The sequence below is a fragment of the Lontra canadensis genome, unplaced genomic scaffold (genome assembly GCF_010015895.1).
Source record: "Lontra canadensis isolate GAN:19392208 unplaced genomic scaffold, GSC_riverotter_1.0 scaffold66, whole genome shotgun sequence".
NCBI lineage: Eukaryota > Metazoa > Chordata > Mammalia > Carnivora > Mustelidae > Lontra > Lontra canadensis.
Window position 1 is genome coordinate 6,732,418 of NW_022631060.1, and position 129,323 is coordinate 6,861,740.

The 129,323-nt window shown below is 59.2% G+C and overlaps 15 protein-coding genes across 36 annotated transcripts in view; 6 read left to right on the plus strand and 9 right to left on the minus strand.

Annotated features, from left to right (window-relative positions):
• Positions 1 to 6,051: 6,051 nt before the first annotated feature.
• CLCF1 (cardiotrophin like cytokine factor 1) lies at positions 6,052 to 15,004 on the minus strand. Of its 3 annotated transcripts, none has more exons than XM_032879613.1 (3): positions 14,643 to 15,001; positions 8,404 to 8,570; positions 6,052 to 6,594 (listed from the first exon to the last, which is right to left on the minus strand). In XM_032879613.1, the coding sequence occupies exons 1-3, from the start codon at positions 14,824 to 14,826 to the stop codon at positions 6,100 to 6,102; spliced, it is 846 nt and encodes a 281-aa protein (XP_032735504.1). In that variant the 5' UTR covers positions 14,827 to 15,001; the 3' UTR covers positions 6,052 to 6,099. The 3 variants fall into 3 exon arrangements, with proteins under 3 accessions (XP_032735504.1, XP_032735505.1, XP_032735506.1); XM_032879614.1 differs by lacking the exon at positions 14,643 to 15,001 and adding an exon at positions 13,963 to 14,070; XM_032879615.1 differs by lacking the exon at positions 6,052 to 6,594 and adding an exon at positions 6,682 to 7,018 and having other exon boundaries at positions 14,643 to 15,004.
• An 11,058-nt stretch (positions 15,005 to 26,062) lies between these two features.
• RAD9A (RAD9 checkpoint clamp component A) lies at positions 26,063 to 31,039 on the plus strand. Its single transcript, XM_032879616.1, is given in 12 exon segments — positions 26,063 to 26,253; positions 26,346 to 26,416; positions 26,868 to 26,996; positions 27,443 to 27,557; positions 27,656 to 27,755; positions 29,143 to 29,170; positions 29,172 to 29,253; positions 29,351 to 29,460; positions 29,541 to 29,605; positions 29,697 to 29,834; positions 30,589 to 30,793; positions 30,891 to 31,039. Coding segments are annotated over 12 exon segments (1,173 nt in total). The 5' UTR covers positions 26,063 to 26,219; the 3' UTR covers positions 30,987 to 31,039.
• An 826-nt stretch (positions 31,040 to 31,865) lies between these two features.
• PPP1CA (protein phosphatase 1 catalytic subunit alpha) lies at positions 31,866 to 34,834 on the minus strand. Its single transcript, XM_032879617.1, has 7 exons — positions 34,689 to 34,834; positions 34,043 to 34,174; positions 33,643 to 33,873; positions 32,998 to 33,102; positions 32,387 to 32,610; positions 32,169 to 32,303; positions 31,866 to 32,094 (listed from the first exon to the last, which is right to left on the minus strand). The coding sequence occupies exons 1-7, from the start codon at positions 34,741 to 34,743 to the stop codon at positions 31,984 to 31,986; spliced, it is 993 nt and encodes a 330-aa protein (XP_032735508.1). The 5' UTR covers positions 34,744 to 34,834; the 3' UTR covers positions 31,866 to 31,983.
• Positions 34,835 to 35,930: 1,096 nt separating this feature from the next.
• TBC1D10C (TBC1 domain family member 10C) lies at positions 35,931 to 41,984 on the plus strand. Of its 8 annotated transcripts, none has more exons than XM_032879621.1 (10): positions 35,931 to 36,026; positions 36,282 to 36,460; positions 37,200 to 37,299; positions 37,514 to 37,621; positions 37,709 to 37,815; positions 37,971 to 38,085; positions 38,756 to 38,821; positions 38,945 to 39,134; positions 40,840 to 40,994; positions 41,303 to 41,984. In XM_032879621.1, exons 2-10 carry the CDS (start codon positions 36,309 to 36,311, stop codon positions 41,648 to 41,650), a joined length of 1,341 nt encoding a protein of 446 aa, XP_032735512.1. In that variant the 5' UTR covers positions 35,931 to 36,026; positions 36,282 to 36,308; the 3' UTR covers positions 41,651 to 41,984. The 8 variants fall into 8 exon arrangements, with proteins under 8 accessions (XP_032735512.1, XP_032735514.1, XP_032735511.1 ...); XM_032879623.1 differs by having other exon boundaries at positions 35,965 to 36,008; XM_032879620.1 differs by lacking the exon at positions 35,931 to 36,026 and adding an exon at positions 36,033 to 36,191.
• Positions 41,985 to 46,432: 4,448 nt separating this feature from the next.
• On the plus strand, positions 46,433 to 55,219 carry CARNS1 (carnosine synthase 1). Of its 7 annotated transcripts, none has more exons than XM_032879632.1 (10): positions 46,552 to 46,598; positions 46,965 to 46,991; positions 48,274 to 48,571; positions 49,410 to 49,499; positions 49,749 to 50,236; positions 50,461 to 50,635; positions 50,727 to 50,812; positions 51,530 to 51,761; positions 51,853 to 52,133; positions 53,861 to 55,219. In XM_032879632.1, the coding sequence occupies exons 2-10, from the start codon at positions 46,989 to 46,991 to the stop codon at positions 55,085 to 55,087; spliced, it is 2,880 nt and encodes a 959-aa protein (XP_032735523.1). In that variant the 5' UTR covers positions 46,552 to 46,598; positions 46,965 to 46,988; the 3' UTR covers positions 55,088 to 55,219. The 7 variants fall into 7 exon arrangements, with proteins under 7 accessions (XP_032735525.1, XP_032735521.1, XP_032735523.1 ...); XM_032879629.1 differs by having other exon boundaries at positions 46,555 to 46,598; positions 48,298 to 48,571; XM_032879630.1 differs by lacking the exon at positions 48,274 to 48,571 and having other exon boundaries at positions 46,549 to 46,598.
• Positions 55,220 to 57,098: 1,879 nt separating this feature from the next.
• On the plus strand, positions 57,099 to 62,719 carry RPS6KB2 (ribosomal protein S6 kinase B2). Of its 3 annotated transcripts, none has more exons than XM_032879635.1 (15): positions 57,099 to 57,236; positions 57,574 to 57,614; positions 57,708 to 57,831; positions 58,114 to 58,182; positions 58,682 to 58,829; positions 59,867 to 59,924; positions 60,028 to 60,128; positions 60,262 to 60,352; positions 60,437 to 60,527; positions 60,647 to 60,754; positions 61,353 to 61,415; positions 61,557 to 61,634; positions 61,725 to 61,832; positions 61,923 to 62,035; positions 62,294 to 62,719. In XM_032879635.1, the coding sequence occupies exons 1-15, from the start codon at positions 57,165 to 57,167 to the stop codon at positions 62,442 to 62,444; spliced, it is 1,416 nt and encodes a 471-aa protein (XP_032735526.1). In that variant the 5' UTR covers positions 57,099 to 57,164; the 3' UTR covers positions 62,445 to 62,719. The 3 variants fall into 3 exon arrangements, with proteins under 3 accessions (XP_032735526.1, XP_032735527.1, XP_032735528.1); XM_032879636.1 differs by having other exon boundaries at positions 57,711 to 57,831; XM_032879637.1 differs by lacking the exon at positions 61,353 to 61,415.
• A 99-nt stretch (positions 62,720 to 62,818) lies between these two features.
• PTPRCAP (protein tyrosine phosphatase receptor type C associated protein) lies at positions 62,819 to 64,965 on the minus strand. The gene is made up of 2 exons (XM_032879639.1): positions 64,835 to 64,965; positions 62,819 to 63,639 (listed from the first exon to the last, which is right to left on the minus strand). Exons 1-2 carry the CDS (start codon positions 64,835 to 64,837, stop codon positions 63,019 to 63,021), a joined length of 624 nt encoding a protein of 207 aa, XP_032735530.1. The 5' UTR covers positions 64,838 to 64,965; the 3' UTR covers positions 62,819 to 63,018.
• Positions 64,966 to 65,475: 510 nt separating this feature from the next.
• Positions 65,476 to 70,571, minus strand: CORO1B (coronin 1B). Its single transcript, XM_032879640.1, has 11 exons — positions 70,454 to 70,571; positions 69,506 to 69,708; positions 69,144 to 69,266; positions 68,897 to 69,026; positions 68,546 to 68,727; positions 68,325 to 68,444; positions 67,571 to 67,675; positions 67,343 to 67,488; positions 67,043 to 67,100; positions 65,919 to 66,197; positions 65,476 to 65,796 (listed from the first exon to the last, which is right to left on the minus strand). The coding sequence occupies exons 2-11, from the start codon at positions 69,704 to 69,706 to the stop codon at positions 65,671 to 65,673; spliced, it is 1,470 nt and encodes a 489-aa protein (XP_032735531.1). The 5' UTR covers positions 69,707 to 69,708; positions 70,454 to 70,571; the 3' UTR covers positions 65,476 to 65,670.
• Positions 70,218 to 77,812, minus strand: GPR152 (G protein-coupled receptor 152). The gene is made up of 5 exons (XM_032879914.1): positions 77,700 to 77,812; positions 75,212 to 76,760; positions 74,936 to 75,120; positions 70,375 to 70,506; positions 70,218 to 70,281 (listed from the first exon to the last, which is right to left on the minus strand). The coding sequence occupies exons 1-5, from the start codon at positions 77,810 to 77,812 to the stop codon at positions 70,218 to 70,220; spliced, it is 2,043 nt and encodes a 680-aa protein (XP_032735805.1).
• A 332-nt stretch (positions 77,813 to 78,144) lies between these two features.
• Positions 78,145 to 81,450, plus strand: CABP4 (calcium binding protein 4). Its single transcript, XM_032879644.1, has 6 exons — positions 78,145 to 79,021; positions 79,327 to 79,357; positions 79,441 to 79,584; positions 80,669 to 80,778; positions 81,134 to 81,281; positions 81,393 to 81,450. The coding sequence occupies exons 1-6, from the start codon at positions 78,650 to 78,652 to the stop codon at positions 81,419 to 81,421; spliced, it is 834 nt and encodes a 277-aa protein (XP_032735535.1). The 5' UTR covers positions 78,145 to 78,649; the 3' UTR covers positions 81,422 to 81,450.
• Positions 81,451 to 86,635: 5,185 nt separating this feature from the next.
• TMEM134 (transmembrane protein 134) lies at positions 86,636 to 91,387 on the minus strand. 3 transcript variants are annotated; one of them, XM_032879647.1, is made up of 7 exons: positions 91,136 to 91,387; positions 90,258 to 90,322; positions 89,701 to 89,763; positions 89,470 to 89,546; positions 87,205 to 87,249; positions 86,937 to 86,990; positions 86,636 to 86,834 (listed from the first exon to the last, which is right to left on the minus strand). In XM_032879647.1, the coding sequence occupies exons 1-7, from the start codon at positions 91,307 to 91,309 to the stop codon at positions 86,752 to 86,754; spliced, it is 561 nt and encodes a 186-aa protein (XP_032735538.1). In that variant the 5' UTR covers positions 91,310 to 91,387; the 3' UTR covers positions 86,636 to 86,751. The 3 variants fall into 3 exon arrangements, with proteins under 3 accessions (XP_032735538.1, XP_032735536.1, XP_032735539.1); XM_032879645.1 differs by having other exon boundaries at positions 89,701 to 89,790; positions 91,136 to 91,386; XM_032879648.1 differs by lacking the exon at positions 87,205 to 87,249 and having other exon boundaries at positions 89,701 to 89,790; positions 91,136 to 91,386.
• An 8,253-nt stretch (positions 91,388 to 99,640) lies between these two features.
• AIP (aryl hydrocarbon receptor interacting protein) lies at positions 99,641 to 105,492 on the plus strand. Of its 2 annotated transcripts, none has more exons than XM_032879642.1 (6): positions 99,641 to 99,874; positions 102,433 to 102,612; positions 104,017 to 104,205; positions 104,575 to 104,751; positions 104,850 to 104,991; positions 105,231 to 105,492. In XM_032879642.1, exons 1-6 carry the CDS (start codon positions 99,776 to 99,778, stop codon positions 105,434 to 105,436), a joined length of 993 nt encoding a protein of 330 aa, XP_032735533.1. In that variant the 5' UTR covers positions 99,641 to 99,775; the 3' UTR covers positions 105,437 to 105,492. The 2 variants fall into 2 exon arrangements, with proteins under 2 accessions (XP_032735533.1, XP_032735534.1); XM_032879643.1 differs by having other exon boundaries at positions 104,850 to 104,983; positions 105,231 to 105,345.
• A 651-nt stretch (positions 105,493 to 106,143) lies between these two features.
• PITPNM1 (phosphatidylinositol transfer protein membrane associated 1) lies at positions 106,144 to 119,671 on the minus strand. Its single transcript, XM_032879641.1, has 24 exons — positions 119,488 to 119,671; positions 118,408 to 118,526; positions 116,700 to 116,914; positions 116,491 to 116,612; positions 116,068 to 116,292; positions 114,265 to 114,591; positions 114,093 to 114,188; positions 113,904 to 114,011; positions 112,946 to 113,007; positions 112,595 to 112,845; positions 112,088 to 112,277; positions 111,880 to 111,987; positions 111,475 to 111,632; positions 111,183 to 111,388; positions 110,542 to 110,712; positions 109,712 to 109,876; positions 109,343 to 109,491; positions 109,126 to 109,236; positions 108,606 to 108,722; positions 108,279 to 108,427; positions 108,040 to 108,189; positions 107,766 to 107,949; positions 107,306 to 107,434; positions 106,144 to 106,654 (listed from the first exon to the last, which is right to left on the minus strand). The coding sequence occupies exons 2-24, from the start codon at positions 118,483 to 118,485 to the stop codon at positions 106,391 to 106,393; spliced, it is 3,735 nt and encodes a 1,244-aa protein (XP_032735532.1). The 5' UTR covers positions 118,486 to 118,526; positions 119,488 to 119,671; the 3' UTR covers positions 106,144 to 106,390.
• A 1,178-nt stretch (positions 119,672 to 120,849) lies between these two features.
• CDK2AP2 (cyclin dependent kinase 2 associated protein 2) lies at positions 120,850 to 122,677 on the minus strand. 2 transcript variants are annotated; one of them, XM_032879649.1, is made up of 4 exons: positions 122,359 to 122,677; positions 121,950 to 122,050; positions 121,730 to 121,862; positions 120,850 to 121,373 (listed from the first exon to the last, which is right to left on the minus strand). In XM_032879649.1, the coding sequence occupies exons 1-4, from the start codon at positions 122,438 to 122,440 to the stop codon at positions 121,306 to 121,308; spliced, it is 384 nt and encodes a 127-aa protein (XP_032735540.1). In that variant the 5' UTR covers positions 122,441 to 122,677; the 3' UTR covers positions 120,850 to 121,305. The 2 variants fall into 2 exon arrangements, with proteins under 2 accessions (XP_032735540.1, XP_032735541.1); XM_032879650.1 differs by lacking the exon at positions 122,359 to 122,677 and adding an exon at positions 122,217 to 122,346.
• Positions 122,678 to 128,181: 5,504 nt separating this feature from the next.
• CABP2 (calcium binding protein 2) overlaps positions 128,182 to 129,323 on the minus strand; it is a 3,957-nt gene continuing 2,815 nt past the window's right edge. The window contains exons 5-7 of the mRNA XM_032879074.1: positions 129,177 to 129,286; positions 128,898 to 129,045; positions 128,182 to 128,305 (exon numbers count right to left, since the gene is read on the minus strand). Coding sequence (XP_032734965.1) covers positions 128,280 to 128,305; positions 128,898 to 129,045; positions 129,177 to 129,286 — 284 coding nt within the window. The 3' untranslated portion in view covers positions 128,182 to 128,279. The remainder of the gene's footprint in view (positions 128,306 to 128,897; positions 129,046 to 129,176; positions 129,287 to 129,323) is intronic.

The following is a 129,323-nucleotide window of genomic DNA, read 5'->3' on the forward strand; positions in this document are numbered from 1 at the left end:
CCCTGAGGGAGTAGGAAGCCATGGGTGGGGCAGACCCCTCCTCATTCCTGGTCCTTCCCACCCCTGAAAGCTGATAGCCGTGGGGCCCTGCCACCGCCCAGGGAGCGTGAAATGGGGTGTGCTGCTGGGCGGCCACAGTGGCTCCTACTGCCGCCCGATATCCTTCCTGCTCGCCTCTGGCACCCTGACCTGCTCTGTGGGCACTTTCTGGGCCATCCCTGCCAGCTTCCTCCAGCTCTGCCTGGGCCCAGGCCTTGCGGGCCTCTCTCACCTAGCCTGCCTTCAGCTTCCCCCAGCCCCGAGAAAGAATCAGGGCAGTTAGCTCAAGCGCAGGCAGGCGGCCTAGGACTGGCTTTCTGGCCTGGAGTCAAGAGAACTCTCGACAGACAGCGTTGCCCTCCTGTCCTAGTCAGCCGGTAGTGGGACTGAGCTCCCCGGCTCAAAGGCGTTAGCACCCAGGAGTTCTGGAACCATCCCTGGCTAATTGGCATCCTTGCCCGATTTGTCATCTGGATCCCTCAGGTGTGCTAGCCAGACTAGAACCTCGGCCTGCCCGTCCTCGGGTCTTTTCCTTTTTCACTCCTCTAACCCTGTCTGCCCCCGATCACCTTTTTTCCTGGAACCCCTGTACCGACTCAGGCAGCCTCCTGGCCTATTCCCAAAACTGCTGTGGTGGGGTCTGTCACAAGTCAGTCAGGCGTCACACTGGAGGGCCAGGCCAGAGGTCGGAGTTGGGAGCAAAGTTCTCCCTCCTTCAGGGAACTTCCCGAGACCCAGGAGCCTGTTTCTGTGTCAGCTCTGACCCCCAGAGGTTGGTGATGGGACTAGCAGGACTGACCTTTGCACCTCGGCCTGGGAACACTCAAGGGCCTTGTTCAGGTCAATATCAAAGTCTTGGGAGAAGCCAAGAGAAAAAGAAGAGGAAAGAACTGGAACAGGAGCCCAGCACCTTCCTGAGGGCTGAGGCCCACTGCCTACTGCTCCAAGGGGAAGGGAGATTAGGCCTGGCTTAGCTCAGACAATGTGGCAGGGTTGGGGGCCTCAGCACTGCGCAGGCGCCCTGGGAGCCCCTTCCCCCTCCCCTGCTCACACTGGGGCTTGTGGAGAGAGCCAGCTAGAGCTAGGAAGGTGGGGGCAGGTAGAGGAAAGGAAGCAGTTGCCTGGGGCCCAGCAGGCTGTGGGGCGTAGCCTGCTCTCCTTCCTTCTCCGGCACCCCCCTTCCTCAGGCCCTCGGGCCCTGCCACCCACCCTGAGCTGGAGATTCTGGGCAGCCAGACTCATATCCCCAGCCCCCACATAGTCACACACCCTGGGCCCCATTCCCCACCCTCTGGGCCAAAATTCTTTCCGCTGGCTCCTCCTAGTCCATCATGACCCTCCCAGACAGCCCACCGCTTCCTGCTCCAGGGTCTCTGGCCTAGTGGGCTTAAGGGGCAGGAGCCTGATCGAAGGCAAAAGTTGCCCCACATCTGGGTTTTTCTGCCACTGGCTGTCTTTTCTGCTTTGTCTCAACGACCCCTTCCAAAGTTCCCATCACCTCCCCTTTCACCTTGGCCAGCCTGGCTCTGGAGAGACTCCGGGGAGATTTGAAAGGGATCCTTCTGGCCATTTCTCACCTTGGCCACCAGGTGTCAGACTTTGTCTAGCTGGAAGGAAGGTCCTAGTTAGTTTCCCATCAGCCGGCCTTAGAGATCTGGGCAAGTTGGGGAGGGGCCTAGAGGTGACCTCTGAACTCGGGAGGCTGAAAGACCCTGAAGGTTGGGAGAAAGAAAGGGCTGGAACTCTGGTCCTACAGTTCACAGCTACTCCCTCGTCGTCCCCACCCCCACCTCACTGACAAGGGCTTTGTCTACTGCTGGGAATTGGGGAACCAGGCTGAGTCAGGGAGCTCAAGTATTACAGGGACAAAGGCAGGAACAGTTGTGGTTCCAGAGAAGAAGGGGGAGCTTCGAGGCAGCCATCCATCAGAACACTCAGCCAGGGGCCTGGATGGCTGGCCCTTGCCCTGTAGGTTAAGGGGAACAAGGGCCTCCCTTGGCCCTTCCCCATGTGGGGTGGCCCTGGCAAGATGAGCGCCTGAATGTGTCTCTTCACATGCTGAGAGGGCCCCAAGTCCTCGGGTGCACGGCCAGTCGGTGCAAAAGCAGGAAGCTGGCAAGACGCCACCACCCTTCTGCCACCCTCCACCTCTTCTGTAGGCACCCGTTCCTACCCCTGCCCCGGACTTTGCCTCTCCCAAGAGACAGCTCTCCAGACCCCGCACACCCTCTCCCGCAAGTGCGCTTCCAGATGCCCGAGGCAACGTTGAGATTTCTAATAGAAAGAAAGCCTGCTGACTTGTCATTTACCAAGGGCTACTTGCCTCATGGTCCCCAGCTCCAAAACCCAAAGGAGGGGGACTCACACCTTGACACTATCCGTAGGGAGCTATTTGGGGGAGAAGTTCAAGAACCCAAACTCTGAAATGCCCTTTCTGGCTCAGCCCTCCTCTGTGTCCAGCTCCCCGACCTCGCTGCCGGGGGTGCTCCCTCTGCACCTTCCATGGGAGTCGTCTCCAGCACTTGCCCACCTTTCCCGGTCACTCTCCTCCCTTCTTTCCCTCTGCTACCAGCCTTGTGTGCGCTGTGGCTCCCAGCCACTCCAGAGCACCATTCCTATCCTTCTGGGGTCTAGACCAACCCTCAGTTCTCTGCCGTTCATGCTTTGTCAGCCCTCGGCCTTGGGAATCACCCCATCCCCTATCTGTGCTTGCCTCTGGCCATCTCTGGCTTGCTAGGGGATGTCACAGCCCATGACAGAGATGCGGGTGCTGGTGCCACCTAGCACCATGGGGCTGCCCAGCAACGTTTTGATTCCTTTCCTCTGCTTGTCCCTGACTCCATTCCCTAATGCTTTCTGCATTCTTCTCCAGCTGCACCCCTCCCACAGCAATTTCATGTTTAGATCTCATCTATTTGAAAACAACAGCAAACCAGCCGACCCTACAGAAAACCTTCTGTGCTCCCACTACCCGCCTAGGTATTCCTTTTGCCACGAAACGCCAGGGAAAATTACATTTACCCCTTTTTCTTTCTCACCACCTCCTTTAATCTCACAATTTGGCATCTGCCTCCCAACTGCGCTTGCAAAGATCACGTGTGACTTCCTGATTTCTCAGTGGGTTTCCCCCCGAATTCTTCCTTCAGTGCTTCGGGGGGGCCTCTGACACTGCCGATCGGCCGCCTCCCTAAAACTCTTAACTCTCATACACTGTTGCCTTGACACTCTTCACGTCAGCTTATGTTAAATCATCAAGTACTTTAGTTCGGGGCAGGCATCATGCTAAAATGCTGTAGGGATGCAAAGACGAGTAAATCGTGGAAACTGCCCTCGAGATGCTGTGTGCTTAAAAGGGAGACAGACACACCGAACCGACCCTTGTTCTGCCCTTGTCCAAACCCTACCTGGAGAAGCCATGCAGCAGCGCCTGCTGTGTGTTGGGCCCTGGAACGACAGCGGTGACGGCAGACACCCTTGCTTCCCTGCGAGGCTTCCAGGCCAGCACCCTTGGCGGAGGGACGCCATCGCGCCTGCCTTGGACCCCCTGGGATTTCGTCTGGGTCTTTCTGCAGCTAAGCACATTCTGCTTTGGATTTTAGCATTTGGGGCAAAGGACCCCTTTTCTGGGTGGTTTGGGTCAGCACACTAATTGAACACCTTCTTTGGGCTTGCGCCTGCACTGGGGTAAAGAAATGGAGAAAGCGGAGTCTGCCCCCCAAGATGCTCGCAGTACTGGGCTGTGGGATATGCCTCCCTTCTTCCGGTCTTCTGGATAGCCGCTTGCTTGGTGCCTTGCCTTACGGGCTGCTACTCCTTTTGCGCCAGCGTGGAGACAGCCCAGATGCCCTCTCCTTCCTATCTTGTTAGGCAGGAAGTAGGCCTGTGGGGTATCTAGAGAGAGCCAGGGAAGATATCCCCGCCCAGAGAGCCTGGACCCCTCTGTGGGGCATGTCCCCTCCCACGTGGGCCAGGTGATCCTGGGACCGTCAGCAGAAGCCACCTCACCCACAGACAAGTCCAGTGGCTCCTGCGTCTACACTCACACACCTGGCGGTGGTTTCAGGTAAGCTGCCCTTCCCTCCCCGGATGGATCACAGGCTCCGTAAGGGCGTAAGGGCGGAAGCCAAGTTAGCTCTCAGATTGCCCTTGGAGTTCCTACTCCGGTTAGCATAATGATGGGCAGGCTTGAAAGTATTTGTTGATGGCTTGATGTCACCATCATGTTACTTCCTTTGCTTAGGACACCATCTCCTGGTAAAATACTTCTATGTCACCTGGGAGCAGTCAGCCCCTATACCTCCCCCAAGGCTCTTTGCAGAGTGACCCAGCAGGCCGATCTGTCCCAAGTCACCTGTGCTTACTAATCCCTGCCACCGCAGCCGGGCATCTCACCTTTATCTTTCTCTCAGCCTTCAGTCTTAGAAGGCTGTTTCGTCATCCCCATTTTACAGACGGGGAAAGTGGAGAATAGAGAGCTTTAGGTAATTTGTCCAAAGTCACTCTAGGAGGTTAAGAGGCTGGGCTTGGAGCTGAGGTCATCCCTTGAGTAGTACCTACCCCATTTGCTTGCAGACCAATCTGAGTTTTCCTCTTTCCCCCCAACCTGCTGTCTTACACTGGGAAGAAAGGAGTAGAGTGACAGCCGAGACTCGTGACTTGGCCGCAGTCAGTCACACTCCCCAGGAGAGGAAGGGTATTGAGGTGAGGGTCACTGCTGGGGGCCCCAGTGGGTTGTCACAGGTGGGGGTACTGGCGAAGCTGAGGGCTGACTACGAAAGGCTGACCGGAGGGACAGGTGGACAGCATTGCCGGCAGACAGACCTCTGAGACCCTTAAAGTAATCTTGAGAGGGGAGGCGGGCTGAGCAAAGGCTGGGAGGGGGACACCAGATGTTGGAAGGACTAAAGGACACGCCGTGGGTAGAGGGGCAGAATGTGCTGTGCACACACCCTTCCTATGGACCGGGCAGAGCCTCTTCCCCAAGCTCTTTGCCTCTCCGAGCCAACCCTTGGACTGGCAGACTCCGAGCCTGTGGGCCCGCGGGAGCCTGGGAGGGGAAGGACAAGGAGGGGCAAGGCCAAGCCGAGAGACGAAGTCCTGGGGCAAGCATTTTATTCGTTAATACAAGAATAGAAATTTTGCAATAAATATCATCTAATAAATAACATCTCCAAATAAATAAATATTAATACAACAAACTTAGAGTCATGAGTGGGTGAGGCTGGGGGCAGGGCCCGGGGGGGGGAGCTGCCCCCCCACCCTGCAATGCTACTGCAATGTAAACTTTCAGGGAACCCTGCACCGGTGGCTCTGGTTGCCTTCCCCAGCCTGGGCAACCCACAGCCAGCCCAGAAAGGGGGTGGGGAGGAGGCACCGTGATGCCGGCGACAAGATGCAAAGCAAGGTCCTTTTGGCTGCCATCCTGTGCCCCCGACTGCCTTGGTGACCCCTGGGGCCGGTCTGTCCCTGGCCCTACGCTTTCAGTCTGACCTCCAATGCAGACCCTGCCTCTTCCACCTTTAAATCCCATTTCTCCCTGTTTGAACTTGCCACTGTGTGTGCTTCCTGAATCGAGTGTAGCGAGTTATTTGGGGATAGGGGAGCAACACCTATCGAAGAAGAGCGGGGCAGCCGGAGGGCTTCACCCCCGAAACATGGGTGCCGTGATGGCCCCCCTCCCGGTCCTACAGGCACGCTTCCCGGAAGTGCCACTTGAGAGGGGCCGTGTGGCACCGGCGAGTGCTGGGCAGATCGCGGGAAGCTGTGAGAGCCTTTGCACCATCTGGCACCCCTTCGGCCGGCTGGCCGGGTGAGCACTCCTTCCTGTGGCAACGGGACAGGAGCTCTTGGGCCTCTTCCCCAGACCTGCACGACTTTGGGAAGCGGGAGGGGACAGGCCTTACTGCATCGCACCCCCTTCCAAGTCCGGAGAGGGCCAGAGCCTCCTGGCTTCTGTCTCCTGGCTCAACAAGGGTTGGCGCACAGGTTTCTCCCTCCCCGAGTGGGAGCAGAGCAGGGCTTAAAGGAGGAGGCGAGAGGGGAGGTGGGGAAGGTGAGAGGTCAGAAGCCGTGGGCCTCCAGGTGCAGGGTGACTGCCGCCGCAGGAGGCTGCATCTTCTTCTTGAGCCGGTTGAAGTCCTTGGCTGAACGCCACAGCCAGGTCTGCAGCTCCTTTAGCAGCCAGAAGTCGTCCATCTTCTGGAGGAAGTCGCTGTGGGCAGGGCCAGGGGCCCAGGTGGGCTCAGTGCCCGGCAGAGGCTGGGGCAGCGGGTAGCCCAGGGCCGCCATGACGCCCGCGATGCTGCCCAGCAGGCCCTGGAGGCTGGTGCAGAAGTGGGCCAGGCTGCGGCGCAGCTCAGCCGTGGCGGCCTGGCGGTTGAGGCCCCGCAGGTAGCACAGCAGGTGGCTGTAGGCCTCATAGTTCTGGGTCAGCCGCAGTTTGTCGTTGAGGCTCCGCCACACGTCCAGGTTGACGGTGGCCCTGGGCAGGGTCTCTGCCCCCAGGCGAGGCGGGTTGAAGTCAGGCTCGTTGAAAGGGGGGCCCAGGTAGTTCAGCTGTGAAAAGGAGAGGGCGATGGGGAAGGAGGAGGGCCGAGCAGCCAGCGGCTACCAGGAGATACCTGCCCCCAGAGCCGTTGTGTCCCCAGACACCTGTCTGCACACCAGGCCCCTCTCTGCTCGGGGGCCTCCCCAAGCTTCTCCGGGGGTGTCATTTGCGTGGAGGTGACAGCTGAGGCAGTGGGGGTGATGAACTCTCCCACGAAGAGGTGTAGAAAGAGAAAACCTTGCAGGAGCTACTCAGAGAGGGTGTGCTGATGGGCTGTGTGTGCAAAGCCTTGGGAGCGGGCCCCCCGCGGGGCAGGGCAGAGAGGAAGAGGAGCCAGGAGGACACAGGAGGCCAGGCCGCAGAGGTGGAAGGTGGACCAGAAGAGTGTAGAGCCAAGAAGAGTTCAGAAGGCAGCAGAGCTCGACAGTGTGGCTGCAAAACAGAGATCAAGGAGAATGAGCCCTAGAAAATTCTGTTGGGTTCGGCCAGAAGGAGGTGCCTGACGACCTTGGAGAGAGCCGCTTCAGTGGCCTGGAGGCCAGATTGCAGGGGGTTAAGGAGTGAGTGGGTGGAGAGGAAGCGGAGGCAGAGGGTGTAGACCACTCCTTCAAGAAATTTGGCAGGGAAAGCCAGGAGAGAAAAAGGGTCGGGAGCTAGAGGGGGTAGCAGAGTCAAGCAAAGGTTTTTGGCCAGGGGAGGGAGGAGCGGGTGGGAAGGCAGAGGGGCCCATGGGAATCAGAGCTCCATTTGCCTCCCGACATGCCTGGTCCCACCAGCAGAAGGGCCAGGGATAGACGGTACTCATGAAGCCCTAAGTCCCCCAACACAGGGCTCCCAGGAGCAGGGCTGCAGAAGGAAGAAACTGAGGCAGTCTCAAGAGTTCAGCTGGAGGAAGGGTACAGGAGGCAGGCTAGGGACGAGGACACAGCTTTGCCAGCCCTCAAGGGAGAGGCCTGGGGCCCAGGGAAAGGGCTGAGGGGGACGCTGCAGCCAGAGAGAAAGGGAGCAGAGAGGGGCGAGGCCTGGGATAGGCAAGGGCCCAGGGGGAGGTTCACACGCTGACAAGCACAGAGACAAACTAATTTCCTCGGTGTATCCTGGGGCTGGAGCCAGCTCCCCCACCACCCTCCTCCCCTTTCCTTCCCTGGCTCCAGAGTAGGGTCTGGGATGTGGAAGAGGAACACGGGAAGAGGGGGCTGGTTCCCCATGGTCCTCGGCAACTCTGACCCTCTTCCCTTCTCTCCTGGGCTCTCAGAACACCTCTGGACTGCCCCCAAATCCTTATGGCACAACTTCCATCCACACCCCGAATCTCCTGCCACTACTGGCCTGGCTTCCCCTCAGCCCCCTTCCCCCAAGTCCCCCCTAGGAGGCCCAGCTAGGATGGGAGAGGCAGACAGAAGGGAGGCCCATGGGTCCAGAGCAGCAGGGCCCCAGGTCTGGGGCAGAGGCGAGCTGGAACACAGGCATGGGAGGTGGGGCCCCTCCATCCCCACCCAGCCCCGCCCGTGCAAGAGACACCACAACACGGTGTAAACAGAAGAGACTTCCCCGGCCCCCAGGGGGAGGCGGGCGGCTGGGCGGGCAGCCAGTGGGGCAATGGGCCAAGGCGGGTGCGAGGCCTGCCCACATGCCTAGTCCTGGGGCCAGGGATGGGGAAGAGGGGGGCACCTAAGAGGGAAGGGCAGGAGATAGGCCAGACATGGGGACCGTTTGGAACCAAAGGGCCCCCTGGTTGTTGCTGCTCACTGGGACCCCTCCACCGTTCTGTCTCTCTTCCACCAACTCCCACACCCTGCAGTCACCCCGGTACTCACGTAGGTCCCAGCCAAGCTGCGGAGTTGGTGCTCCAGGTAGCGGGTGAGGTCATAGGTTTTCTGGATGGAGGGACCAGGCCCCGGGTCCCCTGTGCGATTGAGGGCCGGCACTGCGGGGAGGTGCCAGAGCACAGTGCACAGGCAAGCTAGCAGCCCCCACGAGTCCCCTGTGGACAGGAGGGGCATGAAGCGTGAGCGCAGGCCCAGGCCCAGTGGAAGACACGGCTGGCAGGCCCTCAGGTGTGTGTCCCCACCTTGGGCTTGGAGGGGGGTGGGGAGCGTGGGCCGTCAGATGGGAGGCAGGGGGCATGGAGTAGGGGAGCGTTCCTGGCCAGGGTGTGTGTGCACAGTGGCATGTATGTGAACGAGGACCAAGACTTGGCCACTGTGTGTGTATCTCCCAGTACACTGGCTTGTCAGCTAAGGGTCGCCGTATCTATGCCGACACGTGTGTATGCGTACACGGAGGGACGGGGCCAGGCCTAGGGTCTGTGAACCAGTGTTCCTGGGTTCAGCCCCCTCTCCCAGCCCCCCTGTCCCACTGGAGCTGAGGGGGTGGGGAACAGCACGTGTGCCCACTGCCGGTCCGGAGCAGTCAGTCCTGGGAAGGGCCCGAGAGAGGCTGCCCCGAGAGAAGTCCAAGCCGAGCCATAGGAGGCAAGGGGTAAGGTTAGATCACCAATGGCAGGCTGAAGGACACAGGGCTGGCTCCTGTAGCTGGGGGTACGTTCTAGTGGATTCCTGGGTTTGGACTGACGCAGGGCCCAGGTCTGCCCCGTTCTTATCTCGGAGGCTGGATGGGGAAGAGTTTGACCTGAATGAGTTTGTTGTTTGTTTTTGAAGATTTATTTATTTATTTCAGAGAGAGAGAGAGAGAGAGAGAGAGAGAGAGAGATGTGTGCACATGCGGGGTAGGGGCAGAGGGAGAGGGGAAGCAGACGCCCCCACTAAGCGTGGAGCCTGACTGGGGGCTCCATCCAGGACCCCAACATCATCACCTGAGCCAAAATCAAGAGTTGGATGCTTAACGGGCTGAGCCACCCAGGCGCCCCCTGAATGGGGTCCTTTGATCAGCCTGCAGTGAAGAGGGGAGGGGTGGGATTGGAAAGGGAGGAGGAGAGGGGATATGCTGTATTTGTTGGGTTTGGTTTGTCAGCCAACCGTGCAGAAGAGTTTGGACATCTTGAGATTCCAGGGGTCTTGAGCCCAGGGGGTCAAGGTCTGTGAGGACAGACATAAGCAGCAGAAGACACGATTTTCCCAGCTTTTAGGTGAGGTCCATGGTGAAGAGAACGAGGCCAGGATCCCGTGGGCATGGGGGACTGGGTAAAGGCGATTAGGGTTGGACTATAATTGGCGTTGGGCTAGGTTAGGTTTAAGGACTGGGTTACTTTTAAAGTTTCAGGTTAGTTTACTGGGATTTGGCTGACTGAGTGTGGTTGAGGTTTGAGTCCGGCTAGGGGATGTGGTTAGGTTTGGACAGGCTCAGGGTTCGCTGGGGCCAAGGTCTGTGAATGTGTTCATTCAGACGTCAGCTGGGGTTACACATGGCACATCACTAAGAGAGGCCGGGTGAGGGTTTTAAGCTTGGGTAGGTGTGAGATCATGAGTAGTTTCTTCTGCTTTCTATTTTCTGCAGAATTTCACGATGACATATGTTGTTGCTGCGACAGTCAGAAATGAGTTGGATACGCGTTTGACAGTTTGACTGTACTTAGAGTTAGGGGGAGTCTGGAGTGAGCTGTAATGCTGGGTCAGAGTTTTAGAGAGGGTTTAAGACTCAGACTGTATAGAATGTCTCTGACAAGGGTGTAAGGGTCAGGGGGGGACTTCTGCAGTGGCCCTGCCCGTCAGTCTTCACTCTTCCAGACGCTTGGCTGGGGACTTCATGGATAGAGCATGGGAGTGGGCAGGGTGGGGGAGAGCACAGGTCTGAGACCCTGCCCCTGGGAATGAGGGCCTCTTGGTTTGAGAGCGTGCGTGCGTGCGTGTAGACAGAGAGCAGTATCAGGCGCATGACTTAGCCGCCTGTCCTTGTCCCCATCTGCAGCCCGTGGCTTCCCTCCTGGTGCTCCTTCCCTCATTCTGCCTTTCCAAGCTTAGCTCCATTCATCATGCCTCACATCCCAAGAGAATTCTAGGCCTTCCTCCTCTGCACAAAGCCTGGGGCTACCCTCAGCCTGGATTATCTAGTCGAGTGACCTCCAAGATTCTAGGGGTACAAGATGGGTTTCATTTCGGAGGTTGGATACCTGCCGAGGTGGGCAGTGGCCCTTCCAGGCTTGAGTTAGCGGCGATGCTGAGGATCCCAGCTGAAACCTGGATTGGGAGCTGGGCTCACCTCTGTCCCCCACACTGCTTGGGACAGCCCTTCTGGCCAGAGTTCTTATGCCATGGAGGGGGTGGGGGAAGGATCACAGGGTCAGGACCCCAACTCTGGGCCTTGTTTTAGCCTCCCCTTCTGGGTCCTGTGGGACATCCCTGGGGAGGACTGGCTCCCTGCACAGGGACAACAGGGGGAGAAGCCTTTGGATAAACAAGAGCTAAGTCATCTGGGCAGAAAAACGGCTCATGAAATTAACCAGACGAGGCCGGTGTTTCCAGGAATATTTCAGTTCTGAGGTAACTGTGTCACTGCAGGCTGGGGGTGGGGGCAGGGGAAGGAGCAGCAGGATCGGACTGACTGACCGACCCATGGAGAGAACCAGAAAGAAGGAAGGAGTCTCAGGTGCCTAGAGGGAGGAGAGGCTCGGAGAGGTGAAAGGGGACAGGGCTCTCCTCTCTAGTACAACAGCTTCTGCTCTGGGCAAGATGTCCCCACATCTCAGGCAGCAAACAGAGAGCCATCTGGGGCACAGAACACCTGTGGTTTAGTTGTGAGCAGCGGGACCTGGGGCAGCTAGCCTGCATCCCTGGGAGGGAGAACTGGGTGGGCATCCCGCAGCCCTCTTCCATCCTTCTCGCCAGGCTCGTGGTGTGCAGGTGGACCCGGCCACTGGGGGCTGGGTCCTGGGCCCCCTCCCCCGGTCCTGGCCCCTAGCCCAGCCCCCGTCCCAGCTCTGCCTCTGGCTGCTGCCCACTGATTGTTTACATCCCGTCTTCCCCTGTGTTTATAAATCCGGCAGAGCACGTGAGGGGCTAATGAGTGCAGCTCACGTTTCCTGCTGGAGCCCCCCACCCCCCATCCTGGCCCCCTCCCGGGCGGCCCCTAATTCCATCCAGACCCCTGGGCCCTGGGAACCTAGGCCCCCTCACGAACACACACACATACTCAGCCCACGCAAGCGCACGGCCACCCTGACACGGCTGCACAGGCAGGCAGAGCCCGGTACGCGTGTCTCTAGCCAGCTGCCCCTTGATCCCTGGCCTGTGTCCTCCAGGCTGACCTCATTCAGCGAGGGTGGGGGGCTCAGTGGGGCAGATGGGCCCCCGGCGGCCAGGGTGGGTAGGACAAATCAGCCAGGGCACTCTGCACCTGGGATGGCTGCTTAAGAGCTAAGAGCCGAAAATGTAGGAGCTGGGGAGGCATCGCAGAGCTCCAGAGGTGCTGAAAAATGTGGGAGCCAGCCGGAAAGGCTCTGCCCTCAGGCCAGCTCTGGACCAGCTTCCACAGTGACCTTGGAGGGATTTGTTGAGGGGAATTGGGGGAAGGAGTGGTTTAAAGGGTATCGTGTCCAGTGCAGTGTGAGATCCGGGCACTGAACTCTAGGACATGGCCCTCGGGGGCTCCTTCTGACCAGCCTCCTCAGGGAGAGGCCCCCAGAAGCACCCCATCTTGCCTTGTCCTCTGGGGGGGGGGGGGCTGCCTTCCCCTGGCTCTTCTCCCTTCCATCCTCTCCTTGGTTCCCTCTGCCCCAGGTCACTGAGAAGTGCTTAGGGGGCGAGTCCACATAGGCCCAGAAGTCAGGATCCCCGAGATTTGCCACCAACCCACCAGGGGACTGGGCTCTCACGAGGGCTGCGCTGGGCACACTTAAGTCGCTGAGCAGAGCCACGTGGGGCCCCATGTCTCCTGTCCCCTTCAGCAGCACCCTCCCTGCCCTTCTCCAGCCTCAATGACAGAAGAAGAAACTGAGGCCCAGGGCAAGAAGCAGACAGGTGGGCCAGCCCCGGGCCTTGGGAAGGCAGCGTGGATACAGGAGTAGAGCTGTCGGAGTGAGAGCGTTCTGGACGGTGCTGCAAGAGGTCCCCGGGTGTCCCCAGGGGGAGCAAGATCAAGCGGGGGCGGCGGGGCCTGGGTGGGGGCGTGGGGGTGGGTACAGCCGGGCAGTCCGCTGAGAGCCGGACAGGGGGACCAAGAGAAGGAAACGGTCCCAGGAGTGTGGGTGAGTTTGAAAGGCTGTTGTTATTCAGAGGGGTGGGAGGGGCAGGGAGGGAGCGGGCAGGAGCAGGGGTGTGAATAGGCAGGTGGGACTGGATTGTGGAGAGGAATGTGAAGTGTCACTAGCAGTAGCTGGTGTGGGCCGACAGTGTGCACAAGTGTGAATGGGGCAGGAGTGCGGGGCTCTGTGGAGGGGAGAGGGAGCCATTACACCGGTCTGGAAGAGAGGCTGGGGATGCGAGGGCTGCTAGGTGACACTTGCTGCCATGTGCTCGGTGCCAGTCCCCCCCCCCCTTGAGAGAGTGGCTCCAGGGCAGTGAGGGCAGCAGATGAAAACCGGGCGGGGGGGGGGTGGGGGGGGGGGGGGGGGGTGCTATCTGGTCTGTCGCAGGAATGTGTCCTGGTGTCCCGAGGGAGGGGTAGTGGGTGCTCAGAGCCGGAAACGGGGTCTGTGGGGGTTGTGAAAGCCCGGAGGTGTCAGTCCCTCAGGCTCAAGGTCAGGGTCAGAGAGTGCCCGACAGAGGTGTGCGTCCAGCGCCCTCACCCACAGCCTCTGTCTCCAAGGCTGGGGACCTCCAGCCTCCCCACCCCTCCTGGCAGCTTCCTCCTACCTCAGCCGGTAAGGCCTGGCCGGGCGCTGGGGGAAACTGGGACGGGGTCCCGTGGGAGTGGGGGGTCTGTGGGGGTGGGGGCTTCTGGAGCGCAGTGTGGAGTCACTGGGAAGGAAGGTGGGGAGGGTAGAGATGAGGGGACTCTGGCGAGGCCCGAGGGACCTGGGGTCTCCCTCCAGGGGCTCGGCCGGAGAACTTGGCGGCGGCGGCCGCTCGCTGGCCCTCCCCCTCGGCGGTGACCTCTCGCTCCCGGCCCCCTCCCCGCGGCGGCGGCGGCGCCTTCCCCCTGTGTGGCCTCGGCGCCCCCGGCCCCGCCCCCGGCCCGCTCCCGCCCGGTCGCTCCCTTCCCGGCGGCGGGGGCGGGGGCGGGGTCCGGGGGCGCGGGGCTCGGGGCTCCGGCGGGCCGCTGCCCTTTCCCGCGCGTCAACTCCCCGCTCGGCCCGCCCGCCCTGCTGCGGGCCGCCGCGGCCGAGCGGCCGCTGCCGCCGCTGCCCGGCCGGTGACGGACTTTCTCCCGCCGGGTCCGGCCGAGCTGCGCCCGTCCCCCGCACTAATCACTCCCAGGCCACGGCGGGCGGGACCGGGGACTCGCTGCCGCTGCCGCCCGCCCCGCCGCCCGGCCCCTACCTGCCGCCGGCTCCCCGGCCGCGGGCAGCATGGTGGGCTCCGGCCGCGCGGCGCGCAGCGAGGAAGCCGCGGGTCCCGCAGCCCGGCCCGGCCCGGCCCAGCCAGGCTCGGCTCTGCCCTCCGCCCTCCCCTCCTCTCGCCCGCCCTCCTTCCCGCCCTCCCCTCCCGGCGGGCCGGGGAGGGAGCGCGGCGGGCCCGAGGTGTCGGCCTCCCCCTCGCCTCCCGCCGGCCCGGCCTCGGGCTCCCCGCCCTTCTCCCCTCTTCCTCCCCGGCCCCCTCCTCCCCGCGCGCCGCGTCCCCCTCCCGCAAGCCCGCTCCCCGCCTCGGACTCGCTCTCCCCGACTTTCACGCGGGGCTCTTTCCGCGGGGATCCCCGGGACCCAGTCCCGCAGGGGTTCCAGGTTGCCGGCTTCCCCCGGCCGGCGGGTCGCGCGGGCTCCCCGCCGCGCTCCCGGCCACCTCCTGGCCCCGCCGAGCGGACTTGAGGAATGCCGCGTCCCCGCCCGGCCCCTCTCGAGGGCGCCCGGCCGTGCCTCCCCCGGCCCGAGCCCTGCTGGCGGGGGTGGCTCTCGGCTCCCCAGCCCGGCCCCGGCTCGGGGCTCCCGGGGGAGGCACGGGAACCGGATCTCGCGGCTCCCGGGCGGGGGCGGGGGCCGGGGCCTCGGACGCCGGGCTCCTACCTGCTCGGAGGTCCATGGGGCTGGGGGCCGGGCCGGCCGGGCGCGGCTCCTCTCCCGGAGGCTGGCGGAGTGGGAGGGCGAGCCGCGGCTCCGGCGAAGCTTTAATAATCCCATCCGCCAGGCCCACTCGCAGGTTTTTTTCGCTCGGTTTCGGGTTTTTTTTTTTTTTTTCGGTGGGGGACATTCTGCAAATTTTTTTTTTTTTTTTTTTTCTGACGTGTAAAGCTGTAACCACAAATTGTAGCGGCCCTCCCCGGGGTGGGGGGAGGAGGGGGGAGGAGGGAAGGGAGGGCTTCTGGGGCTCCTCTCCCTCCCACAACACCGAGGAGGGGTGAGGTGAGGCGAGGCTGCGGCGGTACCACCCTGGGCCTCCTGGGGGAGGGGGCGGGGAGGGCATCAGTCCGTCTGCAGACTCCCCGAGCTGGGGGAGTGAGTCGCCGGCTCCTTTTCTTCTCCGACGGCGTCGACCTGGGGTGCGGGGTCCCTGCGCTCACGCTACCTCCGACTCCTCATCTTTAACCTTCCCTCCCTTCCCCCTCCCCCTGAGTAAATGGAATGACACATTCTCCCAAATGCCAGCGAGCTGGCTTCGTAGCAAGTGATGGTGTTTTTCCTGCTGCCCTTTGTCTGGGCTGACCGCCCCCCTTGCCTATTGTCCCGCCGCCTGTCCCATTTCCAAAAGCCGGGGCTGAGTGAGGCGCTGGGGCTGGGGCAGGTGACTAACCGGCTCCCGAGGCCCCCTGGGGTGGGGGAGGCGGAGGGCACCGCGGGCCCACTGCCCAGCTCTAAGGAAAGTAGAGGGCGCTTGGCTGAGGGATTTTCCCTCAGGTTCACAGGGTTCTTCATTCTTCCCAGTGGCCGGGAGAGTGCCCATGGGTGGGGGAATGGTAGTTCATTAATCAGCACGAGGCACCAGACCAGTTTCAACAGCAGAGGCTGCACGGGTGACTCAGCGGGAATGCTCCCATTCAAGGCGATGGACTGACCAAGAGTCCCCATTTGTGAAATGCTTCCCCCTAAAGACTTCTGGTCTTCTCTCGCCTTTGGGGTTTGGGGTTGTTGGGGTTTTTCAGTGGCGGGGTAGGGGTGGTTTGGCTGCAGAGTGCTCCCCCTCTTTCCTTACCTCAGGCCTGGTTGGGGACTTGCTAGGCGGGATACCTGGGGGACCCCTAAGCCCAGACCCTCCCTAAAGGGTCTCCTTCCTGCCCTCTTTCTCCCCCTCCAGAGAGCCACCAGGGGGAGTGAAGAGGAAACGGCTCACGTCTGCGACTTGCAGACATCTCCTCTGGTGACTTCTTGGGGGGCAGTCCTTTGGTCTCCAAGGCCTGAGTGCTCTAGATCCAGACCACCAATTAAATCATTTGGTAATAAGTTGCTTCTGTTGCTTGTTTTTTTCAAAGTGGGTGAGGCAGTGGTGGGCCAGCCCTGGAAGGTGATTCCTCTCTCTGGAACAGCACCGGATTCTTCCCTCCATGCTCCTGTCCCAGCGCCCCCAGAGAAAGGAGGGCGCCCCGCCAACCCTGCCACAGCCCCCCCAGGCTGCAGGTCCGAGCCGGCCGGTGGTTAGGACCAGTGCTGGGTTCCCAGGGCAGCTCTTCCCTTTTCTGCACTGTGCGGGACTGAGGTGGGGGGGCGGGGGGGTGGGGAAGAAGTTTGTTTTCAATTACCTCACTGGAGTGGGACAGACTTTGTTGTTGGTTTTTTTTTTTCTTTCTTTCTTTCTTTTTTCTTTCTAAACAAGGAGAAAAATTGCTGGGAAAGGGGAGCTGGCCTGGGGTTGGGGACAGGGGGCTTTCTGGGGCATCAGTAGCAGCTCTGAGGAAACCTGCTGGGGGGGGGTTCCTTCTGAAAAGTGCTGGGGGGGCCTCTTCCCCCTCATCCCTCCACCCCAGCCAGAACTCTGGGGTTTCAATGACATTCTTGGCGTGTGAGCCCTGCGATCTTTTGATGCCCATGCCAAGGTCAAGAAGGCAGATGCCCAGTGGGAGACTGGCACTGAGGCCAGCCTGTAAGGTCCTCGAGCAGCCTTCTCTTTCAGAGGGAGGGAGCCCGGAAGGCCGGGGGTGGGGGGTGCAGTCCGTCCTTCTCCCCCGGTTTGCAGCCTGCTCCTTGTGGAGAGTGTGTGCACAGACAATGTGGTTTGGATTTGGCTGAGCCCCCTCAGCACCTTGTAAAGCACCTTGCTGAGTCAGGGAGAAAGCAGCCCCCACGCGGGAGAGGAGGAGGGGGCCGAGGGGGCCGGGAGGGAAAGGCAAAAGAGAGAAAGGGGAGCTGAAGGAGGGAGGTGGGGGCTGAGAGAAGAGGAGGGGAAAAAGAGAAGGGAAGGGCAGGAAAGAGGAGAGGCAAGGAGGCAAATAAATGGGTGGGAGTGGGAAGGAGGGGAGGAGGCAGGAGCCCAAGGAGGAAGAGGGACAGACTCTGCAGTGGAAGGGGAGAGGAGCTCACCATGCTGCGCGGCCCCCCTCCCCCTGCAAACATTCACCTCAGGAGTCCAGAAACTATTGGTTTGCAGGAACTGAGGTCGGGGCTCCGAAATGGGGACCCAGGCCAAGTGAGTGCAGGGACAACTGGCTTTACATACGCAGGCAGCCCTGCCCCCCCCCCCCAGCTTGATACAGTGACCCCACCCCCATGTTGGGGAAGTCACCTTCTCCCTCTGCCTCTTGTCTGGACTCATCCCTGCCCTCTCCCCTCACCCAGGGGCTGGCCAAGCCCCCCCCCCCCCATCTTCCCCACTGCCAAAGAGAAAATCAGCTCCATCTCCGAGCAGCCAGTGCCCCTCTGCCATGTCTGGGCAAAGGCTGCAGGCCAGGAGCTGCCAGTGGGTTGGGCTGGGGGCTGGGATAAAGACTGTGTCTTTCTGCTGCCAAATCCCAAATAGGGTGGGCTGGGGGCGGTGGGCGGGAGAAAGGAGAGGCAGAGCAGGACTAGCCCTTCCCGTGTTTCTGGGGGGTAGGGGCACAGGTGGCTGCCCTCTGGCTTCCAGCCCGGGGTCTCAGGCAGGTTCCCGCTCCCCTGTGGCTGGCGTTCTGGGACTACTGCTGAGGGCAGGCGGAGGTTAGAGACTCCCGCCCCCCTGAGCCCCAGAGCCATCTGTCTTGGTACAAGGTGCAGGCACTTTCCGAATCCCTGCTGGGGGCTAGCGGCAGGAGGACAGAGGGGACAAGGAAAACCCACCCGCCTTGCCTTTCTAGAGAAATTCCCTCTAGTGGGAATTTCATGGTCTTGTGACAAGGGGCCCTCATTTAAGATCAGAAGATGGAGAGGGCAGGAGAGTTCCGGCAGAAGGCGCAGCTTCAGGGTGGAAATGGAGCTGGATGGCAGGAGGGGCAGTGGCGATCGAAGGACGAGGCCCCCCACGCTGGCCCGGGCAGTTCCCTGCACTTGGCAGAGGGCCAGTCTGGGAGTTAGGCTGAGGGACTCCCAGTTGGCCCACGTGGCCTTGGGATAAGCCCATCACCTCTCCGTGGAATGGCTTATGACCCTCTATGCCCTCCTCCCCCACGGGATGGTGGGAGATCAGTAAGCTCATGAGAAGGACACTGCTTTGCTGCCCTGTGTGTCCTTTCAGACTGCAGGCCTTATCGTCCTCAGGGGGTGACAGGCCAGGCCCCAAGGGATGTGGCTGGGAGGTGGGTGGGGCTGGCGGTGGGTGATGCCCTCGCTTTCCTCACAGGGGGTGGGGGTGAGTCAGTGTTGGCTCAGGGACAGGCTAGACCCCGTCCCTTCCCTTTTCCTTCCCTCGCTATGCCCATAACCGGCATTCAAAGGAAAGCACTCCAAATACCCCCAAAACGCCATGTCCCACACAGCTGCAGGACTGGCATCGAAGGGGTTCTGGCCCAGAGGTTGTCATAGATTTCTGAACGAGGGAGGCCTCCAGTCCAGTCCTGGAGCAGGAGTGCGGTGGTGGAGAAGCCCACGGAGGTAAGGAAGGACACCCTCACTGATTCATGTGTGGGTTCACCAAGCAGCTCCCGTGGGGCCATGGGGATGAGGCATGGAGGCTGACCTGTGTGCAGGCGGGAGGGCAGGGGCCTGCCAGGGGCAGCAATGCCTGGCATCTCTTGGTGGCACTTTTACTCCTTTTAAAGCTCTAAAACTTAAATACTGAAAATAGTTTAAACATACTGAGCTCTCACCACCTGTTGGGTCCTGGGCTCAGGTTTTGGGGGGACAATATCATGTCATTCTTACAGTAAGCCTCTAGGATGGGAACTGGAATTTACCCATTTTATATGTGAGAACACTGAAGTCACTTGCCTAAGGTCACACAAGGACTGGAACCCAGCACTGTCTGCCCTTTTAACAACACTGCTCAGATGCTAACATTCCCTCCCTACCCTCCCCGCACAGGGGAAGAGGCTGGGTTCCGAGTGCCTGGGGTTGGGGGGAGACCGCAGGACTTGCCACTGAGAGGATCCCTGGGACAGAAAGAGACCCGGAGACCTGGGCTCTCACGCCCTACACGCCAGCCACTGCTGACACCAACAGACAGTGTGCTGCTGGGCCAGGCACCTGCCTGGGGCCCTCCGGGTTTGGTGAGACTCAGCCCCCCCGAAGCTCTCCATTCCCCTCATCTAGAATTACAGACTCCACGAGCAGCCAAGTGGGTCTGAACCGTGGACTGAGGGCTGGACTGGGTGATAGGTACCCACCGCCCACAGCCGGGCGGAGGGCTCTCCCAGGCTTCCAAGCCCCCCAACCCGTCCTCCTGCAGCGTGAGGGCTAGGTAGGCTCAGAGGCCCTGCCTGGGCTGCCAGAGGCCAGAGGGGGCTCCCCGGGATCGCATCCCTGAGGCGGCCGCCTCTCCATCCCCGTGTGCGTGCTCCACGGAGAGCAGGCCTTGGGGGCCGCCAAGGGCAGGAGGGGGAAGGGAGGCTGCAGGGCTGTCCACTTTCCCTTTCCCTCTAGTGGGCAGGAGCCCAGAGGGCCCTGCCTCGCCCTGAGCTGGTAGTGATGTCAGCGGAAACCCTGGGCGCCGAGGACCTCCTCCTACCTCAGCCCCGGCCCTACCCTGCCCTGGGTCCCCCACCCACACCTGGACTGGTTCAGCTTCCCCGGGGAACACCGCGCCCACCTGCCCCCTGCTTTCCTGCGGGGCTGAGAGGAACCTGGTCCTGCTGCCTGCCTCTCCCCTGACCTGCCTAGGCTCCATCTCCCCATCTGCAAGGATGTCTGGGTGATGAGAGCATGAGGAAGGCAGGGGCAAAGGGGTACCCCCAGATGCTCAACTCCTCCCTTGCCTGCCAGGAGTTTCCCCTCAATTCTCCCAGGATGTTCCATTGCCCTGGCCAACCCATGCCTCAGGCTCTGTGACTCTGTCTCCCCTGGCAGAGGAGTGGGGTTACCTCTCCCTGGGCTGGAAGATCCTTATCCGGCCCTGCTGAGTCACTGCCGGCTCCTCCCGCGCTGTCCCCTCCCTCCCCATCGCCTCCCTCCTTCAGACTCTCAGGCTTTCTCCAGAGTGTCTGCGTTCCTCAGGGGGCCCCGGGGGCTCAGAGGATGGCAGCACCTCCCTGGGACCACACACAGTCCCACCCCAAGTGGCTGCCATCCCAGCACTGTGGGGACAGTGACACTGAGCGAGGGTGCCCTCCGCCTTTACTAGCTGTGTGACCTTGGGCAAGTCGCTTGGCCCTTCTACGTAACCTCACTTGTCTCCTGTATGGAACAGGAAAGATGATAACGATACCTCCCTCAGAATAAGGACAATTGAGTTAATACAAGTAAATTCGCTGGCATTCAGGGCTAGATCGCGTTGCGTATTACTATCTGCCCCTCCTCACGCCCTATCCTCCTGGCTCTGCCGGTGACGCTACCTTCCCCTTCCGAGTCTGCATCCTTCCTGTTCTTTAGGTTTTGCTTTCCTCCCGAATCCAGGCCTCACAACCCCCATGCTGACCCGTCCCCACAGGGCACGGACATTGGTTGGATGGAGAGTTCTAGAGTTGGGCCGTTCCTTGTTCAACTCTCCTCTCACGATAACCCATTCCTGAGCTTTTTGCCTTTGCATCCCAGACAGCCTCCCCATCTGGGTTCTGTGAACTGACAGAGGGCTGGAGAGGGCAGGGCAGACACTCAGGGCACAGGAAGCTCTGAGGGGACGAGAGAGTGGTCACCGGGTCCTAGCTGTGCGGGGCGCATCTGGGCTTCCCAGCCGTGGGTCCTTCTGCACGACAGCAGTGGTTTGGAGCTGTGAGGAGCTCCCCCTTCCCTGGCCCCCACATGCACCTCTCAGAGGGCCCATCGTGCTGCTCCCCAGAGCCCCCCGAGTTTCCGTTGCTGGCTGCTGCAAAGTGCGTTAAGTGACACAGGGCTCAAGAATTCCAGCAGGTGTACCAGGGGTATTCGGGGGAAGAAGGAGAGGGCCAGGAGAGCTTGGCAAGGGGCCGAGGAGGGGAAGGCCACACCTGGCCTGGGACCCGCGCCTGGGGTTGGGGAGATGCTGGCACTCAGTTCAGGGGGGCACCACACGCCCCAGTTTCCAGAAGCACCTCCTTTATGTCCCCTGAGGAACGGTGTGGACCGATAAAGGCCCACGCCCTGCCTACCAGGGGCTCGGGGCTGCGGATGGTTCCGGAGCCGCCCTGCCCTTCATCCCTGCCCTCCCCCGGCGGCCCGAAGTCGCTCTGCCCGCTGCCCCCGTCCACTGCAGCGACCCCATCCCAGCCAGGGACGTCGGCTTCCGGGCCCCCTTTCTCCCTGGGTGTAGAGCACAGTGTTGGGCACCGAGCTGTCACCTGGCCCCGGTGACCGGGTGTCTGGGCTGGAAGCTGGGACTGTGCGCGGTGTCTGTCTCCCTCTGCTGGTCCCTTAAGGGACAGCCCGGCCAGGACGCTTTTCACAGGGCTGGTGGCCTCCCCGTGTCTCCCCAGACAGTGGTGGGTGACTACTGCAGGGCGGAGGAAAGGGCCCCGGGGCTCAGGCCTGGCTTCGGCCTGGACCACTGGCACTGCCTCCTGGGCCCGGGACGCCTGACAGGGGCCCCGAGGGGTGGCCTCCGGTCGGCCTTCCCCATAGGCCAGCAGGCCCCCAGGCAGCCTCCTTCCCCTTCCAGCCCATGAATGGAACTGTCAACCGTGGATTTATCTGAACCTTTTGTGAAGCTATTTCTATTTCCAGCCGAGACCGCATCTTGGAGTAATGAGTTCCATCGGTGTCCTCCCCTGCTGGGGCAAGCACGCTGCCTTTGATTTGTCCTAAACTTACCTCACTTGCGCTCCAAGGGGGCCCTGGAACCCCAGCATGCCAGGTTTTGGTGAACAAGCTGGAGCTTCCCCTTTTGCATCCCTGCTGTGGGCTTAAAAACTTCCAACCCTCTCCCTCCTGCCGCCTCCACCCTGCAGCCTGAAGAGAGAGCCCTGGTTTCTCTCTGCTCTCCTCGGGGCTGACTTCTGCCCCAACTAGTGTCCTCCTAGCATCTTCCAGCCGCTGGCAGCCTCCGGGCCTTTCTCTGGAGTGTTCCTTCAGGGAGACCTTCCTCCCAGATGCCTAGTGGGATTCCCTAGGCTTTGTCCACGCGGATTTGTTTCATTTCTGGTCCTGACCCTGAAGTATGGGGAGGTGTACTAGATCTTTAGGAACACCGGGGGAACGAACCCACCAAGCCCCCCCGAGGGAAGGCCTGCTGGTACCCCTCCCGCAATGTCCAGGCGAGGCTCAAAGCAAAAGCCACGTGTCCCGTTTGCAGTCACCCCGAAAGTGGTGGAACCAGACAGAGGCAGGCCCGTACCCAGAGTGCCCTCCGTCCGTCTCAGCGCGCAACCTGGGATCAAGTCTTGCCAACTGGCTGGACACTATACTCTTGGCAGGGTCCCCCAGCGAGACCACACGAAGACTGTCTCCTGTGTGTGCACAGCCCAGACGACCTCCTGCAGAGGCTCGGCATGGGCTGGTCCCTCCACAGCAAAGACGGGTTTTTGTCCTGTATGCGCTCTCCTGCAGAGAAGTGCATCTAAGGCAGGTTTAATAAATAAATTACTGCCCTCTGGGAATTCCCGCATTTTTCTTTAAAGATTTTATTTGCGGGTAATCTCTATGCCCCACATGGGGCTGGAGCTCACAATCTCGAGATCAGGAGTCCCATGCTCCACTGACCGGGGTGGCCAGGCGCCCCTGAATTCTGGCAGTTTTAAACCTAACCAGCTGGGTAAGAAGTGGTGATTGAAGGGAGGAAATTTCCCAGCAGGTAAGTACTTTAAAAGTTTGAGATGGTGACCACTTTCCTCCATTCGGTATCTGCCTCACCACACACATATACTTACGCACCTGCGGAAGGCCACCTCGAATATGGGGTGAGGCTAAGAATTTGGGGTTGAAAAAATCCTGAGAGCATCTCAGGTGAAGCCCCTCAATCTATCAAGGAAGAATCGGAGGCCCAAAGAAGGGCCTTGACTTGCTTGAGACGGTGTGTAGGGCTGGAGCTATACAGGTCTCGACTTCTGGCACAGACCCCGAATTGTCTTTGGGTTCCTATACCGATCCCTCTCGAGACACAGTGTTTTTGAGGTTCGCGAGGCCCTCCAGACCTGAAAGGCGTCACTACTTGTGCCAGTCGCGAGCCTGGAGAGGCCACCTGCCTTCGGTCATGTCTTCCTTCCAGTCCCGCAGTCTGCGGGGAGCAGGACGGCCAATCCCAGCTCCTCACCAGAGCTGCGGCCAGATGACGGGCCCAGGGAAGTTGAGCCACCCTTCCAGAGCAAAACACAAGGTTGGAAGCAGCCTCAGTGAGCATCTCACACCACCAAGCACGTTATACAAATGAGGAAACCGCTGCAGAGACAGAGAGGGACCCGCGTAGTTACACAGCAAGTCAGCAGCCAAGCACAGACTAGAGACCCAGGACTCCTGATTCCCAGTTCTAGCTCCTTTCTGGTGTCCAAACCCTTCGGAAGGGTCAGGTGAGAACAGACCTCTGGCAGCATGTGTGTGTGAGTGTCCAGACACTAATAAAAAATCCCAAAGAGGGGCGCCTGGCTGGCTCAGTCAGTAGAGCATGCAAATCTTGATCTTGACGTTGTGAGTTTTGTTTTTTTTTTTAAGTTCTTTTTTTTTTTTTAAAGATTTATTTATTTATTTATTTATTTGACAAACAGAGATTACAAGTAGGCAGAGAGGCAGGCAGGGAGAGAGAGGAGGAAACAGGCTCCCTGCTGAGCAGAAAGCCCAGGACCCTGGGATCATGACCTGAGCCAAAGGCAGAGGCTTTAACCCACTGAGCCACCCAGGTGCCCCTTGATGTTGTGAGTTTAAGCCCTACATCAGGCACAGTGATTACTTAAAAAAAAAACACACACACACAAAAAACTAAAGAGTTCGTGTGTGTGTGTGTGTGTGAAGACTCATTAAAAATCGTGACGAGTTTGGGGTGCCTGGGTGACGCAGTTAAGCATCCGCCTCTTGGTTTCAGCTCAGGTCAGAGATGGAGCCCTGAGTTGGGCTCCGTGCTCAGGATGGAGCCTGCTTAAAACTCTTTCTTCCTCTACCCTGCCCCCCCTTTCTTAAATAAACAAACAAAAAACAAATAAAGCCTGAGGACTTTATGTCTTCCCCTCCCTCCCCAGGGCCCTGCCTCAAAGACCTCAAGGCCCTAGGACCCTATAGCCCCACAGGTGTCAGGGGCAGAGGCCGGGTGTGATTGTTTCCACTCCTTGCCTTCCAGAGAAACTTGACGTCTGCCTCCTGCTTCAGCTGGGCTGCTCAGGTAAGGGCGGCGGGGCAAAGCTGTGAAAGCCATGCCGAGTTACACAGGGGTAGAGAGAGGGAGAGACGGAGAGAGAAAGAGAGGGAAGTAAGAGAATGGCTAATGCTAGGCTCTTTTGTGGGTTTTCTTTCTTTCTTTTTTGTGGATTTATTTTTTTGACAGGGTGTAGGGGGGAGGAAGCTACTGTCCAGGGAAGGATGGGACTGTGCGAAGGTGCTGGAAGCTTCCTAACAGCACCCTATGTAGACACATGTCAAACACTGTTGCACTGTGGTAAGTGGTGGGGGGCCGTGCACAGAAGGCCTCTCTGAGGACCAGCCACTGAAGCTGAGCCCTAGGAAGAGAAGGAGCCAGCGTGTGAGAAGGGGTACGTTTTAGGAAGGTCGGTTTGGTGCTGTCTGGAGAGCGGACTGCAGAAGACAGTGGGGAGGCAGGAGACCGCTCAGCTCCTATAGTCGTCCGGGTGCCAGAAGATGGTGGCCAGAGCCAGGATGACAGCCATGCCATATGTTTGGAAGATGGAGCAGTCAGGGCTTGCTGAAGGGCTGTTATATGTGGAGTGACGGAGGAGGGTCCAGGATGACTCCCAGTGACTTACATGCCTGGGTAGAGGTAGTACTATTTACACTGACTTCCCCCACCCCTCAAGGCAGGAATAGCCTCCCCTAGCATTCTAGAGAAGTCTGGTGATGCACGGAAGCTGAGGGCAAGGAGAGGGAGAAACAAAGAGGCAGGGTCCGGCATTGCAGGCCAGGAGCTGGAGGGCAGAGGGCTGGGAGACAAATACCACTCCTCAGGGCAGACAATACCGGAGGGTAAGGCCGAGCCAAACCAGCCCTAAGGAATGCAGGAGTGCCCAGGGCCCTTTGAAACACTAGGGAAGCTTGGTGCTGTGGGGGCTAGAGCTCAGACAGTCCCTTTGGACTTCCACTTTGCAGACCCGCAGCCCAGGGCCCAGGGCGAGGGGAAAACTTCCCTGGCTGACCAACCCCCTTCTTCTGCACAGTCCTGGGGGCTTTTAAAAATGGCCACATAAACGCAATTCCACTCTGGTAAAACGTTTCCAGTGCTTCCCACCGGTGTCCCTCATCGTTTGGCAGCCTCCATCCCTCTGCGAGGCTCACGGACCACTTCCCCGTACAAGGGGCAGAGCCCACGCGCCACTAACCCTCTCCTCTCGCTTCCCCAGCTAGGTACACCCTTCTACCCCTTTCAGCCCCGAGAATCTTCTGGTCTTCAAGGATGCATAACGGATCCTCAAAGCCAGAATGAACGGCCACTCTCCCCTCTGGGATCCTCCAGCAAACAGCTTTAATCTCTCTAGAGCTGGTGGTTTTGTGTCCGCGAGGATGGTCCAGCTCCAACCCCGGATCCACGGAGGCGCCGGGAAGACCGTACTAAGCTACGCAGGAGGGCTCGCCCGCACATCTCAGCGCTCCGAGCCCGGTGCTCGCCGGCTCACACCGGGTACCTCGTGCCCTGCGGCCGCGTCCGTGCTTCTCGTGCTCGGCGGCGCAGCCTCCGAGGTCCCGCAAAGCCCGGCCGTTTCCCCAGGGGCGCGAAAGGGCCGGGGCCGGCGCTCTCCGCTCGCGTGACGACTGCCGGGCCCCCTCCCCCACCGTGGACTCCGTCACGTGACCGCGGAGCCGGGGAGCGTTTTTCTCACGTGACGGAGGTGCCCGCGTAGGGGCCAATGAGAACGCGGGGGCGGGGCTTCCGGGGGCGGTGCGCGGGAAGGGAACCCCGGGCACCCGCGGCGGCGGGTGAGACCCGGAGCAGAGCTGCGGGCAGGCGGGCTAGGGCCCGCCGCGGGCCAGACGCCGGTCTCAGCTCCGTGGGAGGCCAGGCTCGGCCTCGGCGCCGGCGGCAGCATGAAGTGTCTGGTCACGGGCGGCAACGTGAAGGGTGAGTTGGGGGCGACCGGGTTTGGGGGGCGGGGGCACGTGGGACCGCCGGAGACGCCAGCCTAACCCCCGTTTCCTTTCTCCTCCCCGCAGTGCTCGGCAAGGCGGTCCATTCCCTGTCCCGCATCGGGGAGGAGCTCTACCTGGAGCCCCTGGAAGACGGGGTGAGGGGGTGGGTGGGATTACAGGCAGGAGCCAGTTTCTCCCCGCGTCAGGCCAGATGCCCTCGGGCAGAGCTGTCTGCCGAGTTTTCCCCCGCCGCGCGTGGTCGGGGCGTCAGCCTGGGCCCTGCCCTCTCCCCAGGCCGGTGTGTGAATCGAGAGCCACTGCCCTCCCTGAAGTGCCTGGTGGCGGGTGGGGGCAACTAGGGGGGAAAAGGTGGAGTGCGCGGACGGTTGTATAGGGCCCTTGCTGTGGGAGCAGTCGCTGCCGGGGACTCGGGGAGGGAAGGCTTCATGGAGAAGGCACCCGCTGACCGGAAGGAGAGGGAGGATTTCAACAGGTGATGGTGGAGGAGGCGGACGTTAGGACGAGTATGTGAGCAAAAGCCGGCCAGAGGGCAGGGCCTGACTCTGCCCCCTGATCGCGTCCCTCCCCCTGCTTTTCCTGGCCCAGCTCTCTCTCCGGACCGTGAACTCCTCTCGCTCTGCCTATGCCTGCTTCCTCTTTGCCCCACTCTTCTTCCAGCAGTACCAGGCGGCCGCCCCTGGTCAGGAAGCCCTGCGCTGTAAGATTTTGATGAAGGTGAGGCCTTTTCCTCACCAACTGTGCTTTGTGTCCCCTCTGTTCACGTGGTCCCCCCACCCCAAAATGTCTGCCCTGGGGGCATTCAAAAGGTGCTAACTGGGGAGAGGGATGTATGCAGGAGCAAGCAAGTGTAAAATGCGGTGAGGAGCATAAGAAAGACACCACAGAGGGTGATGGGAGATATGGTGAGGGTGACGGATTCTGCCAGGGACCTGGGCAGTGGTGACATTCACTTTGGTCCTTGAAAAGTAAGCAGATCTTTCAAGGCATGCCAGACTGGTGTGTAACAACTTGAAGAGGGGCCTGGAAGGGTGTAAACGGGCATGTTGTGGGCATTCCCTTCCGGTACGACAGTGCCGAGCCTGGGATGGCCAGGGCCTGCGTGGGATGAGAGAGCTGGTTGGTGGAGACACAGCACCGGGCTGATGTGTTCCCCCACTCAGTCATTCCTGGCCGCCTTCCGCTCACTGGCCACGGTGGAGAAGAGTGTGGAGAAATGCTGCATCTCACTGAATGGCAGGAGCAGCCGCCTGGTGGTCCAGCTGCACTGTCGATACGGTGAGTGGGCGGCCGGCCGGCCCAGGGGTGCCTGCAGTTAGTTGGAGGGGTGGAGGGCAGGTCAGCAAGGCCCACTGAGACCCTGTCTGCCCATCCAGGGGTGAGGAAGACTCACAACCTGTCCTTCCAGGACTGCGAGTCCCTGCAGGCCATCTTCGACCCAGCCTTGTGCTCGCATGTGCTCCGTGCCCCAGCGCGGTGAGTGTGTCCTCCAGCTACAAACCGAGCTGTGGGTCTTGTTTTTTCCTTTGGAGCTTCCAGGGTCAATTTAAGAAGACACCTTCTTCATCTTCTCTGCCTCTCTCTCAACCTCAGAGGGTTTATCCAGACCAGCCTGCTTTCACGTGTCGGTCTCGCTGTTTAAGGGCAGCGGCTGGAATGGAGGAGGGCACCGCTCTTTGCTCCTCGGTCTTCAGGAACCTGTGTTCTCCACCCCAAAGGTCCAGCTTGGCTTTCTGGCCACTTAGACCGCTTCTGACTCCTCTTTTTAGAAAGCATGTCTTTGGCTTCCCCTTAAGTCCTCTTTCCATGGCTTGAACAGCCTTGGATGTCCATCTCTAGCTTTGTGACTCAGGGGCTCAAAATTCTCCTCTGGTGGGGTCATCTTTCTGGGCCTGTTCTCCACTCAAGGGTAGTCTCTTTTCCTGTCTGCCTGGACTGTAGCTTTGAGGAGTCCACAGGCCGAGGAAGGAGGCTGGACAGGGAGGTCATGGTCCAGGAGGGCTGCCTGAATAAGGTGCTGTGGGGGCAGGGGTGTTCTGGGAAAATCAGAGTGGGGAGGCGGTGTGCCAGCCCGGGAGATGGGGACTCGGTGGAGGCAGAGGTCCCTGCCGAAGGCCAGTGTAGAGAGGGGTGGCTCTCCTCCCACCCTAAGCTGTGTGCTGCTTGCATTTGAATAGCCCAAAGTCGTGTTCATTTCTTTTTGTAGCCATGGGGTGTGATAATTTGAAGTTCCCTTTGGGTCCTGACGGTCTGTTATTTCTGAGTTCTGTTGAAATAATGCTGTTCAGGACTCCTTCAGGTAGAGAAAGAGGGACGTATCTCCGGTGGTCTGGATTTTGATGCTATTTTTTTTTTTTTAAACGAACAATTGTTTTTTTCTCATGGACAACTTCAAATTTGTGTGAAAGTGGATGCCTGCCCCTGTCCCAACGGTTGTGAGACAAATTCCAGATGTTATTTCATATGTACATATTTGTCAACATGTATCCCTTAAAGGCAAAGATTGAAGATCTTTTCTGTGGTCTCATTTATAGGGATGGCCCGGGTGGGCTTTCCCACCCCTGGGACGGCAGGTGCTGCTGGCCTGGTTTGGCTTTCTGTTGCCTCCTCTGGGCTCTGCCGTTGTCTGCCCCATCCCTTGCAGGGGACTTCTCTCCCCCAGCAGCCCCCAAAGAAAGCTTTGGATGGGGTAGGAGCCATGTCCTTCTCACCTTGTCCTTCCCGGGGCGTGCTAGGGCCGGCACATGGTGGATCCCCTCCGACATGGTACAGGGGTCACAGCCCTGCCTCAGCTCTTGTAAGAGCGAAGCCACGGGGCGGGGCTGAGCCTTGGGAGTGATGCTGTACCCCCCGCCCCGCACAGGGTCCTGGGGGAGGCTGTTCTGCCCTTCCCCCCCCGCGCTGGCAGAAGTGACGCTGGGCATTGGCTGTGGCCGCAGGGTCATCCTGCGCAGCTACCAGGAGGAGGAGGCAGGTGAGAGAGCCAGACGTGGCCTTAGACAGGGGGTTAGAGCTGGGGTGGGAGAGGGGAGGGTCCGGAAGCCCAGGCTCTCCTGTTTCTCCCTTGGCAGACAGCTCCGTCAGAGCCATGGTGACCGAGATGAGCATCGGGGAGGAGGATTTCCAGCAGCTGCAGGCCCAGGAAGGGGCGGCCATCACTTTCTGCCTCAAGGAATTCCGGGTGAGGTTCCCCCCAGCACACTCCCGCCACCGTCCTCCCCGCCCTGCCTGGGGCCTCACGGCTCTGCTTCCCCCTCCCAGGGCCTCCTGAGCTTCGCGGAGTCCGCAAACTTGTCCCTTAGCGTTCACTTTGATGCACCAGGCAGGTAATTCCCGGCCTCAGGTCAGGGAGGGGAGGCTCTGGGAAGCCGGGAGCCCAAGGGCCCTGACTTTGCCCGGGACCTGCCGTCTGCCTAGGCCAGCCATCTTTGCCGTCAAGGACTCCCTGCTGGACGGACACTTTGTCCTGGCCACGATGTCAGAGTCAGACCTGCACTCCCCAGCCCTGTGCTCCCCAGAGCCGCACAGGCTGGTGCCTCCCCTCCAGGCTCACAGGTGAGGCTGCCCACCTGCCGGCCTGCTCCTCCCCACCCCCATCCCTCCACACCCTGGCCCCCTGGCCGGAGCCTCCTGCCTGCAGCTTGTGCACCTCCCCCAGCACGCACACTTCCTGTCAAGCCCAGCCTCTCCGGCTCAGCCTTCCTGGTCAGCTGTGCTCAGAGAGCCCTCCTCCCACCCAAGTTAGTGTCCCCAAGGTCGGGCTGGCTTCCTTCTCTGGCTGAGTCCTCCCTTCTGAGCCTCTTCCCGGGCCAAGGAGGGAACAGGCTGCTGGGAGGCAGGGGGCTGGCTGGGGCTGGGGAGAGCAGGTGGCTGGAAGGGCAGGTGGGCTGGGGAGGACGACCGGCCCAGTGTAGCCAAAGCAGAGGAAGTTTGGTCTGGCCCCCCGCCCAGCACGTCCCTGGGCCCCAGTGCTCTCCAGCTCGGTCTCCGGGGAGGGCAGAGGCTTTGGCCCCAGGTGGCCTAGCTCAGAGGACTCGATGCTTCTCTACCCAGCTGAGCTAAACCGGCTCCCAGGATGCTTCCCTCAGGCCCCTATCTGAACTCCGGTCAAACGGATTCCAGGCCCCGCGCCTTGTAGGAAGCTGCCACTGAACCTCAGCATCTTTCCCCCAAACAAATGAGAAAGTCACGAAGCCCCGAGATCAGCAGTGGTCATGAGGCTTCTACTGCTCTCTCAGTCCTCTAAAGTGGGGTCCTGCCTCTATACCCTCTTCTGTGTGGCTCGCTGACACCCTCTCCCTGCCAGCAGCACGCCCCACCTGGATGACTTTGCCAATGACGACATCGACTCTTACATGATCGCCATGGAAACGACTGTGGACAGTGAGGGCTCTCGGGCAGGACCCTCCATTCCCCTTTCCCCCGGCCTCCGGCCCCCCTGTAGCCCTGGCCCCTACTCTGAGGACAATGATGCCGAGCCCAGTACAGAGCCTGGGACTCCCCCACCCAAGAAGGTAGGGATTGGAGATGGAGCGGGGGTGGGGGGGGGGGGGGTGGGAGGCAAGGAGGGAGCCTCCAGAACTCACTCCGCTTCCTCTGTTCCCTTTCCAGTTCCGCTCGCTGTTCTTTGGCTCCATCCTCGCCCCTGCACACTCCCCTCCGGGCCCCAGCCCTGTGCTGGCTGAAGACAGTGAGGGTGAAGGCTGAGCTGAGGACAAGCCTGTGTCCAGAGGCTCTGGACTAGATGAAGCTGCAGCTGCCCGCTTCCCCAGGCAGCAGCCCGGAGATAGGGCTGCTCTGTACCCGGCCAGTGGTCAGGGTGGGCTGTGCTGAGCTGAGCGCCAGTCCTGCTGCCACTCCAGGTGCCTCCTGGCTATCTGGACTAGCCTGGGTCCCGTCTTCTCATCAACTTCCAACCAATCATGTCTGTTCCTAGGCTTGGCACCGAGCTGCCCCCTGATGGAATGTCCCTCACCCATTACCCAGCCCCTCTGTAGGCCTTTAGGCCAGACTCCAACCATGTGGCTAGGGCTGGACACCTGCCTTCCCTAAGTGTACCTCCCTAAGACAAAAATCACAGAGGGGCTCTTGGCCCCTGCCGGTCTACCTTCTTTGACAATCATGACCTGTCCCTCCCCCAAATCCCGGGCACACCTTTGGGATCTCTTGTGGCCAGCTAACTTTTTCTTCCTTTCTCTGTGCCGTCTGGCCCTGGCTTGGGATTCTAAGTCCCTGTGGACCTGAGCCTATGGCTGGGATTACCCTGGCTGGGGCCTCATGCCCAGCAAGCCAGTCCTCCCAAGTGGCCCTGGATAGAAGGGCTGCCAGCCCAGTCCCTGGGACAAGGGAGACAGAGGCCATGGCGAGAATCCAGCTTTGACCTTTATTCAAGAGACCAGATGGGTTGCCCTAGGATCTGTCTGCTGGCCCTGAGGCCAAGCAAGGCTGGAAACCCACATCTGGCCCTGCTTTGCCCTGAGCTGCAGCCTCGGCCCCAGGATCCTGCGTGCGACCACTGCAGGTGCAGGCGGAAGGAGCCCTGGGGGATTGGACGCTGCTTTGATTCATTAAAAAAAAGAAAAATACACCAAGGCTCCGTGTTCCCCATGACAGGTGGGCCTGGGGGGCCAGCATGAACCACCCCCCACGGCCACATAATTTCTGTACAATCCACCACCTGGGGCAGAGTGCGGGCACGCAGAGGCTATTTCTTGGCTTTGGCGGAATTGCGGGGTGGGGTGATGGGCCGGCCTCCAGGGTTCAAGCCACTGAACTGCCCGTATTTCCCCTTGTTCTTGTCCGCGGGCTTGAGAATCTGAAAGAGACAGAGCTGGTCAGGCTCACGGTCTGAGCCACGGAGTCAGAGGCCACTACCTTTCCCATCCCCACCTGGAAAGAGCACATGAGCGTCTCGTCCACACTCATCATGGCGCCTGCATTGTCAAACTCGCCACAGTAGTTGGGAGCTGAGAAGAGGGTCACCAGCTGCCGCTTGGCAAAGAACTCATAGCCGTCTTCCACCACCTGGATGCGGATGGGGGAAGTTGGCTCAGCAGGTGCTGGCTACCCAGCCCCCGCGCCCACCCGCCCCAGAGCTGCCGGCCCACCTGGTGTGCCCGGCAGATGAGATCCAAGTCGTGCTTGTGCAGGAACTTGGCCACCACCTCGGCCCCAAATGTAAAGGAGACACCACGGTCATTCTCGCCCCAGCCCTGCACGTCCTTGTCAGGATCAGACCACAGCAGGTCACACAGCAGGCCCTGGTCAGGCACGTCTGTGGGCCGCATGATACGCCGAATCTGTTCCATGGACTGCAAGTCTGGGGACAGGCCTGGGGGAGCATGAGAGGGGACAGGTCACTTCCTCAAGCCTCAAAGACCCCCTGCCCCACAAAGCTTTTGCTGGTCAGTCTCCCCTCCACCTGCCACCCCCTGGCGCTCTCCTAAAGTCCCAGGAGTCCAGGCAGGCAGAAGTCATCCCCTTCGGCCTCAAGGACCACAGAGCTCTCTGAACAAAGGAGACACAGTCCACACACAACGCCAAGGCCAAAGTGGGGGAGAGTGGAACGGAGTACTGGGGAGGGGTGGTGGGGGCTTCCTGGAAGAAGTGACAAGCAAAGCCGGAGCCCTGGGAGAGCTGGGAATACATCAGCCCCCCAGCCCCCAGCCTCCTCCCAGGGCCCCCGGGGATGTGGCCCAGGGGCTCTTCCTTCCCTCACCTCCGTGGCAGCAGAAGATCTTCTCGTCCACGATGGCAGCGATGGGCAGGCAGTTGAAGCAGTCGGTAAAGGTTTTCCACAGTTTAATGTTGTAGCGTCTCTTGCCTGTCGGGAGCAATGACAGGCCTCAGGAGGCCTGTCTGCCGCACACCCAGCCTGGGTCTCTGGGCCCTCCAAGGCACTCGGCGCTAGACACAGCTGGGAGCAGGCAGTGGCAGACAAGAAGAGACGCCCCCTCCCCCGTCCCCGCTGCCTACCAGCCTTCCTAGAATTCTAAAGCAGCTGAGTCCACAGGAACCTGAGCTCCACCCAGGGAGCAGGCCAGGCCAAGACGAGGTCTGGTTTATCTCAGCTTCGGGTGGGCAGATTCCAGTCCAGAGAGGCATCCTAAGTGCTTAAGGGATGTGCTGGAGGGGAGTGTCATGAGGCAGGGCCCTGCATGAGGACACTGGGCAGTCTTTGTCAGCAGCCATTCACCAGACCGACCCCTCCTGGGCGCCAGACCCCAGGCCAGGAGGGCAGAGGCGTCCCCTGTAGAAATCTCAGTCTGCAGTTATCTGTAGACACCGGTAACTTTACTGCCAACCCAACGTGAGGGTCTCACTGGACAGCCGAGTCACTTAAGGACTTGGAAAGCCTACTCACACTCATCATAGAAGCCGTAGATGCGGTTGATGCTGGCACACTCGTGGTTCCCACGGAGCAGGAAGAAGTTTTCGGGGTACTTGATCTTATAGGCCAGCAGCAGGCAGATGGTCTCCAAAGACTGCTTGCCCCGGTCGACGTAGTCCCCCAGGAAGAGGTAGTTGCTCTCTGGAGGGAAGCCACCGTACTCAAATAGCCGCAGGAGGTCGTAGTACTGGCCATGGATGTCACCTGTGACCCAGGGGACTGGTTCAGCGCTAGGGGCAGGGGCCACACTTGAACCCAGGGCCAAGTTTGGGCGCCAGGGAGGAGCACTGCAAGGACTTGGGGGGCAAGGGACGGGGAACGCCACTTTCAGAAAGCAAAAGGGGCCGAGACGGAGGGGGGGCGGGGGGCTCACCGCAGATCTTGAGGGGTGCCTCCAGCTCCAGAAGGATGGGCTGGCTCAGGAAGATCTCCCGTGATTTGAGACACAGACCACGGATCTCGTTCTCTGTAAGCTGTACATTCTTTCCAGGCCGCGAGCCCTGCACTGGGGGCGGAACAGGGCATCAAGACTCTGGTCCCTCAGGCAGGAGAAAGGTGGGAGACACAAGTGGCCCTGTTGGCACAGCTGAGGGCGCCTGGGTCTCCTCGGCCCTTCCTTGCCCAGGGGCAGCTGTTGCTGCTGAGCCTCCCAGGATGGGACCCCTCGAGGGGGTCCGCTGTGCGTCGGGGGGCCTGCCACCCAACAGCCCAACCCACAGCGCACGATCCCTGCGAGGGGTGGAGCTAGATTTCTTATGTTTCTCCTCCACCCCCAGGAGCACAGGCCAACCTGTGCACCCCCAGCCCAGGAGAGGGGGTGCTCCCCGTGCCAGAGCGTCCCCGGAACGTCCCAAGCGCCCCGCGCCTTGGGGGGGGCCAGCTGTGGACGCGGGTCCTCGAGGCCCGTCCCCGCCCAGTCTAAGCTGGACCTGGGAGGGGCAGGCCCGCCCGCGCACCACTTCCGGGCCCGGCAGGGGGCCGGGGCGCGGCGGGCACCGACGTCCCCCGCCCCAGCCAACCTTCCAGCAGGCGCCCGATGATAGAGTCCAGGTTGAGCTTCTCGCTGTCGGACATGGCGGCGCCGCCGCTCCGGCCCAGCAGCTCCGGGCCCAATCCTGCCGCCCGCCCTCCCGCTGCCTCCTTCCGGCCTGGCGCTCCTTCCGCCCGCCCCGGCCCGCCCCGGCCCGCCCCGGCCTGCCGCCCCGCCTCGCCCCGGCCTGCCGCCCCGCCTCCTAGGCCTGCCGCCCCGCCCCGCGCGCTGCCCCCGCGCTCTAGCGCCCCCTCTGGACGCCGGGCGCAGCGGCCGCGGAGGTCTGGGGGGCGGGGCATAGGGGAATGGGCGGGTCTTGGGCTGGGTTTGGTCTGTCTACGACGAAGCCTGGCCGGTGGGTGGAGCTTGGCGGGGCGGGGTTGAGTCTCGTTCCGCCCCTAGGAGTGACCCGTTCCGAGAACATGGGGCCGGAAGTACCGTGAAAGTTGTTTTTTTCTATCAAAGGCTAACCAGCCGTTCCCACCCTGGGCGGGAGTGTGGTGTGTGCACATTAAAAACCGATTCTCCAAACGCTGCGGATTAAGTCATCGAAGTGCCAAAAAGGAAACTGAGACTCAGAGATAGCAGGGGGCTGGTCCAAGACCCTGGCATCCACCTCCTGAGTCTCTGTGGCCCCCAGGCAGCCGGCCAGACCCAGCCACCTGCTGCTACACTCTGAACCCAACTTGGTCCGCCCTGTGGTGCACGCTAAATTAGTATTTTTTGTAAGAGCCACTGTTACCTGCTGAGTGCATACTAATGCCGTATTATGTGCATATTCAAAACATTACCTTGTAAAAAGCAAATATTGAATAAACCATAATTCTCACTGGAATCTTAAAAATTTTAAAATACTTTATTTATTTGACAGAGAGAGAGATCACAAGGAAGCAGAGAGGCAGCCAGAGAGAGAAGCAGACTCTCTGCTGAGCAGAGAGCCCAATGTGGGGCTTGATCCCAGGGCCCTGAGACCATGACCTGAGCCAAAGGCAGACTTAACTGACTGAGCCACTCAGGTCTCCTTGGAATCCTGAATTGCTTTACAAGCCGATAACCTCAAAACTGGAGGGGGCCTGGCCTCTGTATGGCGAGGGTGGGTCCTGGCCCCTTCACACCCACCGCAGGAACCCAAGTCTGCAGCCATTCAGCCCATGAGGAGGGGAGGGGAGGGGCCCACAGCCCTGGGCAGGCCGGAAGAGCCTTGGAGAGGAAGGGGTGATCACCCCCGCCACACACTTGGGAGGGGAGTGTGGGAGGGGCCCCCCAGCTGGTTGCTGAGGCTGCCCGGAGGAGGAAGTGAGAGGAGGAGGTGAGGTGCAACAGGGAGGTAAGCTGGCCTGGGGGGGCAGGGGCTGAGTCTGGGGCTGGGCCTCCATCCAGAAGCCTGGCTTTTCTGCCACTTCAGGGCCCTCCCCCCACCCCAATAAAAGAAGGGCCAGAAGGGGCTTGGTGAGATGCCTTGATGCCTCTCCCCTCTGAACCCTGCAGCCAGGTCCCTGGGCTAGGGATGGGCTGGATGGGAGCCCAGGTTCCAGGCCGGCCAGAAGCAGCCTCTCACACTGGCTTTCTCCACATCCTACAGCCCGTGGTAGCTTGGGTCTGGGGCACCATGGCCCAGGCCCTGGGGGAGGACCTCGTACAAACTTCCGAGGGGCAGGATGACTCCAGCTCTTTGGGGTCTGACTCCGAGCTGAGTGGGCCCAGCCCATATCGCCAGGCTGATCGCTATGGCTTCATTGGGGGCAGCTCAGCAGAACCAGGGTAAGAAGGGAAGGGATTGGGGGGCAGTGGGGTGCTGGGATTGAGGTTGGGGGCTGAGGGCTGAATTTTGGAGTGAGGCTCAACCTCGAGGGTCCTGGAGGGTCTGGGAACTCAGTCAGTGTCACCCCTCTTCATGCGCCAGGTGGAGTCCTAAAGCTGGCAGGGACAAGGCAGCAATGTCCCTCATATGCCTCTTTTACCTCCAACCTCTCAGACTTTGCACCTATCCTTGGAGGCAAATAGTCTTCCCCTATTAATCTGCCCCCAAAATCCCAGCACCCAACCAAAGAACCCACACCTCTACCTCTCCCCTCTCCCTTTTCCAATATACAGACAGGAAAACAATCCAGATAGGAACTTGCCCAAGGTCACACAGCAGATCAGATGGAATCAGATTAGAACTCAGGACTCCTGGCTTCTAGTCCACGGCTCTGTCCACCTTGCTTCTCTTAATGAGTTGTCTGTGTTCCTATCTTAGGGGACAGCCAGACGGTCCCTCCCCCAACACACATCTACACACCCCCTTCAGTATCTCCTGCTTCTGCCACATCAGAGCCACATCCTTTCCTATCCCTATGACAACCACTGGCAGCTCCTGGGTGACAGATTACCCCCCCAGGGCTCCCCAGAGATCTCCAGGGCCAGGAGCTGAGTTTCCCGGGACAGCATGGAGGATGGCAGATGTGGGCCCTGGGTAACGGCTAGCCAATGCCCCCGTGCCTGTGCCATGTGCCCGCAGGCCAGGTCACCCTCCTGCAGACCTTATCCGCCAGCGGGAGATGAAGTGGGTAGAGATGACCTCGCACTGGGAGAAAACCATGTCTCGGCGGTACAAGAAGGTGAGGGGAGCATGGGGCTCCCTGTCTCAACCCGCTTTCCCTCTGTCCCTGTCCTGGTAAAATTTACCCCTCCTGTGTCCCAGCACCTCCTGCCTTTGTCTCCCCTCCCACCCAAAGTGCCCCTTGCCCCGTGACAGGCTGGGGTTGGGATGTGCCAGCAGGAGCGGGGGATGCTGGCCTGGCTCATCTAACTTGGCCTTGGCCTCACCCGCAGGTAAAGATGCAGTGCCGGAAAGGCATCCCCTCGGCTCTGCGGGCCCGCTGCTGGCCCCTGTTGTGCGGGGCCCATGTGTGTCAGCAGAACAGTCCAGGCACCTATCAGGTAACTGTTGCCAGGGGTCCCTGTCTCCCCTTTCCAGAGCCCCTCACCACTCTGAGCCCTCACACCCACCTTGCTGTCTGCCCGCAGGAACTGGCCGAAGCCCCTGGAGACCCACAGTGGATGGAGACCATCAGCCGGGACCTGCACCGCCAGTTCCCTCTACACGAGATGTTTGTGTCGCCCCAGGGTCACGGGTAGGCGGCCAGTGACACCGAGGGACCTCCAGCCCCACAGCCTCCAGGGCCATCAGCCTGGACCCCTACCATAGCTTTATAGCCTGGGAAGAGGCCCCCTGAGGGTGGGGGAGGGGAACACGGAGGACCGGCCCTGATGGGGTCTCCTGGCACAGGCAGCAGGGGCTCCTGCAGGTACTCAAGGCCTACACCCTGCATCGGCCTGAACAGGGCTACTGTCAGGCCCAAGGCCCTGTGGCCGCTGTGCTGCTCATGCATCTGCCCCCAGAGGTGAGTGCCCTCGACCCCAATCCAGAGGCTTGGGACCCTGAAACCCCAATCCCAGGGATCCATGACCCCCAACCCTGGGGACTTGGACTTCAGGCCCCTGAGACCCTTGACCCACATCCTAGTGACCTATGGACCTAGTCATCCGGGCTCTGGATCCATGACTGCCACCCCCCCAACCCCAGGAACTCTGGACTCAGGGACCTGGGATCCTTAAATCCCAGATCCTGTCCTAGCGACCTAGGGCCTCATGACCACCAACTTCAGTGACCCTCAAGCCCAACGACATTGACTCCAGGAACCTGGGACCCTTGGCCCCTGCTCCCTGCCCCAGTGACCTCATGATTCCCAGTTCTGAGCCCTGTGACTATTATCTCAATGACCCCAAGAGCTCAGGACTTGAACTTTGGGACCCTCCCAACCCTTGACCATCGAGCCCAAATCTGTGACTCTGAAATTCAACATCATGAACCCTATGACTTCCGACTCCCTAAACCCACGGATAGGCCTCTGGCCAGTGGGGAGACTTTCAGTAAGAGCCGGAGCTTAGGCTCCAGGCTCAGAGTCACCCCGGAGGGTACAGAGGACCCTTCCCTGTGCTCCTTTCCCTTACCCTGCGGTTCCTTCTGTGATCCCCTGGGTGGGGGCGCTTATGGCCTGTGCCCCTACCCAGGAGGCCTTCTGGTGCCTGGTACAGATCTGCGAGGTCTACCTCCCCGGCTACTATGGGCCCCATATGGTGAGAAGCTGGGAGGGGGCCAGAGGGCGCGGGGAGGGACTGGGCAGGCGGGCAGGGCCCGGGCAACGGAGAGGGGCAGGGCCTGGGCTTCAGGAGTGGACGTGCTGATGGACGTGGCTGCAGGAGGCCGTGCAGCTGGATGCCGAGGTGTTCACGGCTCTGCTTCGACGGCTGCTCCCGCGCGTGCACAAGCACCTGCAGCAGGTGGGCGTCGGGCCTCTGCTCTACCTGCCTGAGTGGTTCCTGTGTCTCTTCGCCCGCTCCCTGCCCTTCCCCACCGTGCTGCGTGTCTGGGACGCCTTCCTCAGCGAGGGTGAGTGGACAGCTGGAGGGGAGGCGTGGCCTGGGCTGGGAGCCTCAGGGTGAGCACAGGGACGAGAGTGCCAGCTCCGCTCTGCCCCACCTGCCACTGCCAATCCTGGTCCTGGCCGCGGGTGCCAGAGCGTGCCGAGGCTGATGGCGTCGGGTTGGCTCTGGGGGGAGCAGCCCAGCCCCCGCCTGCCATGCCATGACTGGCTGCCCCTGCCTTTGTGACGAGACTCCCAGAGGGAGGGAGGCTCTGCTGGGGGCGGGCTGGGGCCAGGGAAGGGCTCCCCGCACAGGGATGTGGAACAGAGCTGGGGAGATCCCAGCAGCGGAGCTGTTCGGGGACTGGGCTCAGTGAGCATGGCCAGTGCCAGGGACAGGGCCTGTAGGAGTGGAAGAGCAATGGGTGAGCCCTCGCTGTGCCCTGCATGGCTGTAGGACGCCGGGACCGCTGCGTGAACGACGCTTACATTCTGGTGAGGGTGGGGATGGGAGCCAACAGCAACCAAGTTAACAAGATATTTATAGGGGCGCCTGCCTGGCTCCATGGTGGAGCATGTGACTCTTGATCGCGGGGTCGTGAGTTCAAGCCCCACGTTGGGCACAGAGCTTTTAAAAAAAAGGTATTTATAGATTGTAATAAGTGCCATGAAGAAAATAAAACAAGGGGTGTGACAGAGTGTTAAGGGAACAGTAGGAGGAGAGTGCTGTTTCCAAGATGCTTTTGGCCTCTCCATGGGGGCGGCAGACTTGCAGGGCGCCATGGAGGTCGGGAGGCCAGGAGAGACACTGTCCACACGGTCCAGGCTGCTGCCAACTTGGGGGTGTGGGTGTGGAGAGAGAGGAAGCCAGATAGGTCAGGCCAAGAGTGGGGGGAGTTTGGGGCAGAGCTGAGTGGGACGTTTTAGGACTTTGGGGCTCTGTCTCGGTACCCCCATCAGTGACCCACTTGCGTTCTGTTCTCTATGGGTTGTCTGGCAGTTACAACTGAAAAATGGCATTAATCAGTCAGTACGTTTATCGAGCACCTACTATGTGCCCAGTTGGCTACAGGCACCCTTAGAGCTCTGGTCACAGGTGTCCAAGCTGCCATCTATGTGTCACCACCCCTCCAGCCCCAGATCTCAAGGACCAGGCAAGGCAGGCCGAGCCCTCTTTGTCCTCTCCACCGAGCACAGGACAGGCAATGTCATAAGCTCTGTTTCGTCATGGAGATGACACGAGTGGTGGTGATCATTTCTTTATGAGGCACGGTTGTCACTAGGCCTCAGTGGTCCCCAGACTCGAGGCTACCTGGAAGGGATTCTGAGGCTGTGGGACAGCCCAAGTTCACACCTGCGCGTGCCCGTGAGCGTGCATGCTTGGGTGTGTGCTCGCCTGCTCTATGCTCTTGGCTTAGCGGCAAAGAGCTCTGGCGAGAATCTCTCTAGAAAGAGAAGGTCACAGAACTGAGCTGGAAAGGCCTTCTTCACAGGGACCAGCTGCCGAGACGCAGAGAGCAGGTGTGGGGAGTTGTGTCCCCTGGCTGCTGGCACGCTGCTCTGCCCGGAAGCATCAGCCCCCACGTCGCGGTCCCACTGTCACTGCTCCTGGTCTGAGTCAGGCTGCAGAGCTGCAGGAGGGTGGAAGGCGTCTGGCGGAGGGCAGGGTCAGGTACAGAACCGAGGAGGGGCAAGGTCGGCCCTGCACTGAGTGAGCCCCCCGGCCCGCAGGCGTGAAGGTGCTATTCCGAGTGGGGCTGACGCTCGTGCGCCTGGCGCTGGGCACCACAGAACAGCGCCTGGCCTGCCCCGGGCTCCTGGAGACCCTCGGTGCCCTGCGAGCCATCCCACCCACCCAGCTGCAGGAGGAGGTCTTCATGTCCCAGGTGGGTGCCCCCCCGCCACCTTGCCTTCCACAATGGCCCAGCCCCTGCTGCTCAGGTGGGGAAACTGAGTCACGCAGCCAGAAGTCAGAGTGAGCCCTGGGGCTCAGTTCCTGTCCTCTGAGCAGCAGAAAAGCTGAAAACCCCAGGCTTCAAGTAGCTTTCTACGGTTCCCTTAGTGAGTCTGGCTGTCAGTCCCTCAGCCCTCAGCCACTTCCTGGAGCTGTGTCCTGCCCGCCCTGTGGGGACCTCACAGTTTCCTGCCCCACCCCCCCAGTCTGGGCACACTCACTACCAGCCACTCCCCACAGGTGCACAGCGTGGCCCTGTCTGAGCAGGACTTGCAGCGGGAAATCAGGGTCCAGCTGGCCCGGCTGCCTGAGTCCACGTCCGGGCCGCCCCCCAGGCCTCAGGCCCGCCTGCCTGGGGCCCAAGCCATCTTTGAGGCCCAGCAGCTGGCAGGGGTGAGAGGAGGCACCAGGCCCGAGGTGCCCCAAATCGTGGTGCAGCCCCCAGAGGAGCCCAGGCCCCCGCGGCGCAAGCCCCAGACCCGAGGAAAGACCTTCCATGGGCTCCTGACTCGGCCCAGGGGTCCCCCTCTCGAGGGCCCCTCCAGGTCTCATCGAGGCTCCACCTCCTTCCTGGATACCCGGTTCTGAAGGTTCGACTTCTGAGGGCATCATGGACTCAGTGTTCCCGAAGCCCGATTGCTCGATGGGCTGATGCCCGCCTCAGAAACGGGCCCTGCACTTTACCGCTGGGGTCTGGCGTCTCCCTGGCCAGGGACTGTGCGACACGAGGATGAAGGAAGGCCACGGAGTGCGGTGTCGCGGGTCCGGGCCTGCCATTCTCCCGCAGAGCCATCCTGGTGCGCCCGCCCTCGCAAACATGGAAGCAGGCACCGAAGGAGTGTGGGGTGCAGGGCACCTGGCTGGGCTAGGGGACCCCAAAGGGCTCCTGGAGAGGCCTAGAATAAAGGCTCACTGAGCAGAAGCCTGGATAGATTTGGATTGAAGGCTCCCCACCCCCTTCTCCTCCCACCCTCACCACCGACCACCCCAGCCCTGCCTCTCTGTGCCCCCCTCCCCGGGTTCCCACGGGACACACCGAAGCTGCCCATTGGCTGCTGAAAGCTGTTTACCAGCCACAGGATCCAATGGGGAGCCGCCTCGCCCAGCGCTCTTGCGGGCAGGTAAGGCTCTGGCACCTGCGGGAGGAAGGGTCCCCAAGTGGAGGCTGGGCTCCAAAGTGGGGGTCTACTTCCTACTCCTCCCCTCCTCCCAGGTTGGTTCAGGACCCCCAGGGGCGGGGGGACTCTAACCCAAGTCTGCCCCCCACCCATGGTCCTGTCCGGCTCTCAGAGACAGCCAGGCCAGAACAAAAGCCTACTGTACCAGGACAAAGGAGAAAGGTCCCACAGGCCCTTGCCCACCCCCAAAGCTCTGGTTGCGCCCCCTCGGGACTGCCACCATGGAAACTCCCTCCCACACTTGATAATTGCCCCTGTGGGTGCCTGGGGTACCCGTGACATGAGCCATCACCAGGACAACAAGGCAACAGGGCTGGCTCCCGTACCAGCTTATGTCCCTACAGTGCCCGTTCCAGGGTGCTTTGCCTCCCTGGGGGCCTGCCCCAGCATGGGGGAGGGTGGCAGGGCATGGCAGGACTTTGGAGCAGTGGGAGAAAGCGTCTGGACTCCTGTTTCCATGGTGGAATATTCAACCTGCGTTTCCCAGTGGCTGTGCTGGAACACTGGCCTGGCTGCTGGTCAGAGCCCTGATTTGGAATGCTCTGGTGACAGGGCACTCGCTCTTACATATGTTCATTTGGTGCTTAGTATGTGCCTGGCCAGGCCCTGGGTCTCGGGCAGACCATCCCATACCCGAGGGAGCCTACCGCCGAGAGGAGGGAACATAGAGGTCCAGACTCAGGTCTGCAGAGTTTCCTGGGGGAAACTGAGGCTCGGGAGGGGAGGACTTTTAGCCAAGATCTCACAGCACGTGGCAGACCCCAGGTTTACCCCTGCCTCCACATCAGCAGCCATGAAACTGTCCCCTAAAACTGGGCGCTCACCCAGGTCTGTCCTCCTGGAGATGCTCTCTCTCCTGCTCCCACCCATACTCTTGGCCCTGCCCCAGCCTGAGTCCCAGCTCCTTGGAATGTGGGGCAGCATCTGGGCCCCTGGGAGTTAAAGAGAACCTCCAGGGCCCTCCCTCCCTCATCCCTGCCCCACTAAAGTACCTGTAGCTTAAGTATAACCCACTCGCCCACACTTCCCAGAACCTTTTCTCGGATCCCCTCCCCCTCTGCAGGCAGCACTGATAACCTCACTAGAGAAAGGGGAAATGGAGTGCCCAGCCCAAGATCACTGTTGGGGGTTAGAGCCACTAGAGTTCAGGTCTTTGTGCCTTCTGGGCAATACCTTAGCTTTAGGGCATCAAATGCAGTCCAGGCTTTGCAGCAGGTAGGGTGGGGGGACCTACCCCTGGAGTCAGCTCCTAGACTCCCTGCCCTCCAAGGGCTCAGCTCTTCTGCTCGGAGGGTGGGGAAGCAGGAAAGCAGCAACCTCAGCCCGGGCCCGGGAATCTGTCATGAGGCTGGGAGGGGGGCCATGGTGACAGTAGGTCCCACTGGTCATAGACCCTAGGGGCAAATGCTCTCCGGCAGGAGTCCTCCAGCTAGGGCTGAATCAATGCCTTTTCTGCTCAGGGAAGCATTTTCTGGGCAGGTGCCATTATCAAACATCTACGTGGGGACCCTGAAGTGGGTAGGGTGTGGGGGTGTCAGACCAGAAGAAAACTAGCTCCCTCCTCGTGTGAACACTTTTCTGTACACATTGTCCTCCTAAGGCTGTGCTGGCCCCTACAGCACCTGCGTGCTAGTTGGGAAAAGACATCTCTCCTCCAGCCACACACACCCCTGTGTGGCAGAGGGGGAAGTGACCACTCTGAGCTGGGAGCTTTTGTGCAGTGAGCAACCTGAACAACCATACTCAGCAAACCTGGCAGTCCCAGCTCCCGACAAACCTGCTTGGAAGTGGGGCTCGGGGAATCTGATGGCACTCCGTCTGCAGGGACTGAAGCTGGGATGGCACCCAGAGATGTCCATTGGCCTGGGTCAGCCCCGGGGACAGGAGTGGGGGCCAAGCAAAAAAGTGAAAGGACAGGGGCTCTTGGCTGGCTCCATCAGAAGAGCATGTAACTCTTGATCTCGAGGGTGTTGAGTCTGAGTCCCACATTAGGTGTAGAGATTACTTAAAAATAAATAAATACACTTTTTTAAAAAGCAGAAGGGCAGATGGATTCCCACCTTGTCGTGGGGAAGGGTGCATGGTCTCCCTCTTGCACTCCCACGCACCCCAGAGAGTCCCCATCCCCACGCTGTCCAGAAGCCAGACTCGGACTCCCTGCAAAGTCCCTGTATAGGAAATGTCCTCTCGCTGTCTGAGCTCGATTTTCTCCTATAGATAATGAGATAAAAGCTCCCACCCCAGCCCCAAGATCGCTCTCTGTGCGGTGTGTACACGCTCCGGCAGATGGAAGACCCCAGCTCTGCCTCTCACCAGCAGCATGGTCAAGACCTGAGCTGAGATCAAGAGCGGGACACATGACTCTTGACTTTAGCTCAGGGGCTGTGGGATCGAGCCCTGCAACTGGCTCCAGCTCAGCCTGGAGTCTGCTTGCGATTCTCTCTCACCCTCTGCCCTCTGCCCCCACTCTTGCGCACACTCTCTCTCTAAAATAAATAAGATCTTAAAAAAAAAGAAGAAGAAGAAGAGTCAGACTCTTAAGCCACTGAGCCACCCAGGTGCCCACAGAAATGGAATCTTTAACAAGGATCAGGACTCACCTGCCAGCACTAGTTAGGTCACCTGATGGACCTCTGCCATCCCCTAAAGGAAGGCGACCTTGCAAAACCCAACCCACTCTTTTGCCAGTACAACATCCTTGTCCTTGCTCCCTTCTGCCTATAAGTCTTTCATTCTGCTCAGAGCTCCTTCCTCTCTTTGCTAGATGGGCTGCTGCCCAGTATGTGAATTGTTGAGTAAAGTCAATCAAATCCCTAACAATTATTCAGTTGAATTTCAGTTTCTAACTCTTGTTAAGTGCTTAAGCTCATGCTTCTTGATGACATCTGGGTCCTCTGTTTCTACCAGTGGGATAGCGGTGGGGATCAGGCAACCCATGCGACAAGAGAATGGACTTCTCTAGTGGCCACACCTCATTCCAGGGAGGGCGTCGAGCAGCCAGCCCTGGAAAGCTGTGTGGGGAATGTGGGCTGGGCTGGACGGACGCTGGATGAATCATTTCTCCCCTCTGAGTCCCTTCAGTGGTAGACAGGGGTGGGTCCTCTGTACAGCCAAAGCCTCCACCTCAGCCCCCACAGATGCCACAGGACCCCAGCCCAGAAGGTTCTCAGGGACAGCCATGGAGTCTCCAACTCAGAGACAAGCAGGGAAAAGCTGTGGGTTTGAGGCTGTAAGCTGTTGGGATTGTAATCACAGGCTATGTGTGGTGCATGTGCAGGGGACCCTGTACTAACCCTCCCCACAGTCCTAAGAGATGGGAACTAGCCCCGTTTTAGGCAGGAGGAGAGTGAGGTTCAGACCAGGAAAGGGAAGTGCCCAGGTCCTACAGCTGGCGCTAGGATTGACACCTGCCTCCTGTGACACTCAAGGAGAGGGTGTGAGTCCCTGAATGTGTGGTCATGAGCCGGGTCTCTTGAGGTGTTTTCTGTGGGTGCTTGGGTAAGCGAACCTGGGGTAAGGTCGTGTGTCCTGGGGAGACTGGGTGTCACTGCAGGCACGTCCAGCAGACGTGGGTGTCAATGGGCAAGACAGACCCAGTACACACCCCCTTTCCTGGGCTCACATCCACTGGAACCCTGCAGCTTGGGCACCCCCTTCCCTCTTGGCCCCCTGCAGGGCGTAGGGTCTCCTGGGAAACTGGGCCTGCTCTTGTGGGGTCCTCTTACTGACTGATCCCCACTCTGACGGGGGCCAGGAGAGGTGAGGCAGGAGCCCCACAGAGGTACAGGGACCCCCGTTCAACCCGGCCTTTCTGGGAGAGTCTGGCTTAGGGCACAGTGCTCATGGCTGAGGCCGGCTGCTGGGGGCTGGGTGTGCTAGGGCGCTCAGGACTCCATCCAGGGGCAGGACTCCAGATCCTGTGCCCTGACTAATCTCCTGGCCACCCCACCCCCAAAGGCCAAGGGCAGCCCTGACACCCCTCTCTGCCCTCTCCTGCTCTCCTCCTCCCCTCCTCCTCTCTCCGGCTCCCTTTCTTCCATCCCGCTTCCATTCCGGACTCTCTGTCTCTGTCCCTCTGTCCCTCGCCACAGCCCTGCGGCTGTGATCCTGTTTCCCTTGGTCTGCCCTCACTCCAGGCTTCACCCGGAGCCCAGGTGTCGGGCTGGGTGGCGGGTGTCTGCACCGGAGCGGGTGCCGGCCGGGGCCCCGCGCCGCCCCCGCCCCGCACTGGGCATGCCCCGGTCGCTTCTATATAAAGCGGCGCCGCCCGCTCCCGCTGTGCCGCCGCCACTGCCGCAGCCAAACCCCCGCCGCTGCGCGCCGCCCGCCTGCCCCGCCGAGCCGCTGCAGCCCTCCAGGTACCCCGGCTCCTGCCCGCACCCCCAGGAGAGCCAGGGAGGGGGGCCAGGGGCCAGGCGCCAGGGGCCGTGCGGACCCAGCGCGCCCCCCGCTGGAAGGGCGGGATGCTAGGACCCCAATGGGGCCTGGCGCAACCCGCAAGGCTTGAGCTCTGGAGGTGGGGGTGGGCAGGACCCCCGGGGTCCGGGCCGCAGAAATCCCACCCCCTTGGGTTGGGGGTGGGGCAGCTTTGGACACATGCCAGGGTCAGGACGCTCGGGACTTGTCAGCCACCTCTCTGTTCCAGAGTCTTAGGGGCTGGGCAATGGGGTGCAGACCACGCTGCCCTGACTCCCTCCTTTGTCTCTTTCTGTCTCTGCCATCAGTCTCTCAGCCACTGCACCTGTAAGATGGTGAGTCTCCTCTGCTCCTTCCCCTCAAAAGGCCCAAGCCCCTTGTCAGAGGGAGGGCTCAGAGGGCAGCGTTTGGCACCCAAAAGCCTCACCCTGGGGGCTCCCCTGTGCAGACAGCTCAGACCTATGGCCCCGGGTGCGTGGGACATGCAGCTGCTGCGGGCTGGGCACTTCTGGCTCCCCCAGCAGCCTCGGGGACGGGCACGTGGTCCCCTTTGGCGGTCATTCATTCCACAACACCTCTTGAGCCCCTGCTATGCAACTGACACCATTCTAGGCTTGGGGATATCGCAGTGAGAGCACGGTCTGGGCTCTCAGGGGACGCGCACCTTCTTCTTCTTTTTGGAACACACCTTCTAAGAGAAGGCACAAGGCTCAGAATTTGAACTGGTCAGCCTGGATTCGAGCCCAGGTCTCAGGCGCAGACGTGCCCTCCCGGACGCAGCACACTGCATCCCCGTGACTGAAGGCTAAGCCTCACTGGTCTCCTGGGGTGGGACGGGGCAGGTGCCAGGCCCTCCAAGGCCAAAGAAACCTTGTAACTTACCCAAGGTTGCTCAGGCTGTCCCCCGGAGGATAAGCCCACTACTGTCCCCACCTATGGTCACACAGAGTCTGAGTAGCCTCATTGGGAGTTAGTCTGCCTCAGAGAGGGGCAGGGGTGTAAAATGTCATCCAAAGAAAGCATTGCTGTGACTCAGAACATCTGCAAAAAGGGCACCAGCTTTTTCCCCTACCAGTGCACTGCACAGGGCTGGCCACACAGTAGGTCCTCAAGGCCTACCTGGGTGGCCATGGGACGCTTCATCTACACATCCAGGTCTCAGCAGAGCTCCCCGATGGTGATAGACAGGTTGCTGAGGCCAGAGGGGAATGAGCAGCCCAAGTGATTGCTTGGTTGTTCACCTGTTCTCAATCCGCGTTTACCGAGCAGCTATGGTGTGCTAGGACTGCTTCAGTGAACAAAACAAACAAAACCAACACGTACATCTAGTCCTACGAACCAAGCTAGGACAGACCTCAGCGTGGGATGGGGGGCAGTGGTCCAGCCAGCGGCACATTGCTTTCTACCTTCCCCCCAGCCCCTCTGGAGCACTGTACCTGGAGTTTGCAAAGCACCCCTACCTACATGTTCCTGGTGACAGGCCTTCACCCCCTAATCCAATACCATCCCCTCCTGGTTCCTAGGACAGTGTCTGCCCTGAACATAGCCCAAGGTTAGGGGTGTGGAGGGCTTATACCCTTGAGTGACTTAATGGGCCCTTTGCTCGCTCTACCCCAGACCCACCACTTCTGCCCCACTCAGCTCTCCCTGGATCTGCTGGGTCCCGACTGGGACTGCCCCCTGGGCACCAAGGACCTGGAGGAAGAGGAGGGTCCATGGGGAGGAGGCTCTGGCCTGCCGCCCCCAGGCTGCTTCCCTGGCTCCTGGCGCCAGGACGTGGGCCTGGACTGCAAGGGCTCCCTCGAGGGGGCGGAGGCCCGGGCCTGGACTGTCTACGGCTACAGCCTCCTGCAGAGCTGTCTGCAGCAAGCTGGCCTTCCGGAGACCCAGGACCGCAGCCAGGTGCCCCGCACAGGTGCCCAGGGGCTCCAGGGAGGGGGGCAGCCCTGGGGGGCGGGGAGGAGGTGCCCTCAGCCCAGCCTGCTTCCCATCCCTGTCAAGGTCAGCCCCTTCCCCCAGGCTCTGGCTGGATCCGAAGCCAGGGAGGCAAGGCCAGTCAACCTCAGGCAGGCAAGCATTGTTTCAAAGGGCATCTGGCACCGGTAAAGTCAGAGATCAAGGCTTCCCTCCTGTCCCCAGAAGACCCAGCCGTGGGATTTGTAATCTAGGTTCTGTGGAGTTGGAGCTCCTATAGATGGGTTTTGGGAGCTGCTGTGGAAGCCGCTAACAGATGGGACCCAAAACTGCTTCCCAGCTTTATCAGTTTTATTTGTATTTATTTTTATATCTGTTCTATAGATCAGGTGGCCACAAAAGTTGTGTGTGGACAGAGGGTTCCCAGCTAGAATACATGAAAATCACGGACTGGGAAACTGAGGCACAGGGACATTTTTCCCCCCTCTTCCCACCCCCAGCAACTGCACTGCATGGGGGCTACGGGTCACAGAGAAAGTCAATGTCAGAGCCCAGGCTAGAACCCAGGTCTCCAGTCACTCAGCCTCCAGTACCTTCCAGGCTAGCTAGAGAGAGGAGGGAGCCAGCCTCACCCGGGCGGGATGGGCAGGCAGCTTCCCTTTCCCTTTCCAGCCCTTCTCAGCCCACACCGGAGGGACGGAGGGACGGAGGGACGAGGGATGGGGTGGGGTGGGGGGCATGGAGAGGGCGGGGCTATGGGGCAGGGAAGGGTAGGCAGAAAGATAGCGGGGGAGCCCCTCTTGAGCTTGGCCATGTTCTCCCCGCCCCCACCCCCCCAGGCTGCCCTGGTGCGGAGGTGACCTTATGCATTCTGGGATCCCCCAGCACCTTTCTGTCTGTGCTCCTGGAGGGTGGGGTTCAGAGCCCGGGTGAGTATGTGCCCATGTTCCTCCACCCGCTCCTACGGAAAGGGCAGCCCTCGCCTGGCCCGGCCACATCCCGAAATACCCACTAACCCTGGCAAGTGCCTGCATTCCACTGGGCCAGCTGCCATGCTCTGAGTGGGGGTGGGTTCCGGGAGCAGCTGCCCCCCACTACCCAGGGCCCCGGGCTGGAGGTGGAGGGCATGGGGGCATTAAGCCTTCCCTGGCCAGCAACCCTCTTCCCTCTGCCCACAGGAAATATGCTCCTCTGCCTGTCCCCTGCTTGGCTGACGAAGGTGCCAGCACCCGGGCAGCCGGGCGAGGCGGTCCTGCTGGTCTCTAAGGCTGTGAGCTTCCACCCAGGGGGCCTGACATTCCTGGATGACTTTGTCCCCCCACGCCGAGCCACCTACTTCCTGGCGGGCCTGGGGCTGGGACCTGGCCGGGGTCGAGAGGCAGCTGAACTTGCCCGTGACCTGACCTGCCCCACGGGAGCCTCGGCTGAGCTGGCCCGGCTGCTGGAGGACAGGCTGCTGACAAGGCGACTGCTGGCTCAGCAGGGTGGTGTGGCCGTGCCAGCAACCCTGGCTTTCACCTATAAGCCACCAGCCCTGCTGCGGGGAGGGGAGGCCACCCCGGGCCTACGGCTGGTGGAGCTGAGTGGCAAAGAGGGCCAGGAGACACTGGTGAAGGAGGAAGTAGGGGCTTTTCTGCACTCTGGTGCCCTGGGTAATGCTCTGCAGGTAACAGGCTCCCGCCTCCGAGGTCTGTGCAGATGCCAGCAGGATGGGATGCAGGGATGGTTACCCGGTCCTGCTGCAAAGTTGTCCCCAACTTTGAGTCCTACTGCTGGCATCTCTCTCTGTGGCAATCCCCTCCCTTCTTACCTCCGTTTACACACTGGATCCTCTGGTACCCCACAGGTTCATGGGGTGGTAAGGAGACCTCCTTCCCCTCCCTGTTGCAGGTGGCCGTCAAGCTCAGTGGCTGGCGGTGGCGGGGGCGACAGGCCCTGCGTGTGCACCCGCGAGGGGAGCTGGGCGCAGTGGCGGACACGGTGCTGGCCCTGCTGGAGAAACTGGAGGAGGAGGAGAGTGTCCTGGTGGAGGCTGTGTGCCCACCTGCCCGACTGCCTTTCCCAGGTGAGAACCCCCTGGGCCAGCCCACAGTGGGAGCTCGGTTTACCCTCCCAGCTGCTCTGTGCCAGGCTCAGGCCTCACTGTCTTTCTCCAGGCAGTCCCCCACCTGGCCCTGAGCTGGCTGTGCGGATCTGCGCTGTGGTCTGTCGGACCCAGGGTGACAGGCCCCTGCTGAGCAAGGTGAGCCTGGCCCAAGTTTAGATCCTGACCCCCCTACCACACCCCAGCCCAGCCCTCATGAGGGGCTGAGGGCCCCAGGCAGAGAGAAGACATAACCTCTGGGGGGAGTCCTGGTGGTCTCTAGGAAGACTCCTGGGTCTGACGCTTTTCCCCTCCCTTTCCACCCTTCCTACCTCAGGAGCCCTGCCTGGTACCAGGTACCAGGGCCCAGGGCTGAATCCTCTTTCTAGGGAGCTCTTACCCACAGAAGAGGCTGACCCAGGGTCCCTGAACGGCCCATGTCTGGAGTCCTGTAGAAGAGGCCTCCAAGCTGGGGAACTCAAGAAAGCTTGGGGATCCTCCTGGGAACACAGCTCTGAGCCAATCTGAGGCAGAGTCTCTCAACCCTGCCCTCATGGAGGTCTGGGGTGAGGGGCACATCAGGGTGGCACAGGCCCCCAGGCCTGCAGGAGCTAGGAACAAGCATGTTTGGAACCTCCAAGGAGCAGAGAGACCCCGGCGCAGGTGGAAGCCTGGGTTGAGTCCCCTTAGGGTCTAAAGGACCAGAGGGGCAGGTGGCGGGGAAAGTGGTTTGTGCGGCGGAAGTCACAGAGGCCTGGGCCACTTGAATGTCCAGTGAGAGGTCTGGCCTGGGTCTCAGCATAGGGGTAGGTGGCGGGTGCATGAGTCCTGGGCCGGCTCCTCCTGGGCCCACACCCTCAGCCACACCCTGCCCAGGTGGTGTGCAGCGTGGGCCGTGAGGACCGGCCTCTGCGGCACCAGAGCTCCTTGCCACAGACGCTGGAGGTGGCACTGGCCCGGTGCGGCCTGGGTGAGCCGGGGCAGGTGGCGGTCGTGCGACAGCGCGTCAAGGCGGTGGCCGAGGCCGCGCTGGCCGCAGTGCTGGCCCTGGAGGCCGGCCTGAGCGCGGAGCAGCGCGGCGGGCGCCAGGCCCGCACGGACTTCCTCGGTGAGTGCGCACCGCCCGGGGCGGGGACCGGCAGGCCGTGGGGGTGCCGGACGGCAGCCCGTGCTGAGCCCGCGACCCTGGCCCGGCCCAGGCGTGGACTTAGCGCTGACGGTGCAGGGCCGCGCGCTGACCCCCGTGGCCCTGGAGCTGAACAGCGGCCCGTGTCTGGAGGCGTGCGGCGCGCTCGAGGGGCTGTGGGCCGCGCAGCGCCCGCGGTCGGCGGCCGAGGAAGCGGCGGCCGCGCCGCTCGTGGAGACCATGCTGCGGCGGTCCGCGCACTACCTCATGGAGGGCAAGCAGCTGCTGCTGATCGGCGCCGGCGGCGTCAGCAAGAAGTTCGTGTGGGAGGCCGCGCGCCACTACGGGCTCAAGGTGGGCGGGGCGAGGGGCGGGGCCGGCGCGCAGTCCGGGCCCCAGTGGCGGAGGCCGTGCCCTGGGCGCGGGGGCGGAGAAGGCTTTGGGGCGGAGAAGGCTTTGGGGCGGGGCCAGCATCTTTGGGGGCGGAGTCTGCGCTGGGCGGGCCCGCTGGGCGCTCTAGAGCCCGGGAGTAGGGCCGGGGCCCGCTGACCCGCCCAGGTTGGAAATCTAAACTTTTTTTTTTTTTTTTAAGATTTTATTTACTTATTTGACAGAGAGGGACACAGCCAGAGAGGGAACACAAGCAAGGGGAGTGGGAGAGGGAGAAGCAGGCTCCCCACCAAGCAGGGAGCCTGATAGGGGGCTGGATCCCAGCAGCCTGTAATCAAGACCTGGGCGGAAGGCAGACGCCTACCGACTGAGCCAGACAGGCGTCCCAAAACTTTTTTTTTTTTTTTCTTAAGATTTTATTTAGTTTTTGAGAGAGAGCGAGAGTGAGAGAGCACAAGCAGCGGGTGGGGGGAGCAGCAGAGGGAAAGGGAGAAGCCGAGCTCCTTTCCAGGACTTGGAGATAACGTCCTGAGCAGAAGGCAGAGGCTTAACTGACCGAGACACCCAGAAGTTTAAATTCTTTTTGGCTTCTGGTCGAATTCTGTCCCAGCCCGGTGAAATAAGACCTCAGGGAGAGCACAGAGCCCTCCAGGGCAAAAAGAGTCCAGCGCAGACGGGCAGGAGGGCTGAGGCCATCATTCAGGTTTCCTACCAGAACCAGGACATTGAATGCCAGGCTAAGGAGCCTGACCCCATCCTGCAGGAAGGGCAGGCCCCTGGGGGTTGAATTCCTGAGGGCTCGAGGAGGGTGCTGGGGAGCAGCTTACAGATCCTGAATCAAGTTCACAGCAGTGGCCTCATATTAAAGAATCTGAAGCCATGCCAGCAGAGTAGATGTTCTTATCCGCTATGGAACAGATAAGAAAACAGAGGTCAGGTTCTTCACGGCCCTAATCTACCACAATGGCCTCCTCTCCCCTCTTCCATGGTACAACAGCACCCCCTTGGGAATTCACCCTTCCAGCCATTCTCATGCCTCTTAACTCTGTGCCTTGCACATTGTGCTCTCCACTTGGAATGTCTTTCCCCTCTTCGTGCTGTCAAGTGTTCCAGTGCTCCCAGCCACGCTCCCGTCTCTTCAGGAGCACCCTCTGCCCTGGGAAGCAGCCGCTTTCGGTCTGTGTTCCCCCAGCTGGCAGTGAGATTTGGGGTTCAGGGCCCCACTGGATTCCTCCATGGGCACCCCCAGGGTCAGAACTGTTTGGGTGAATGACAACCAAGAGGATGATGTCCCAAGACACCAGGCCACCTGTCTCAATTCCCAGCCCTGGTAGTTTCCCTACAAGCTCTGGTCAGAGAATGAGCCCAGGAGCCCCCCCCCTTTGCTCCAGCCCCCTCCTGCCCAGATCACACCTTCTCCCTCCTGCCGCAGTCTCCTCTGGCTGAGTCTTACTCAGCTCCTGGCCTAAGCATTGTCTCCTTTCAGCTGCCTTCCCTCCCTCCAGGCTGGGTTGGATGTGCAAACTTGGCACCTGCCATTTAGTCAGTCATCAACGAATATTTTTTGAGCCCCCTAGAGCTGGCAAGTCTGTCTCCCCTGAGGGCCCAAACCATGCTCTGTGCCCCATCCGGTCGCCCCAGCAACCAGCATGGGCTGAGCTGGATGTGTTGGGCCCTGGTGGTTTCCGCAGCTGCACCTGGTGGAGTCGGACCCCAACCATTTTGCATCCCAGCTGGTGCAGACTTTCATCCATTTCGATGTGACAGAGCACCGGCGGGACGAAGAGAACGCACGGTCGCTGGCGGAGCTGGTGCGGGCCCGTGGCCTGCAGCTGGATGGCTGCTTCTCCTACTGGGACGACTGCCTTGTGCTCACGGCCTTGCTCTGCCAGGAGCTGGGGCTTCCCTGCAGCCCCCCGGCTGCCATGCGCTTGGCCAAGCAGAAGAGCTGCACCCAGCTGCACCTGCTGCGCTGCCACGGGCCCCCTTGGCCCGCGCCCTCCCTGCACGCCGTGCCCTGCTGCCCGCTGGAGAGCGAGGCCGACGTGGAGAGGGCTGTCCACCAGGTGCCACTGCCCGGCGTCATGAAGCTGGAGTTCGGGGCGGGTGCGGTGGGTGTGCGGCTGGTGGAGGACGCGCCACAGTGCCACGAACACTTTTCCCGGATCGCCCGTGACCTGCAGGGGGAGGCCGACCACCCCGGCATTGGGCTGGGCTGGGGCAACGCCATGCTGCTGATGGAGTTCGTCGAGGGCACCGAGCATGACGTGGACCTGGTGCTGTTCGGAGGGCGCCTGCTGGCCGCCTTCGTCTCCGATAACGGCCCCACGAGGCTGCCTGGCTTCACGGAGACAGCAGCCTGCATGCCCACCGGGCTGGCCCTGGAGCAGGAGGCCCAGCTGGTGCAGGCAGCCTTCCGCTGTTGCCTGGGCTGTGGGCTGCTGGATGGGGTGTTCAATGTGGAGCTCAAGCTGACCCAGGCTGGGCCAAAACTGATCGAGATCAACCCCCGCATGGGCGGCTTCTACCTGAGAGACTGGATCCTGGAGCTCTATGGTGTGGACCTGCTGCTGGCAGCAGCGATGGTGGCCTGCGGCCTGCGGCCTGCCTTGCCTACCCACCCACGGGCCCGTGGTCACCTGGTGGGGGTCATGTGCCTGGTGTCCCAGCATCAGCAGGTGCTGAGTTCCACCGCCAGCCGCGAGACCCTGCAGGCTCTCCACGACCAGGGCCTGTTGCGCCTCAATTTGCTGGAGGATATCCTGGTGCCGGGCGAGTACGAGGAGCCCTACTGCAGCGTGGCCTGTGCTGGGGAGAGCCCGGCTGAGGCTCGCCTCCGCCTGCTGGGCCTCTGCCAGGGTCTGGGCATCGATGGGCCCCACTACCCGGTTGCCCACTTCCTGTCCCACTTCAAATAGTGCCTCTCTCTCCCCGGACCCCTGCCCCAACCCTGGCTTGGCCCACCCTCAAGGCCTCATGGCTGTTCCAGAGTGTCAGGGCCATTTGACACGAAGGCCTCCCGAGCTTAAGGGCCATAAAAGAAAGTATGTTGGGGGTCCACTGGCCCCTCTTGCTGTCAGTTCGGCCCGAACGCCCCAGTCCTGCCCCACGAGTCTAGTCACAGAGAAGCAACAACAGCTGTGCACATGCACACACACACCACAGGGAGGTGGGAATGGGCCCAAACTTAGCACCCTGCAGGAAGAGAGAAGTTGGGCCTCTGGCCTTGGACAAATCCCACAAAAACCTGAGATAAAATGGCCTGTCCTCAACCCTCATTTAGCAAATCCCAGGATATTTCCAGAGCCCACTGACAACTTTTGGCAGTGCCCTGCCTGCCTCGTTGGGCCTGAGCAGTAGAAGCAGGGGACCTGGGATCAGCAGGAACCATCTCCTCTCCAAGTAGACACCATTGCCCCATTCTACGGATGAGGAAACAGGCTCAGACAGGAACAATCACTGCCTCAAGGTCGTACCACAGTAGCCAGGGAGTCAAGGGACAAGCTACAAGGTCCAGGTTTCCACTTTTACTAAGTCTTATGTGCCCGCTCCACTCCTAAACCACACTCAGCTCCCTGCCCTCATTCATATGTGGCCTTAAGATGAGGGAACACCCCCTCCCAGGCAGCGCCCACCTTGTCCACCAAGCTTTGGTACATTGGCCTCTGGCATAACTAACCAGCACTGGCATAGGAAAGTCTGCACTCCCTTCCTGATTCTGGGGAGTCTGTCCCAATAACTCTGCCCCTGTGCAGCCTGGGAGTTGTGGCCAGCTCCGCAAGCATCCCTCTCCAAATAAAGGCTTATGAACTAATGAAAGGTCTAGCATCTGGTTCTCAAGACTTGGACAGCTCCCCTCAGACTCAGCTTAGATGGGAATTGGGGAAGAGAGGAGGGAGAGGTGGCTAAGGGATACCTGTAGCCTCTGACACTAAGGATAAACACCATACTGGCCAGGCCTCTGTGTTGACCGTGAGCAGGGGCCTGCCATGGTCACTCACAACAGGACCCAAACCTGAGGGTCTCTGGAGGGTGGAATTACAACCAGAGGGCCACATCCAATCAAATAACCCTCCTCCAGCCTGGGTTCTGTCCAACTGAGTTCATATTTAGCCTCCCCATGCGGCTGGAATGCACATCCAGACAGCCTCCAACAACAGTCAGAACTCTATCCAAGACCTAATGTAGCCAGAATTCACCCCTACAGAGCCCCATTCAATGAGAATCCATGCTCATATCTAAAGTCACAGACCAGGTTTGGTGTATTCATTTATTTATTATCTTAACAAAGTTTTATTAAGTGCCTATTCTGTACTAGGTAGCAAGATGACTAAATGTACTTAAACTGGCAACGTAGCAAACTCCAGCACAAACCCATATTTACAGGTGAGTCAATGAGACCCAAAAACCTGGCAAAAAAGCCCAGCCGTGACCTGAGCAATCACCCAGTAAATGCTCTGATACGGGGTCCTTGAGACAGGTGTCACATTAGGAAGACTGTGATGCAGTCGTCTCTCAGGGGCGAACAGAGAGACGCGACCCGCTTTTCGCCCCCCAGCCAGCACCCAGCCACCCAGCTGGCGCACGGCTTTAACAGGGGTGGGGATAAAGTTTACACCCATATCTGCATGTGTTTCTGTCCCATCCAAACTCAAACTCTTCCCAGAACCAAGATGAGCGCCTTCCAGGCCGCCCTTGTCCTGTGCCGCTTCCGGGAAACAGTGCTGGGACGAGTGAGGGTCTGGTCAACGGATGTTAAACCAGCGTCGGCAGCCCGGCGCTGTGCAACTACAGTTCCCGAGAGGCCTTGCGCCAGGCGCCATCTTCCCGCCCCACCCGATGGTGGGTGGGCGGGCTCCTGCGTCATCGGCGCGCGCGGCCGCGGTCCCAGTCGCGGAGTGATAACATACAACTCCCCCCCCCCACCCCGCCCCCGGGGCTGTCAGTCTGAGCGCGGCCAAGCACTGGCCGAGGGGCCCCCCGGGCCGCGCCGCTATGGCGGCCGTGTTTGACCTGGACCTGGAGACGGAGGAAGGCAGCGAGGGTGAGCCAGAGTCGAGCCCCTCGGTGAGTGGTCCTCCCGGGCACGGCTCGATCCCGGAGCCGATCCCATCCTCCAGGCGGTGGAATCGCCCTGGCTTCCCCCAGCGAGAGCATCTCAGAGCCCGGCCCCTGTTAAGCTCTGACCCACCCTCACTAACCCGGACCTGTCTTCCAGGCCCCAGCCCTTACCCTGGTTCTCCCTTTTCTGCTCTCGGCCTCTCCTCCCCAGTGCTGGCCCATCGCCCGCCAGTTCCCATTCCTGACCCCTCCTCTCCTGGGCCAACTAGTCCAGCTTGAGGCGGGGTTGGGCGGGGGGGAATCCCGGTGCCTTCCTTGGCTCTTACCCCTCGGTTTCTCACAGGACGTGTGTCCCCTTGCCGAGTCGAGGGCGGCTGGCCTGGAGTGAGTGAGGGTTGTGTTGGGGGAGGAGGGTATGGGCTGGGGAGGGAGATGCGGGGAGTCCTGGAGCCTTGCCCCCTTTAACTCTTGTGTCAGTAGGCCTGTGGGACGCTGTGAGGAGGTGGAGCTGACCGAGACCAGTGTGAACCTGGGCCCTGAGCGCATCGGGCCCCACTGCTTCGAGCTGCTGCGTGTGCTGGGCAAGGGGGGCTATGGCAAGGTACTGGCCCTCGGTCCTCCCTGGTCTCCCTGCCCCCGTCTTGCAGCAGCAAAGGGTCTCAAAACGAATTAGACTTATAAATCAGCTGAGCCTCCGTAGAACGCTGAGGTAAAAATGTAAAGGAGGGAAAGACAGATCCTCTCAGAATCAGACTTGACATCTTTACTGCCCCACCCTTGGGTGGGCCTCGGCCTCTGGGTCTCAGTGCCAGAGCTTCAGGGTGGAGCTTTTTGAAGGAAGGATGTGGAGAAGGAGGTTGATCCTGTCTCCCCTGCCCTACAGGTGTTCCAAGTGCGAAAAGTGCAAGGCACCAACTCGGGCAAAATATATGCCATGAAAGTACTGAGGAAGGTGAGTCATGTGTCCAGCCGACACATCCTCGCTTGGTGGCCGCCGTTCTCCAGGCACGACTTCAGGCTTCCGGAAGACGGTAGTGAACGCGGTGGAGGACCTGGCCCCTGGCTTGGGCATTGGCTGGTTTATTGTCAGTTGTGGTTATGTTGTTTTGTGGTAATTCCCAGCCGTGGGCAATTTTGCCTCTATGTTTCTGAGTCACAACTAAATAAATAGGGGCGCTACTGGCATCCAGTGGGTAGAGGCCAGGGCTGCTGTTCAACATCCTGCAATGTACGAGACAGCACCCACGGCAAAGAATTACCTGCCCAAAATGTCATTAGTCCCAAGTGGAGAGGTACCTCTAGAGGATAAATCAGTCCTTGAGAAGGATGACCACTGGTAGCAGGATTACGGAGAGATAGAATGGAGTGATAAAGGGTGGCAGAAGGGTAATGGCAGGAGGGACTAAAGGAGCCCAAGGTGCCCATTTTCTGATTGATCCCCGCCTCTTCAGGCCAAAATTGTGCGCAACGCCAAGGACACAGCACACACGCGGGCTGAACGGAACATTCTAGAGTCAGTGAAGCACCCCTTCATTGTGGAACTGGCCTATGCCTTCCAGACTGGTGGCAAACTCTACCTCATCCTCGAGTGCCTCAGTGGTATGAGCGGGGGCCCAGCCAGGGAACCAGGGCCAGGGAACCAGCCAGGAAGCACTGGGAGCTCTGGGGAAAGCCCGGAGAGATGTGGTGTGTAGAATGGCTAGGGGGCCCCCATACCCATCCATCCATGTGTCTATCCGTCCCTTCATTCATTCATTCAGCAAACGTCTGTCCAGCACCTATTGTGTCCCTCACCTGTATTGGGGGTGGACGGGAACGGCGGGAGTTTGTACGGAAATCCAGTGGCTTGTTTTGTCCATTTCCACTACCCGTTCCTGGCCTGTTCCTCTCTCCTGCGTGCCCTGTGTTGAGTCGGGTCCCAGATCCTGCTGGTTCATTCTCGGCAGTGTCCTCCATCCTCTCCACTCTCCTGAGGGGAGGGCACGGGTCAGGTTTCCTAACTGGGCCTGAGGCCTTCAGCTCACTTTCTTCCATGAACTCTCAGGGTCGTCGTCTCAGCACGGGAATTGTCCCCAACGCTCCTACTCACAATCCCACGGCTCCTTGTAACTGCCCCATGAAGCCTGGCCTCCTTGGCCTGGTGCCCCCTGTTGGCCATGAAGTGGTTGGGCCCGCTTCCCGCCAGGTCCTGTCTGCACAGATGAGCCTGTGAGCTCCAGTCCCCATGTCCCTCTCAGTGCCCCCTCGATTCTCACCGTTACCGCGGGCTGCATCCCCTCACGTTGGGAGTCATTTTGCCTCCTCTGTGAGATTTTTTGCACGAAGCTCTTGGAGCCCTTGCCTCGGTCTGGCCTGTTGGAGCCCCTCTGTGCATGTCTGTCTCCCCGTTAGACTGAGCGTCCTGAGGGCAGTGGCTGGGTCGCCTCATCTCTGTGTCCCCAGCGTCGCCCAGCACAGGGCCAGACACCGAGTAGGCGTCGGTAGATGTTTGCTGAATTGAATTGAGTCCCCACGGCAGCTCTGTGAGGCAGGTAGGGCCGGAATTATGAGCCCCACTCTCCCCAAGAAGAAACCGAGACTCCGAGAGCAAAGGTGCTGGTTCCCAGCACACAGCTGCTGACGTGTTTGTGTCACAGGCGGTGAGCTCTTCACGCATCTGGAGCGAGAGGGCATCTTCCTGGAAGACACAGCCTGGTAGGTAGTACTTCCTGCCTCTCTGGAGGGGCTGCAGGGATTCCCCTCACCCCGAGCACAGCCGCACGCCTACCCTTGCCTTCACCCTGTCCTGTCTCTGCAGTTTCTACCTGGCAGAGATCACACTGGCCCTGGGCCACCTGCACTCCCAAGGCATCATCTACCGGGACCTCAAACCCGAGAACATCATGCTCAACAGCCAGGGTGCGCATGCGTGCACCCCTCCCCCACCCGCACACCTGCACCTCCGGGTCGGAACCTGCAGGGAGGGCTGAGGAGCACCACGTGGTGGGCCCTGACCACCCCCCCCCCCCCCCCCCCGCAATATCCGCCTCAGGCCACATCAAACTGACAGACTTCGGACTCTGCAAGGAGTCAATCCACGAGGATGCGGTCACCCACACTTTCTGTGGCACCATTGAGTACATGTAAGCGGCAGCTGGCTGGGACCAGGGATTGGGATCACTGGCAGGAAGGGCCCAGCCCGACCAATGGTTTCCCCTGGCCCCCAGGGCCCCTGAGATTCTGGTGCGCAGTGGCCACAACCGGGCGGTGGACTGGTGGAGCCTGGGCGCCCTGATGTATGACATGCTCACCGGCTCGGCAAGTCCAGCCTCCTTGGGGTGGTGGGAGAGGGTGGTGGGAGGGGGTCCCCATCCCAGGGCTGGGCCAGGGCTTGGGGGGAGGCCCGCAAGTCTCCTCTCACCCCCTGCCTTCTCCAGCCACCCTTCACGGCAGAGAACCGGAAGAAGACAATGGACAAGATCATCAAAGGGAAGCTGGCACTACCCCCCTACCTCACCCCGGATGCCCGGGACCTTGTCAAAAAGGTGGGTTTCCTCTGTCTGTGGTCCCTAGGCCCCAGTGTCTTTTAGGCCCCGCCTGGAATCCTGAGTTTCTCTGGGCTCCCTGCCTGCACAGTATGCCTTGGGGATGAAGGAGCACTGGCTTTGGGGTCCACAGTGCCGAGCTGGGGCACTCACTCTTTTGCACACCAGCTGCTGACCTTGTTGCACAGATCCCTAGTCCCGGGTCCTAATCAGCAGAACGTTCATTCACGATGAGCTAGTTGTTCTCCCACTGAGAAGGCATTCACTGGGGGTAAAAGTGGGCAGCTAGGCTCAGAGATCGGACCCCACGGCAGGGCCCTGGAGTGATGCCCGTGACCGGGTGCCTTTGTGAATGCTTCATGCAGAAGGGCCCATCACACCAAACCTTGGAAGGCCTAAGGTTGTCTGTAGGTAGGGACCACACTCCAGAGGCCCTCCCCCCCCCCCACACACACGTGCGTGCACACATGCGCGCGCGCGCACACACACACACACACACAGCTCTCACCTTCCTCACCCAGCCCACCCCGAGGAACCTGGAGGAACACACAGTCAGTGTCTCTCCCCCAGGGCCTCACCCTCTGCCCTTGCCCTGCAGTTTCTGAAACGGAATCCCAGCCAGCGGATTGGGGGTGGCCCCGGGGACGCTGCTGATGTGCAGGTGGGTTTGGGAGCCCCAGGAGGGGGCAGGGTGGAGCCCCCAAAGGCAACAGGAGGCAGGCAAGGCCTTAGGGCACAGGGAGTTGCTCTGTGAGCCAAGGAGGTGGAAATGACGGGATGCTTGGGGGCTCTGTACCCACAGAGGCACCCTTTTTTCCGGCACATTAACTGGGACGACCTCCTGGCTCGCCGCGTCGACCCTCCTATCAGGCCGTCTCTGGTAAATGGAGGACCTGATGGTCCGGGGGCAGGTGGAGGACCCATCTCGGATGCCCCCTGACCCCTCCTTGCCGCGCGGGTCTGCCCACAGCAGTCAGAGGAGGACGTGAGCCAGTTCGACACCCACTTCACACGGCAGACGCCGGTGGACAGTCCTGACGACACGGCCCTCAGCGAGAGCGCCAACCAGGCCTTCTTGGTGAGATCATGGGTGGCCTGAGGGTTATGGGGGCCTGGGCAGGATTGTGGTGAAGGAGTGGCGGACACTGAGTGCCATCCGTCCCCCCAGGGCTTCACATATGTGGCCCCCTCTGTCCTGGACAGCATCAAGGAGGGCTTCTCCTTTCAGCCTAAGCTGCGCTCCCCCAGGCGCCTCAACAGCAGCCCCCGGACCCCAGTCAGGTACCGCAGGGCACAGGGGAGAGTGTGCAGCTGGGGCGGGAGGCCGGTTCGGGCTTGGCTCTACTAGCCCACCCTAGGGCTGCCTCTTGGCGCTCGTCTGTGTTTTCCCACCCAACCCTGGGGACCCCTTGTGGCAGGGGCTGCTTGGCTGGGCACTTGACCTCACAGCCTCTGTGCCTAGGTGGGGCGGGCTGGGCAGTGTCGGCCCTCTGACCCCAGGGCCGGTCCAGGCTGACTCAGCCTTGGTTTCCCCCGCAGCCCCCTGAAGTTCTCGCCCTTTGAGGGATTCCGGCCCAGCTCTGGCCCACTGGAGCCCACGGAGCCCCCTCTCGCCCCTCTCCCGCCACCACCCCCCTCAAGCTCTGCCCCCCCTCCCCATCCGACCCCCCTCAGGGACCAAGAAGTCTAAGAGGGGCCGTGGGCGCCCAGGGCGCTAAGAGGATGGGGGGCTCTGAGAGTAGGTGGGACCCTGGGCCAGTTCGAGAGACCTGGAGATGGGTCTAGGAGTACAGGAGTGAGTGTGTGTGAGAGGGTGTCTCTGCTGGGGGTGGCTGTCCCTCTGAACCAAGCCCACGAAGGGCCACAGGCTCTGGCTGTTAGGGGAGTGGCCTCGCCGCCCAACTGGCCTGCAGTTGAGCTGTGCCCTTGAAGAATTAAAATATTGAATCATGACACTGACCTGGCTCTTTCTTGGACTTCTGGGGGCAGGATTGTGGGCGGGCGGCTTGTATCAGGAGGAGCCCCTGCTCAGAGACGGGGAGGGTCACTATAGGACCACAGAGCCTCGGGGCTGGAGGGGTTTTATTTCAGATGGCTGCCCAGTGTCCCTTCCTGGTGGGAATAGGGCCGCAGAGCTTTGGGGACAGAACTGCTAGGGGAGCGGTGATCTGAGACTCTTCATGGGGAGGGGGTGTGGGTGATGCTGGGTCCGGGACAGCTCGGGACACAGGTACGGTGACGGGGGTGGCCCACCCCGTTGGCTCTTACAGAGCGGTGACGTGGAGGCCCTGGCCCCCTGCCGCTTCGGCGCTGTCGTCCCAGGCCGCGCTGCCGGCGAAGGCGTGCAGGTCGCTCAGCAGGGCCTCAGCGCTGCCCCCCGAGCCCGCCGGCCCCTGGGATCTGAGGCCCAGGCCCCCTTCGATGTTACTGTCACATGCTTCGTCAGCTGGCTCTGGGGCCTGCTGGGGGCCGGGCCCCTCTCCTGCCTGCTGCTCCTCCTCCAGGGACTCTGTGTCCTCCAGGCCGCCGGCCAGGTGGTAGTCTTCTTCCACATCCTGCCTGTCCTGCGGCTGCTCGGGGTCCTCGTCGGGCGACTCCAGCTTGGCCCGAGCCCGGAGCCAGCGGCCCGGCGGGCTGGCCCAAAGGAGGCGGCGGGTGCGGCCCCACAGCGCGGCGCCCAGGCGGGCCGGGTGGTAGTAGCCCCCTGAGTCCCGGCTGAGGCGGCACCAGGCCAGCGCCAGGCCGGTGGCCAACAGCAGGAGCAGCAGCAGCAGCACGACGACAGTGACGGAGTTGGAACCCTCACTGTCCTCAGCACTGCCGCCCGAGCCCAGGACCCCTGGCAGGGCCAGCAGTGTCCCGAGCCCTAGGGCACAGGGCAGGTCCTGTGGGGAGACAGGCAGGGGCGCGTCACCGGGGCTGGGGGCGGATAGGCCACATGACTGGGTCCTCAGCTGCCTCTTGGGCAAAATGGGGACCAGTGAGCAGAAGGACCCACGTTCTTACTGGGTCTACAAGGCCCTGGTCCTTTGAGCTGTGGCTCTGGAGCCTCTGACCCCTGCCTTTGCCACCCCAGCTGCGTTCCATGAGCGGGTGCCTGCCAGGGGCCCACGTGCTGGCTGTTCCCTCCACCCAGAATGCTCCATCCTCTGAGAGCCACACTGCTGCTGGCTCACCTTGGCATGAAGTACTGCCGGCCTCTCCCCTCTGCGGCCGGGCCCAGCCTGGCTCTGCTTTCCTCACCCTGGTACTCCTCACACAGCCTGCCTCATCTGCCCCATCAGAGCAAGCGGCAAGGGCACAGGGATCTTTCAGGCTTAAGCACTACCATTTCTGGCACACACAGTAGGTGCTCAGCAAACACTGGTGAGACGTGTCAAGACTGACAGTGGGGCGGGCGCTAGATGCATTGGGAGGGAAGAAGGGAATCTGCTCTTCCTGAGGCGTGGGAATGGAGGGGCCAACTCTGAGACAACTGTTTACCCTCCACTTGGTCAGGTCTCAGGATGGGGGGGGCGTCCCTGAAGCCCCTCTTCCTCTCCCACCCACGGGACGGCCCCAGCTGCAGCATTTCCGTTCAACTCCCGTCTCTGGGGGCCTCAGGCTCGCAGGGCCTGGGGCTGGGGGAGGCGGGTGCCGCTACCAGAGGAAGCCTGCGGTCGGAACAAGGCAGGTGGGAGGTGGGGGGGAGGGGGGGCTGAGATTCGGGCAAGACTCCCCTTCTCCCCGGGCTCTGTTCGCTCGGGCTTCAGGGATGCAGGTAGGTTCTGTGCCCAGGTCCCAGCTCACCAGCAGAACAGGTGAGAGGGTCTATCAGAGGTTCCTGAAGCAGGGCCAGACCTGGAGAGGGGTGCTGGGGGCACACCCTGAGTCCCAGGGGGCCCGCCTCTGAGGCAAGGTGAGAGGAAGGCCCAGCTTCTGCCCCATGCTTGCCCTGGGTCTCCCATCTCTGCCCTTGACTGACTGCTTCTGCTCCTGGGCCCCAGTATGGGGGTCCTCCCTTAGCGCCCAGGGCCCAGACATTCCAGCTGTGACCTCCTATGGCCCCCACCGTAGGACCCAGCAGGCTCCCGTGCTCACCATCAGTCCGCCGGCCTCGGTGCCTGGGCGCCTGCCACCAGCTCTGGCCGCGTTGAGTGGAAGTGAGCTCTGGTGCGCTCAGCTGCAGCTGGGGCTCCCTGGGCGCTTCCGCTTCCTGCCCACGTACCTCACCCAGCCCTCCCTGCCATAGGCCCCTGCTGGGGGCCGAGGGCCTCTCGGGACCACCCTAACCCGCTAACCCATGCTAAAGCCTCACAGATCTCCCACCGGATGAGGCCAGGGCTGTGAAGCCTCTGGCCGCACCTCCCAAAGGAGGACCCAGGCACCAGTTCACAGCCCATGCAGTCCTGGGCATCCACAGGTCTGGGGCCACAGTTCCTCTAGCTGGAAGAATTCAGGGAAGCAATGACGTGGTGGGGGGGGAAGCCCTTGGCCCCCAGCCCTTTCTCACATCTGTGACCCCTGTGGGCTGCCCTCATCTGCCCCCAGTGTTCTAGACTTCCTTTCCCAACCCGACCCTTTGCAAAGGGCAAACCTGGCTTTTAGAAAGAGAATTTTATTTGGAATGAAAATATAGAGCTTGTCCCTCCCACGTCCTCCAGGGAGAGAGCAGGGAGTCGGGGGAGATGGTCCCTCAGAGTATAAGCTTGCCTTGATACAAAAATCCTCCACGGTGACAAGAGCCAGGCGGTGACTCTGGCCCAGGCCCACAGGATGGGTCAGTGTGGACTGTCTCTGAACCTGGCCCAGAGGGCCTGGGCAGGGAGCAGGAGGCAGCCAGCTAGTGGTGTGACTTGCCAGCAGAGGCTGGGTGAGGAGGGCGTGGAGGAGGAGGAGGAAGTGGGGGGGGAGCGGCATCCCCTGGGCCTGTGGTCCTACGCGTCCCCATTCTCCATGCGGCCGAGCTGCTCCTCCAGGCGACCGATGCGCTCCCCCTGCTCCTTGACCAGCGCCCGCAGTGCCCGCAGCTCCTGCATGACCTCCTCCAGCTTCCCAGCCTCCTGCAGGGATAGCAGGAGTCAGGGGGCGCGGAGCTGCAGCCCGCCCCCGGGCAACAGTGGCCCCGGCCCACGAAGGGTTCAGGCACACACACGGCACACCAGGGCCCCTGGAGGGCACGTACCATGGCTCCGGCAAGGCTGCCGCCGGAGACGGTCGAATGGATGGACGCGGCAGAGCCGGTGGCCCCCGGGCGGGCCGAACTGGGAGCCGCGGCGGGCCGGCTATCGGATAACACATTGCGCCTGCTGACCTTCAGGTCCCGCTGCTTGCTGGGCACGTAGGCCTCCCGCAGGGAGATGAGGATGGGGCTGGCATCCTGCCCGCTCACCCACTCCTCTGCCTCCAGGGCCGCCTCAGGCCCGGCCGTGTCAGGGTACAGATCATCCTGGAAGAGGTCCGACTGGGCGGGGGCGGGGAGGTCTGGATCAGCCGGGGGGGGGCCCCGTGGTAGGGTCATCTCGTCTGGACCCTGGGTAGCCACCTTCTTATCGCTCTCAGCCTCCAGGCCTGCGCCCTGTCAACCCCGCCTCCCATGCCCTGGCCCCCCTGGCTTCTGTAAAGCACAAATCTCTCGCTTCACTTCCCTTCGGGGTGAGGCCAACAACTCTCTCAGAAACCTTCCCCACACTCCTAAGCAGGGCTCAGCCACGTGGCTTCATGGGATTCTGGAAGCCCTGTGTCCCACAGACGGTAAACCCCGCCAGCCTCATTCACAGCCCTCCTCCCTGGGAGGCGCCTGGCACGCTGGAAGGTTCACTCGGTGAGCACCGGCCGAAGAACGAGGCTCCTTCAGCGTTCAAGGCTGGGCAGCCGAGGCCCGGCCACATGTGGGCTGATCCCCTCTTCGTGGGAGTCTCCACAACAGCCAGGTTCTCGTCCCTCTCTCCACTCTTCCCTCCGTGTCGTTTGCCTGGCCTAGACCCACCGCTGGAGGGCCACCCCCACAGCCAGGTTGTTGGGTCCTGCCTTTCCAGCCACAGGGAGCCCTCCAGGCCTGCCCGGCACCTGTCCACCTCCCGTGGCTCTTCCAGAGCGGGGCCTCAGCTCACCCTGTCTCACTCCTTGTTCCCACGCCTGGCACAGCCCTACGCCTGGCAGTGGCCCAAAGACATGCTGGTATCCGTCCAGCCCACTGACCACATCCACACTCAACCACGTCCCATTCACAGGCCTCAGCCCGGTCCCCACCGCGTGGCCCGTCCGTTGGGGAAGGGAGTGGGTGGGCAGGGGACCAGGTGGCCTCACCTTTCTTGGCACAGTCATGACGATGGGCTCACACTTGCGCTCATGCAGTTTGTAGAACCTGGGAAAGGGAAGGGAGGGAGGAACCGTGGGTGGTACCTGCCCCTCGAGGGCTCCCCTGCACTCTCCACTTCTGGGCCTCACCCCAAGCCCTCCATAGTCCGACCTTGACCCTGGCCCTGCTGTGGGCCGCTTCCTGCTCCTCAGCAGCCTTCCAAGATCTGACTGCTCACCCTGGCCAGCCATGGCTGATGGGGGACGACTCAGCCCTGTGCAGCCAGCCACGTGGGAGGCCCCTCTTACCGGGCGATCTCGCACTTGCTGACCTCCAAGCCCCTCTTAGGCATGCTGCCCATGCCCCTCTGGGGCTCTTTGCTGGTGAAAGTGTTCAGGAAGTGGATATAGGGGGGCTCGTCTGTGATCTCAAAGTACCGGATGCTGGAGTCGCCCTGCGGAGGGGAGGCGGCAGGGGTCAGCACCCAAGCGGGCCGCCTGCTTCCCCCCCCGCCCATCCGCCCTGCCTGGCCCCACCTTGCCGCAGACGTAGACCACGTTGGTGTCTGGGTCGTAGAAGGGCAGCAGCGCCCCGTTGCTCGAGTCCAGTTCCTGTAGGGCCATGGGTTCCTCAAGGTTTTCCTGCCACATGGGGTGGTGGGCAGTGAGGCCAGGCTGGAACCTTTTTTCCCTCTCCTCACCGTCCAGGCCCATTAGGACTGGTCCCAGGCCACCTCCCATGCCAGCTGGCACGGCCCCCACCAACGCCAGATGGGTTTTTTTCCCACCCTCCTGGATCCCTTCCACTCCCAGGATCCCACTTTCTTGGGCCACTCCAGGCCTTTCGTTCCCACCACGTGCGAGCAGGGGGGTGCCAGGCAGCACTACCCTGTCTCAGAGGGACCCACGGAGGCCACTACACAGCAGCACAGGGCTGTGGGACAGAACACTTCAGGAGAAGGGCTGGGAGGCCTCCTGGAGGGGAGGGCCTCTGCACTGGGCCCCAAAGGGCCACCAGATGGGAGCAGGCAAGCCAAGGAGGGAAGGGCTTTCAATAGGCAAGAACAGTGTTGGCAAGGGCCTGGAGGATGCTGGAGGCAGCAGAGGAGGCTGGAGAGCAAGGGGCAAGGACAGAAGAGACTGGCAGGGTTCCAGGTCCCGAGAGCCTCAGGTGCCAGGCTGAGAACCGCAGACCCACGCACCCTCTCCAGGGTGACTCCTACCCTCCTTGCCCAGGTTGGGGTCCAAGTCTCAACCAAGCCTGACCCTCAGGCTGACCGTGGCCACTCACCAGGTCCCACAGCGCCAGCTGCCGCTCGCTCATGCGGCTGAAGCCTGTGGTGAACACCTTGCCATCGGCCAGGAAGATGGCCCGCATGGGACGGGCCCCTTCGTGAGCCTTCTCCCTCTCCTATCCGGGACAGGAGAGGGGGTGCAGAGTGGTCAGTGCGGCAGCCAACAGAGCCCCCTGGCCTGTCCACTGCCACCCCCCAGGTGTCCAGGGCCGCGCACCGCCACCAGGGTGCCCCGGCGGGGGTCGATGACGCGCACGCTCTTGTCTTTGCAGGCGGAGCAGAAGAGGCTGCCATTGCGGTTCCAGCTGACGTTGTAGATGAGGTCGGGGTGCAGACTGTCCAGGCGGTACAGCTCCTCCGCCGTGCCCACGTTCCAGATGAGCACCACGTTGTCACAGCCTGCCGGGCAGGGGCCATCAGCCCACCGGGCGGGCTCGGACCACCCTCCAGGCGCCACACCCGGCCCCCTGACCTCTGTGGGCCTCGGCCTGACCCCCGGTCGGGTGGGCCTGGAAGAGGGTGTGGGTTCTGGAGCTGCGCAGAGGGGGCGGGGGCGGGCGGTGCAGACCTGCGCTGAGCAGCACGTTTCGGGCCGTCGGGTGCCAGGTGACAATGCCCACTCGCTTGGTGTGTCCCTCCAGCAGCACCACTGGCTCTGTGAGCGGGGTGGTGAGCCCGTTTTCCGGGATCTGCCACACCTGCGGGGCGTGGGGGTTGGGGGGGGAGATGCCAGTTGAAGCCTCTGCTTGGCCCCGGCTGCCAGCAGCCTTGAGCCACACCTGTGATCCAGGCCCAACCACAGCCCCGTGCCTCACCATGACAGTACAGTCCTCTGAGCCGCTGGCAATGACTTCGTCGTTGTGGGGACACCAATCGATGTCCAGGACGGGTCCAGTGTGTCCACACACCGTCGGGTAGGCCTTGTCAATGCGGCCCGTCTGCGGGCACGAGAGGGGCAGTCAAGGGGAGAAGGAAATGTTTGTTGCCTCTGACCCTGACTCCGTGGTAATAAACCTCTCTCCATCTGGGATAACATCTCTTTTAGGCAATAAATCTGAATCATGACATCTGCCCACAGTGGTGTAGGGATGGGCAAGTTACGGAAAGTGAGGTGAGCAGAGAGGCCTGGCAGGTGTGGCCCGTCTCCAGTCCTTCCCCCAGCCCTCATGGAGCCCACCTTGCTCAGGGGGAGCACGAGGAAGGCACCCCCGCCGCTGGCCTCCACGATCACAGCCAGGAATTTGGGATTGACGGCACAGAATGTGCTGTCCCAGGTGACACGGGACACTCGAATATCTTCATAGCACTGGTCATTCTTGACTGGCTGTCCAAACACGTGCCGGAATTTGCTCTGCCTGACCACTTTGCGGAAGGACATGTCTGCAGGGCGGGGAGGCTTCCATCAGCCCTCACCCATCCCAACAGCCCTCAACCTTCCCAGGGCAAGGGAGGTGGGGAGGACGCAACCGGGTCTTGGCTTTCAGGTTCCACAGTTACAGGATGGGGTCACAGATGCAGACCCTGCCACCCATCAAGTGGGCATCGAGGTGGGGGGGTGGGCAGCGCACTGACCCAACGACCACGCTGTTGAGTCCCAAGGGGCTTTTCAGGACCCTACCCAGGCGCTTCCCCGGCTCTGATATGTGGGGGAGGTGGGAGGTTCGGAAGCCAGGGCAAGCTTAACTCCTCTATGGGTCCGAGTCAGTTCCAAACGAGCTCCTTCCTGCCCAGGATTTGGAAGCTGGGTGATGGGGAAAGGTCTCCAGTGTGGAGCCGCGCTAGGCCCGAGTTCTGAGCCCCGGGGAATGTGCAGTGGCTGCAGAAATGTGCAGGGAGCTGCAGGGAGCTCCAGGCCGGCCCAGGGGGCCTGGCAGGGACTGGGCGGGGGATCAGGATGCCGCTCCTGGCCGCAGAGCATCCCAGAGCGTCCTCGGAGCGGGGTCGAAGGTGAACCTAGAGGGGGAAACGCTGGGCGGCCACAGCGAGTTGGGGCTGAGGGTGGAGCGCCGCGGAGAGTAAGGGCTCCTCGGATTCGCGACCCCCCACCCCAGCCTCTCGAGGCTCCGCCCCCGCAGCCCCGCCCGGTCCCGCGCTCGCGCTCCCAGCTCCGGCCCGCCGCGCTCACCGGGGACGCCGGGGGCTGCAGCACCGGCCTCGGGCGGCTCCGGATCCCGGCCTCTGGGAAGCAGGAAGCGGGAATCAGGAAGTGACAGAGGAGCCGGGGACGGGGGGCGGGGGGGGCGGGGCGGGGGCTCGCGGGGGCGGGGCCGAGGTCACGCGCGGAGGGGCGGGGCGGGAGACTGCGAGTGGGCCCCGGAGGCCCCGATCGCCCGGGCTAGGGGAGCGCAGGGGCGGTGCCTGGGCGAGCCCCGCCCCTCGGGCGCCGGGTCCCTCCCCGGCGAAGGGGCGGAGATAGGGGTGGGGGTCGGAGGGGCAGTGGGTGCGGGTTGCGGGGTGTAGGTCGTCCGCGACCCCCGCGCCTTCCCGGTCCTGCTCCTCTGGCCGTGCCCTCGGGATTGTCAGGATTGGACGGAGCCCGCCGTGCCAAGCCCCCTTCCCAGCGCCAGTGCCCCAGTCAATCCCCGACTCCGAAATACAGGATCCGGTCTGACAGTCAATATATTCACGTGCCTCTTTTTAAAGGTTACAAAATTACACGCTCGTGATGAACAATGTAAATACAGCAGCGGTGTTCTGAGGGGCGCGTGGAAGGCCCCAGCCAACCCACTGTTTTCGGTGAACACCACTGGGGCCTGCTGAGCCTCCTTATTAAAAATAGAAATGGGAACATGCCCCTACCAGACCCCAGGCTAGTGGTGTGTCCGCAGATGACCCCTCTTAGCTAGCTCCTGGGACAGGAGTCCAAACTGGCCTCCCCAGATCTACCCATCCCTGTCCCTGTCTCACCCTGGGGGGACTTAAGTGTCTCTGTAAGTCCGACAGGCACAAACTGTCCCCTCTGCCTGGGGCTGGTTTCCCTGGCGGATGGGCCCCCCCCCTTCCCTCATCTTCCTTGAGGTGATGGTCAGGGTCCCTTTTCCTGAAAAAGAGAGGTAGATGGGAAGAGGAGGGAAGAACAAAGCCAGGAGACTTATCTGGGGCTGCAGGAGGCCCCCCTGTGTCTCACGCAGGCTGGGGCTTACACCCTCTTAACCCTTCCCACTCCCTGATGAGGAAACAGCTTAGAGGGGAGGGGTGCCTGTCCCAGGTCTCCCTACCAAGATTTAGTCCCCATCTGTTTGGCTCCAAAGTCCTTGCTTTTCCCTCTGTTCCACACACCCCGGGACAGGCTGACCCTTCCAAAAAAGGACAGGAATGAGGGTGCTTTGGAAAAGGGAATGCAGCTACTAAGCCTGTTTCTCCAATGTGCCCTCCAGGCAACAGCCAGGGGTTGTTTAAAGCCCAAACTAGACCCCCTACCCCAAACCCTCTCCACACTCCTCACTGTCACACTTGAAATAACTTTAGTCCTTGTGCCACTCACCCCCCCCCCCCCATACATTACCTTCCTCTGTCCTCTCCTGGCACGCGGCCCAGTGACACTGATTCTCCTGAAACAAACCCCCTTCTTTCCCACACCAGGGCCTGGGTACATCCTGTTCCCTCCGTCTGGAAATGCTCCCCCCAGATTGTGAAAAGGCTCCATCTCTCACTTTCTCCAGATCTCAGACCACCCCCTCGCTGGTCACCCTCTGACCCTTACTTGTTCCTCCTGCATCCTCCTTAATCCCTATCTGATGTTCTACTATGTAATTATTTGTGTATTTGCTTTTTGTCTGCCCCGCCCCACTAGAATGTCAGCAAACTGAGGGTGGCACTTTGTCCCTGTTCCCACTGTATCCCCAGCACCTAGAAGGAGACCTAGCACACTGCGTGGGGTCAAGTCCTGTACGCTGAATGAATGAATGAACAGCAGTCCTGAATGTAGAATTGAAAATGTTCATATTCACAACTCAGAATAAACGCACCTCTCGGCTGGAGAAGGGGCGCGTCTCCTAGAGGGCAGCAGGAGCCCCCTTCCCCAGGGTGTTAGGGATGAGGTGGATGGACCGTAGAATGTCAGGGAGGAGCCCTGCCTTCACCCTCTCTGGCCTTGGGTGTGCATATTCCTCTAACACAAAACTCCTCTTCATCCCACAAAACCCTTCATAACACCGCTCTTTCTCCTGGATAGCAATTCCCCTTACGGGGGAGATTTGCCCTTGCGACCTTGGAGGTGGGGCTTCCCCACTCTCCCACAGGCTGGGTTTGGAATGGGGACCAGAGCTGAAGGCAGGTGGCAGGCACTGGGGGTTTCGTGCCTGCTCTGTGTGTCCCGTTGGAAAAGCTTTGGGACCGCTCTCTGGGGGAAAGGGGGAAGGGCGCTGCAGAGTGCCCCGAGGATGACTCCAGTCTGGACCCTGGCTCCAGGGGCTATGCACCCAGTGGGGTGGGGCATTTCTTGCAGAAGTGGAAAGCAGTACAATGGAGGGGACAATACCTAGTCGACAGCCATGTGGGCTCTGGCCCCTGGGCGAGTGTCAGTCCCAGGTCTGGGTGAGTCTTGGGGATGCCCACCAGTACAATTAAATAAATGGTTAACAAATTACTCAGCACTTACTCTTTGCCAGGCAAGGATCCAAATACTTCATAGAGATGAACACTCCTAGGGAATGGGGACCCTTGATCTGATCCGCATTTTACAGAGGAGGAAACTGAGTCTCAAAGAAGCCAAGGGCCTTGCTGAAGATCACACAGCTGGTGAATGGTGGAGCTTGGATTCAAAAGACCCCCCAAGGGGCACCCGAGGTCATGCCCCCCCACCCCACGTGGCCATGTGTCCCTAGAATGGAGGGCTGGCCGGAAGGTCACCTAGCAAGTGCTCAATAAATGAATGAATTCAACAAATTTGTGTCCATTCAGAAATCTCTTTCCTGAAGCCTCAGTGTCCACAGTCCCGTCGGCAGGAAATGCTAGAATTAGGGCCCCCCCCCAGCATTGTCACTGTTGAGCGTGCTTCCTTCCCCAGGCCCAGCCCTCGCAAGGGGAACACCTCCGCCCCATTATACAGAGGAAAAACGCTGAGGTGAAGAGGGGGCGAGCAACCCGGATCCAGATCTCCCTGCACCTCTCCAGACTCCCCCCACCCTCCCGCTGCCTGCTGCCTTTTTCAGACGGAGGCAGACCTGGAAGGGCTGCACAGAAGTGTCTGTCGTCTACACCAGCAGTCAGGGAGGCTCAAAGGATGGGGGGGGCGGGGGGGATGTTGGGGCCAGTTAAAAGGGGGAAGGGCTCATGGTTCTGGAGCACAGTGGGGGGAGGGAAAGCTGGGTGAAGGGGGCAGCCAGAAGAGAGCGCCGGTGTGAAAGGCAAGGGGGGTACAGAAATGAGAACTTCAACTCTTCCTACTTTTTCTTGCAGTGTCTGCAGCTTGAGAGGGAAGAGGGGGCTCGACCTCATGGGGGCCTGTACCTTTTCTGGAGCCACTGGTCCCCAGAGCTTTCTCTTTGGCTGTCCCCCCTGCCCCCCGCCCCCCGCAGCCTGTGGGTTGAGGGCAAAGAAGGAGCTCAGCTGGAGGCAGGACCAGGACACTCTGTAGCCTGGGTGGCAGGTGGCTGGGGTGGGTGGACACTTGTCACACCCTTGAGTGGAGGGAGCAGACGCTGAAGTCCTCTGGAGCCATGAGAGGTGCAGAGTTGGCCTCACACTGTCTCAGGCTCCCCTGGGGAGGCTGAGGCCCGGAACTGGTCACAGGCACAGCTGATCTGTCTCAAAGCTCCCAAGCGCCAGGCCAGGAGGCATCTCCTCCCATTTGACTCCCGGAGGGATTCCTGGCGGGAGGAAGGGACCTTCCTAGATGGCCGTGAGGATAGGACTTCTGATTCCTGAGGCCCTACTGTGTGCTGGGCTCTAGCTGAGTGCTTCCCATGCTTTCTGACTTAACCCCCCCACCCGGCGGATGAGGCAGAAGCTGAGAGGGTAAAGCGGCTTGTCCAGAGTCACGGGAGCCTGAGTGGAATCCGGGCCTGGTAGCTCTGGTCACTGCTCCCACTGCCTTGCTGAGGGAAGCCTGCTGAAGTTCTCACCACTTGTTGTGGACAAGGGGCCTGGCCAGCCTGCATGGGCTCCTAGGCCCCAGGGTCCTGCAGGCTCTTGAATGCCCTCCCTCTCTGCAGGGACTTGCTCCTTTGGTGTCCTCTGGCCCCACGTTAGAGGGTCAGAGAGGGAGGAGAAGAGGGAGGGAAGGAGCAAAGGGAGGTCAGCGCGAGACCGGGGAGGTCACCACTGCTGGCTGTCTCCTGCAGGACTGAGGCTGGGGGAGACTGTCAGTGGGGTCTGGGCTGTCAGGGGCAGAGCCCAGCTGGAGACCATGGGCTCCGACTGCTGGGCCACTGGGTGAAGGGGACAAGCGGGACCTGAGTGGGGACAAGACGTTCGCGACAAACTGCCTGGGACATTTTAGTGCTTTTTCACTTCCCCAATGTCCTCCTGCCAGGCCCCGGGGACTGGGTGGGGTTTTCCACAATGACTTCCTCCGTGGCTCCCCTCTGCTCTGACTGGCTGCTTCGTTTGTCCCCCTCAGGTTCTTCCCCTGCCCTGATGGGCCTGGGCTTTCCGAGACCCTCACGTGGGGCCTGTCTTCTCTGGGGGGACACTGCTGGGGCTTTCTCCCTCACAGGCAGCAGGCACAGCTGGGTTCTCGGGGGCTTCTGGGATGGGATCTGTGGAGGGAGCAGAGGGAACTTCATCACAGGGCCTGGGGGCTGAGCCAGAAGGGGTTCCGAGGGTCTGGGCCTTAGGGCACTCTTGTGCCTGAACCACAACGTCCAAATGGGACTGGGCTTCATGGTTCACCTGGGGCTGAGCTGAGGAGTTCAGCTGAGGCTGGACCACAAAATCTGACTGTGGGGGGGGCCACAGGCTCCAACTGTGGCTGGGCTGTGGCATCCCCCTGTGGAGGTGCCACAGAATCCAGTCGTGGAGGAGCCACAGAATCCAACTGTGGAGGGGCCGCAGAATCCAACTGTGGCTGGGCTGTGGGGTCCGCCCGTGGGGCGGCCACAGAATCCAACTGTGGAGGGGCCACAGAATCCAACTGTGGCTGGGCTGTGGGGTCCGCCCGTGGTGCGGCCGCAGAATCCAACTGTGGCTGGGCTGTGGGGTCCGCCCGTGGGGCGGCCACAGAATCCAACTGCGGAGGGGCCACAGAATCCAACTGTGGCTGGGCCATGGGCCCTGGCGAAGTGTGGCCCCCAGAATCCACTTGGGTCTGTGGCTCGGCCGGCGTGGAGCTGCCGGGCCATTCTTCACAGAGAGCCGCCTCGAAGGAGGAGAGCATGGCACGCAGCAGGGCGCGCAGGTCGGCACTGGCCAGGAGGCAGAGGAAGGGACTGAAGCAGCTGTTGAGCAGGGTCAGGTAGTCGGAGTAGACCAGGGCCTCCCAGAGCAGGTAGCCGGGGTAGACGTCCCACAGGAAGGCCAGGTACAGCAGCTGCGCCAGGTGGTAGGGCAGCCGCAAGACCACGTAGGCGGACAGGATGGTCTGGGCCACGCGGGCAAAGCCACGGGAGGCCGCGGGCCTCGGCCGGCGGCAGCAGGTCTTGCAGGCGGTGGCCGCCTGGGTGAGCACGTGGCAGACGAGCAGCAGGAGGAAAGGCAGGAAGCCCCCCAGGATCTCGAGCATCCGCAGGGGCAGCTCCTCGCTGTCCCAGAAGTCCAGGCAGATGACCAGGTCGTACCACCAGTCGGCGGCCTCCGGGAAGACCAGCCAGGGCACACTGAAGAGCGTGGCCAGCACCCAGACGCCGGCGCAGACCCAGAGGGGCAGGCGGGCCGGGCGGTGCCCCGGGTACCAGCGCGGGCACAGCGCCAGCAAGCAGCGGTCCACGCTGAGCGCCGCCAGCAGGAAGAGGCCGGAGGAGTAGGACACACCCCACAGGAAGTAGTAGAAGCGGCAGGCCGCCGTCCCCAGCGGCCAGTGTCCTCCCCGCTGGATCTCCAGGATCTGGAAGGCTGCCGCCGCCAGGAACAGAAAATCTGAGACGGCCAGGCTGAGCAGGAGCAGGGCAAGCCGCCTGCCCGCTCCCTGCCGGGCCTGCGAGCCAGCCAGCCACGCCATGAGCCCATTGGCCGGCAGCCCCAGGAGCAGCAGGGCCACCAGGAAGACCGTGTCCCAGACACCCTGGGGATAGTAGTCTTCATCGTCTGGCTCTGTGCGGGGCCCGAGGCCGGTGGCACCCGGGTCGGCTTCCATCGCGGTGTCCGTCCGAGGTCCCCTGTGTGCTGTCCACAGAGCGGGGGCCTGATGGATCAATGGAATCATGAGGGACTGAGTATGAGAGAGAGGGTGCTGTGTATCTCCAGGCACGTCACTGTCCTTCTCTGAGCCGTCGTCATCGCCTTTTGGGTGGTTAGCCTCGGCCGGGGCCTTTAAGTAGACGACGCCACCTAGTCTTCAGACAATCCATTTTATAGGAGAGGGAAGGAAGGTTCAGAGAATTGGTGACTCGCCCAAGGTCAGAGGTAGGACAGAGGCTCCAGGCCTGAAACTCACACCTAACCATTCTGCCACTCGGAATCCCAGTGCACCCGATAGAGTTGGCTTTCGAACATGTTTTTAAAGCTGTGAATGTTTTCTTCAAATAAAATAGCACAGCAGAACTCCCACATGAACAAGAAGGGAGTGCTCAGATTAAAGGAGGGGGAGCACCCCTGGGGCTCCAGGGAGGACAGTTTGTGCAAACTGCTTGGTCAGATCGCCGCAGGCCCCTTCCCATCTGGTATCCTGGGATTCAAGTGCTTTAAGATCCCCAGACGGGGGAGGCCCAGGGTCCCATGGGCCCGTAGGAGTCCCAGGATCCTGGGCCAGAGGAGACCCTCCCCACAGCAAGTGCAGTTCCTGAACTCAGGTGGGGGTCTGCAGCTCAGGCCAGGACAGCCGTCCCAGAAGCAGCTCAGCCCTCTTCATCATCCTTGACCTCCCTCTGGGGCCATGTCCTCATTCTCACAGCTCAGGCAGAAGGTGGTCCTCTGAGGCCACCACACAGAAGGGGTCGGGGCTCCGCAGTGTGATGAGGATAGCGTGGCTGGGACCCTGGAGGCCTGCTGCCTCTCCCACCCCGCCTCCACCTTCCCTCATGGACCTTATGGATGGAGGGATTTTCCCTCTGAGAGTGGAGGAGGTGCTGAGGGCTGAGTCAAGGGAGTATGTAGACAGACCCCAAAGGCCGGCTCCTGCCTGTGGCCCACCACTCCGGCCCCTCTGCCTGTAGCCCGGGGCTCTCCTCCCCGCTAAGCCTCTTCCTCAGGCAGACCCTGCTCTGCCAGCTCCAGCCTCTGCTGGATCATAGCCCTGAGCTGCCCCGAGCCCCCACAGGTGAGGCCTGGCTTACCTGTGAGGTGCGCTCTGGGGCGTGCCTGCCTGCCCAAGGGTCCAACCATCCGCGGGGCCCCACGCCAGCAGAGCCTGCTGCATGGCGCCCGGCGGCGCTAAGGCGGCCGGCATGAAACCCAAGCTGAGAAGACATCAATCATTCATGGGGCTGCTCGCCAGGAAACCCTAACCCCGGCCTAGCAGGGCCAAGTGACCAGCCAGGCCACCCCATCCCTGATAGAGCCAGAGGGCTAAAACCTCCTCACCCTGCCTCCAAGTAAGCTCCTTGGTGGCCTCCGAGCAGTCTCTGGGTTCCCCCCGCCTCTAGGGTCCACCTCTTCTGACATCCCCTCCATGTCCCTCACTCTGGCATTCAAGGCCTCTGTGATTGGGCCTCCCTTCTGCCATTTCATACACCCTCCGCTCTGGCCACACTGTCCCGCCGTCAGGCGGCTGCAGTGGGCGACTCATCCCAGCCTCTCCCTTCTCCCAGCTTTTGCCCACACTCTGCCTCCTGACGTGACTTCCCTTGTCCTCTCTTAGCTAAGTCCTGCCCATGTCACACGACTGGATTTGGGGACTGGAGTCAAGGACAGAGAGTCCCTGCCTCTTCAGCGATATGCCCCCCCCACCCCCCTGCTCCCGTTTCATAGACAAGGCGACCCAGAGGTGGACTTGCTGGGCCTCCCAGCTCGTGGGGGGCGGAGCAAGAGTACTAAGCTCCTTGTAGCCTTGTGTCCTGGCACCCCTGTGGCTGGGGACAGTTCTCTTCACCCACGTGACTCTGCCCCCAGGCAGAGGGTCCAGATTAGGGCCTGCGCTGCCTGCCTCACTTACCCTAATCCCCTTCAAGTCTCATCCCCGCCCGCCATCGGTTCTCATGGTAGGGGTGCATAAGCAGCTTTATGGTTCCTGAGAACCAGGGGTGCTCCCTGGTCTTGCGTCTCTGAGCCCGTCGTCCCTCCCCACATGGCCGCAGAGCAGGCGAGGGGGCTGCATGGCCCAGACCCGGCCCCCAGCCCGCAGAAGCCTCCTGCGGGGGTCGTGGCTTCCAGGAGTGGTGCTGAGGGCCTCCTCTTGACCAGGAAGAGGAGCAAGAAGGAGAGGGGGCTCCGAGGGTCCCAGAAGGGTGCTGGCAGCTCTCAGGAGCAGACCCCTCTCCCGGGTCCCGAGGCCCCAGGGAGCAGCAGGAACCCCTCTGGGACTGGAGGACAGGAGGGGACGGGTCCTGCAACCCCAGGGCCAGCCTCCCGTCGCCAGTCCCACCGGCATCGCTCTGGCCCCCAGCACGATGCTGCTCAGAAGACATACGGACCCTTGCTCAACCGCATCTTCGGGAAGGTCAGGTGGGGCGTGGGCTGGGGGTGGGGTTGGGGGTGGGGCAGGGATCTCACTTGTGCCCTTGGACTCGGCCTGCCCTGCTCCTGGTACTCAGGCCTCCAGCCACCTCTGCTCCAGACCCAGGATTCTGTGAGAGCTCTGGGCCCCAGGAGCAGGAAGGGGGGTGGTCATGTCTTCTCCAGGGGCCCATGGGAGTCAGATGCCTTCTCCTGCCCTTGTGGGACTGGCCCTGCCCAGGCCATCGTGGCCCAGGGCTGGAGGAGGAAGGATGGGCCCCAGGGACATGGCGGACTATGCTTCTGCAGGACCGCGAGCTGGGCCCCGAGGAGCTGGATGGTGAGTGGTCCTGGCTGTTGGCAGAGGCGGATGGGAGGGGTCCCTGACCCGGGCTGCCTGGGCCTGACCTCCCTTCCCTGCAGAGCTGCAGGCCGCCTTTGAGGAGTTTGACACTGACCATGATGGCTACATCGGCTACCGGGAGCTGGGCGACTGCATGAGGACACTGGGCTACATGCCCACCGAGATGGAGCTCATCGAGGTCTCCCAGCACGTCAAGATGAGGAGTTAGTGACTGACCCCCACTGTCCCAGGGCAGGGTGGGGTGGGAGTCACCTTACTTTGTGCCCAGGCTGGGCAGCCCTGGTCCTCTCTGAGTTTCGTGGTTTGGGGGATGACGAAGAGGTGGTGGGAGGTGGCTCTGGGAGTCCGCAGGGGTGATGGTGGGAGTGGGTGGCAGTTTCTAGGGCTTTCTGACCATCTGACATTAGCCTTGTCAGGTGCAGGGGTCATGAAAGTCGCCCGTGATCCAAGAGACCCTTGGGGCTTGGCTAAGGACCCCCCCGTCTCTGTGATACTAGTGATAAAATGTTCCCAGCTGGCTCTCTTCTCTGTGTCTCTCTGACCCTCCTGAGGTCCCTGAAAAGAGCCTCCGGGGTTCAGTGAGGCCTAGTGTGACTGAACGCTGGCCTTTCTTTGTGATTAAGTATCAGATAGACGGGGCACTTGTGACTATCATTAGCTGATTTGTCAAATATCAGATTCCCTTCATTCCAGGGCACCTGCATTTGGTTTTTCTATGGTTTCCAAAATGGGATGTGACTTACGGTTAATGTGAACATTCAGTGTTGTGCTTCTTTTCTTTTCCCCAAAGCTGTTATTTGCCCATTGGTGCTTTTTACAGTGGATGGTAGCTTAGAATCAAGAAACCGACTGGGCACACTTCTTAAGAAGCATTTATTGCTGCCCATGGGGTCCCAGCATGTAAGAGCCATGCACTGCCACCCCAAAAGCACCCAAGAGTGGGTCCTCTCATCCTTGCCCCAGGATGAGGAAGGAGGGTTCATGAGTCCCCCAAGGCCATGCCCCTTTGGCAGCCAAGGCAGAGTTTGAACCTGGAGCTGCCTGGGTCCAAACCTTGGGCTCCTTCCCCCACACTCACGTGCTTCACTGAGAGCACCTAAGCATCTCGCCCTGTAGTCCCCGTGGAGAGCAGGGCTCCTGCCTCCTCTCCCCTGCATCCCCAAGGGCTTGGATGCTAAGGATTCCTTCCCAGATGCAGAGCTGGGGAGAGGCTGGCACCTGTGACGCTTGCGACGTCCCTTCTCGGGCCCGGCCCTTTCCACCGTGACGCTCTGCCTGGGTCCACAGTGGGTGGCCGCGTGGACTTCGAGGAGTTTGTGGAATTGATGAGCCCAAAGCTGAGGGAGGAGACGGCGCACATGCTGGGGGTGCGGGAGCTGCGCATCGCCTTCCGAGAGGTGTGGAGTGTGGTCGAGTCGGGTGCTGGTTGGGTGACTGGACAGCAGACCTGCTGGCCTCTCATCCGGGCCAGAAAGACTGGGGGTGGGGTTCAGCCTCTGGAGGCCCATGGCCCCGCAGATAGGGGGCCTAGGGCCAGGGAGGGGTTGGGGAAGGTCTAGCTCACTCTCAGCTGGGGGACCTGCCCAGGGAGACTTCCTGGAGCAGGCGGCCTGCTGTCCCAGCTTGGGAAGAGGTGGAGGGTTTGGATGGGCGCAGGTGGGGGCATCCAGGCCCGGGATGTGGCAAGATAGAGATGGGTTCAGGCAGAGACAGCTTTGGGGTGGGAGGGGCTGAGCCCTGCTGGAATCCTAGTTTGACAGGGACAGAGATGGACGGATCACCGTGGCAGAGCTGCGACAGGCAGCACCAGCTTTGCTGGGGGAGCCACTGGTGGGTCCTGAGCTGGATGAGATGCTCCGAGATGTGGACCTCAACGGGGATGGCACCGTAGACTTTGATGGTGAGTCTCCTTCCCATCCCACCCCCACCCTTCCAGCGCCCAGGAGGAGCCCAGCGTGTCCTGGGATCCCTGACCTGGACTGGCCCAAGCCCTGCCCCTTGTTTCCTCCAGAGTTTGTGATGATGCTTCTCACCCACTGAGGCTCCAGCAGGGAGAACCTGTTGTCCCTATGGCCGCAGGCCAGCAGGGTTCACGCTATACACCCTCCCCACGAGGCCCCAGAATGGAAGAGACCCAGTGGCTCCCAGGCTGCTTCGGAACCTTGACAACATCTGACTGGTGCTTGTGCGGTCACCCACCCACCTGCATCCTCACCTGCCTCCCCGCGGAGCTGCCGGGAGGAAACCTGCCTCCAGCTGCCTCTCATTCTCCAGTATGAGCAAGATTTTGGATCTCTCCAGAACTTGGGAGGTAATAAGCTCCTGGGCACTGCAGCGTTCAAAGACAGGGGGACAGCGTTGGCAGGATTCTGGTAGCGTGGTGAATTGGGAGGGTGACAGCTGTGCCTCCCACTATTAAAAAAAAAAAAAAGCTTAACTTGAAAGAAAGCCAGGGGTGACCCCAGGTACTAAAGACAAGGCAAGAACTCAAAGCTGGGTGGTGGGAGAGTGGGGACACCATGGGGGCCTCAGCATAGAGAGAAGTTCCGGAGCCCCGGCTCTGACACTTAAGAGTGACAGAAGATCTGTAAGAGAGAGACCAAGGAACAGAACGTGAGCCTGACTACCTTTCAGGAAAGAGCTACCCTGTTCTTGAAGAGAGGATCAAATATATTTCCACCTACCGGCCTGAGGAAGTGGCAAGGGTACAGATGTCCAGGGCCTCGAGGGGTAAAAGCTACTCTAAGGAACTTGAAACTCAGGCTTGCCCATTAGGTAGGAGAGCTGACCCGATAGGGAGAAGCTACTGGAAGGGCACGCTTCAACCCAGGACACGAGGGGCTTAACAGCCCTGTCACAAAAGGAAAACCCTATGAACAACTTGTCTGGAGACAAAAGTCCGATGGCTCACTGGGGAAGAGCGATTCGGCTCTGCAAAGACTTTTCATTGGCTGCGGTAAATGCCAGAAGACAATGAGATTAGCTGGTCATCAGGCTGAGAAGAAATGATTGCCGGCCAAGAAGCCTATCCCTCACTGAATCGTTATTCAAGAAGGAAGGTGAAACATCAACTTTTTTCAGGAAATGAACGTTGGGAAGAGTTTCCCAGCCATGTGCTCTTGTGGAAGGGATGGCTTCAGTAAGAAGGAAATTCAGACCTGAACAAAAGCAGAGTATGTACTAAATCATGGTCAGGAAAGCGATCAGTAAACACATTGGTGGATTCAAAGAAGCATTAACTGAAAAAAAAAAAAAAGTTAATTTGGGGGATTTTGAAAATAAGGGGGGACTAAAATAATAGACAAAATAAAATGGAAGATGAGGGGGGATACTTTAAACATGCTAATATCTTTTTTCTCATCTTTCCTAGAGGAGGATTCACTGATCAGTTTAGAATTTGTTAACCATTAAAAGGGAATCATTAATGTATAGAAATAGAGATAGAATGTTCTTTCTTTCTTTCTTTCTTTCTTTTTAAAGATTTTATTATTTATTTATTTACTTGACAGAGATCACAAGTAGAGAGTAAGGCAGCGGGGAGTGGGGAGCAGGCTGCCAGCTGAGCAGAGAGCCCGATGTGGGACTCGATCCCATGACCCTGGGACCATGACCCGAAGGCAGAGGTTTTAACCCACTGAGCCACCCAAGCATCCGACTCTTGATCTCAGCTCAGGTTGTGATCTCAGGGTCACGAGTTCAAGCCCCGAGTTGGGCTCCACGCTGGGCATGGAGCCTATGTTAAAAAACAAAACAAAACAAACAAAAACAGAAGGCAGAAATAATCCTTTAAAAATAAGAATTCTGGGGTGCCTGGGTGGCTCAGTGGGTTAAAGACTCTGCCTTCAGCTCAGGTCATGATCTCACGGGTCTGGGATCAAGCCCTGCATCGGGCTCTCTGCTCAGCAGGGAGTCGGCTTCCTCCTCTCTCTCTGCCTACTTGTGATCTCTGTCAAATAAAAAAATAAAATCTTAAAAAATAAAATAAAAATAAGAATTCCAATAATTATGAGCTGATTAAGTTTTTGGTTAAAAGAGAATCTCAGGGGGCGCCTGGGTGGCTCAGTGGGTTAAAGCCTCTGCCTTCAGCTCAGGTCATGAGCCCAGCATCCTGGGATCGAGCCCCACATCGGGCTCTCTGCTCCGAGGGGAGCCTGCTTTCTCCTCTCTCTCTGCCTGCCTCTCTGCCTGCCTCTCTGCCTGCTTGTGATCTCTGTCTGTCAAATAAATAAATAAAACCTTAAAAAAAAAAGAGAGAGAATCTCAGCCCCAGAGGAAAGTTACAATATGACACTGGGTTTCCTGTGACTGACAAAGAAATAACGATGCCTTAAAATGGATAAAATCTTATTTCTTAGGTGAAATCCAGCTGTATGGTCTTCAGGGAACCAAGGTCCTGCTAGCTGCCTGCCATTCCTGGGGTATCCTCAGGTGTGTTCATTTTCCAGGTGGCAGGTTTGGAGGCAGGAACAAAGGACAAAAGGGGACAAAGAAGGTGAACCACTCATATCCCATTAGGTAGGGCTCCTCACCTGGTACATGTAGCTGCAAAGTATGCTGGGAAATGTAGTCTTTATTTGGGGCACCCACATACCCAGCTAAAGACCAGAGGTCCTTCTACTGTAGGACAGAGAGCGGACACCAAAGGGCAGATGCCGGGCTCTTCCCCACAGCTGAGTGCAGGATCTAAGACACATTCAAGCAGCACAACGAGAATGGAAAGGCCGAAAGTGATGGCTTGGAAAAGAGATTTACCAGGAAAATATGAAAGAAACCAAAAGAAACGGTGTTTAAGTACAGGGAGAGCAAACAGAAATGGGCTATAAGGCAAAAAAGCATTAGGGGTAAAATGAGGCATAATTCACTAAGGAAATCTAACGTTCCTCATCTGGACACAAATATCAATGTATTTTTCAACAAAGAAAGAAGCCACATTTAGAGCTTCATTATCTCCTGAGGATAGGGCTACTGTCAGCTCAGTTGGGATTACATAAATTACCCAGCCCAAGTGAAGCACACTGGTCATGCTGAAACTTTAAAGGTTGTGATTCAGTGTCCTGTCCATGTGTTCACATGGACCACGGGTTGGTCAATTTTTCTTGTAAAAGGTGACAGGGTAAAGATTTTAGGCTTGGAGGAAATACAGTTTCTCTCACGACTGCCCAGCTCTGTATCCCCAAGCAGCCACGGCCAACACAGAAATTAATAGTTGTGGACGGGCTGGAAATTCAGTAATGAATTAACTAAACTTTGATTCATTGACACTGAAATTTGAATTTTATCCACTTTTATCATACGATTTAAATCGTACTATTTGAAACTATTTAAATTGTACTATTCTTTTACTTTTCCCCCAAGGATTACTAAAATGTAAAAACCACTTTTAGCCCAGGGACCATATCGGGTCTGACACCTGCTGTAGTCTTATAATATGGAGAATCACAACTTCTGGAATAACTTTGTTTAGTTAAGATTGTGGAGGGGCACCTGGGAGGCTCAGATGGTTAAGCATCTGTCTTCGGCTTAGGTCATGATCTCAAGGTCCTGGGATCAAGTCCCATGTCGGGTTCCCAGCTCAGCGGGGAGTCTGCTTCTCCCTCCTTTCTCCCCCCTGCTTGTGCTTTCTCTGTCTCTTTCAAATGAATAAATAAAATCTTTTAAAAATAATTTAAAAAGGCAAGATCATGGAATGATGAAAAATTATGGGCAGAGTAGCAACTTTCTATATTGCCTATTTGCTCACAGCGGTTTTCACAATTTTCCTTTCTTCTTATGTTTGTTCTGATTATAGTCATTGAAATGTAATTTTACGTCTGATAAATCTGGTAATACAGACTGTGGGCTTATATTCTGTATGTCTTTATTTCATTTTTCCAGGTTTTATTTTATTTTGCCAAGGCACTGGTCCATGATGGATTAGAAATGAAAACTGGTCCTTTACCACAGCTGGTTTGAGAACCATGGGTTTAGGAATTCCTGCACCCCACTGGTGCCCTTCAAAGTGTCTTGACTGGGGGTTGAGGGTGGGAAGTCTGGATGGGCGAGGAGAACAGGAGTGGGAGAAGGGGTCTGGGGGCTAATTCTTCCCACAAAGTTACAGGAACCTAAAGACATCATTCTGGCTGCTGCAGACCCAATGGAAACCGGGCCACGTCTCTTCTCAGTGGCACTCGTGGGTTACTGGGGGAGAAAGACTGTAAACATCTAAGTGTATGAACAAGATCTACCCCATCTGTGGTCCTTCAGCCAGCCCCTTGGGTGGTCAGCTGGGGACACACGTGCTCTGTATCCTCTCCTCTCCCTCTTACACCCAGGTGTCTTGGAAGTCTTGGGTTATGTTCGATTCTGCCCTTGGGTGAATCAGTCTCTCTGGACCATGGTTTCCTCATCTATAAAATGGGGCTAAGGTGGTGATTATTAGAAATCACCTGTGTTAAGTGCTTAGCACAGGACCTGCTGCCTTCTAAGAGCTTGATAAATGGTAGCTATTAGGATTTCAGACTGCAGGATTCTCAAAGATTCTGTTTCCTGGCTCTCAAGATTCTGAGATGCTTGGGTTTTCCAAAAGTCTGAGATGGTCTGTTTCCAACGTTCTGTGGTTCTAAGAGTCTCCAATCACTGAGGTTCTGTGATACCGGCCCTTTCCTATTGTCTTTGCCCTTACTTCTCCCAATCCCGGGACTTGGGAAGTAGGGCAGTGGGCGGAGAGGGCTGGGCTGCTGTCTTGTCATGGCCCACATTCCGAGCTGGCTGTGGCAGTTCAGGGCCCCAGAGCCAAGCTGCAACCAGGATACCAGCCTCCAGGGCCCAGGCCTGCGTCATCTGAGTGCCCTTGGCAAGGGCCACCTGGGGCAGGCACCAATGCTGCGCCTCCAGGTAGAGGAATGGGCAGGGCCAACTCTGCTAAGGGCAGGGGGAAATGGGAAGCTGGAGGGATCTCCTCCAGGCTTGCAGGACAGAGTCCCAGGCCCAGATCTGCCCCCAAGACGGGTGGTCCTAGAGCCCCTCAGCTCCATCAGCCCTTTCCTCAGTTTTTGCAGGAGCAGGACTGCGGCCAGGCTGGTGGGCTGGGCAGGGCTGGTGGGAAAGAAGTATCAGTGGTCTCTTCTGGAATGAAGTACATTCTTTTATTAGCACAAAACACCACCAACCCAGCAGCCCCACGGCCCAAGAATAAGTTAAGGCACAGAACAGGCCAGGGGCGACTTTTCCAGGCCTGTGTATTGGGCAAACTTCCTGAGCAAACTTCGAGGGGTTGGGGGCTCCAGGGTCCCGGAGTTCTTCCCTGGAGATGAGGGAGCCGGAGCGGACCCGAGGAGCGCCTCCTGGGGCCGCTCGGAGACGAGGCTGGATACCGGCTGCCCGTCCGAGGTTCACTTCTCGAAGTAGGGCAGGTAGAAGAACTGGAAGCCCCGGTGGCCCTTGACGGCGCAGTAGATGAAGATCACGTGGTAGACTGCGGGGCGGGGCCGGTCAGCGCCGAGGGCCCGCGCAGAGCCCAGCCCGCCGCCCCCCGCCCCCCGCCCCCCCCCGGCCCCGCCCCGGAGCCCTTTCGCACCTCCGGGAACCAACAACAGGAAGCCCGGCACGAAGAAGATGGCGCTGGAGACACCTGCAGCAAGAGGGGCCGAGTCAAGGCTGGGGGCACGGGGCGGGGCTCACGGGTCACTGCCTGGGCAAGTGTCACTGTCCGCGGTAGAAGGGGCCGTTTCCTGCTAGGAAGGCGGAAGCAAACTTCCTAGGGGCCTAGGGACTCGCGGGTCCCCGAGGAATTCTTCCCTTGAGGGGGACCCTCGCTGCCTGCGGAGGTAGGAGGGGGGGCTCACCTGGCGAGGGGGCCACCTCCAGTCCCACGGCGATCAGGATCAGCACTGCACACAGATGGAGCCGCGAGGGTGAGGGCGGGAGGAGGGGGCCGGCGCCGGGGCAAGGGCGGGGTCCTCCACCCACAACCCCCAGCAAGGCTTAGGCCCTAGCAATGGTATCCTCAACCTGAACTGAAGGTTCCCTTGCCATAGACCCTTCCTGGGAAGCTCACCAAGCTCTGTGTTTTCTGAGCAGGGCCCCTGGTAGGCCCTGGGGAATGTCCCAAAAAAGAGATTTTTCTCTGCTCCTTGGTGTGCTCTTTCAGTCAATCAACAAATATTTATGGAACACCTGCTGTGTGCCTGGTACTGAGAATCCCACAGGGAAAGGCAAATGAGGTCCCTGCTCTCATGGCCCTTCCTGGTGGCGCAACCAACAAGAACCTCCAGGCTACAACTCCGGGGGGCTCGGGATCAGACTGCAGGAGGGCCAGGTCTGGCAGCACTAGAGCCTGGGGCATCAGGGAGGGGCTTCTTGGAGGCAGTGGGCCACTAAGCTGAGCAGGGGCAGCAGTAGCAACAGCAGGTAACATTTAGTTACCACTTACCAGGTGCTGCCAGGCACTGGGCTAAGCTTGTTACCTGCACTGCTTTATTGTCATTGTGACTGAATGAAAAAGATATGATCATCCCCATTTCACAGAAGAGGAAACTGAGGCAGAAAGCTGCATTCAGAAGGAGGAGGCAATCTGACTCCAGAGGCTGTGGGGATCGTGCAGGCAGAAAAGGAAAGGAGTGCTCTAGACAGAGGGAACAGCATGGCAAAGTTCCTTCCCATGGAAGGAACTTGGGGCCTTCTAGGAGCTTCCTGATTTTGCAAGAGTGGAGAGGCAAGTGCCCAGGCTCGAGGAGTTTGGCAGGGCCTGGAGACCCCGGCAAGGGACGTGGACTTTGGCTGAGGACAGTGGGTGTTGGGGAAGTCATGGCTGGATCAACTTTTCAGACCCAGAGAGCCTGGGCCCCCAGTTAGAAAATGGGATTGGGGGGAGTTAGGGAGCTGAGCTCTGTAGCAAGGTCGGTGATATAGCATGGAGGCTTGAGGACCACCATGGACTGCTATGGGATTTGTGCCCTGCACAGAGCACCTCAAGAAGAGTACACATGGGGACTGATACACTACTGACCACCTTGGCTTAGGGCTGGGGGCCCTGCCCACTCAGAGGAGGCGTGTTTTTCTAATTCCTGCAAAGGCACTTTACATGTCTAAGGTGGCCTCCAGGTAATGTCCGTGATGTGGGTTTAAATCCCAGCCCATCCACTTCCCAGCTGAGGTCTGAGCAAGTCCCTTCACCTGCCTGAGGCTCTGTCCTTACTTCTGAACTGGGATGGTATTAGTGCTTGCCCTCATGGGTACTGAGAAAATGAAAGCGGGTAAGGCAGGTGGCCAGTGTGACCAGTGCAGTGGCTGCTGGAAAAGCAATATCTCCCCCTGCCCCCAAGACGCCCAGAGATGAACTAAGGCTGCTGCTCAGCTCTCTAGCCAGGGGACTTAGACCCCTCTGGAGGAGGAAGAGCAGCAGCCACAGCTGGGCTGTCCTTACAGGCCCCTCTTGACCCCACCCCTGTCCTTTCTGGGGATCCTGAGTCCTCAGCCCCATAGACCGAGTCCAAAAACATCTGGCTGTGCGATCTGTCCGCTCTGGGCTTCGGTTCCCCCATCTGGGCAATGGATGTGCCCAGCGAGGGGCAGGGACAGGTCCTCATCCGCACTCAGACTCTGGAGAAGGGGAAACGACAGGTGCCCTGGGGACCGGGTTGGCAGGGATATCCCTGAGCACCTGTTCCTGTTCAGGTTCACAGCCCTGCCTCTCACCTGCTGCGTGACTTCCATAAGGGGGGAAATAAGCCTACGTTGCACCTGGCTCCAAGCAGACAAAGAATAAATGGCAGAGCGGTTACTCTTCTGCTCCCTGATGGATTCGGTGGGGGTAAGTTAGGAAAAAAGAAAAGAAAGGAAAGAAGGAAAAGAAAAGAAAACTTAAGTTTAGAGCACTGAACCAAGTTCCATTTCAATTATGTGTAATTTCCTGGCTGTGTGACCAGGAGGCTGGGCCTGCTCCTCCCAACGCCTCAGTTTCTTCACCTGTAAAATGGGGGTGGGGTGATGGTAGCCAGCTTCCTCCTCAGGATGCAGGGAGGCTCGGTGTGCCAAGGGGGATGCACAGCTGGCACGAAGGGAGGATGGGCCCCTCATGGGGGTAGGCAGGGGACCCTCAGGGCACTCACCCAGCCCCAGCAGCAGGAGCAGGAAGGAGGCCAGCACTACCCGGCGGTTCTTCTGGATCAAAGGGTGCTGAGTCCAGCTGGGTGGCAGGAGAGCAGGACAGGTATGAGAGGTGACACGAGCCCAACTCCCTCCTGTTACCCTTCCCCCACCCAGAGGACCGAAGGGGAAAGCCCGGGCCGCCTGTTCTGGGGGCACAGAGCGCAGGGAGCTTGAGCAGGGCCGGGTCTCACCTGCAGCAGGCGTGGTAGGAGCGCTGGGTGGTGTTGCTGATGGTGCTGAAGGACCACTGCGAGCTGCGGATGGACGTTCGGCTGGAATCCCTGCAGGCCATTTGGGCCCAGTGAGAGGCCGGAGAAGCAAGGAAGGGGTGGTGGGGGATGGTGCAGGGACTACGGCTGGGTGTTCCTGCGGGATGGGGGCACTGAGAGGAGACAGGGTGATGAGGAATTCAAGGTCTGGGGTCTCTGCAGGACTCAAGGTGGAGAAAGGCTGGGGAGCCAAGCTAGGAATTCCTGCAGGACAGGTGACCTGTGGGAAGGTAGGGGCCAGAGCAGGCTGGAGGGTTTCTTCAGGATAAAGAGACTGGTGGGGGTGGGTGGGTGGGTCTGGCACTGGGGTAGGGTGACCCTTCAGGACACGGGTACCCATGAGGGGAGTGGGGACCAGGCTAGGAATCCTTGTAGGACATTGTGAGAGAGCTGGGTGATCTGGGTGGAAGACTGGCCAGGGACCTGGGGCACAAGAGCCAGGAGCGGAGGTAGAGGATGGGTCCCCACCTGGCCCTGACCTGGTGCTGACTCCCCCATCCGGCTCCGGAGAGGCCTGGGCTCCGTCCTCATCGTTCTCCAGGTTCTATTCCAGAACACAGGGCTCAGAGAGGTTACTGGGCCCAGGCCCTTCCTCCTTCCCCCTCAGGGAGAGGAGGAGAGCAAGCCCACACAGCTGTTGGCCTGGCTGCCTGACAGCTGCTCACCTCGCCCTCCACCCTCCCGCAAAACGGGTTTGATGATTCACACAAACCGAAACCCAGGTAGGATGTGGGTGCTGGGGGCTTGGGGGGGCTACGCGGTGGCAGGAGCCACCGGGGCTGGTTGAGGGCTCCTAGCATGGGTCCCAGAGCCAGGAGTTCTCCCAAGTTCGGGAGTCAGGGTGGAGCTTTCAGAATGGTATTTCACAGGCCCAGTATGGAGGCTCTGGATTTGGGGTGCCAAGGAGGGGCAGAAGCCCATGGTTTCCAGGTTTGGGGCACAGAAATCTGGTACAGGTCTCCAAGAAAAGGACCCTAGAGTCGGTGGAAGTCCTCTAAGGCGAATGGAGATTTCCAGTTCAGTGGGAAGTCTGCATCAGACGTACAGAGCGCTCTCCAGCCCAGGGGGATAAGGGGCGGGGGAGGGCGGGTTAGGTCAGTATCCAGGAACTGGTGGGAACACCGGGTGGGATTTCCAGTTGGGGCCAGGAGACTTGCTCCCGGGTTCCGGTTCTGAGCTCTCCAGTGGTGGCTGGGGACCAAAATCGGAGCTGAGAGGGTCTGGGCTGGGCCCTGGATCAGTGGCCTCGCAGGCTGGGGCCTCTAGACAGATGTTCCCGTGAGTTGGGACTCTCCAGGGTCCGGCCTGGAGTCCCGCCCGGACCCGGGCTGGGGTTGGGCTGGGCCGGACCATTCACCTGGTAGCGCAGCCGGGACTGCTTGTCCTCGTCGGCCACCTCGAACCGGGCCCGGCGCTCGAAGTGCAGCGGCCCGAAGCGGGCGACCCCGCTGAATTCGGGCCCCGGGCCCGCGTCCTCCAAGGACAGCTCGAAGGCGTCATCGATGCTGAACTGGGGCCGGGCGGCGCTCATGGCCCCGGCCCGCTCAGGCGCCCCTCGCCGCCGCCATCCGAGCCCGCCGGTCCCTAGCGCCGCGATCCCGCCCCCGCACGCAGGCCCCGCCCCGGGCCGTAGTCTTGGGAGCGCGACTGTCCGGCGCCCGGGCCGAGGCCCCGCCCTCACGTAACGGCCCCGCCCCTGCTCGCCGACAGCAGGCCCGAGCTGCCGAGCGCCGAGCGGACCAGTGGACGGGGCCTCCTTTGGGGACCGCACAGGGGCCGTGGCGCCTCCCAGCGGCCGCCTCCGAGCCACAGCGGGCGCTGTACTCGAGGCAATCCCTGGGTCTGTGTCCGGGGCTTGGAGAGGCAGCCAGACGCCAGCCGCCCAGGCCCAAGATGGGGCCTTCTGCATCCCAGCCCGCGCCTCCAGGGCCAAGGAGACTCCAGGGTCCAGACTGTGTCCTCACCTTGACTCACCGCGGATCTGCATGGGATGGGTAGACTTACCCCCGCAGATATGGAAACTGAGACTCAGAAAGCTTATGTGGCTTCTGCTCCTCCAACCCAGTCTCTACTCAGCAGCCAAAGTGATCTTCTAAAATATATCTGATCTTTTTCTCTGTGTGTTATTTTTAAGAAAGGTTTATTTGAGAGAGGGCGCCAGGGCGCGAGCGGGGGTGGGGGGCAGAGGGAGAGAGAGAGAAAATCGGCAAGCAGACCCCACTGAGCGAGGAGTCCCAGGTCGCCTGATCCCAGGACTCAGAGATCATGACCTGAGCAGAAACCAAGAGTTGGCCACTTAAGAACTGAGCCACCCAGGTGTCCCTCTCTGTGTGTTATTCCTAAATTTAAAAAAAAAAAAAAAAAAAAAAAAAGGGCTAAGTCGTCTGTATAAAACTGTCCCTTGGTTTTCCATTGTGGCTGAGGTCTTTCTGACTAAGGCCCACAAAGCTGTGAACGCTCCGGTCCCTCTATCTATCCAATCTCATCAAGCCTCCTCTGCCCCTCCTTCACCTACCCTCTGCAGCACAGGTCAACCTTAGGGCCTTTGCACTTGCTCTATACCTGGAAAGCACTTAACCTGGCTCTTTCACAACTGGGTCTTTATCATCAGTGTCCCTGTTCAAATGTCACCTCTCATGGGTTCCATCCCTGACTACGCCATCTAAAGTCAGCTTCACATTACACAGCACTTGCCTAAAGTTAACTTATTTTACCTGGTTTTACTCACCACTGTGTCCACAGTGTCTGAATGAATGAATGAATGAATGAATGCTTTGAACTGAGTGAGTGAATGCTTTGCCCAAATCCCAAATGCTCACAGGTGGTGGAACTGGGGACCTGGCATGCTGGCCCTCCACTGCCCACGCTTCATTCTGCGACCTCACGGACAGAGTCCTACTTCTCGGTTTAGGACACATCACTGCCCTGAACCGGGGCCCTCTCAGCGTGGGCAGTCAGCCTCCGTGCATCCCGCTCGGTTCTCTACACGTGGCTCGGCTGCCGCGTGCATGTTTGCGATCTACAGGTGGCGTGTATAAAACTCCTTCTGCTGTTTACGTTTTTGCATTTGTACACCCCACACTCGTGGTGTCTACACGTCTCTGTTTCTTCTGCCAGTCGCATGCGGCGTACCACGTTGGACATCCAACACTTTTATTATCCACGACATCCTTCGGCGAGGCCCGCTTAGCTCGGTCTCAATGCCCCGTCGCATCAGTGTCATGAACACCTTCACGCTACCTTCTGATGGACAGTGAGAAGATTCTTGAAGTAGGACTGCCAGGCCATAGGGTACAGGCCCCCTTGACTTTACAAATGTATGGATTGTCACACTCACCGTGAGGGTTCTGGTTTTCTCTTAGCACTTGGTAGTCCAGCTTTCAAACGCTTACTAGTCTTACTAGTCTGATGAATCTAAAAGGGTTCCTGATTTCCATCTGGGTCCTCTGACAACTGGGGAATTTGAATAGCTCTTCATGGACTTGGCAGTCGTGGGGCTTCCCTCTTCTGTGAACTGCGTTCATATCCTTTGTCCATTTTTCCTATTGGGTTTCTGGCCTTCTTTCTGCCAATCTGCATGTCTATACATGGGTAAGTATCAATCAATGCCTTGGTGTTGTGCAGATCTCTTCCCCGGTTTGTCTTCTTATTTGTCTAAGCTTCCCTTGGTTAACAATGCTCTGAGTCCTGGGATGGAGTGCTGGCTGGGGCCCACGTCACTCATGGGCTTCCTCGGGGAGCACGGCCTTGGCTCCTGCTGGGTCTCAACCAATGGATGATGGGGGCTCCAGGTACCAGCGCTGCCCAGAAGTGGCTACTGGGATGGGCCTCGATTTCCTCTCTCAGGCCTAGCACTCTCCCTTATTGACCTGCAGGGGGTGCCCCAAGAATTCTCCCCGGGGCTCACTTGAAAAACCTGCTGAAGAATACCTAGGCGTTCAAAGACTGTCTGCCTCAGGACACCCGTCCTGTTTGGTGGCTTCTGTTTCAGCTTCCTTTCTGGCCCATTGCCACATAGGCCTTCTCCAAATGAGGCTGCGGGGGGGGGGGGATCTGCACCCCATGCCCTCTTCTGCTCCGTTCACACCATGACAACTCGAATTCCTGTTCTCTCCACATTCCTCTTGGAGGCCTTCTCCAATGTGAGGCTCAAACTTACTACCCTGAGATCAAGGGGTTGGACGCCCTACCAACCGAGCCAGCCAGCCTCCCCAGGAGAGGTTTAAGCTTAACTTTTCCTCAAGGGTCAGCCCTGGTATGACTTTTTGTCAGAAATGGGTTAAACTGGAAGGTGTTTTGTTTCTGTCTTGAACGGGTCAGCCCAGAAGAGTTTTTTCTTTTTTTTTTTTTCCAGCATTCCTTACTTATTCTCTTTCCAAACCTTAGTCTTCAATATTTACTTTATTTTTATTTATTTGAGGTAGAGAGAGAGAGGGAGAAAGAGAACACAAGCAGGGAGGTGGCAGAGGGAGAAGCAGACTCCTTGCTGAGCCGGGAGGCTGATACAGGGCTCCATCCCAGAACCCCGGGATCATGACCTGAGCCGAAACACCGATGCTTAACTGACTGAGCCACCCGGGTGCCCAGGCATCTCCTGTGTTCTTACAGAGCACCTAACATAAGCCCTCTTACCTTGAGGCCTGCGATCTCCAGCTGATCTAGAAGTGTGTTTCCTGAGGGATCATCCCACCCTTCCTAAGAGTTTAATCACCTTCTGGCCTTGTTCTCCGTCAAAGCCAAGGGGCAGCTGGGCATGACACACCTGTTGTGTAAATCTAGGATCTCCTCGTGGTGGTACTTGGTATTCCTTAGCTTCCTCTAAATTCACATTCAAGGCCAGCTCAAAAAAACAAACAGGAAAATCCTGGGAACACACACGGAAAATAGAAACTCTTTCTGTTTGGTTTCCTCGTTTTTCTCTGCTTTGCTTACAAGTCACATTGGGCTGGCTGATGGCTGGCTGTATCACCCGAGTCGTGCGTCTGGTCCGAAGCTGGGGACCACAACCTGGTTTGTTTCGTGGACCAGGGGCTAGAGGGCTCTGGATTCCCTCACAAGGAGTTAGACATACAGTTCAAAGTCACTTCAAAGACAAAGAGGCAGATCGAGCCATTTGAAAGCAAAAATTTACTGTGTTTTCTTTCAGAGTTCTGTGGATTTACAAGAAAGGAAGGAAGGAAGGGAGGGAGGAAGGAAAGAAGGAAAGAAAGAAAGAAAAAGAGAGAATGGATCAAAGTTTACAGAATGCTCAGTTCAAGCTAAGAAGGCAAAAGGGGAGAGCTTGCGGCCACTGGGTACTCCCCCAGCAGATGCACAATAACATCTGAAACTCCCCCAGATTTGTTTCCTGCTTTCAGGAGGTGACGTTCCTTTACTCGCCATCTCTCACCATATACTTGGGTTGCTAGTCACATGACTGCAATGTGACAGAGGTATTTTGGGCTTGGTTTTGTTTTGTTTGCCCCGGTGCTGTAAAATGAGATTTCCAGTTCGTTTCTGAAAAATAACTTGGTCAATACATTCATTTTATTCTGCTTCTATTTTTACACCCAAAGACTAATTAAAAGAAAAAAAAAAAGGATCCTCAGTTTTATAGGTTCAAGCCCATCAGGTTTGTGCTGTTTGAGTTTTGTTTGAAGTGTTTCCTCCTCCCAAGATCACAAAGATATTCTCCAATGTCACAGTGTCCTGGCCTGATAGTTTTATGATCCAGAAAAGTGTTGCAACAAGGTAGTTCACTGACTCTAGAGGCCAACTTCACTGGAATTCATCCCCTCCTTACTAGCGCTGGGATTCTGGAAGGCCAGGACGAGGGTAAAAAATTTAAGGGGCCATTGAAAGACCAAGCAAGATCAATAATACTTTAACACACTACTTTTAAAAATAAAATTTAAGGCAAAAATACACGATGAGCAAAATATCAACATTTAACTTTATTTATGATTATTTTAAAAAGCTTTTGTTTATGTATTTATTTTAGAGGGGCACCTGGATGGTTCAGCTTCAGGTTAAATGTCTGACTCTTGGGTTTGGCTCAGGTCGTGATCTCAGGTCTTTGGACTGAGCCCTTGGGGTCTACCTGAGATTCTCTTTCTCCCTCTGCCTCTTCTCCTCTCTCAAATAAATACATAAATAAATCTTTATGTATTTATTTGAGAGAGAGAGAGAGATAGTGCCCGGGGGGCTGGAGCAGAGGGAGAGAGAGAAACTTAAGCAGACTCCATGCTGGGTGTGGAGCCCAGTGAGGGGTTCAATCTCACGACCTCGAGACTATGACCCTACCTGAAACCAAGACTCAGAGGCTTGACTGACTGAGCCACCCAGGTACCCCCAAATAAAATTTTAAGTAAAGACACGATTTGAGTTTGCGTGACTCACCTCACTCATCTCACCCTCGTCGAGCCTTGAGCAAGTTCTGCAAACTCTCCGTGCCTCAGTTTCCTCATTGTCAGGTGTAGGTAATAATAGTATTTCCTTCATTGCATTAGTTTAGGATTAAATGAGTTCATGCACATCAAGGAGCATAGCACAGGGCCTGCCATATATAAACACTCAATCTATATTAAGTACTACAATTTAAATTAAGATCCTTAACCCTACAGACACTGTCTCTGGATGTGGTACAAGAAGGGATCCATATTTATTTCACTGTAGGGTGAAGCAGTTTTCCCCAAATCACAGACCAATCAGTTCTTCCTCTTTCTAAATGGTGGTGCCACTTTCATCATATGTCAAGTATATGGTTGTTGACATATGTATCTATTTTAAGCTCTCTTTTGTGTCCTTTGGTCTGCTTGACTAATTCTCCGTATCACATGCTTTTTATTATTATGGTCTGCAGTGTGGTTTAAAATAGAACAAGCCACCCTCCTCACCGCCCCCCTCTGCCTTCCGGTCACTTTTTTCAAACTTGACCTAGGTTTTCATGCACATTTATTCTTTTATAGAAATATGACAAATTTTTTTTTCTATGTTCTTCAGAAAACATCTCAATTTTCACTGGGATTTCAATTATACTTCTAGATTAATTTCAGGAGAAGTCAGTTTCAAATGTTAAGCTTTTCAATTCATTAAAAAGGTATGTCACTCAAGTTATTCATGTCTTCATTTGTGTCCTGAAAATATTTTCTCTCCAACAAGTTCCAGGCTATGTTTTTACTTCCTAAATACTTTCTGAGTTTTATTTCTCTCATGAACGGTATCTTATTTTCTATTACACCTTTTTATTGGGTTATTGATAGTGTGAAGAGTATTATTAATTTTTCATAGCTTTATTTTATATACCTGTAATACTGCAGAATTCTCTAATTTGTTAAAATAGTCTGCCCATAGATTCTATTGAATTTTCTATGTAGCTGTAATTACTCTTACAATTTATTTTTCTTGGTTTATTGCTTTGGCCAGGACTGCTAATACTATGCTAAATAGCATTGTTGGTAGAGAGTGCTAGTTGTCTTGTTCCTGATGTTGAAGGGAATCTGAAACTTACTCCATCATACATAATCACATATGGCTTTTTATCAATCTGACAAGGTTCCTTTTTTCCTAACTGTAAGCTTTTGTTTTTGTTTTCAAAGATTTATTTATTTTTAGAGAGAGAGTGAGCGAGTGAGAGCAGGGGGAGGGGCAGAGGAAGAGAATCGCAAGAAAAGTCCCCACCACACAGGGAGTTGGATGCAGGGCTCAGTCTCACTAGCCTGATGTCTTGACCTGAACCGTAATCAAGGGTCAGACGCTCAACCGACTGAGCCACCTGGGCGCCCCACCTAACTGTAGTTTTTATCATAAATACTCATAAAACTTCATCAAATTCTTTTCCTGAACATTTTGAGATAACCACATGAGTTTTCTCCTTTAGTTCATTGATGTGATGAATGATTGATGATGTGATAAATGATTCTTACATTACTGGAATGAACTGTACTTGATCTTGATGGTTTTTTTGTTTTGTTTTGCTTTGTTTTAAGAAAGTTTTAGGGCGCCTGGGTGGCTCAGTCACCATCTGTCTTTGGCTCAGGTCATGATCTCAGAATCCTGTCCTGGGATGGAGTCCTGGTGGCGGGTACCCTGCTCCATACGGAGTTGGCTTCTCCCTCTCCCTCTGTTCTCCCCCCTTGCTTGTGCTCTCTGTCTCTTTCTCAAATAAATAAATATAAAATCTTTTTAAAAAGTTTAATTTTTAATTGTCAGAAAATACACAAAAAATTTACTATCTTAAACATTTTTAAGTGCACAGTTCAGTAGTGTTAAGTATATTCACATTGTTACACAACCAATCTCTAGGACTTTTTCATATTGTAAAACTGAAATTCTATACTCATTAAACAACAAATCTTCATTTGCCTCTCCCCCACCAACCACCATTCAACTTTGCCTCTATGAATTTAACTGTTCTAGGCACCTCATATAAATGGAATTATATAATACTTGTTTTTTTGTGAATGACATTCACTTAGCATATTGACGCATTTTTGTGCACACTAGTGGTTTCAATTAGCTTAATATTTCATTTAGTATTTTTTATATCTATGCAAATCAGTAAAAAAGGCCTATGCCTTTCTTGTCTTGTGGTATACTTATCTGGTTTGGGAATCGAGATTAAGCTAGCCTCAAAATATATTGGTCAGCTTTTCCTCTTTTTCCATTTTCTGGAACAATTCGTATAAGACACAAGCTTCAAAATTGCTTCAAAATTTGGCAAACCTTAGCTGTAAACTTCCTGTGTTGGTATAAAGCAAGAGCAAAAACCAGACCAAAAAAGCACATTTCCCTCTCACCTTGGAGGTCCCATCTCTCTCAGGGGACCATGTGGGCAATGAACCAGTGTGAATGTCTGAAGCACTTAGCACCTGGGTCAGAGGGGAGTTAGGAGGGTAGGATGAAGACATGACACAGGCCTCAAGACATTCCCCTTCCTGGAGTGGGGAATCCTTTAAACTGGGGGAAGAGGGGCGCCTGGGTGGCTGGGATATTTGGGCATCTGCCTTGGCCTCAGGTCATGATATCCAGGTCCTGGGATGGAAGCCCTGCGGAACCCCATGCCAAGCCCCATGTCTGGCTCCTGGCTCGCATCAGGGTCTGCTTCTCCCTCGCCCTCTGCCTCTCTCTCTAAAATGAATCAATAAAAAATCTTTAAAAAAAGTAATAATTGGAAAAAGGCTTCCATCGCTATTGTTCACAGCTAGTTTCTAGAAGCCAAGAAAAACCTTGTTTTAGTCCCCAAAGTACCTCACTTTTATCAGCCATGTATTTCTTAACATTTATTATGCACCTACTGTGTGCCTGACACTGCGGATTCAGGGGACGACTCGCCCACTCCTGACACCCACGAAAGGAGCTTACTGTACTCACAGGAATACGGAAACCGTCCTTCCCCTCTTTCTTACTCCTGGTTTTATTTTTTATTTGTCACTTATTTATTTATTTTCCAAGAGAAAAATCCAGGACCCAAGAGTCACTATTGTGCTAGATATGCAAAAAGAAAACTAAAGGCCAGAAAGGGATACACAACAATAGCAGCTTTAGGGAGCAGTGTTACGAAGTGTTACACTTAGAGTCCCCCGCATTCTCCGAGCCCCGCAATGCCGTTACCGTACTACAGCTTTAAGCGGGTTGGGTGGGGGAACACAACCACGTGGGAAGGCCAGTCCAAATCCATTCAAGGACAGGACTGCTAGGGACGCCCCGCCCGGCCCCGCCCGGCCCCGCCCAGCCCCGCCCGGCCCCGCCCGGCCCCGCCTGGCAGACCCTGGCCCCGCCTCTCCGATAGGCCTCCCGGGACCTCCCGGGTCAGACCCGCCCCTGGTCACACCCGCGCGCTCTGCCGCTGCGCAGACAACCAATCACAGGCCACCTCTACGTTTAGTCCCTTTTTGGCGTCTGCCCTCAGCCAAAATGGCGCCATCTCGGAAGTTGCCGAAGCGCTAGAAGTTGCCGAAGCTGGTCCGGAAGCTGCCGAAGGAGTCCGGAAGTTACCGAAAGAGAGCAGCGGGGAAGGATGGCGGATATCATCGCAAGACTCCGGGAGGACGGGATACAAAAGCGTGTGATACAGGAGGGCCGAGGAGAGCTCCCCGACTTTCAGGATGGAACCAAGGTTCGTACGTAGCCCCCCTTTCCTCAACCCTTCTGCGGCGCGGTGCGCATGCGAGGCGGGAGGAGGCCTTAGGCGAGAGGTTGCGCATGCCCAGATAGCGGCGGCCGGTGACTCTACTGCTCACATGCTGAGCTCGACGCTGGTTGGTTTGAATTTAAGTAGGGGGTGAATTTGGCTGTGGGTGCCTCGCCCCGTGGCTTGGCCATGTGGCCGCATTGGTCCGGGAAGCCGTCAGTCATCCTCGGAAGGTTGAGGGGGTTTGGCTTCAGTGTTTGCACACACCGGGAGCTGGAGGAGACCCAGAGCAGGAGACCTGGGACCTGGGAGGTGCTCCGGGACTGGGGAGGAGGCCCCGGGGCCTCTGGGTTGCAAGGTTCAAGTTCTTTTATACATGGGAGGGCCTTCTGAAAACACTTAGAGCGCCTCCCATTGTTAGATGGGGAAGGTGAGGCCCTGGAGTGCGCAAACCCATTTCCAGAGGTCAGGTCTGCCAGACTGGAGCTCGTCGGCAGGGGTTCGTACTGCTCTCGGTGATGTTGCTCAGGACAGATATGGGCTGGGAAATCAAAGACCCCACCACCTTCCTCCTTTGTCTACCCAGGCCTCTCCAGCCCCAGCCTCCTACAGGCTTCCCTGTTTCTGCTCGTGCAGTTCCCTTCTCCTGGAGGGCCTTTCCCAGTTGCCACTTGTCTGGAGAGTCAGGAGCTTCCCAGGGGCAGCCCCTGGGCCCAGCAGAGCAGTCACACAGAACATGCATATTGAACGAATGACCAAAGATCCTGGCCTAGACTGGGACACCAAAAGCCAGAGCGTCTGTGAGTGAATTCATTGTCCTCGAGTTACCAAGGTGGGGCAGGTAAAGATCCTAGGCTGGCCCAGTGCGAGTGCCCTGAGAGCAGAGGGAAGCTGCATTGTTCTGGCCATCCGGATCTTTTCAGTGTGGAGAGAAGAAGTGTGGGTGTGTGCACGCCCCCAGGGGCTGGGGGTGGGGGTTTGATGGCCTTGAAGAAGGTCCTGGCAAAGGAGATCCTCGATGGAACAGACCCCATAAGGAGAGACATCATAAAGATAGTGAAGATAGGAGAACAGTGGCACCAAAAACGAAGGACAGGTAATACCAGATAACAATCCCCAGTGTAGACTGAGGGCTCACAGTGAGCCCTGAGCTCAATACCACACAGGTTTATTTCCTTTGATCCCCACGATGCAGGATGGGTACTATGGGGGCCTCCACTGTACTGATTTGGAAACAGAGTTCAGGGGTGCGGCCTGGTGTGGTGGGCAAGAGCGTGGGCTTCTCTACCTATATCCTGCCAAGCGTTCAGTCTTCAGATCTCTTCTCTCTGCACTCACCCGCAGATGCTCTCCCCAGGCTCATCCCTAAAAAACCCTCCATGCCTGGACTACTCCCCCATGTATATTTCTGTCTGCACCTCTTTCTTAAACCTGATATCCAGCTCCCAACTCACCGTCACCCCTTGGATTTCTGGTTGGCTGCTCAGACTTGACTTTCTGTGTCCAGTCCTTGCTCCATCTCGGTGAAGGGCACATTTGGCCTTCTGATTGCTCAGGCCAAATCCCTCCCATTCTCCGTGGCCCCTCTGTTCTCTCATGTCTTGGGAATGCACCCAGGATCTGACCATTTCACACGGTTTCTCCCATTGCTGTCCTGGTCCACGCCTCTGTTGTCCCCCCCAGGCCTACAGCTCTCACCCTCCTGCATCTGCTCTCACCCCCCTGGATCCTGTTCTCTCATCTTGGCAGCACTGGAACCCAGGTCAGATCCTGTCCCTCCTGTGTGTGGAGCCACCCAGAGGAAAAACACAACGTCCTCACCACAGCCTCCAGGCCCTGCAGGATCCGTCCCCTTGACTCCGATGACCCCGCAGTGCCCCCCTCCCCTCGTTCACTCTGCTTCTGCCACACTGGCCTTGATGCCTCTTGAACACACCACACCATCCCCTGCTGTTCTCTTGGCCTAGAAGGCCCACACCAGTGTCCTAGCCCAGCCTCTGTCTGGCGTGCTGTCTCTCCTCCTGTCTTCAGATTGCTGCCTAAATGTTGCCTCCTCAGGGAGTTCCCACCTCCCGTGTATAATGTGGCCTGTCTTACTCTTACTCTTACTCGCTGTATTTTGTTTTCTGATCCATAGCCCCTAGCTCCACTGTCCACAGTGCACTGTTTTGTTTTGGCTTCATCTCCTTCCTCTAGAAGTTCCACGTGAACTCCGTGGGCTTGGGAACTTTTGTCTTTGTTTACTGCTGTGTCTAGCACAGAGCTCAGGCCCATAATATGTGCTCAGTAAATATTTGTTTGAAAGAACATTTGGTGCCAGAGTGCTTGGGAGCCCAGCCTGTCCACCCCCTATCCATGTGACTTGGGCCCCTCACTTCCCTCTCTGTGACTTAGTTTCTGCCCCTGGGCAGTGGGGTAGAGGTCAGGTGGTGACTCTTGGGCAAGTCCTGTGCCCTGTGCTGTCTGCAGGCTCGGAGCCAGGCTTGTCCTTGGGGGCTTGGTGAGAGCCCGCGCTCTTGTCTTATCCCACATGTGGCCTGCAGGCCACGTTCCACTACCGGACACTGCACAGCGACAAGGAGGGTACTGTGCTGGATGACAGCCGGGTGCGTGGCAAGCCCATGGAGCTCATCATTGGTAAGAAGTTCAAGCTGCCTGTGTGGGAGACCATCGTGTGCACCATGCGTGAGGGGGAGATCGCCCAGTTCTGCTGCGATATCAAGGTACCTGGCGTCCACTGCCTGTGGTGTCTGTCCTGCCATTCCCTCTTCATCCCAGAGCCTGTGCCCTAGCTAGGCCGCCACCAACTCCCTCCAGGGCGTCACACCAACAGGACCTTGGGGTCCTGGCCTCTTCTGCCTTTTCCTCTTCCTGAGCCAGATGGCAGCCAGGGCACTGGTTCTCAAATGCAAATGACCCGCACAACTGCATCTTTAATCCTCTTGGACCCTAGTCACTGTCAGACTCTCACGTGGCACTGCAGGGTCTGACTCATACCAATTTTCCCCTCCCACTCACCTCCCTGCCTTTCTTTTCCATTCCCTTTTTCTTCATTTTTTAAAAAAATTAATTGTATTTAGTTATTTGACATAGATCGAGACAGCGAAAGAGGGAACACAAGCAGGGGGAGTGGGAGAGGGAGAAGCAGGCTTCCCGCCAAGCAGAGAGCCCGATGAGAGGCTCGATCCCAGGACCCTGGGATCATGACCTGAGTCGAAGGGAGACGCTTAACGACTGAGCCACCCAAGTGCCCCCTTTCCATCCCCTTCTTGGCCAAGATCCTCCCTCATACTTCGGAGTGAATTCCTAGGGTCACAACTCCAGGAAGTCCTCCCTGACTGCTGGTGGTTGGCTTGAAACCCTCCTCTGGTCCTCTAACCCCTCATGCCCTGTATGGCAAGATCTACCTGGGTCTCAGCTACTGCAGAGCAGGGACTGGACCTGTTTACCTTTAGCTCAAAACGCTCAGCACCAAGACTTGGGACTTGTTTGCTGGCGAGACAGACGTTACTCTAGGAATCTGCCCCCATATAGACAGTAGGGGCAGTGAGCGGAGCTGGTTGGACTGGGGTGGGGGCAGTCTGGTTTCCACCATCTGAGCAGTTATTCCTAGTGGAAGGTCAAAGGCTCGGTCCTCTATGCCTGGAGGTTTCTGCCAAGGGCTTTGAGTTGCTACCTTGGGCCCAGACCTGAGATAGGCCCCGAATGGGATGGGCTGGGGCAGGAGAGAAGGAAGAGACGCTAAGAACAGAATGTGGAGGGAGGGACCTCAGTGATGGCGAGAAGTCCAGCTTGTGGGCTACCCTTGGGGAGGAGGAGGAGAGTCCACTGAGCTTGGAATGTTGAGGAAGCTGGGTTGACTGTGACAGGCGTGTTCGTGTCGGGCATGGCAGGGGTGCTTGGTTGGGTGGCCAGAAAGTGTGGCAGGAGCTGGGGACTTCTCCAGAACAGAAGGCTGGGATGCCAGAGGATTCCTGAGAGAAAAGCCCTCCTGCGTGTTGACAGGGCGGGGCCTGAGCCAGTTGCTGGCTCTCTCTGGGCTTCAGTGTCCTTTCCCAGATGGTGATGCGGCAGGGGCTGGGCCCTCTTGGGCGTGGCAACCAGGCAACCCACTCGCCTTTCTGCAGCACGTGGTCCTGTACCCGCTGGTGGCCAAGAGTTTACGCAACATCGCGGCGGGCAAGGACCCCCTGGAGGGCCAGCGACACTGCTGTGGCATCGCCCAGATGCACGAGCACAACTCCCTGGGCCACGCCGACCTGGACGCCCTGCAGCAGAGCCCCCAGCCTCTCATCTTCGACATTGAGATGCTCAAGGTGAGAGGCCACTGAGCCCTGGGGGCCTCACGGCAGGAACAGGCCCGGACTGCCTGCCCGGGGCTGTGGGCTCTGTGGACGGACTGCTGGGTGGGGAGGTCGGAACAGGCAGGTACCAGAAGGCCTGGCGGGACTCCAGCAGTCCCCGAGGGTCCTGCCCCTGCCTCCAGAGGTCTCTGTGAGGGCGGGCTTTTTGCCGCCTTGTTTATGGCTCTAGTCTGGGAAGCTGGGTGGTGCTGGGCAGGTAGGAGGTGCTACGTAAACGTTTGTCGAGTGATCAGGGAATGAACGAGTGGTTCCGCTCCTGGTGTCCGGGGCCCAGAGGCTGAGAAGCTGAGGTGCCCCCTGACGAGGGCCGCGCTCTGGCAGGTGGAGAGCCCCGGCACGTACCAGCAGGACCCCTGGGCCATGACGGATGAGGAGAAGGCGAAGGCAGTGCCGGTCATCCACCAGGAGGGCAACAAGCTGTACCGTGAGGGCCACGTGAAGGAGGCCGCTGCCAAGTACTACGACGCCATCGCCTGCCTCAAGAACCTGCAGATGAAGGTGCGGCCCGGAGGCGGGGGTGGGGGGGCGCGGGGAGGGGGAGCCTAGGAACCCGGCCCTAAGCAGCTTCTGCCCTCTCCCTGCCCCCATGTCCCCAGGAGCAGCCTGGATCCCCTGACTGGATCCAGCTGGACCAGCAGATCACCCCACTGCTCCTCAACTACTGTCAGTGCAAGCTGGTGGCCCAGGAGTACTACGAGGTGCTGGACCACTGCTCGTCCATCCTCAACAAGTACGACGGTGAGCGCCGGTGTGAGCCCAAGCACATGTCCTCCACCTGGGCGGGGCTCTGGGCTCCGTGACGCCAGTGACAGAGGGATGGTGGTGTGGGGCTCGGGGTGTGGTTGGCATCGTCAGTTAGGAGGGGTCTGACCCGGGAGGGGGCCCCAGTGCCAGAAGTCAGGCTGGGCGGCGGGCTCGTCCCCCCACCCCCCGCCCTCATGCCTTTGCATGCCTGCTGCCCGCCGGTACCCCTGCAGACAACGTTAAGGCCTACTTCAAGAGGGGCAAGGCGCACGCGGCCGTGTGGAACGCCCAGGAGGCCCAGGCTGACTTTGCCAAGGTGCTGGAGCTGGACCCCGCCCTGGCGCCCATCGTGAGCCGGGAGCTGCGGGCCCTGGAGGCACGGATCCGGCAGAAGGACGAAGAGGACAAGGCTCGATTCCGGGGCATTTTCTCCCACTGATAGGGCCTGGCCAGCCCTGCCTGGCCTGCCTGCCCCGCTGCTGCCGCCACTGGCCCCCCTGCCCCCGCTGCATCCCGCTTCCCTGTATATAAAGGCCGTATTTATCTCTTCGTGGACCTGCCGAGCTAATCCATTGGGGGAGCCGGGCTGATCACCTTGCATTTCCTGGTACTCAGGTGGTTTGGGGAGGCAGAGGCTTGGGGTTCTGATCCAAGCTTCCCATTTACCAGCTCCAAGACCTATCTAGGCCTCAGTGTCCCCAACAGAGATGAGGAAGAGGATCTCGGTCTCAAAGGAAGTGTTTTCTGCTGGCCAGGGCCCAAGTGCCTGGGGGCCTTCAGTCTTCAGGGGGAGACAGAGGCACAGCCGGGAGGGCCCCCTAGCGTAGCTCCCCTCCAGCCTCTGGTCCCGTGGTCTCTGCTTCTGGAGGCAGAGGTGTCAGCCAGAAGCTGTCTGGGCCCCTGAGAACTAAAGGGCTGACCCAGGGCGGGAGGGTGGGGTGCAGTGGCCTGACTACAGGAGGAGGCCTCATGTAGAAGGGAGGACAGAATCCTCCAGAAGACCTCCAAGGCCCGGGCCCCCACCCTGGCCTTGCCCCTAACCCATGCTATGACCCTGGGCGCATCCTGGCCCCTCTGGGCCCTTCGGTGTCCCCATCAAATTGGAACCTGGGCTCGGCTGCGCTGCGGTGCCCGGCAGGTGAGTGGTCAGTGGGTTACAGGTGGTTTATTTCCATAGATTTACACACGCTGGAAAAGCCTCTGGGCCGCTGCCGCTCCCTCTTCCCCACCGAGGCTAGGTGCCCCCGACATGAAAGGGAAGTAACACTGAGGGGCAGAGAAAGATGCAGTTTGTGGGGTTGGGGGGGCCGAGGGCCCCCCAATCCCTGGCATGTGCCACCTGGGCCCCTTGCGTCCATGAATAAATAACTCAGGGCCATCCACAGTGCGGGCCTCACTCTTCGCTGTCCAACTTGAGGCTGATGCTCCGGGCCTTGCCTCTGGCCAGGGTGGTGGGCGGTGTCCCCGGGCCCTCACGATCCACCTGGCTGGGGCCCCTGGAGCGAAGCAGCTGGCTCTGCTTGCGTAGGAAGTCCACGGGGGCAGCCCCACCGTAGCTGCTCTTGGCCAGGGCGGCCCTGGAGGGTCCCGTGGGGGCATGAGGGTGGGAGCCTGCCTCCAGCTGGCCCAGGTGGGCTACGTAGCCATCTGACAGGAACTGTGGGCAGAAGTGGGCAGGGATGAGGGCATGGCTGGTCTCAGGTTCACATGCATCCCTTGCCTGTGGAACCCCCACCCCCACCGCGCAGGCTCCTGGGGCAGTGCTGGCAGCATTCTAGGCCGGGCACAGTCTGACCCGGAGCCTCCTCTCAGCAGCTGGAACCCCAGATTGGCAGCCAGAGCGCCCTGGCTTTCTTCCTCACTCTGCCCCTTTCTGGCCTTCAGTTTCCTGAGGTCTTGGTAGGAAAGAACAGCAACCGACGTTCAGTAACCGCTTGCTTTGTTTTCAGCCCTGTGCATGTTTTGTGATGTCCCTGAGAGCTGGGGAGCTTGGTGCCAGTCCAGCATTTCCGTTCTACAGACAGGAAATTGGGGCTCACAAAGCTCAAGGTCCATGCCCAGGGCCAAGCCAGAGGGAACCAGCGCTCAAGGTCTTGGGCACACTCCGCCTCTGTCATCCATCCTGGCCTGCCCAGCAACTCCAAGCTGTTCACGTCCCTATCCTAGGAGGAGCCCAGTCCCCTGAGGCCAGCTGGCTCTTTTAGAGTGGTCCCCTCAGGTGCTTCATAGCACAGGTGGTCCTGGTGGCCTGGGACCCAGGCTCTGCTGCCTGTCGGCCGCCCAGTCCCCGCCTTCCCTCGGCCCTCACCTGGCACTGAGCTTGCAGCTTCCGCACCGCGCGGCCCACGATGTAGGTCTGGCTCGGGGGCAGGCCCAGTGCCGCATACACGGCCACATCTTTGGGGGACCCATAGCCAGCGACAATGTTCAGTTCCACCTGTGTTGGGAGAGGCCAGTCAACCATCCTGGTGCATCTGCCAAGCGTCCGGAGTTAGAGGGTATTGAGGGCGGGACTCGTCGGACTGAGGTGGGGCCACAGGGTCCCATCTCCAGGCCCCTGAGCTAGCCACCAGGCCCCTGAGCTAGCCTAGTGGGTAGAGAGGACTAGGGGTTTCTCAGACCACTAGGAGGCCGGGCCATAGGGCCCTCTCCAGCCAGTTAGGGTCCTGGGCTGTGGGGGTGGGACCGGGTGGGTCTCTGCAAGTCCTATAGCCCAGGGAGGGGGCGGAGCCGGACCCTCCCCTCCCCCTTCCCTTTCCCAGTCTCACCTCCTGCACCAGGCTCTGCAGAAACATCGCCTTTTGGCGCAGTGGGTCATGGGTGAGGCCATCACAGAAGGAGACAACACCGTGAGGAAAGTTGTGCTGCGACAGCCAGGCCACCACCCGGTGCTTCTGCATATCAGGCCGGCCGGTTACGTAGACGATCAGGTAGCCGGCGTCCTGCCAGTGCCTGCAGGTTGGGATGGAGGTCAGCTCCACGGGCGGGGTTGCGGCTGGTCACAGCAGCCAGCATGGGGGGCGGAGGGGGGGCTTCTCCTACCTGACCACGTCCACAGCGCCGGCGCGCACCTTCGGGTCGCTGCCCATGATGGAGACGCTGGCAGTGAAGGAGCCGTCAATGCTGAAGACCACGGCTTCGGTGCCGCGGGCCACCACGGTCAGGCAGCACTCGGCGTACGTGTGGTCGCCCCTGTGGCCCACGTATGGGGTGAGCGGCATGGGGCAGGCGAGGCTTGGCAGAGCCCCAGCCCGCGGAAGCCCGGCCCACCCGGCGCTCACCTGACCACCATGCGCACCGGGTAGACGCCGATGCCCAGCGCGCGCTCGAGGGGCACTGGGAAGGTGAGGCGGCCGGAGCTGTTCGTGACCTCCGTGCCGAAGTGGATCCACTTGCCTGACAGTGGCTGCGTCATGATGTAGACGTCCACCTGATGGGGAGAGCGGCCGAGAGGGCCCGTGGGCCTCAACCCCACGCACCCCCGGACCCTGAGTGGAGGAGGGTCTGGGCGGGCTGTCGTTGGGGGTGGAGGGACCAAGAGTTCCCTGTGGGCGAGGCCGGCTCGACAGGCGCGGGTGTACCCGGGGCCCAGGCCGCCGTGTCCTGACCTTCTCTCCTGTGAGCGTCACCACGTCCAGGGGCCCGTACATGAAGCGCCCGTTCAGCACCTGGGGGCGGCCCTCGCACACGACCGTGTCGTTTGCCCGGTGGTTGGAAGTGACGTTCTGGCGGGAGAAGACGGCGTGAGCCCGCAGCCCAGCCGGGACAGGGATGCCGGAGGAGCTGTTGTGGGGGACTCGCGCCCAGGCAGGGGCGAGGCCCAAGTGGTGGGCGCTTTTCCGACCCGACCTGAGGTTGGGGGTGCGTGTAAACTGCGGCTCCCAGGGGACGGAGCCGTGACAGGACGGGATTCAGAGGGTGAGGCTCGGTAGGAGAGGGGAGATCGGATGTCCCAATTCCCGAAGAAAGGGGAGGAGATTCCCAGTCTCCAGGGGCGGGGCTGAGGCCCGAGGAGGCGGGGCCAGGACTACAGGGGGGCGGGGCGGCACCCGGGAAGGTGCTGGGCGGGGATGCTGGGGAGAGACAGCAGGGTCTGGCCCCTCAGGACACGAGGGGCAGGGCACATACCCTGATCTTGACCTGCGTGCGTTTGCGCTGCCACTTCTCCCTGGGGAAGGCCGGGCTGTAGATGGACGGCTCCTCGCATTCCGTCAGCTGCGGCTGCTCCTTCTCGATCACCTGTGCGCGTGGGGCCACGTGAACAGGGAACCTGGGGCTGCACCTCCCCTGGCCCGCGGCTCCCCCGGTCCAGTTCTCATCTCCCACCCCGTATCCCCGAGCCCACCTGGCGCAGGATGAAGGCCACCACATCAGCCGACTCCCAGTAGCTGGCGTGGAAGAGGTGGGGCAGCGTGACGGTGGGGAAGGCGGTGAGCGCCTCGGGGCAGTAGAGTGAGTAGTCAATCCGCTTCGTCCCCCACCAGCGCTCGAGGACTGCACGGCCACGTTGGGCAGTGAGTCAGGGGTGGCCTCCCACCTCGTGCCCACGTGTCTGGCCCCCGGGTGCTCTTTCCTCCCTCCTTCCTGCCAAGCCTGCTCTTTGCCAAGTCCAAGGTTGGGTGCTGGGGCCCTCTCATCCCAGGGCAAGGCTGTTTCAGCTGGGCTTCCGGAGGTAGAAGTGCCACCCCCGCGGCAGGGTGGCTGGTTGACTTACTCTTAACCACCTCACCGGTGGTGCTGGGGGCAGCCGGCTGGGCCGCTGGATCGGAGCCTAACTCGCTGCCCTTCCAGAAGGCACCGCTGGCAGAGGTGGGCGTTGAGGGCACCAGCATCTCCAGCTCCTCCAGAAAGAGGCCTGAGTGTGTCTGCAGAGTGTCAGCTGGGGGATATGGGCCAACCTGAGCAGCGGTCAGAGCCAGGCTGCCCTCCTGTCTTCCTACCTAGGGCTTCCAAGGCAGCTTGGCCCCCCACACTACACCATCTCCCCTGCCAGCCCTCCCTGGTCAGGTCTTGGCTGAGGCTGAAGTGCCCCACAATTGGGTGGAAATGAAGAGTGGGGGCCTTGTCTCCTCTTAGCTCCTGCTGACGGCCCATTTGTATTCCTTTTAGAACGTCTGCTTCCACCGCTCCGGCACAAGCCCATTCGTCTCGTGGGGCCACATGGGTACCCACTCGCATGCATATGGGTACGTGCCCCACGATGATACGTGAACACAAGTGTATATGGACAAGCTGTGCACCCCTCCACGCAGATACGGCAGTCCCCCTCATTGCGGCTGTTCCCAGACACTAGCTCCCCAGCACCACTGGCTCCTCTCTCTAGCCCAGCCATCACTACTGCCCCCTGCTTCTTGGCAGAGAATGTCAGAGGGTCTTGGGGATCCAGACCTCACAAAGGGCCTCCGTGGTCTGGGGATTGGTGACATGAGAGCTCATCAATGATGGAGGAACCAGCTCATGTCTTCTTGGGGGAGGGGAGCCCATTCCCATCCCTCCCGGTTGCTTCCCCACTCCTTCTCCCCTTTATCTTGGCTGGGGGCATACCCAACAGCAGGGATGAGCCATCTCCGAGGGGGAACTTCTGGTAGCGGGGCACGGCCAGTGGGGCGATAGCTTGGAACTTGGGGGCCAGCAGGGGCTCAAGGCGGGAGGCGCAGGGGTCGGCCGCGTGGAAGAGGTTGTAGATCTGCTCACAGGCCGGGCGCATCTGGGCCACTGGAACCCAGAAGATGAAGAAAGGAGGCGGTTCAGCTGGGCATACTGGGAGGCAGGGGGTGTGGGACGCAGCACCTGATGGGCTATGTGACCCAGAGCCAGCACTTTCCAAACTGCACTCCCCGGGAGGTTACCAGGGTCCCGGGAAAGTGACACAGGTGTCTTGGCTAAGAAGAGATCAGACCCTTTATCTGCTGACGTGATTCGGGATGACGTATTTTCCCTGCCTGTCAGAGCCCTTCTCAAGTGGAGCATCGTGTATGGGCTTGAGTTCCTCCTGGTGCACTTCGGGAAACTTGGCCTTGGCAAGTCCCTTCTTTCTGGGCCTCAGGTTCCCCTTCTCTAGCCAGCATCTTAGTTGGTACAGTGGGGTGTGGCAGTACTGCCAGCATCTCACGGGGGACAAAAGAGCTGGGGGGGGGGCAGATGGAGAAGAAGGTGCGGCTCCCACCCCCAGCCCGAGGGCTCACCCTCCAAGGCGGGCATCACGGTTTTGCGCAAAGCCAGCACCAGGCCCAGCGGGGAGCCAAAGAGGAAGAAGCCGGAGACCTTGAAGTCAAGGCGGGCAGCGCTGGTGGGGCCATCGGGAGCCTCAGAAGTGGCAGCAGGTGGGCAGGAGGCTGTGCTTGCCCGCCTGGGGTCCCCGGAGGAGGTGGTTGGGGGGGCTGCCTGCAGGCTGGGGCGGGGGGAGGGGTGCTCAGTGCCACTGCCTCCACAGCCCAACACGAGCCCAGGGCGTGGGTTATGGCACAGACGTGTCACCTGTTCTGAGGGCCCTCGGGCTCAGGACTGGTCATGTCACTGGGGGTGCGCTGGGCAGGCAGGACTGAGGGTTCTGGGCTGGCCCGGCCCAGCCCCTCCAGCCCATCTGCCAGGGGGTCCCGCACTGGGCCGACCTCCGGGGAGAGCAGCTCATTGGTCTAGACAAAAATAGGGGACAGAAATATCCTTAGGGTTGGAGACGATTCAATTTCTACTGATTTGGAAGTGAGGAGAGAGGCTTGGAGGTTGACAGGGCCTCCAGGAAAGAACTCGGGGCAGAGCCCAAGAGGGGACGGCACAAGGCAGCAGGGGAGCTGCCTGAAGAGAAGTCATTTTGCGGGGGACAGAGACCTAGAGCTGGCGAGACACCCGCCTCCCGAGCAGGCAGGGCTTGGCCCCACTGACCATGCTCCCACGGCGGCTGCTGCCCCGGCTCCCCGTGCCCACGCTGGCACTGTGGCAGAGGGCGTCAAAGCCCAGGATCCCGCCGACGCCGTCTCCAATCAGCACCACCTGTGTGGGGAGAGTGGCGCCCTCAGGAGGGGCTGCAGCAGAGGCCGGCAGATGGGGGGCTCCAGCAGCAAGCTTCCCAGGGACATCCCTAAGGCCTGACCTGCCCGCAGAAGCCAGCCCCCTCAGCTGAGCGCAGGAAGGCAGCATAGGCCTGGTTGGTGCGGGCGATGACAGTGGCCACAGCGCCCTGGTATCGGGAGGACGAGGTGGCCAGCAGTGGCAGCGCAGCCAATGGAATGTGGTCCTGGGAGCGGGACAGGCTGTCGCCATCGTGGCTGTAGGGGCTCAGGCTGTGGGAGGAGGGGTGGTGGGTGGGTGGGTAGGAGGGCCTCTAGCCCCTCCACTGCCCCCCTCCAAGTCCCCTTGGCCTGGTGGCAAGTCCTAGCACTGTGGGGAGCCTTTGTGGGAAGCAACAGCACCCAAGGGGCCCTTGTGGCGGAACCATTGACTAGAAACTGGAGTTGGGCTGGGTGGGTGACGGGCCCAGCGGTCGGCTTCCTGGCCTCCTCCCCCTTTCCTCCTGGGCCCTCTTTGGTCCCGGGAGCCCCATGCGATCTGCACCTTGGAGACCCTGGCTGTCCCCCACCCTTCAACCCCTGACCAGTACTTGGAGACAAGGGCATAGGCAGCAGCGCAGATGGGCGGGCAGGGCACCAGACGCAGTGCCACGTGGCCCAAGGCCTCAGGGAAGTGGACTCGTGTGACAGCCTCAAAGGCCAAGCTCAGGGTCTGCACGTCTGCCTGCTTAGAGTTGGCATCTCCGGGGCCCGAGTCCAGGATGTTGCCGCTGTGCAGGATGAGGAAGAGGGCGTGGACTGCGCATGCCTCGGCCCCCAGCTCCCCGGCTCCATCTGGACCCTGTGGGGCACAGTGGGGTGCCAGGGGTGTCAGACCAGTAGCCTGCCTGGTGGGCAGGGAGGGGCAGAACTGCAGATGTGGGGTAGCTGACCAAACTCACCTCTGAGTCCCTGGGTGCTCGGGCCCCATCCCCAGTGTCTTTGGTGGCCTCAGTTCCAGGGTCTGTAGGACATGGGGAAGCGAGTGAAGGAGGCTGAGGAGCCCTGTGGGGTTCCCTTCATCTGGCACTCCAGATACCCCTGCTTTGCTGTCTGCCCAAGCAAACCCCCCATCTTCCTCTGTCCTCCCTCATCAGGCTCTCATGGGTCATTTCACATTTCTGGGCCTTTGCACATGCTGGTCCTGCTACTATCAGGGATGCTTCTCCCCACAATGCTTGTTGGCCTGGAAAATTCCTTCTAATCCTGCCCTGTCCCATACAGTAGCCACCAGCCACGTGTGCCTGTTTAAACTGAAATAAATTAAAATACAATACAGTACAGTACAAAATTCAGCGCCTCGGTCTCACTAGCCACATTTCAAGCACTTAGAAACCACATGTGGTCAGTAGCTAGAACATTTCCATCATTGCAGAAAGTTCTGTTAGAGCTAATCCAATCCTTCAAAATCCCGCCTAGACAGGGTGCCTGGGTGGCTCAGTTGTTATGCGTCTGCCTTCAGCTTAGGTCATGATCCCAGGGTTCTAAGTTCCAGCCCTGCATCAGGCTCCCTGCTGGGCGGGAAGCCTGCTTCTCCCTCTCCCACTCCCCCTGCTTGTGTTCCCTCTCATGCTGTCTCTCTCTCTCTGTCAAATAAATAAAATCTTAAAAAAAATAAAAATTCCCGCTTAGACATCACCTCCCACGTGAAGCCTTCCTGGACTCCAGATTAATTCCTTCACGTTTTGGGCTCTGTCTGAACTTGGAATACAGCCTAACCATCAATCTATCCACCCCTCCTCCACTCACTGTGAGCACCCTCTCTGGACTGACTTTGATTCAGGACCCCGTTAAGCTTAAGACCGCGTGGCTCTCGGAGCGTCCAAGGCATACAGGGTGCTGGTGGCCGGCAGTCTTTACCTGGTGTCCCCTCGGCCTCCATGGGGGAGGCGAAGGCGTCGATGAAGTCATTGGAGTTCCACTTGGTCATCTCCTTGGGGAAGACCTCATCACTGTCCGAGAAGCCTTCTGAAAGGACGAGGGGCTGTGTCACGGGGCAGTGGGAGCGCTCAGGGACACCGCCACCCCCGGCAGGGCTGTGGTGCTGACCATGGGCGTCAAAGAACTCGTCCTCGGAGCTGTTCTCGGAGTCCCGGGCGATGTTCTGCATGCGCCACTCAGACAAGCTCTGGGGAGACACGCCCCCTGCAGGGCCATATCCCTTCAGCCTGGGCGTCCGGCCTGAGGGTGGCTCCTTCCCGCCTCTGGGCCCCAGCCTCACCTCCGTGCTGGGATGAGTAGGAGGAGCGGGAGGAGGAGGACCACTGCTTGCCGAAACTGGCATCAGGTGAGGCATCAGGGCCGGAGGGTGCCTCAGGCCCGTCGGGCGTGCCGGCATGGCTGGCCGCAGCCCGGGCCTCGACGCTAGGCTTCCCTGGGGCCTGGGCCCCCGGCCCCTCGCTGCTTGAGTTGCACGTGGACATGCGCTGTGCCAGCATGCGGGCGGTCTCTTCCTCCAGCGCCCGGATGTCGGCCATGCTCAGCTCCGTCCACTCGTCCTGCCAGCACCAGGCCTGGCGGTGGGCCCGTAGCATCACCCGTCGCAGACCTGCAAGTGCCCAGGCATCAGAACCGTACTGCTCCCTCGAGTCTGAGTTTCTCTGCCGCTGCCACGGGGTAGCCACAAGCCCGGTCCTCTCCACCGGTCATGGCTGCCCTGGGCACACCGCCCACCCGGAGCCAAAAGGTAGGGCAGGGTGAGGGCCATCCAGGAGATGGGAATAGAAACTGGCGCGTTTGTCTTCTGGCTCCACCCCCTCCCTCCATCCCTGCCTCTTTTATCCCTCTGGACACCCCACTCTGAGCACAAACCCCATGGTGACAACCTGGGAAGCTGGGACCAAGGCTTCTCGCTGCCTTTCTCACTAGCTGCCTGCTGACTTCTTCAGAGGAGTTGACAACTAGGCATTAACAGTTAATGAAATTGTTGATAGTTAATGAAGGTGTTAATAGTTAATGGAAGTGTTGGTACTTAATGAAGTTTGTAGCGAAAGATGATACCCATTCTGGGGTATTTTCATCTGGAGCAGAGGAATAAAGTTAGAAACTTCAATACCTAGGAGATAAACTAATAATGGTTGGGTTATAATTATAAACTTCTGGAAGGAAATCGATCAGAATCTTACCAGCGGTTCCATGTGGATGGTTTCATTTTCTTATTTGTGCTTTCTGGTATTTTTACAAATGCAAGCCACGGAGCCTCTTACTATTCTCTAAGCTAAATTTCCTCATCTGGTTTGCAAAATGGGACTAGCGTTCTTACCTTGCAGGGGTGTCACGGGGGTTAAAGGAATCCTGGCAGGATTAAGTGATTAGCCAGGCCCCTCCCATGTCGTGGATCAAGCTCAGTCAGTCCTAGTTCTTAATGCCTGGCCCAGCCTCCTGCACGCTCACAGAAGGGAGAACTAAGGTGCAGAGACCGGAAGCAGCTCACTGGAGGTCCCATGGAGCCCAGACCCCTGGACGCTCCATCCGAGGATTTCCCTACCAGCAGGCAGCCCACTGTCAGAGCTGGGGGACAGGTGGGGCTGAGCTGCAGGCACCGTGGGGTTAGAAACAGGACTCCTGGATCCCGGGCCAGAGCATGGAGCCGTGGGAGCTGGGAGTGGGAGGGACCCCAAGAATGGCGGCAGAGCCCCAGGCTTAGTCTGTACTTGTGTGTGTTGCTGGTTAGGGCTGCTGACCCTTTTGACAGTTTCTAAGTCTCCCTTGGTCCACAGAACTTTGGAGAACCCTGGAAGCTTAAGGGATGAAAAGCAGCCTCTCTGGATGTCAGAGCCCGCGTGGACCTCAGAGATCATGTCCCCAGCTTCTTGCCCTCCTGACTCTTACCTATGCCTCGAGGCCAGGCCCCCCCCGAACCCCAGCCGGGCTGGGCTGCTCCCCTCTGCTTCAGTGCAAAATCGGATGGAAATGATGCCTTTTTGCTTCTGCGTCCCCAGTCGCCTGGGAGCATTCCAGGCTCAAACACGGGGGGGTCTGGCGCATGCTGGGTCAAGGGAGCCTCCTGCGACGGGGTGCTCACCGACATCATGGATGAACTGCTCAATCTTGGCCTGCATGCCCCAGTAGCGGAACTCAACCTTGCACAGCTTATAGGCACACATGAGGGGCCCTGTTTGGGCCGCTGTGCGTGCCCAATCATCAGCCAGCGGTCCTCGGCCAGTCTTGGCCGAGCGATACAGCCGAGGGTCCTCTTCTGCTTTGTACTCTCCTGGGGCCACTGCATCCCGCACAATGTCTATGGTGTCTAGAGGGAGAAGTTCCAGTGGCACTGGGTCACACCAGCCCCCTCCCCACCTTCCCTGCCCTGGGATAGGGAGGACAGCCTTCCATGGCCAGGAAGCCGAGGCTAGGAGAGAGCCTGCGGCTTGTCAGGGGCTGCCCACTGAGGTGGCAGGTGGCCTGAGAGGGGCTTCGGAGTCCCCCCACTGGCCCTGGACCTCACCCAGGATGCGCTGTCTCCTCTCAGCTCCACTCAGGTTGAAGACATTGGGCTGCTGCCCACCATCAGGCAGGTAATATGTCTCTATTTCAATGGAGAATTTCTCCACAAAGGGGCAGGTGTACCTGGGCACAGGGCAGGGGTGATGGTCATTACTGTGCCCACCAGGGCTGCTCTCCTTGTCACTCCAGGCCTGCCCTCCCCCGACTCACCGTGTTCGGGTGTAAGGATAGGCATTCCAGGATTCCTCTTCCACTTGCAGGGCAGCCTTGGGCAGCAGTGCCCGGAACCAGCCTGGGATGTGGGAGCCCACGTGGTACACCTTGTGTGTGTACTGCCCGCTGCCGCCGGGCCCATCCGTGTAGGGCCGGTTGGCCAGGATCTCCACACCACTGCCCTCACCGCTTGACTCCTCCCGGCTCTTTTTCTGCACCAGGAAGGGGGGAGTGGGCAGAGCAGAAAGGGCAGCTCAGCCCCCGCTGAGCTCCCGGAGGTACCCAGCTCAGCCTGGCCCCCTGCACAGTGTCAGAGCCCTAGCCACAGCCTTTCCACCTCCCCGAAACCTGACCCTGGTCCCCTGCAGTTCCCGGAGGTCAGGATCACAGCTGCTGTCCAGTCCTCCATAGGGCCTGCAGCCCGGCACTCACTCATTCACGTAGTGATTGTCTGCTATGTTCCAGGCATATTGGGATTACATTAACTGGGATCTGCTGTTGAGGAACAAAGCAAAGATCCCTGCCTGTCCTGTGGGACTTCCGTCCCAGTTCAGAGAGGAACTTAACAGAAGCAAAGGATATGGTATGTTAGAAGGGGTAAGTGTTATGGGAAGAAGGAAGTGTAGGCTAGGGTCAGGGATATCGGGTTGGGATTACGATTATGACAGGATGATCAGGGAGAGCCTCATGGAGAAGATAACGTGATCTGACAGTGTGAATGTAATATGACTTGAAATGGGGGAGGTAGATGTGGGGTGTGGATGGGGGCTGGGGGGAACTATTCCAGGCAGGGGGGATGCCAACAGAAGCTTCTGAGGCGGGAGTGTGCCTCCTGTGCTCCAGGGGCAGCAAGGAGGCCCGGGAGGGTGGCCTGGAAGAATCCAGGAGAGTAAAGGGGATCTGCACTTCTCTGAGAACCTGACCCCAGTCCCCTCCCTCTCTGGGACCCCAATACCAGCTCCTGCCACACCCCTTGTAGCTTGAGAGCACTCATATCCTGCCTGTTTATAGCTCCGGAGCCTGAACTTGGCCCATTCAACCCTCTGAGGCCAGATCCTGGCCGTTTTGCCTCTTGAGACCCTAACCCTCATTTCTGGGGAACACAGGCCTCCCTGAGGCTCTGAACCGTTTTCCCTCCCTGAGAGCCTGCCCCGCTGCATTCTTCTTCCCAAGCCTGGACCCCTACCTCACCCTCTTGGGTCTCTGCCTGCCCCTCTCTGTCACAGTTTTGGGGTCTGACCCTTATTCCCATTTCCCTGACCATCTGGGGTTGTAAGGATCGTGCACCCTCTGGGGACCCCCCTCCCAGGCTTCTCTACCACCTGGCACCCTTCCTGGCTCCCTGCCTCTCATTCTTGCCTGCTCATGCACTCCTTTCCCTCCCGCAAGGGGTTACGATTCTAAGGAGGATTAAAGGAGATCAGAAGTGGGCTGAGCATCAACCAGGGGCCAAACACTTGGGGGATGGGGAGGCACCACTAGGCCCTTCTGCCCCTTTCCCCACAGCCATCCCCTCCCCACCCCCTGCACTGGAAGGGGGATTTCTCTGTCCTCCCCTAGGCTCTGAGTCCTTGCAAGCCCCAGAGCGGGGTTGATGGGGGTTGAGCTGGGCCCACCCCTCGTCCCAGGTGCGGCCTGCGCGCTCCTGCCACTACCCCATCATGAAGTGTGGCCCCCTTGGTCTCCTGCTTCCCACCGCCCTCACCTGGATCATGTAGAGCTGGGCCACCTGGTACTCATCCAGGCTCATGGGCAGCAGAATGTGGTACTCCTTGATGAGCATCCTGAAGGTGCTCGGCCGGCCGCGCGCGGCCTCCGCTCCGCCTGGCGCAGGGCACGGCGCGGCAGTCAGTGCGGGGCGGCGGCGCGCGGCCCTGAGCCCTGCGCGCGGGCGGGAGGGCTCGGGCCGCGGGACCCCATGCCTGGGCCCGCTACGCGGGAGGCAGAGGCGAGCCCAGCGCTGTCGCCAGCGCCGCCGGGGACCGCGAGCCGCAGCGAGGCTGAGAGCTGACCTCTTTTCCGCGCAGCCCCCGTCCCCCGCCCGCCCGTCGCCATGGCAACCGCGCGCTGACGCGGGCCCCCCGGAACGGCGGGCGCGGGCCGGCCGGCTAACGGGCCACCTTCGCCTCTCCAGCCGTGGCCGTGGCCCAAGCCCCCTCCAAATCTCTCGGGGACCCACCCCCAGGAGCCACCGTTCCCTCCTTCCTGGCCCGCCTTCCACGACCAGCCCCTGGGGGTCCGCCCCCTGCACCCCGTTTCCCCCACTTGGCGGGGTCGCATGTCCCCCACTCCCGGACATCCATTTAGAACCTTGTCCCCCGGGGTGTCTCTCCGCAGAGCAGTTCCGTGCGCCCCTCCTCTGAGCGTCTGTCAGTGTTCCCCACCCCCCGCATATGAACCCACCTTCCAGGACCACATAACTAACCCCTCCGACCCCCAGATCTGCCTTCCCTATCCTGGCCCGCAGCCCAGTCCTCGACTTCCCCTCCTCAGCATCCTTCCTGGACCCCTGGCACTCGTCTATGCAGCTACCCCATCATCCTTCCCGGGGTTGACCCCTCTTCGGGCTGAGGCAAGAGTGGCTCCACTGGGTATCCCACCGGCCCCCACCCTGGGAGACCCGCTTCGCCCACCTGCGCCCCGGTTCCGCTGCGGGCACCCCTCCCACTCCCCACCTCGCACCCAGCGAACAGGCGAGAGGCCCCATTGTCCCCACTTCCCTCTGCTACCCGGCGTCCCCGTCCCCTGCCGTGCTCTTGGCCCGCCCGCCAACGTCCCGGCTCACCTCTAGTTTAGGGCGGGCACCCCTCACCCGGTACGGGCGGGGGCGGACGGGTCGTGGGTCGGAGCCCGGAGCGCCCCCGGCCCCAGCCTCGGGTTCCAGCAGTGGCCGGACCCTCTGGAGGCGCAGCGAGGGCCCATGGCCCCGACCTTCCTCCGGGTCCGCCCGCCGGCGCCCCTGCCGGCCCTCCCCGAGGCCCGCCGCGTCACTGCGGCCGCCCCGCCCCTTTCCTGGGCCCGGCTGGCCCTCCCCACTCCTGCGGGGTCCCGGCCGCCCCGCCCGCGGCTGCGGCGGCGGAGGGCGGCCCCCGCCTTCCTTACCCAAGCCGGCCGGCCGGGGAACAGGCAGTTCTCTGATCGCTGGCGCTTTTTTACTCCCTCTACTCTTTGGGATCCCCTAAGCTCTCATAGTTCCCTTCCCTACCCTCGGCCAGCCCTCCCCGGGGGCCATGGAAAAATGGCAGGACCCCATCCCCATTCTCCCCAGCCCTCGAACCTGAAACCCAGGGTAGGGGAAATGCCCCAGCCTGCAAAGTCTGGCAAGAAGCCGCTGGTCTAAGGCTTGCCTCTTCTGAGGGGCCAGGGTTCCAGTGCCCCAGGCTTCTAGGGTCATTCAGCTACACATTCAGGTAGAGAGTTGCAGTCACTCTGAATCCCCAGTCTGGCCCCTAAATGGGGCCCCATGACTTCCCACTGATGCCTTCCGGGTCCACAAGTCTGGCCAACCAGACCCCGGGCAAAGGCTGAGACACCTGAGGGCTGGGCTCATTGGACCACACCCAGCCAGCTAGTAGGTGCTGGGATGGCAGCACCGAGCTGGGTCTCACCCCTGCTGGAAGCCAGTCCTCTCCCCTTGGCTCTGCTTCCCACGTGCTGGGGAGAAGGAGGCAGCAGTACCCCCTCTCCTCTGAGGGGTCAGGATGTATTCAGAGCCTCCCAGGGCTGACTCGGAGTTTAAGACGTTAGGGCATTAAGGCATGTGAGGGCCTGCCTTACACGAACTGACATTTCCACCCTGCCAAGCATGACTGCCAATCCAAAGAACCCTCTAGGCCCAGGCTGGCCACAGTGCCCTCCAGCTGTGAGGCTGCAAAGGCCTTGCGCTGCCCCCTGGTGGCAGCACGTGTAGGAGGGGCGGGCTCTCAGCTACGGGAGCTCAACCCTTTCCACTACTTAAAACTGGGAAGGCTGAGGGCTGGAGCAGGTCAGGGTCCCCACCCAAGTCAATGAAAAGCAGGGGCCAGGCAAGGCCAGGGTCAGTAACCCTCTCTCTCCCACCACTGCACCACCCCTTTCCCCTCCCCAAGTCTCCCCTTTCCCAATTTCTTCCTGGCTTAGAAGTACCACACTCAGAAAGACTAAGAGGTAGAGAGAACAACTTCAAATTATCTTTTATTTATACAAAAAGGGTGTATTTAGCAAAAGACACTGAAAAAAGAGTCGCTATGGCCCAGGAGACAAGGCAGGGAGGTGACAGGCCTTCGGAGGCCCTGCTCAGGGAGGAGTCTGGGAAAAGTGATGGAAGTCCTGGGTAAGTGCTGAGTGGTGGGGGCCACAGAAAGAGCAAGCTCCAGCTGGATCAACACTGTTGGCAGGTCATGGGTGGGGCTCACAGTGACCTCGCTGCTGACTCTTGACAGAGTCCCAGTCAGTGCTGTGGACTGGAGTGAGAGCCGCCCCCTCGTTCCTGGAGGGCACCCACCAAGGGACACAGGACAGGAAGCCCAGGTTGGGAAGTGCAACTCAGGGTGAAGGCCAGGGAGAAGCAGGTGCTCTGCAGTGGCCAGGAAAGGTCCAGACGCGGTGGCGGACTTGCGTCCTGTTACGTGCGGGCGTTCCGCTCTGTCTCTGCCAGGCACTCTCTGACTAGGGCCCGGGCATGGATGATGCCTGAGGTGGGGATGGGCAAGGAACATACAGCGACCCTCCACAGTCCTACTCCCACCCTCCAGAGGAAAACCCCTCCCCCCTCACCCTTTCAGGGAAAGGGACCAGGACTATAATCTAATGAGGGGCCTAGTGAAATGAGCGGTTTGGCTAATCCTTAAATTTAAAGACAAATGTCCTGGTCCTTCACCGAAAACTCGCTCAATTTTAATTCCATCCTAGACACCGTTCTGGATAGTGGACACTGGCCATCGTCTAGGCTTGGCTCAAGTGGCCTCCAGATGTCCTTCCTTCCCTGAGGAGGGATTGTCCTGTTAGCTTCCCGAACAGGGAGGGTGGAGGCCGGAGGCCTCACTTACCTCTCTTCAGGCGCTCCATGGCGCTCTTGCTGCCAGCATAGGTAGGCCGGATCTCTTTGCCCATCTCCTCTATGACTGACAGCAGGTCTGTGTAGGTGCTCTGGGAGCCCTGGGCTCCGGGTGGCTTCATCGCCTATGTCAAAAGAGGACAGGGCGATGAGCTCGGGCCCCGAGGGGACCTCCAGTCCCCATCCATACGTAATCCTTCGCCCCCACTCACCTGCACATAGCCCATGGAGGGCGGTCCAAAGTCGTTAAACAGGGGTCTGAAAGGGGCAGCGGCTCCCGGCACCGAGCCCGATGGCGATGGGACACTTCCGGCTGCAACATGCGCGAGTAAGAGGTCAGCGCGGGGCTGGGACGCCTCTCCCCAGCGTTCCAAGCCCCCGACCGGATTCGCCCGATTCCCTCCAAAGGGATGCTTCACTCCCGGCGCTCAACTTCAGGGACAAACCCCTCCCCCTGCGCTCCACCAACTAGCCCACACGTGACCACGCCCACTTCATAGGCCAGCAAACTGATGCTCCGCGAGGGTAGGCGGCAGGCCCGGGGGTGCAGAACTCAGGCCGTCTTCTCGTCGCGACCTCGACCACCCGGGCAGGCGAGCAGGGGCAGAGCTGGATCCTCACCTGTAGGTACCGGGGTGCCGGGCCCAGGGGTACTGGAGCCGGGGGTGCTGCTGGGGGCGGGGGCGATGGGTTTGTAGGACATCCCCAACTCTTGGGTGCGGCGGACGCCGGCCGGCCGCTCCTCCGGGGTTGGCTGCTTGGCCGCTCAGCCGCGCTCTGATTGGTAAACCGGCCGCACGCCCCTGGTAAATAGAGCCCAGGCCGGAAGGGCGGGCGGACACGAATCCTCTCTCACTCCCGATTGGTGCGTGAGGATGTCACTCGGGCCTCCTCATTGGCCAAGACCGACCCCAACAGGCCGCAACCGCTGCTGATTGGCCTCCGCCTTTCGGACCTCGCACCTGTCTGCTCCGGATTGGGCGGTAGCTGACGCCCTACGCAATTGGCGAGTTCGCGGTCCGGGCCGGCGCGCTCTCAATCCGATTAGTCCCAAGGCCCGAGAGGCGGGGCCTCGGAAGCCGGGACCCGGGTCTGGACCGCCGCGGTACGCGCGGAGGGCTCTTCCCGGCGCAGGCGCCGTCCTCACGTTCCGCTCCTGCTGCTTTGCACATCAGCTTCGCATCTCCTGGTGTCGGTCCAGCTGGGCCTGCTATCGCTGCCGCCGCCGTCGCCGAGCGCGCCTTTCCACAGCTCTGAGTTCCGGAGGACGCGAGGCTTTGACGTTCCGAGCCCTGCGTCTCACCCCGTGCGCTTTTACGTCACCTTTCACCGGCTCAGCACCCCGATCTCCGGTCTGCGCATGCGCCCACGTGAAGCCTTCGTTTGTTCCTATGGCAACGGGTCCGTCACCGACGCTACAGCTGCGCCTCTTCGCATTTGCCTCATTCCTCCGTCCAGGCTGGTGTTGGGTCCGAGGGCGACCTCAAAGACCCCTCAAGCTGTCCCCCGAGACTCCGAGCCTGAGCCTCCTACAACAGCAGGAGCAGCTCACCTTCGTTGAATACTCGCCGCGCGCCTGGCCTGTACCCGACGGTCCTGGGTGAGCGCGCCGGGTGATGGCTGGAATCTCACAGCACCCCACCCGCGGTTCCCCCCTGGGCAAGTTACCCACCTCGGTACGCTTGCGTTTCCCCGTCTTCGAGATGCGGACGTTAATAATAACTATCTCGCAGTGTTGTTGTATGGATAAATGAGTTCCTAAGAAGCTGTTTTCATTGTGCTCTTTTCTGTCCATTTCTCCATCCAGGCCCCTCCCCTCAAATTTCATTCCTCACGACCCCAGACCTTAGACTCTCCTCCAAACACTAACCCTTTCTCCCAGGCGACTTCTCGAAACTTCTCCGGCCTTGTGTGCCCTTCATGCCCCAGGTCTGTGCATTTCCCTCATCTCCAGGACATTCGTTCATTCATTCATTCATCCAACGGACATTTTCTTTCTTTCTTTTTTTAAGATTTTATTTGTTAGAGAGAGCGAGCAAGAGCACGGACAGGAGGGAGGAGCAGAGGGAGAGGGAGAAGCAGACTCCCTGCTGAGCAGAGAGCCTGATTTGGGGCTGGATCCCAGGACCCTGAGATCATGACCTGAGCTGAAGGCAGACGCTTTACTGACTGAGCCAGCTGGGCGCCCCAGCAGATATTTTCTGACTCCATCCTCCATCCCAGGCCTTGTGCCGAGCACTGATGATATGGAAATAACCTGGCCACGGATTCTGTTCTCAAGGAGCTCCTAGTCTCAAGGAGAGAAAGACGGGAAAGCAAAGACACACTGTCCAGTAAGACAGTGTGGAGACTAGTACAAGATGCATTGGAACTTAGAGGAGCCCGCTTGGTGACATCACAGGAGTCTTCCCAGGGGAGGTGGCATTCAGCTGGTGAAGGAACAAATAAACTGTGATATATCCACAAAATGGACCATTTATTCAGCAGTGGAGGGAAATCATCTGTGTAGCCATGAAAAGACACAGGCATTTTGCTGAGTGAAAGGAGCCAGTCTGAAAAAAAGCCACACGCTGTATGATTCCAACCGTATGACATTCTGCAAAAGACAGACGTATACATAAGGTAAACAAATTACTGGTTGCCAGGGGTGGTGAGGGATAGACTTAAATGGGCAACACGGGATGTTTTTTCTTTTAAGGCAGTGGAACTCTTTTGTATGAATCTGTAATGGTGAATACACGATATTAAGCATTAGTCATAAAGGGTAAACTCTAATGTAGGCAAAATTAAAGAAATGATGGAGGAGGTCAGGGGATCCCAGGATGGAACAGAATGTGACCAAAGGACCAGCCGTATCATAAATGAATGAGACAGCCTCATGACTGGGTGGGGGAAAGAGTGGATGACTAGAGAGTGAATGCAGAGGAACTGCAAGGAAGCACGTATATGTCGGTGAAGGGGTTTCCTGTGGTGTGTGCGTTAGCAGCTCTGAAACCATAGCACACGTCCACCAGAATCAAAAATTAAGTCAGTTAGGAGGGAGGAGTTCTCATCACCGGAATGAGAAGTGACAGGTAAGCAAGGGGAGGAGGCTAGTATGATCTGTGTGATAAGGGGTTGGAACTGGAGATCTTAGTAGGAACCCTATTCGACACAGATAGAGTCAATTGCATACAGAAATATTTTAAAAATTGTATATACACAGATGAGTGTACATACATCTCTCCTCTGTGCTGTGAGGGCCTAGAAGCAACCTAGCACCCAGATCTTGGTTTCTAATGGCATTCTCCAATAAAATGAACCAGAGCTCCTTGGAGAAATGGCTCATTCTAAGACTGGGGCAGGAAATACACAAGATAATCCTGAAGCATCTTATAGTGCCACAACGTAAGAAAATGCTAAAAAACAAAAAAACAAAAGCAAAACCCCGAACCCACCATACTCCAAAACCCCAAATGCCACCACAATGGGTATATGCCAAAGGGACACAGGAGTCAACTGAAAGGGGTCCCAGTGGCCACAGCTGGAGTGATTTGGAAATTTAAAGGTAAGTGTTGGATTATAACTTGTGCAAAATAAATATCTATGAGCCCATACTGATATATATATATATATATATATATATATATATATATATGTATTTGAATAAATGAAGGGGGAGAAGAGACAAATCTATATAAAATTCCAAGTAGTTTATGTTCATACTCAGCCCTTAATAAAGTGGATTATAACCCCTCACCCCTTCAGTGTGGGCTGTACATAGTGACTTTCTTCCAGAGAAGGTAGTACACTATGGGAGAAAGAAAAAGAGGAATTTTATAGTATAGAAACGTGACAAACCCTACCTCAAGCCAGATGATCAAAGCCAACATCAATAGTGATGTCATGTTGACAGTAGGCACCCTTGATCTGACGGGATGAGAAGGGCACTCGCCTCTGTGGTCATCCTCCTGCCAGCCCATAACCCTAGACTAATCGTGAGAGAAACATCAGACAAATCCCAATTTAGGGATGTTCTATAAAATACCAGAGCAGTTGTCCTTGAAACTGCCAAGATCATAAGAAAACAAGGGAAGTTTAAGAAACTATCACAGCCAAGAGGAGTCTGAGGAGACACTATGCCTCGTGCAATGTGGTGTCCTGGATGGTATTCTGAAACAACAAAAGGATAATCAGGGAAAAAATGATGAAATCTGCATGAAATACAGACTTTAGTTAATAACAGAGTGTCAGTGTTAGTTCATTAACTGACAAATGTACCATTCTAATATGAGATATTAATAGTGTATGGTGGTTAATTTTAAGTGTCAACTTGTCTGGGTCACGAGTGCCCAGATACTTAGTCAAACACAATTTTGGGTGTGTCAGTGAGGGTGTCTCCAGGTGCGATTATCACCCATTGAATTGGCAGACAGAGTAAAGATGACCCTTCCCATGGTGGGTGGGCCTTGTCCAATCAGTTGAAGACCTGAAGGGAAAAAAAAGGTTGAGTAAGAGGGAACTTCTCCTGCCCAACTGTTGAGCTAGGACATCAATCCTCTGCCCTCAGACTAGAACCTACACCATCCACCCTCCTGGTTCTCAGGCTGTCGGGCTCAAACTGGAACCGAACCCCCAAGTTCTCCTGGGTCTCCAGCTTGCTGATTGCAAATCTTGGGACAGCTCAGCACCCATCGTCACCTGAACCAATTCCTTGCTATAAATATCTTTATACCCAGTACACACACCACACACACAGGTATCTCCTATTGGTTCTGTTTCTCTGGGGAATCCTTGACTAACACAGGAGAAGCTGGCCGAGGTGGAGGGTGAACAGGACCTCTCTGTACTATCTTCAAGATAATTCTGTAAGCCTACAACTGTTCTAATAAAATAAGTGGATGGCGTATCATGATGTGGGTGGTGGCTATGTGGGCGCACACACGTGTGAAACTCATGTGCACTTAGGGTTTATACACCTTATTAAATGCTGTCGGCAGTAGTCAAACTATTTGAAGGGGACTTAACGTATATCTGACTTTCCAGCTTCTCTGGGGAAATCCGAGGGTCTCCAAGCTCCGGCCTGCTCCACCTGGCAGGGGTGCTGGTTTTGGGCGACTGGTGCCCCCTTGAAGTGGACAAGGGGCTCTTAACTCAGCACAGTCTCTGCCTCCTCTCTCTTCCCTCCCGGCCCTCGTCCCGGCTCCAGCAGTTAGATCGTTGGGACCTTCTGGGCCATTTTGTGGTAGGAGGATGCTTCTGGTGCTGGCAGATAATGCAGCAGCCAACGAGGACCATCCCACCCTCACCTCCCGCCCCCCACCCCCAACCATAGAGCCTGCCAGCCTAGGAGCCAGGGGGCAGTGAGAGGCAAACCCTGAGAAGGATTCTGGGTTTCCTCCGATGCACATTCAGTCACTACCCTCATGCCCTGCAGAGGGGACAGACATCTTCTCAGGCAGCAATGCTGTCTGTACAGGCCTGCGAAGGGTGGTGGGAGGGAGGGAGGACCACAGCTCCCAGAGATGCCGTGGGGCCTGCGCATGCCCTCCTCATCCTGGGGCCTGCCAGGCCGGCAGGAGAGATCCCATAATTAAGTATTAGGATTAATTGGGATCTGCCGGGTGAGGGAGTGCTGCCGAGGCTGCTGGAGCCAACCCTCACACTTCGGAGCTGGGCTCTGGGCTGGGTGGGACACCAGCATGCCCCTGCCTCCTCAGTCCCCAGGCTACCTTCCTGGCAGCGGTGGTGATGGTGAAGGCTGGGAAGGAGGGCTGAAAGCTCCCACCCCTTCTCGACCAGGTCAGGCATCAGCGGGTGGGCACAGCCGTAGGTCAGGCTGCGCTCTGCCAAGCAGGTGTTTGCTGCAGCTAGGAGAGCCTGAGGCCTGGGGCCTCCCTGACCCGGAGCCACCCTGTCCTGCTGGCCCTGGAGCCAGGGTTGAAGTCCCACCTCTGCTCCGTCCTAATCTGTGTGACTCCCTGTGAGCCCTCGTCCTCCCAGAGCCTTCTGGTGCTGGGAGCAGGAGCAGGATTAACCTGGGGACCATGGGGGTGGTAGGTTGTGGCCAGTTCCGGAGCAGAAGTGTGATACAACACAAGTCACATTTTGGGAAGAAAAATCTGGCCACACATGCTAGGGCATGTGTAACCCTGGGCCTTTTTACAGGAGGAGGGGCCCAACGCATCCCAGCTCCGGGAGAAGCAGTGGGCGCTTCCTCCTCCAGGGACATCTCCTGACACTTGCTCTCTGATGGGCCCAGGATCCAGAAGGGGCCCCCGCCCACGGTGGAGTTCACAGTTGAGGGGCCTCCCAGCCCAGGACTTAACTTCTGGGGGCCAAAGACCAGGTCCTGCAGGATATACCAGTGAGAAGTGAAAGCCATCTCCCCAGGCCCCAAAATACTTTATTGTTAGACAGGGATGGGCATGGGGTCTTGATGGGGATGAGGACACACAGGCAGGAGGAAGGAGGGGCGGAGGAGGGCCATTTGGAGGTGGTGGGCTTCCCGGCTGTGGTCCCAAGTTCTTGTCTGCTGCCTCCAGCTTCTCTGCCCATATGGCTCAGCGAGACATCATTCGCACAAACTCTGCCGGGACAAAGCCAAGGTTGCAGGTCTGTTCTCGGGAGCCCAATAGCTGTGAGAATATACTGGCTTTGAGGTGGGAGGGAGTGCGGTCCAGGGCAGGGCCTGCAAGGGAGTCTTCTGAATCTGGTAGGGAGGAGGCCTTTGGGCTAAGAAGAGGGGCTTTGTTTTATGGGGAAAACAAAAAACAGAAAAGATAAAACCCTTGTAACTAAACCTATTTTCCTCTTTGCTTTGGCTGCTAGGAAGCTCAGGAACAACTTTAGGGCCTACTACAGAGAATTTCTATATGCTAATTTTCCTTGGCTTCCTGTTAGTGTTTAACCCTTGTTTTTGCCCTGTGGGAATCCAGCATAGAGGGAGAACTGGGTTCTGGTCAGCCTGCCTGGCTTCACATCTTGGTTCCATCCACAACTTTTGCTAAGCACTCACACTTTCCTAAGAATTGACTTTGTTGTCCTGCTCATGGGGAGAGGACATAGGGTGCTCAGCCCAGGGTCTGGCATGCAGTGACAATGCTCCTTTTAGCCTTTCCTTGTCTGTTAGAAACCTCCCAGGGTGTGTGGCACTAAGCGTGGAGGGCGGTGGGTGGTACCTTCGAAGTCCACCAGGCCATCCCCATTGAGGTCAATGTCGTGGAGGATCTCGTCCACCTCCCGCTGGCTGAGGCGCTCCCCCAGCAGGGCCTTGAGGGCTGCCCGCAGCTCAGCCAAGCTGATGCAGCCGTCCCCGTTGGTGTCAAACTGTGATGGCATTGGTCATGGCGTTGAGTCCCCGACCGAATCATTCATTCACTTGGCCCTCACTCGCAGCAGACCCGTAGGCCACCCCCCCACCCCCCGCCACCGCTGCCCTTCAGCCCCAGTGGCCGCACCTCCCGAAAAGCGTCCCGGAGCTCCCTGACCCCGATCATGTCGGCTGTCTCTGCCAGCAGCTTGGGGCCCATCAGCTCCACAAAGTCTTCAAAGTCCACCTTTCCGCCACCTGGGGGCCATGCCCATCGGAGACCCCAGCCATCAGG

Bases quoted from the DNA above. Each gene is read 5' to 3' on its own strand.
- CLCF1 (XM_032879613.1), bottom strand. From the start codon at position 14,826: ATGTCCCCCACCGAAAAAAAAAAAAAAAACCCGAAACCGAGCGAAAAA. The intron at 8,571-14,642 runs GTAGGAGCCCGG...TCCTGTCCACAG, and splicing joins CCCCATGGACCTCCGAGCAG to GGGACTCGTGGGGGCTGCTA. The intron at 6,595-8,403 runs GTGAGTACCGGG...TCCTTTTCACAG, and splicing joins GCAGCTTGGCTGGGACCTAC to CTGAACTACCTGGGCCCCCC.
- PPP1CA (XM_032879617.1), bottom strand. From the start codon at position 34,743: ATGTCCGACAGCGAGAAGCTCAACCTGGACTCTATCATCGGGCGCCTG. The intron at 33,874-34,042 runs GTGAGCCCCCCG...CCTGGGTCACAG, and splicing joins GGCACCCCTCAAGATCTGCG to GTGACATCCATGGCCAGTAC. The intron at 32,304-32,386 runs GTGGGCCGGCAG...ATCCGCATCCAG, and splicing joins TCATCTGCCGGGCACACCAG to GTGGTGGAAGACGGCTATGA.
- TBC1D10C (XM_032879626.1), top strand. From the start codon at position 36,207: ATGGGCTGGATGGGAGCCCAGGTTCCAGGCCGGCCAGAAGCAGCCTCT. The intron at 38,822-38,944 runs GTGAGAAGCTGG...ACGTGGCTGCAG, and splicing joins GCTACTATGGGCCCCATATG to GAGGCCGTGCAGCTGGATGC. The intron at 40,995-41,302 runs GTGGGTGCCCCC...CACTCCCCACAG, and splicing joins AGGAGGTCTTCATGTCCCAG to GTGCACAGCGTGGCCCTGTC.
- CARNS1 (XM_032879627.1), top strand. From the start codon at position 48,247: ATGGGCCCTTTGCTCGCTCTACCCCAGACCCACCACTTCTGCCCCACT. The intron at 48,572-49,409 runs GTGCCCAGGGGC...CCACCCCCCCAG, and splicing joins CAGCCAGGTGCCCCGCACAG to GCTGCCCTGGTGCGGAGGTG. The intron at 50,237-50,460 runs GTAACAGGCTCC...TCCCTGTTGCAG, and splicing joins CCCTGGGTAATGCTCTGCAG to GTGGCCGTCAAGCTCAGTGG.
- RPS6KB2 (XM_032879635.1), top strand. From the start codon at position 57,165: ATGGCGGCCGTGTTTGACCTGGACCTGGAGACGGAGGAAGGCAGCGAG. The intron at 57,237-57,573 runs GTGAGTGGTCCT...GGTTTCTCACAG, and splicing joins AGCCAGAGTCGAGCCCCTCG to GACGTGTGTCCCCTTGCCGA. The intron at 61,833-61,922 runs GTGAGATCATGG...CCGTCCCCCCAG, and splicing joins GCGCCAACCAGGCCTTCTTG to GGCTTCACATATGTGGCCCC.
- CORO1B (XM_032879640.1), bottom strand. From the start codon at position 69,706: ATGTCCTTCCGCAAAGTGGTCAGGCAGAGCAAATTCCGGCACGTGTTT. The intron at 68,445-68,545 runs GTGCGCGGCCCT...TGTCCCGGATAG, and splicing joins GCCGGGGCACCCTGGTGGCG to GAGAGGGAGAAGGCTCACGA. The intron at 67,101-67,342 runs GTAAGAGGGGCC...TCCCTTTCCCAG, and splicing joins AGCAAGTGCGAGATCGCCCG to GTTCTACAAACTGCATGAGC.
- GPR152 (XM_032879914.1), bottom strand. From the start codon at position 77,812: ATGCCGGCCGCCTTAGCGCCGCCGGGCGCCATGCAGCAGGCTCTGCTG. The intron at 76,761-77,699 runs GTAAGCCAGGCC...GATTGTCTGAAG, and splicing joins CCCCAGAGCGCACCTCACAG to ACTAGGTGGCGTCGTCTACT. The intron at 75,121-75,211 runs GTCAGATTTTGT...GTTGTGGTTCAG, and splicing joins AGCCTGTGGCCCCCCCCACA to GCACAAGAGTGCCCTAAGGC.
- CABP4 (XM_032879644.1), top strand. From the start codon at position 78,650: ATGGCCGCAGAGCAGGCGAGGGGGCTGCATGGCCCAGACCCGGCCCCC. The intron at 79,585-80,668 runs GTTAGTGACTGA...CTGGGTCCACAG, and splicing joins CCAGCACGTCAAGATGAGGA to TGGGTGGCCGCGTGGACTTC. The intron at 81,282-81,392 runs GTGAGTCTCCTT...TGTTTCCTCCAG, and splicing joins TGGCACCGTAGACTTTGATG to AGTTTGTGATGATGCTTCTC.
- TMEM134 (XM_032879645.1), bottom strand. From the start codon at position 91,309: ATGAGCGCCGCCCGGCCCCAGTTCAGCATCGATGACGCCTTCGAGCTG. The intron at 89,791-90,257 runs GTCAGGGCCAGG...AATGGCCTGCAG, and splicing joins GATGGGGGAGTCAGCACCAG to GGATTCCAGCCGAACGTCCA. The intron at 89,547-89,700 runs GTGAGACCCGGC...CCTGCCACCCAG, and splicing joins TCCTACCACGCCTGCTGCAG to CTGGACTCAGCACCCTTTGA.
- AIP (XM_032879642.1), top strand. From the start codon at position 99,776: ATGGCGGATATCATCGCAAGACTCCGGGAGGACGGGATACAAAAGCGT. The intron at 104,206-104,574 runs GTGAGAGGCCAC...GCGCTCTGGCAG, and splicing joins TCGACATTGAGATGCTCAAG to GTGGAGAGCCCCGGCACGTA. The intron at 104,992-105,230 runs GTGAGCGCCGGT...GTACCCCTGCAG, and splicing joins CATCCTCAACAAGTACGACG to ACAACGTTAAGGCCTACTTC.
- PITPNM1 (XM_032879641.1), bottom strand. From the start codon at position 118,485: ATGCTCATCAAGGAGTACCACATTCTGCTGCCCATGAGCCTGGATGAG. The intron at 114,189-114,264 runs GTGAGGCTGGGG...ATGGCCCTGCAG, and splicing joins CTACTCATCCCAGCACGGAG to GGGGCGTGTCTCCCCAGAGC. The intron at 108,723-109,125 runs GTATGTGCCCTG...TTCTCCCGCCAG, and splicing joins GCACGCAGGTCAAGATCAGG to AACGTCACTTCCAACCACCG.
- CDK2AP2 (XM_032879649.1), bottom strand. From the start codon at position 122,440: ATGTCCTACAAACCCATCGCCCCCGCCCCCAGCAGCACCCCCGGCTCC. The intron at 122,051-122,358 runs GTGAGGATCCAG...CGCATGTTGCAG, and splicing joins CGGCACCCCGGTACCTACAG to CCGGAAGTGTCCCATCGCCA. The intron at 121,374-121,729 runs GTAAGTGAGGCC...TCCCCACCTCAG, and splicing joins CATGGAGCGCCTGAAGAGAG to GCATCATCCATGCCCGGGCC.